Source organism: Mytilus trossulus, chromosome 9 (genome assembly GCF_036588685.1).
Source record: "Mytilus trossulus isolate FHL-02 chromosome 9, PNRI_Mtr1.1.1.hap1, whole genome shotgun sequence".
In the NCBI taxonomy this organism is placed as follows: Eukaryota; Metazoa; Mollusca; class Bivalvia; order Mytilida; family Mytilidae; genus Mytilus; species Mytilus trossulus.
The window spans coordinates 807449-951468 of record NC_086381.1 but is presented as its reverse complement, the minus strand read 5'-3'; the positions used below and the strand labels follow the sequence as shown (position 1 = coordinate 951468).

The 144020-nt window shown below is 34.0% G+C and overlaps 6 protein-coding genes and 1 long non-coding RNA gene across 9 annotated transcripts; 2 read left to right on the top strand and 5 right to left on the bottom strand.

Annotated features, from left to right (window-relative positions):
• Positions 1 to 16966: 16966 nt before the first annotated feature.
• Positions 16967 to 23294, bottom strand: LOC134683534 (MAM domain-containing glycosylphosphatidylinositol anchor protein 1-like). The gene is made up of 6 exons (XM_063542845.1): positions 23282 to 23294; positions 22634 to 22734; positions 21179 to 21308; positions 20062 to 20246; positions 19035 to 19113; positions 16967 to 17131 (listed from the first exon to the last, which is right to left on the bottom strand). Exons 1-6 carry the CDS (start codon positions 23292 to 23294, stop codon positions 17124 to 17126), a joined length of 516 nt encoding a protein of 171 aa, XP_063398915.1. The 3' UTR covers positions 16967 to 17123.
• Positions 23295 to 23530: 236 nt separating this feature from the next.
• LOC134683472 (uncharacterized) lies at positions 23531 to 26206 on the bottom strand. The gene is made up of 3 exons (XR_010101031.1): positions 26104 to 26206; positions 24724 to 24799; positions 23531 to 23662 (listed from the first exon to the last, which is right to left on the bottom strand). It is a non-coding gene; the product is annotated as an uncharacterized LOC134683472 (long non-coding RNA).
• Positions 26207 to 30434: 4228 nt separating this feature from the next.
• On the bottom strand, positions 30435 to 34607 carry LOC134683533 (uncharacterized). The gene is made up of 2 exons (XM_063542844.1): positions 33314 to 34607; positions 30435 to 30457 (listed from the first exon to the last, which is right to left on the bottom strand). The coding sequence occupies exons 1-2, from the start codon at positions 34605 to 34607 to the stop codon at positions 30435 to 30437; spliced, it is 1317 nt and encodes a 438-aa protein (XP_063398914.1).
• An 18061-nt stretch (positions 34608 to 52668) lies between these two features.
• Positions 52669 to 61524, bottom strand: LOC134684264 (uncharacterized). Its single transcript, XM_063543533.1, has 4 exons — positions 60802 to 61524; positions 59493 to 59955; positions 58267 to 58290; positions 52669 to 55606 (listed from the first exon to the last, which is right to left on the bottom strand). The coding sequence occupies exons 1-4, from the start codon at positions 61273 to 61275 to the stop codon at positions 52773 to 52775; spliced, it is 3795 nt and encodes a 1264-aa protein (XP_063399603.1). The 5' UTR covers positions 61276 to 61524; the 3' UTR covers positions 52669 to 52772.
• Positions 61525 to 72880: 11356 nt separating this feature from the next.
• LOC134684263 (uncharacterized) lies at positions 72881 to 81790 on the bottom strand. Its single transcript, XM_063543532.1, has 5 exons — positions 81725 to 81790; positions 79438 to 80128; positions 77565 to 78027; positions 76842 to 76865; positions 72881 to 76057 (listed from the first exon to the last, which is right to left on the bottom strand). Coding segments are annotated over exons 1-5 (3879 nt in total). The 5' UTR covers positions 81727 to 81790; the 3' UTR covers positions 72881 to 73358.
• Positions 81791 to 103165: 21375 nt separating this feature from the next.
• LOC134683464 (uncharacterized) lies at positions 103166 to 104591 on the top strand. The gene is made up of 2 exons (XM_063542782.1): positions 103166 to 103534; positions 104115 to 104591. The coding sequence occupies exons 1-2, from the start codon at positions 103424 to 103426 to the stop codon at positions 104589 to 104591; spliced, it is 588 nt and encodes a 195-aa protein (XP_063398852.1). The 5' UTR covers positions 103166 to 103423.
• Positions 104592 to 114655: 10064 nt separating this feature from the next.
• LOC134684262 (DNA damage-regulated autophagy modulator protein 2-like) lies at positions 114656 to 126886 on the top strand. 3 transcript variants are annotated; one of them, XM_063543531.1, is made up of 7 exons: positions 114656 to 114763; positions 118717 to 118866; positions 120561 to 120628; positions 121300 to 121442; positions 122948 to 123125; positions 124934 to 125010; positions 125800 to 126886. In XM_063543531.1, exons 2-7 carry the CDS (start codon positions 118742 to 118744, stop codon positions 125998 to 126000), a joined length of 792 nt encoding a protein of 263 aa, XP_063399601.1. In that variant the 5' UTR covers positions 114656 to 114763; positions 118717 to 118741; the 3' UTR covers positions 126001 to 126886. The 3 variants fall into 3 exon arrangements, with proteins under 3 accessions (XP_063399601.1, XP_063399600.1, XP_063399598.1); XM_063543530.1 differs by lacking the exon at positions 114656 to 114763 and adding an exon at positions 116012 to 116140; XM_063543528.1 differs by lacking the exon at positions 114656 to 114763 and adding an exon at positions 116245 to 116469.
• Positions 126887 to 144020: the final 17134 nt, after the last annotated feature.

Genomic DNA, 144020 nt, shown 5'->3' with positions numbered 1-144020 from the left:
TCATTTGTTCAATCCTGCATAAGTTCAACAAAAATGTCTGCTAATAAACAATTGAACCACATGTTTACCATTATGTACATGAATATATCTTATTTTCATTTTCATATACATTGCTGATTCCAGGTTTTAAAATTTTCATCCTCCAGTAAACATTTTCTTCTGACCATGCTGACAGTGTACTGAAAATAAAAAAAAATATTTTGTTATTAAATCAAGTTTGTTGATTCAATTGAAAAGTAATGATAAATGATAATTTTTATATATTATATGTCATTGTTATATGGGCATTTTTGACCAATATGTGATCTGACATTTTCATGGATATGATGCACATCATATGCATGTAAGAGTTAATTCCCTTATATTGTTTTAAATCTTTATTAATGAATTTCAAATTACTGTACCCTTCATTCTGGAAATTAGGTTTTAAATCCAAATGAAACTATCTTGAAATTCTACAGCATAGATAATACATATAGTATAAAATCTTTAAACTATAAATAGTATATCATTTGGCCTTAAAGCCTGTGTATGATTCTTTTGACCTATAAACTATAAATTTTAACTTCCATTCAAAATTTATTCCATTGGCAATTTTCTTGTCTGACTGTTAAATGTAAAATATTTCAGTCTATTTCATTGTCAAAATAGTGTTAATTCATATTTGTCTATCATGTTTTGTATCATATTTGTGGGATTGAAATCATAGCGCATTGTAAAATAACCAACTGGTGTTACCTTGAACAGTGGGGGCCCACTGACTGACATAAAAGGGGGCCCGCTCCAGCCACACTTCAGTGATTCCCTATATAAACAACCAAATTTTTTCTCAAAAGGGGGAGCTTAGCCCCCCCCCCCCCCTACATCCGCCTATAGGTTGTACTTTTGAGTTGAACCCGATACGTATTTTCAGATAGAGATTTACAATGTTCTATTATCTGAGCAAAAAGGGAAAGCGTGAATATTTTCCATGGAGATCGTGAAGAACACCTTGACCAGTTTAAAAACGGATGTTGACAACTTATGTGGATATAATATTTCCGGAGACAAGTGCGGATACCTTAGACCGAATTCCGAATGTAATTCACCAGTAAATAGTTGATTCAATACTAGTACATTATAAGGAAATGATGATGATTGGATTTCAATTTTCATGTTTGATATAATTTTACATTTTATTTTTGCCGTTTAAATCATTTCTTTGGTGCCGACTTATTTGATAGTAATTAACTGAAATATCTGGAATAAACCTTTACCTTTTGTGTTGTTTAGCATAAAGATTAAACATCCAAGAATGCAACTTTTCAGCATGGAATGCCAGATCCAGCGTCAAATAATGGCCGCCATTACGTGTTGACAACGTCGTCTAGTGAACCGTATCACTGAGCGGCAAAATCCTTACTCAAGTGCTGCTTCCGGTTGTCCTACTGCATGTAGATAACAATGTTGAAGCCACAGTCCGTAAACCAGTGCGAGAATGAGTTGTGGACAGTAAGTGTGTCAGAAATGGTTCCATTCGATAATTGACATTTATAAGACCGACTGTCAAGATTAACTTTTGTAGTGTTAATTTATCGTATCAAGTCTAAATTATCACAGTTGCACATTAAAGCATTACCATCAAGAAACAAAGACATTCCATGCCGTGCTTGCATCTTGTCTGCCCAATTTCGTATGACCGAACTCAGAGTTGTTAAGAGATTGTTTCCCATATCAAGCACCTTTATTTTAGTATGAATAGTCAGTTGTTCCGAAATTGACGGAAGTAAATGTTTACCTAAATTCAAATTTGACAAATTAGACATTGGTTTTAAAAGCTCGTTTGGAAAATACCAAATATTATTTCGAGATATATACAACGACTCTACAGATGTTAATACCCCGAACAACTGGTTTCCCTTTTCTTTTATCCCTTCTTCAGATAAGCCTCGTTCCATACAACTGTTTTCAAGTCGTGTTCAGGAAAACGTATCAATTCACTCCACGCAGTTTCGTAAAGTCCAGTATATATATAAATGTTTCAATTCGAATTTCAAGAAATACTAATGGCATATTTGTCCTTGAATAAGATATATCTAAATATTTGAGGTTGTTATTTAGAGGAACTTTAAACAACAATGCAGGGTATGTTGTGAGTATAGTGTTACTCATATCTAGTTTTTCTAGAGATATTGGTAAAGTCACTAAACTGCCATGCAATCTCTTTTTCTCTAAAATAGAATTCACAGAATTGTCTATGAATTAGTTGACAGCATTATATGAATAATCTATCGATTTAAGTTGAACAGATTTTCCACAAAAAGAATTCAATTCGCTGATCGTTTTCGTAGTAACAATAACAAACTGGTTTCTGTTTAAAGAAAGAGTTTGTACACATTCAGGGCGATCAAAGGTGAATAAAGACCCAGGTTCGTAATCAATTATACCATTATTTGATAAATCTAAATTCTCTACGCAAATTGTTTTCAGATATTTCATCATGTCGGGTGTAAGTGTCGTCACAAAAAGTAGTTCACTGCTATCAATACTATCGTCACTTACATGACCAAAGTTAATTGTGGTCAGATTGGAGTAAATATACGGGTGTAATAAATAGAGTGCTCGTCTTAGATGCATAAATGTTCCATGAAAGTCTATTATACAGAGATTTGGAAACGGAAGCAAAGCATCAACATCCGTTCTGACGGCTTTTAGTCGACAGTTTATTAGACTTAGCTCCTGTACAAAATATTGAAAACGCTTGGAATGTTGTATTAGACAAGCTTACTAGATAGCATGATTTGAAGTATAATTCATGTAGGTTGGTCATTTGACTGAATCCGCTTCTGAATTGTGGCACAGGCATCATATCTATTCCTAAGAACGACAACTCACTCAGAACTCCAAATACATGGTCGGGATAAATAAATTCCTTTTCAAAATCTATTGGTTTGGGCATATTACTTCTGATATCCAATTTTTTAAAGTTTTTAATTGGAACAAATATTTCCTTTGAATATGTTTTTGATAAATCCAACATGTAATGAGACATGTCAAGCGTATCAAGATTATATAATCCTTAAAATGACCCACTTGATAAATAGTCAATTTTGTTTTGTCCTAAAATCAGTTCCTGTAAGTACTTATGATAACGAAAGAATTGTTGTAAATAGCTGTTTATTGGTTCGAAATAAGATCTAGAACATTGATATATCCCGGTAAATTCTGAGGTATAACATTCAATCCCCTATTTTCACAATCTGCTTGTTTAACTTCCTGTGTTTTTTTAATAACGTATTTAATATCACAGTCTGATAAATGAAAGATTGTGATATACTCATTTATCGTAAGAATGTATACAAGAGCTAAATAAATCGAAATCCTCGTCATTTTGTGAACTGTAAATTCTCGAAAGGAATTCAAATAGTGCCTTGAACACACACGGTTTCCAAAGAATACAACACTTTATTTCGAACGCATAAACACATTAAAAAAAGAAGTAAGACTCCATGCTTCATTAATGTTGCATGAATGAATGAAATACAATAGTTTTTAATGTAGTAAGTTTACATAAGGGATGGTCTCTCTTTACATACGACATACCTGGGTTTTGGGTTCTAATAAATTATCAAGAGTTAAAAATAAAACAACAAAACTGTCTGTCATTGATCTATAAAATACAGGAAAGTTATATACAAACAAACAAACAGTTGACCATGTGTGCTTTGTATAACTTTTTATGCATTTGTGTTTATAATTATTAGATATTCTTTCTATAACAAGTAAATTATTCTCAATAAAATGTTATTTCGATACTTAAACGCAATATTCAGATATTCGGGTATCATATCAACAAAAAAGTATAAGCAGGCCTGGATGAAAATTTCTGACAAAGAAATTTGAAAATTACATAGAAAAGCTGAAATCATTTTTGTGGTGAAGTTTCTTCTTCATAAAATTGAGAATAAAATGGGGGAATTAGTCAAAAGCACACTAACTCTACAATAGAGCAGAGCACAGACCTGTGCCACTTATGGTCTTCAAGATAGCGAGAAAATCCCTCACCAGAAGACTGAATTCGACTGACCTCTAACAAAATGCGTTTTATTTCTGAGAAATGGATGTAACAATAAACTCCGAAACATAGGAACAGTTGAAATTTAAAAAGGATACAAGTCTAAAAAGGCCATCAGCTCTTGACTTTGGAGAGGTGTAAAAAATTTGGCGGGAATAAACATGTTTTGTGTGATCTCAACTCATCTATTCATCTAACTGAAACAGATGAAACAAACTCACGGCAATACGCACAGAAAACCATGCTTTAAAGAAGTCCAACTCCGATGTCAAAATATGTAATAGAAGAAATTAAACAAATGACAAAGAAACATAAATTATCAAACTAGCAGTAACATGTCAGGTCCGAACCTCATTTAAACTGATTGAAGTAATGTGTCTTAATCATCTGGAAAATCATGCACAATATTTCCCGTTAGTGGTTTAGTATTATAAGAGATGCAATGACAATGTACGGTGATGATACAGCAATGAATATTAATATTAGGACATTAAAGTCAAAGATTTCCTCAGACTACTATAAATTGACATTGTTCATACTGTTTGTATAATTTCTTTCTTTCTCTTGACAAAACGGGGATTACGCCATTATAACTTTAAAAAAGTCTTTGACGGTCAATTTCTAGCACTGTCTCTATATTAAGTATATATTTTTATACCTATGCATACTAAACGGCTTAATTTGATTTTATCTTGTGTATATGTTTATTATAATTTGCTGTCTCATTGACACATACGGGTATTCCCAATTTATTGAGGAGAGGGAAAGATATCACACAAACAATTAAAAGTGATATAAAGAATTAGTTGACTGTAACTTCCTGGTGTATAAATTTATTGCTGTGTCATCAACTTTTATTGTTAATTTATTCTGCTGATGAATTAACCGTAACCGTCACTTTCAAATATGGGGAAACTCCAAAATTAGTTGTAAGGTTGGTTGAATTGGACGTTAAATAAATGATTATAGTAGATTCCTCAATGAAATATTTTGAAATAAATACACTTATGAAATAAAATTAACGGTACCAATTTTCTTGCACCAGATGCGCATTTCGACAATACATGTCTTTTTAGTGATGCTCGTGGCCCAAATATTTGAAATCCAAAGATTATATAAAAGTGAAGAGCTATAATTTTAAAGGTCCAAAAAGTATAGCCAAATCCGTGAAATGAATCAGAGCTTTGCATGAGGGAGATACATTCCTTAATTTATAATAATTTCTAATAGTTTGTAACAGCAAATTTTGATAACACAAAATATCCGTATTTTCATGCCAGTATGAAAGTGTCTCAACGCTCGACATATTACAACTGCTTTCTATCAGGTTTTCAATTTTAATTCCGCATTACTAACATAATTCATTGAAACATTCATAGTGTTTATATATAGTAGACCGTTGGTTTTCCCGTCTGAATGGTTTTACACTTGTTTCTTGGGCTCTTTATGGCTTACTGTTTGATGTGAGCCAAGGCTCCGTGTTGAAGACCGTACCCTGACCTATAATGGTTTACTTTTATAAATGTGATTTGGAAGGAGAATTGTCTCATTGGCACTCATTAAGTATAAATCAGACTCGTATAAAATGGTTTAGTACTGGTTGATAAGTGATCGATTACAAGTTTAGACTCTAAAGTTTGGTTCGTACTACAGTTGATTCATTCTGACAAAGTTTCCAGTTCTGGTTCGTCTGGTTCACGCTTTACTCATTTTCTACCACAGTCTTCAACTTCTTCTTTCAGTAACTTGAAGTTCTTTTTTCAGTTGATGGGCTTGGAAATTCTATATGTCGGTGATTTTGCTATTAATTTTCTTGTTATGTCATCGGTAACTATGCAATTGTTGTCAGTAATAATGATGACTAGCATGACTATTGTATTTTAACGATGCACATTAACAATTCGGAGGTTTGAATTGCACATCTCGGAAGTTAAAGGCCTTTAACACCTTGTTAAGGTCGAACATCTTGGATGCATGATACTTTGTGTAAGTATATGAAACTACAGGTTAAGCTTTAATTTTGATGTAATCATGTGAAGTTTTTTGTACAGATTTCTGGTTATTGCAAATATTGAAAGCATTTTAACCTTTATTTGGCGGATTCTACTTTAGAAAACAATACGTTTATCCATACTTAAGGAAGTAATTGTTATGGATTTTAATAGGCTATAGTTATCAATGTCCATTGACTATTGCAACTAGCTTATACAAAACAGAATTAGAATCAACAACGGAAGTATTTTGGGCCACTTAGAACAGTAAATAAAATTAAGATAATTGAATGAAGTATAATGTAGGACTGATTTAGTGAATTAATGAGTTTAGTTTTAAAATGACGATAACAAACTATCCCGGTTCAATAGCAGGTGGTGAATAAAATCTGTGAAAATGACTTATATTTCGTCGAACAGAAGTGTTAAAAAAAACTGTAATATATTGACTGTACTACATCTTGGACTAGAAAAAATAACTCCATCATTAATTTTGTCAATGCATCCATAGGGAATGGCTTGTTCCAAACTCTCTTATCCAATCATCGTTTCTTTGTAGACGATATGATGAATTCAATATAAGGTTATTTGTTTTCTCTATGATCCGGACGTTGATTGAAACAAAAGAATGATCAGACTGATTAAAATTACCTTAGCCGTATTTGGCATAACTTTTTGGAATTTTTCATCCTCAATGCTCTGCAACTTTGTACTTGTTTGGCTTTATAAATATTTCGATAAGAGCGTAACTGATGAGTCTTATGTAGACGAATCGCGCTTCTGGCGTACTAAATTATAATCCTGGTACCTTTGATAACTATTTATAGATTAATTAGCTGTTATTGGGATCATACACATTATATCGATGGTTATTCTTTTAAAAAAAAAAAGAGGCTATGTAGAGTCTCAATTCCATTGAATTCACCAGTTTAAATCAATCTAATAAGAGCTGATTCTTAACCATACACATTAGCCGCATAACTATGCGAAATTTGATGGTGGCCTGTCTTTGAAAGTGGGTATTATATATAAGTATATCACATTATCAATTCCATTCTGAGATAAATCTAGATGTTCCATGCAAATGGATTTCAGGTTTTTCACTATATCGGATGTTATTGTCAGAGCATACGGGAGGTCGTCACTATCAATGATTAGGTCACTGACATGACCTAAGTTAATCGTGGTCATATTTCTATAACGGTATGGATGTAAAAGAAGTAAGGCACGCGTGAGGTGCATAAACGTTCCAAACAAATCTAGTACACGTAGATTTGGAAACGGATTCATAGCATCATATTCTGTTTTCACAAAGTTTAATCGACAATTCCTGAGATAAAGCTCTTCTACAGACGATGAAAACTTTTGGAATGTTTCATTTGATAGACGCACTAAATAACAAGATTGAAAGTATAATTTTCGAAGTTTCTTCATTTGACTGAATCCGCTTCCAAATATTGGCACAGGCATCATATCAATCCCTAAGAAAGTTAATTCTATCAGAACACCGAACGCATGATCAGGATAGTCGAATTCCTTATCATAATTCTCAGGTTGAGGCATATTACTCCTGATATCCAATTTTGATAAGTGTTGAATTGGAAGGAATAATTCCGCTGAATATGCATAAGATAAATCAAGCAGATTGTGAGACATGTCAAGCACAACAAGATTGTGTAATCCCTGGAAAGACTCCTGAGATAAATGTTTCAGCTGATTTTTTCTCACATTAAGTTCGTGTAGATGGGTATAGTTAATCAGCGAACTGTTTTCAATACTTCTCAAATGATTTGAAGATATATCTAAAACATTTATATCCGGCGGTAAATCTTGAGGAATAAACTACAGTCCTCGGTTTTTACAATCAGCTATTTTAAGTCCACGTTTCCCATTAAATACATATTTGATATCACAATCTGATGAACGAGAGATAACATCACACTGAATAACAATAACAATAACTGAATAAATAATTATCCTCAACATTTTCTGGCATCGATATAAAAAAACGATCACATGTTGTGACATGGATATCAAATACGTTCACAGGATTTTTAACATATGCGTTATAAGTCAACACCACTTTATCTAGGACAAATGGAATTTTATCAGCTCAAACTGTTTTTAATATAAATGACAAATTTATTAATACTTTTTATTTAAGATAATATATTGATTTTTAACATGAGTAGACTTAATGCATGTTTTTATCTTTTTTTATCAAATGATTGATGTTTGAATTTTCTATACGGAAATAGCCGTGTACTTTATAATGAGCACAGGATTATTTTGTCCTGATTCATAATTTTAAAGAAAATATATGAAATTCGAGAAACAAGAGAAAACAAGTTAAATGAATTATCAATCTTTTATTGGTCATGAAACGAGTCAGAATATATATTCCCATTACAAATGTTATGTAATAAATTTCTTACAAGTAATTCATCTCCCATTATAAATTTGATGTAATGAATTACTTACAAGGAATTTATCTCTCTTTAAAAATTACTTACAAGTGATTATCTCCCATTATAAATTTGATGTTAGAAATTACTTACAAGTGATTTATCTCCCTTTATAAATTTTATGTAATAAATTACTTTAACGTGACTTTTATTTTTCTCTACACCGTGCCAATTCATTATGTCTGTCTTTATACTTAATTTCAATTATATTTTGTTATTTTGGACAGTTATTTTCAGTTTAATATAGTCAATTACTAAGGTCTATCTTACCGTGTTGTTATAACTTTTTTACGTTTGTTGAACCGTACGCACGAACGCAAGGGGACCACGTATTACATTTCACCGATAAGCTTTACGAGTATTTGTTTTATCTGGGAAAAAACATTCTTTTTTAAATCAAGGTCATCTTTCAAAAATTAGCATATTTCAAATAATAAACACTTTTTATATCATAAAATAAAGAAAATAGTTTCAAATACACGTACGCTCGTTACGGTAATTACGTAAACGAAGTCAACACACATTTCCGCGTATTGTGTAAGCACGAATTTCACGATTAATATTCTAAAGGCAATTTTGGAGTAATTTGATCTAAATTTAACAACAAGATACACATTTATTTGTTTATGTTGTATGTGTACACTATCAACACATTGTCAATTGGTTGTCAATCCGAACAAATTGTGGCACAGGCTTCATATCAATTCCTATGACAACTCATGGTCGGAATAAATCTTCATCAAAATATATCGGTTGAGGAAGTTTATTTCTGATATCCAATTTTGTTACGTTTTTAATTGGAAAAAAAAATCCATCGGGATAAACATTATAATAAATTACTAGTATGCATATCGTGAGAACTGTCAAGAGGGGCGATATTATAATACCACTTAAATGAGACACTAGATTAATCTTCAATTGTTTTTCTTCTTAAAGAATCACTTCCTGTAGGAACTTATAATTAACGGACGAATCGTTTTCACAAGCTGTTAATTGGTTCGAACTAACTTCTAGAACATTGATATCTGCCGGTAAATTCTGAGGTTTAAAATTCAGTCTTTTGCTTTTTATAAATCGGTTTATGCCCGTTCCTGTTTTTTTATAACATATTTGATATGACAGTCTGATAATGGTAAGATTTTGTTACACTTGATAATCTTAAGAATGTTACAAACTAGCTGAATAACTGATAACAAAATTATGTAAAAAAGCTTTTTACCTCTCTGTACAGAACACTACCTATACAAATATTAGGGGTACCCATAAATGTGGAACTGTTGGGTTAGAATATATGTGCTATTGACACATAACATACATCCGCATTTATTTATGAGAGAGAATGGGAATTTATGAAAACAATGTTAATTCAAAGAAATCTCATTATTTGAATTTCACTTCCTATCAAATCAAAATCCATTGCTGTTTCATCACCGTATACTATCAATGCGTTATGCACATAACGTATCTTTAACGGTCACTTTTACCTGCAGAGAAAACACCCAAAAACAAATAGGAGAGTTGTGTTGATTTAATAACTTTTAGTGAATAATTACTAGTATAAGAGATTCATAAAAGAAGTAATTTTAGATTAAACTATAGAATAGGAGCTGTCTAAACGGTATTCGTATATTATTACTTTACATGATAAGTAATTAAAATGATTGATACATTCGTTTGATTTATTGTATACTCAATGTGCGCAATGAATATACAACTGCATATTTGTTTTGTTGTTTATTTCAAGCAGGAACAATATAGACCAACAAACAATTGATCACTGAAGGTAAACAACTGTGAATGAAAAACAATATCTAACAATGATAACATCCAAAACTTTCTATATAGAACGGCGCGTCGTGACAATAAGTATTCTTATTTCTAAATTATTCCTTGAATTTCTTGGAATATTCAGATTTTATTGAATCTGCCGATGAATGTTGGAACGTCTGACATTTTTGATGATACATGACAATTTAATTGAAATAAACAATACATATGAATATGGGTTGTGCAATCTTGTTAAAAAGTGAACATGGAATAAAAATTGATCGATAACACGTGTTTATACATGACGAGGCGCGTCATTTGTATGTTGAAATACAAGTATATTGTTGCAAGAATATATAGATGATGTTCTCTCACTAACTTTTTCATAATTTGTTGACTATATAAAAAAGAAGATGTGGTAAGATTGCCAGTGAGACAACTATCCACAAAAGACCAAATTGACACGGACATTAACAACTATATATCACCGTACGGCCTTCAACAATGAGCAAAGCCATACCGCATAGTCAGCTATAAAAGGCCCCATTAAGACAATGTAAATAAATTCAAACGAGAAAAACAAACGGCCTTATTAATGTAAAAAAACATAATAATGACTATGTTGAACGCATCTAGCCCATAGAACTAGATATAAAGGACAATACATGGTGTATATATATATCATAACTGATACAGTATTCCAGGACTTTTATTCCATAGCATGATTTCCTTTATAGAGGGTTACTGCTCACATGAAAGCCAATAAAGATTTTCAAATGGTGAAGTTGAAATCATCCATTTAAACATTTCACTTCGGCCACCACGAGTTGGTTTAGCGTTATGGAATAACAGTTTCACAGATGATCTTAAATAACGAATGTCGTAGCTACAATCTACTTCGCTTTTCATCACAAATTTGACCTACCGAATTAGACTATTTATCGGATTTGTAATAACATAATCAAGACGACGGGTACCACATGTGGAGCAGGATCTACTCACTCAACCTTCCGGATCACCTAAGATCAGCCCCATTTTTGGTGGGGTTCGTGTTGCTTGTATTTAAATTTTCTATGATTGTGTAATCTACTGTTATATGTCTGTTTGTCTTTTAATTTTTTTGCCATGGCGTTGTCAGTTTATTTTCGATCTATGATTGTGACTATCCCAATGGTATTTGTTGCCCCTCTTTTAAATGACAAACTCTAAATTATGGAATGAAGTACATTTTAACACAATTTGAAAAACAAAGATATGTATTGTTGATACAATAAATCAATTTAATTATAAGCTCATTAAATTTTATCAAATTCGTTATCTGTATATGTATAAGAGTTTAATATTGGCAGGACATGAATGTGTATAATGTCAAAATACCTATATGTGTAAATTATAATATAATACACAACCATGCTGGTGCACTTAGTAAGATGGAGAATTCAAACACTTATATGAAGTAATAATATAATAGCAAGTGCATCATTTCAGCCTCTGTCAAATTTTCTTTGATGTAACACAGATTTTGATTATATATTATTATGACATGTTATTATATGTATATTGCTTTCATAATTTCTTTATTGTCAAATCATTTTGTTACTGAAGCAATGTTGCTACCATCACCAAATTTAACGAATGAGATTAAAAAAAATATGACGAAATGTCATACCAGCGAGTGCACCACAACTTCGGCATCATTTAATTTTAATTGAAGTCATAAAGAATTTGATTGAAATCTGGAAGAGTAGTTGAGCATGTTTTATAATGAACTTTCATGGTATGTTCATGATTTTCAATTTCTATAACGCTGTTTATTGTTAAGCAATTAAGCCATCTGTAAGCAACATCCTCAGTTTCCTCCAAGTATCATCAAAATCATCTGGAATTGTCGGCCATTGTACTATAAACGCATAATTCAAAATGTACGAAAACTCTACAGGAATATCAGTAATAGTTGTATCTTTGTTACACTTGTTAATCGGTTCTTCCTTACGTCCAGTATTCGTATTTTAGTATGATCACTCAGTTGTATCGGAATAGACTGAAATGATTTTTTACTCAAATGAAGATATGTCAAGTTTTGCATTGGATTTAATAATTCCTCCGGAAAATACCAAATATCATTTTCAGATATATCCATTGACTCGATAGATCTTATACTGTTAAAGAATTGTCTAAATGCAATATCTAGGTCGGCGTTTTTCCATACAATCGTTTTCAGAGTGTTATATGGAGAACGTTTTAATTGATTCCATGCAAATGAATAATCTCCACCATTAGAAATAAATGTTTCTAGTCGAATTTGACGAATAATGATGGCAAGATTTGTATTTGAATAAGATACATCCACATATATAAGGCTGTTATTTTTATGAACTATTAAAAGTATTTTTGGAAACGTATTTGCTATTGTGTAACTGAAATCTATTTTTTCAAGTGACTTTGGTAATTATATGAAAAGTCCAACGCTTTCAATCTAACAGTTTGACGAAAAAAATATTGTATCTCCTTTAGATTCTTCTCGCTAAAAAGCAAAAACCTGTTCCCTTTAAAGGAGATAATGTCGTAAACATTCCGAGTGAACGAAGGAAAACAAAGATCCAGGCTCATAATCTACAATTCCATTTTCTGATAAATCTAGATTTTCTACACACATTGTTTTCAGGTTCTTCATCATATCCACTGTAATTGTCAGAACATACGGGATAACAAACCTGTCAATACTCACGTCACTCACATGACCGAAGTTTATTGTCGTAATATTTTTAAAACGGTATGGGTGTAACAGCTGCAAAGCGTGCTTCAGATGCATTAACGTTCCAGAAAAATCTAAAACACGAAGGTTTGGAAACGGTAACAATGCGCTATATTCTGTAAAAACAAAGTGTAACCGACAATGTCTGAGAGTAAGCAGTTCAACAGAAGATAAAAATCTGTGAAAGGTTCCATTCGACAAGTGTACTAAATAACATGAGTCGAAGTGTAATTCTTTCAGAGTGGTCATTTGACCGAATCCACTTCCAAAGTGTGGCAAAGGCATCATATCGATTCCTAAGAACGACAACTCCATCAGAATACCGTATGCATAATCGGGATAATCATAATCTGTAACAAATTCTATTGGTTGAGGCATATTACTCCGGATATCCAATGTCGTTAATTTTTCAATTTGATGAAACAGTTCTTGAGAATAAACGTTAGATAGATTAAGTATATTTTCAGACATGTCCAGTATTGTAAGTTTATGTAATCCTTGAAATGAGTTTTTAGACAAATAATCAAGTCGATTTTGTCTTAAAAAAAGTTCTTGCAAGTATTTATAATTAGCAAAAGAATTGTTCTCAATCATTCGTAGCAGATTAAAACTCATATCTAAAATTTTAATATCTCCCGGTAAATCCTGAGGTATAACAGTCAGTCCTTTGTTTTTACAATCTGCTATTTTTACTTCTTCATTTTCCCTTAATTCAAATTTGATATCACAGACTGATGCATGTACGAATGCATTACAGATGATGATAATATATAATACTGAATACAGTATAATCCCCTCCATATTGTGACCTGATATCTGAATTACATTTCTTTAAGTACTCGATCTTAAGTTATTCCCCGTTGTTGATATCGTATTTCATCATATACAGATATGTTTTTTTAGTTACACATTTAAACACAGTCATTTAATGACAGTTTTTTTGCACGCATCAATAAAAAACGAATTTTTAATATCTATGCTTTGCCTTTTTGCGTTTCTTTATTACACATTTGTTTATTATTAAGATGTATCAGATTATAACACAAAGTAGACTGCTAAACGTCTTTTTTACATTTGTACCTATTACGTCTGTTTGCCTTGTTCACTCATCGTTGTCAATGTAATGGAATTGAATTTGCCTGTCATACAAATAAAAGGTTAGACAAGCTAGAAAACCAGGTTAAATCAACCATTTTTCTACGACAGAAAATGCCTGTACCAAGTAAGGAATATAACAGTTGTCTCTACGACAGAAAATGCCTGTACCAAGTAAGGAATATAACAGTTGTCATTCCTGTACCAAGTTAGGAATATAACAGTTGTCATCCATTAATGCCTGTACCAAGTTAGGAATATAACAGTTGTCATTCCTGTACCAAGTAAGGAATATAACAGTTGTCATCCATTTGATCGATGCCTGTACCAAGTAAGGAATATAACAGTAGTCATCCATTTGATCGATGTGTTTTTGATTTTGCCATTTGATTATGGAATTTTCATTTTGAATTTTCTTTGGGGTTCAGTTTTTTTGTGATTTTACTTTTGTTGAAGTACCGAGTCATGCTAAATAAATTGACATAGTTGTTAAATTACAAAAAAAAGGGGAAAATAAAATTAAAATACAATGAATGATAAAAGTAATTGAAGAATTAATTACTAGTGAATAAATTGAAGAAAAAAAGCGACGAAAAAAAAACAAACATGAAATGAAACTTATAATTCATCATTGTGCATACGTGGTTTGCTATATAAAAACGAGCTGTAATATGATTGCTATACCTGTACTTCTAATCAGTTAATATTTTTTGAAAAAAAAAGCCTACGGTTTCAACGATGTAAATTTCGGAAGATAACAATTCATATTAAATTTTCCCAATCGGTAAATCACATGTACACGGTTATTCCATGTACAAAGATTTGGTATGGGGTGACACAGCAATGAAATAAACTTAAGGAAGTTGAAAGTGAAATAATCCCTTTTATTAACCGATATGTGTATCACGTGTCGCTCGTATGAATAATAAGAAATATAAAAAAAAGATCTGATATCTACCTTTGTGTTTCAGCTTTTGATTTTTCCATTTTATAAACTTAGGACTTCCGATTCGAATTTCCCTTAGAGTTCTGGTATTTTTTATTATTTTACTTTTTTTAAACAAAATAATTTGTCCGTTTAAATATCCAAAGAATCATCAAACGTATTTTTTATTCCTTCTAATACATTTTTAAAAAGCTTTTTAAGACGCTAATAATGGCAACAGTAGTATTTTATTATATGGTAAAAACAACGGAACAACACAAACACTGAACTGGAAACATACAAAAAAACGCATCAGATTGCAACCCTTTTCCTAGTGTAGATATGTAAACTCATCGAAACACCACGCACTAATCCAAGTCAACATTAATCCTGAACCAGCTCAATCATATGTTTTAAAATATTAAAATAACATGTTATAAATTAAATGCGTCCGAAGCGATTTTTTTAATTAATATACAGCCAGAACGCTCAAAGCCGGGTATTTGAACCCAAGGATTTATCTGACGTTTTGATATTTCATTTTGAGTATATCATATTACGATGCCAGTAAGGGACTGTTTTAAAGATGTCTTGTAATATTCTGTTTATTATTCTTTTAAATTAATACTACAAAAGATGTTAAAACAACAAGTTGCAGTCTAAGTACAGACATTAGTTGCATTTTTTGCGATGGATTTTATAAACTTTATATTAGGAAAATGTCTTCAGATTCATGGATTAATACAACCATGAATTTTACCAAAGCCTGCTCTGAACGATAACACATGTATATATAGCATAACACTATATCCAAGATAAATCTGAGTATTGTCAGAAGATGTGCTATCCTAAAAATCAGTTATAAACCAGAGGTACTAATATATTTACAATGTAAACAGTACACATGGTAATGTAAGTGTGTGATATAGAAATGTTACCAATTATAACAATTAATATCACGTTGATAGTAATATATGCGGTTCGTGTTACGTCATAAAAATGCCACTGCTTTTTTCAATCATGTACTAGGTAGCGTTCAATATCGTAGCGGCTACTTAGAGCTATGTAGATTTTTGCCTAACTGTTATCAATATATATGTAGAAGCTATAGGCTAGCTTACCTTTACACTTTTGTAAAGTTCAATTATGATGTTACCAAGGTGTCATACATATGTTGCCATTCAATTGTTTTAGACCGAATTATTATGAGCAGTAACCTCATCAAGAAAGATATTGTAACATAGAAACAAGGAGATGTTGTATAATATCCAATGTGACAACTATCAACTAAAGACCATATGACGTGCTTGTCAGCAATTATAGGCAAGCATACGCCTTCAATTGAGAGGAAATACAACACTGTATTATCGCCAATAAAAGGCCCCGACATGAAAAATATGAAACAATTCGATTAGGAAAACTATGGACGGCATTGATCAGAAAATCAGAAAAAAGTGAGTTATATAATGATGTATTCATGATTGATTACGTTGATAAAATCCTCCAATCTTAACGAGCAATCTGCTACTTATTAGATACTGATCAGAAGTATTTTATTTTGCATTCAATTTATTTTTGTGTGTTTGGTTTTTATATTAATTACTTGCTTTTCGAAAGAAAAAAAACGGAATTCTAACAGATTCTGAATTTTATTTGCATTTACGATACTATAGCTGCTGACATTACTACAATTCACAAAGAACATGCCAATTGTGTTAAATGATAAAGATAAAAGAGGGTCGAAAGATACCAGAGAAACAGTCAAACTCATAGATAAACTCCATAGTTAAAAAAGAAAAATACAAACAGTCAAATAATAGAACACAATACACAACATAGCACACTGAAGACTGAGCGACACAAACCCTATTAAAATAAGCTTTTCGTTTATCAAAGATAGAAGGTAAGTTTTGTTGAATAAGTTCTTTTAATTTTAATTCCATGGTTTCAATATATCATGTTCAATGTTACAAAATAACACAATGTTTTAAATATAACAAGATCAGTGTTATTTGTTATTAACTGTCAATATCCAATTATTATTATGTCTTCTCTTTTTGTCTGTGTACTCTCAAGCATCTGAAAAAGAAAGAGGAAAATTGCAATAATCTCCCTATTTTTCGCTTAGGAACTTACATGATATTTGACATACACTATTTAGATATAATAAGATGTGGTATGAAGGCTAATGAGACAACCCTCTATCCTAATTTGTAAAAGTTAACCATAAAAGGTCAAAGGACGGCCTTTGACATGGAGCCTTAACTCGCACCGAACAGGAAGCTTTAAAGGTATGTATACATGAGATGACTTGTTTTCAACAGTTGTTTTCTAGTAGAAGAAAGAAGAAGTGTATATTCACAAGGATATTCGCTATTCTGTTTCAAAAACTTTTTATAAATTAATGGTATATAAATAAAGGAACTAAAAAAGCAGAACAAATAAAGGACCCGTTTACTTGTTTTCGAGAAATAAGCCTTAAAAAATTGGGCGGGAAATAATTCCCTCTAGACTTTTAAACATGTAATGTTGGCAGTATTTAAAAAAAAATTATGAAAATATATATCAAGGATTCAATAACATTTTCAGATAGTAATTTTTGAAACTATATGTCATAAAAGTAGAAAAGAAAAGTCGGGGTTAACGGTCCGTGTTTATGCGTTCATTCGTCTTTCGTTATGAAATATCAGGTACAAAAAACAAAAACTCTTGATATTCATAAGTTTTTTTTTTTGAAAAATTAAAAACGAAAACAAACCCTTTCCTTTTCCAATTTGGGTTTTGGAGAAATCAAAAATGAAAAATCGAAAACACTTTTGATTTTCGTTTCGGTATTAAAGAAATCCAAAACGAAAAATTAAAACACTTTGGTTTTGTTTTTATTTTGTTTTTTTTTATATTTCAAAACGAAAAACGAATGATCGGAAATATACACGGACAAGGATACAGAGAAATCTATGGCCGCCATGAATAACCCCAACTTGATTTTTTTGCTTACAATCATATGTGCACATTACTATTGTGATCAAACAAGTCTATTGCTATTTTTTTTTAATTTTTCATTGGCTAGATTATAGGGTGAGGGTTGAGATCTCACAAAATATGTTTTATCCCTTTACATTTTGAGCCTGTCCTATACGAGGGACAAACGATACTAAAGGGACAGTCAAAATCATACAGTCAGGAGCGACTGGCTTTTGTTTGTCTTGCATGGGTTTTTTAATATTACTTCATTTATAGGGACCATCTTATGACCACCTCCGGTGCGGTATTCTCTCGCTGTGTTGAAGACTCATTTGTGGCCTTCGACTTTTGACCATTCTTGGTCGGGTCGTGGTCTCCTAAACATTTTTCATTTTCTATGTTATCTTGTCTAAATATCAATTTATTTCCCTCATGACGCTTTGAAAGTATCAGATATTTTGATGATCGATATTTCGAATAATGTTTACCAAATGTAGAGACACATTTCAAACTTTTGTATGAACAATACATGTGCTGAAGAATAAGACTTAGACCAATTTGAAATGCTAAATCTGGAGACATTTTTTTTTCATCCAAAATCTTATTTTCAAATATTTGTACAAGAAACAAAAACCCTGCGCGCTAAGATTTTTAGTTTAAAAGGTCAACAATCTTAACTTCTAGACACATAATTGAATTAAAGTCGCCTCTCTCTATTAAATAAAAATGATATATTTGATTGCGAATTGTAAGCTAAATATTAATTAGGAAATATCTCATGTATATACTTACCACATGCACCAGTTCTGAGGACAATATCATCAATGGATATACTTACCACATGCACCAGTTCTGAGGAGAATATCATCAATGGATATACTTACCACATGCACCAGTTCTGAGGAGAATATCTCATGGATATACTTACCACATGCACCAGTTCTGAGAAGAATATCATCAATGGATATACTTACCACATGCACCAGTTCTAAGAAGAATATATCATGGATATACTTACCACATACACCAGTTCTGAGGATAATATCATCAATGGCAACATCACCAATTGTTCCATTTTTGGTACTCATTATGGTGAACTAAAAAAAGAAAACAAAAATTTCTCAAAATAGTATTGGCAAGAAAAGTCGACCTCCTTCTTTTTTTCCTTATCCTTTTTTTTACTTAAATTATTCATACTTGATAGTGTTTTACGTACAGTACACGAGAAACGGCCCCAAATTAATTAGCGTAAATTTCATTCTATGCAGAAAAACTACTGGTCTTATATTTATTAAAAAGAAGAGAAACGAGAAATGATATGAACCAAACCAATAAACAACAGCCAATGAATAATAGAGTACACCTACTGACTGTATACATGATATAATAGTGGAAATCAAATCGAAGGGGTAAAGAAGGAAACTTTTTAATTATTTCTGTAAAAATCGTATTTTAAATAAGTTGCTTACAAATAAGACGAATATCCCAACCTAATCGAACTCATTTTTCAGATATATTTCCTTATTGTATTCACTTGGAAAACGTGCTTTTTGATGGGTTTTTTTGTGTGCTGCATTGCGTAGTTTTATGCTGGACAGTGTGTACTCAGATACTTCAAATTCTAAAGATCAAAAAAATGAGTACAAATGATTCATGAAGTTCTAGGTGATTCTTTTACAAAGTGTCTGCCGCAAAACAAAAGGTAAGTTCATACTGTCATATGATTCACTTTCAATATTTCGGTGTTATTTTATTTAACTTACGACCGGCTAATCTAGTTATTGTACAACCACATTTACTATTGCAGCTTCATTTGGATATATGATCAATTTACAATGGATACGTATTTTTTCGTCAAATCTTCGTGGATTTACAGGGTACACGGGAATCACGAATTTAAATGTTCAACAAATTACAAATTTTCCATAAGCTTGTATTCAGACTTCTATAAAACAACGAGATGATATATTCACGAACGTTTCAGTTTTCCTTAATCCCCCAAAATTGGTACTAAAGAACATAAATGAATTTATAGTTATACTTACTACAGGATTACAATATTGTGGAATGTTTAGAGTAACCTTTTGCCAATCATCGTGAGAAAGGCTTAATCCTCCTATGTATTCCCATTTTCTTCCATAGGGTAATCCTTTCTCTCCAACACAAATTTCTAATGATCCAGCTTCAGGCCCCATCATGTGGTACTTGAAGGACAGACAATAAGGACAAGCTGCAAATAAAGGTTATAATCAAAATGCTATCAAGAAATCTATTTCAGTTAGAATTGAGATGTCTGCTGACAAGAATGCAAGAATTATTTGGAATTCTAGTTTTCTTATTTGTCTCATCATTTATTTTATTGACTGATACTACATTGATATATTCTGATTCAGTATTTGCGATTCGTACAAATCGCTTATGTGTTATGAACCAACATTACGATAGCCGTAATAAGTTGTAACCAAATAATAAAGAAAGATACAATTCATATGTTTAATAATTCACCAGTTCAAAAAGACATAGTTCTTCTACTTCATATTTGTGTGACGATATGCAAATTTAAAGAAGACTAATAGGAGAAATTCATAGTGGTTTTACACCTAAACACTTCAGGAAAGAAAATATATTTTGATTAGAACGGTAAAGGATAAACATTATCATGAAAACTTGCATTTTCTGGGAGGGGAAATATTGTGTATAGTTTATCAGTGACATAATGCCATTTTATAGTTCTCCTTGTTATCTAACTCACCTTGAGTCTATCAACCAAACCCTGACAAATACTAACAAACCTTTGATATTTTATATCATTTGGGATGATTTAGTTTGCTATTTCAAGTCATGACAATACCTTCCCAGTGAAAAAACGTATTTCAAGGTAATTTCAATCGTGTTTATTATTAATCTACACATCAGGATCCTCTGGTAGAAACGATATTTTGTCAGAAATCTCGAAAGTTGATATCCACAAAGTAAATAACTTCAACTTTTATCGACCTTGAAAATCATGAGATTACGGTTTGGCTTTCGCTCAGTTCTGACATTGCTGAAGTCATGTATATACCTTCAAGTCTGGAAGTACCTTCTTCTAGTAAGTCATTTTATTTGTAAACATAATTTTAAAAGAACGCCATTTCTGAATAAATGAACTTATGAAGATACCTGGTAAGTTAGCAGCTTCTGTTGTGAGTATAGCTGTATCTCCTTTTTTCCCATTATTGGCCTCTGTGTATAGGTAAATTCTTCCCTCGGCTGCTCCTGAGGGCCCAGTTCCCCCCGTATTTGTCGGACCCTGAAACATCAAGTTTAAACCTTATCAACAGTTATATTTCCGTTTGTCGTGTTTAAGGTTTAAAACGTGAACTAAAGAGAAAAACATCGTTTTCATAGTGAGAACATAGACGTTAAAAATGGTAAATCGATAAATAGACTTTTGTTTAAGTAATACCAATCCGATGATACAACAAAAGTTAATACACATAGATGCAATCATGTAGCTAGTTTTAAATTTGTATATATTTTTATTTATTTAATGATATTTTTGTCTCGTGTAGATATTGCAATGATTATTTCTTTTTCAACTACGTTATAAGAGAGATAATACTAGATGTTGTAAGTGCCTTTAATTAAAAAAAAATGCGAATAAACATGGTATTAAATCATATATTTACGAAATAAACTGAGTTTAACGTGTGTTCTTCTGAAACTCGGCTATTGGAAAATGTAGACATGAATACGTAGGACAGGCAATATAATTAAGATTTTTTTTTTTTTAGAAGTGGATGTAGCATTTATATTCGATCATTTTATTCATAGTGTTAGCGAGCTAGAAAATACGAATATAAATGCCAAATCCATGATTAAATGGAAACAAATGTACGGCTGCCATGAATTATTCCGATTCAAAGGGACATTCTATCAACTGTGAAAGCCGTATACAGATGGTTATGTTGAGCTGTTCCATTTTACCCCCGTATTTCAAATAAGAGTTTTCATTATTTGCACTTAATAATTGTATTGAGTGTAACACATTCATATGAATTATAAAATGAAATGTTATTTAGCTTCATCAACCCAACAATGTTTGAAAGAATAGGCATTTAATACTAATTATGAACTCATCTGAACAAATAATCGTGTATTCAGGAATCTGGGTCTGTTTGCCCAGAATCACGTTCGCCCTTGTAGCTGTTCGCCTACTACCTGTTCGCCTAGGGTCTAATTTATTCAATTGTTGTCTAATTTCATAATTTTATAAAAAATGCCAACGTTTGTAGAAATAAAATCCCCAAATTCTTTTTTTACAAACTCATTTTATTTTTTGTAACCGAATAAAAAGTAGGGCGTTTAAAAGGGTTGTTAGTCGGAATAGTCAATTTTGTTTGTTCATGCATCTGCACTAAACATATCTATACTTTGATTTTACTGGATGACATAAGTAGGTCGTCATGTTAAAAAAAGATTTTGTGTGTTCGCTTTTTGAGTTTAAATACTTATTTTGATATCGTCAGATTCTCTTAACAAACTATCCTTGTCATCTATCACTGGTCGTATATCGAACTGTTTTTTTTTTGTTTTTTTTTTTTTGTAGAATGCAGAACTTGTAGTAAAACTTACAGTATTATATAACCATACATAATCACTAATAGGGGTAACAAACTGAAAAACACATCCTGGAGTCTCGAATCCACAGCTGTAGTTTGCACTTGTACATAAATCTGTGCAAAAATAAATATAGATTATGAATGAAAATGGAATAATTCTATTAAACTTTAAAATTAAGTCGTGGTTTTCGTTCTGATAGCTTTCTCCTCACAGTTATCTTATTGTTTTGTTTTAGTTTGTTTTTATTTATTTCGATATAATTGAAACTAATAATTCATTATTAGAAAAAACGAAAAAAATGATATTTGGCATCTTTTCATGACACAAAGTAAATACTTGCACAGCAACACCACACAAAAAACACAAACAAAAAACAAATGAGCTGCAGACGTGTAACTGTAGATTGAAAAACAAAGAACGGGATGAAATCGGTCATTGGAATCATGTAAAAAAAATGGCATGTAAGCAAGGCTGCACTGAGGTAGACGTTTTTAGGACGAGTTACTAAATGATTGCATTTCTGATTTTTTTTTTCAGATCACATAAATCAAATCGCGATGTGTTAAAATCGTTATTGTTAAAAAAAACCGGTAAAATATTATATAAAATTACAGGTTGTAATCCCCAAACTTAGCAGAAATTGAAAAAATAACTTCTTACAGTTTGATATCATTCTTCCGGTGTATCCTTAATGATCACCCAATTTAATTCACAAATACGTGAACTACTCGCTTTCATTAGTGTTCTTGGAATTTGAGGACACCAACAAACTATCCTACAAGTTGCTTACAATATGACATTGTTAAATTTAATTTACAGCTTGATTTTTTTTTCCAGTACATGCCTATGTTTGACTTGAATAGAAGGGACCAGAGCTATCGTATGTTTTCTGTGTTAACTTACTTGGACATTTATATATACAACATGGTCTATCATTACAACATTTTCCCTGGTCTATCCATCCTTCACCAAACGCATCATCACAAGCAACACCTTTTCTTGCACATTTACCATTGGATTTCAGACAAATTCCAGTGAGTCCTAAATAGTACAGTACTTAAATATAATGTGTCATTGAAAGCTCGAAACTCTGCATTATACCATAAGAAATTAGCATTTTTTAGGACATAAACTGGATTCTTGTGTCATTATCTTTAAGTAAATTCGTCATTGCAGTAATGACTTTAAAAAAAGGAACAAAAAGTTCATATCGATTGAAAACAAAATCTCACTATACCGATTTTGTTTTTTAACTATAAGATGAATTCTTCATGTAAACAACATTTTATTGTGATAAATTAATTGATTAATTGAAAGAAACATTGAATTACGTTGGGTTTTTTTAATTGAATTTGATTGAAGGAAACATTCGTTCAACAGTTTCAGAATACCCCACTTCGAGATACCGGTAACTAAATAAAGGCAACAGTAGTTCATCACTGTACAATAGTCATTACATGAGCAAATACAAATCCAGGTAACAAACTTATATCGACATAAACACATAGAAAAATATCAATAGATAATATAATAGTACACTAGAACATGTAAACCGCAGACTAACAACGGACACCTTCCATGCATTTACGACAACCCACTAGGACACCACAAACGAAATAAGAAAGCGAGTTTCACCTTCAGCTACGCTTATGTGCATTTTCCTATTGTGTCTTCAAACATCAACACTTGAAGACTTTTGTTTTGTATTCTACTTTAGATGTCTTCTCACCTTTATTGTATACAAGTCTAATGAATTAAATTAACGTGCACATAAATAGAATTATGTATTGCTGTGAAATCAGATTCAACTTAACCTGCAGGCGGGCTGGTTTTGACCGTCGCCCCAAGTAGTGAACCTGTCACAAAATTACTTTTTGGCAGACAAAAAAACAGTCCATACATCTTGTTTAGTCATTTGGTAATTAAGTGAGCATGGTAGCACATTGTTGAAGGCTGTACAGTGACCTATGGATGTTCATGTCTGTATCATTTGGTCTCTTGTGAGAGTTGTCTCGTTGGCAATCATACCACATATTCGTTTTTATAAAGTGTATGAGTTATAACACCCACCCTTTTATTAATTGACATAAACTATTACTTACTTCCGCAATTAGAAACTCGAATTGCGCAGAAGATGGTTACAATCAAACAACAAAATTTCATCATGATACTGTATTACTAAAACAGAAAATTTGTAAACACCGATTATATATTGCTTCATATTTAGTAGCAAGTTTTTTTTTACTTGTATGCATCATATGATAATTTTTGTTTGCAAATTCAAGCTTCTAAAATATGTTAAAACACAACTTTGAAGTCACCAATAAACAGCCGAACAGACATTGTTTTTTTTCTATAAAGGCACCTATTTATCCTTTATATTTCTCATTGCTTAAACAAGACATTGCAATATTTTTTTTTTTGTCAAATACTTTAATGCCTGTATGTGGTTTTTTTTTCTTTCTCAATTTCAAATATAATGTTGCAGGATTATTTCAGAATTAAATTTCTTTTTTTCTCTACCTACCCCTTGTTCTTTTATTTAACCCATATATGTTGATATTCAAATGTGATCAATTAATATCGGGGTGTTGTATAGCCGCTCCGTAAAGTTGCGTAATTGCTAAAATCCATTCATTAAAACAATTATGGATCATTTTCTCGTTGTCAATCATACCATATCTGCTTTTTTTTTTATTAAAACTAGTTTTTAACAATCAAATTACTCATTGAAAGTGTATTGGCGGGTCATTGGACACATATTTAAGTGCCAGTCTGCGTAAGAATCAGGCAGTTGTGAAAATGTGACAAAAAAAAACAATCCAATTTGAAATTGATTTCAGTTTATAATATGTAGTTATGCACAAAATCAACATTCATTTCTATTTTCTGTTCTGGTAATAGAAGATACAATTTGGTTGATATGCACTAGAAATGCACGAATAAGGGGAGATAACTCTGTACATTGCTATCATTCTAACTTATTTTCTAACCAAGTTATTTGATATTACCAGACACACACAAATGAAAGACTTATACTTTTTAACTCAGGATAATGGTTAGTATTAAAGAGCATGATAAGCTCGGTGGTTTTTTTCTAATCATGTTTCAAATTTTACCTAAATTGTCTGATTCTTACAAAGACTGGCACTTAAACAAGAAACCAAAATGAGAATAACAGCCAATTTTGGTTAAATTTGGCAATGTAGATTCAACAGGAGAAGATTTTTGTGAAAGTTAACGACGAACAACGACGGACTACGGACGAGCTACGGCGCCAAGTGATGAAAAAACGCACTTGGCCCACTGGGCCAATTGCGTATATAAAAAGATTTAGTACAGTTTTTATTGTGTCAATCACCTTACTTTATTTACATAATGGATATTTTTGTTTTCAGTGTCTAAAGATCTAAACAAACAACAAAAGCTGACAATTTCAGACAGATGTTTTTTTGTTTTGAAGAAAATAAATGAACACTTACCACAATCTGTATTAGTAGACCTAATGACAACAAGATAACTTGTTTAAATGAAGTGGCTACTTAAATAGCAGATGCAATAAAATTATCAAATCGAAGAATGCGGTGGGTGTTTAACAATAATTAGTGACATATGTTGTTTAGCTTTGTTGAATTTTGCTGAATGTGGAAAAATTTGTTTGGGCGTGCAACATCTGTAATCTTATGCAAATCATATTCACATCTTCACATATTTTCACATCGGCCAATTTTTACCTGTATGTGTAGTCTTTCAAACCAGGAAGACAATATTAGAGTATGTATTTTTTTTAAATCCACAAAATGTGAATAAAATTGTACCAAATTTTACGTTTTAGGTAATAGTCTTGTATTACAACTCCAGTTTCCGGTGCATGTCTAAACGTGGAGATAACTAAAATAGTCAACTTTTTTCCTGAATTTTGTTTTGGACTCATTTTTTTCTGTTTGATTTAAAGGTAATGCTAAATTGAAACATATATAAAGATTTTGAAAAAAATCTTGCATCGTTTGGGGGATATCAATCAAGGGAAGTGGAAGGGTATCATAATTACTGGAATTGGTGCGGTCTAGTAAAAACTGCAAACATAAAAAAAAAAAAGTATTGACTTCAGAGTTACGTAATTTTTTATTCTTCGTGGCTTGACCAGCTGGCACGTTAAGGTTTTAACTTTACTCTTAAAAGGCTATTGATGCAGTAGTGTCACTACCTAGACCACTAAGCAAACTATGACTTCTATATTGTTAGATAAGATTAGACTAAGTTGATTCTAGTTATGATATCGCATATATCAATGTAATGGTATATTTTTTGTTATGTTTGGTTCATTGTGAAATCTTAAATGTGTGATACACTGGCATTTATGTAAACTTTACAATATACATGTTCAAAAACGACGAAATTACTGTCGTCCTTGACCTTTGTTAGTAAATTGTTTTAATTCGGCAAATTGCTTCAGTGTCGGGATGAAATTTAAATCAGTGGAATCGATTTATATATAAAAAAAACATGTACTGTGGATTCATGTATTTGATTCATGATTTGGAAAACTTGCATTTTCGTGGATATTTGATTTCGTGGTTTTTCAAAAGTATACATTTAACATACAGGAAATTTGCAAATCGTCGAACATTTAAATTCGTAGCTTCAATGTACCAACGAAATCAACGAAAAATGGTTACCAACGAATAAAATGAATTTACAGTATTCTAAATGCTAAATAAAGCGACAACAAAATAAGAAAAAAGTTCAAGATTATCTGATAAAGCAATCACTAAAGGTCACACTTTATATTATTTTTTAATTTTTCATGTTTGATAGTGGTTCTTTAATATAAGTTTTAAACGCATTATATAACACAATTTGTTATACCCCCTTTATATTTGTTTGTAATAAAAACAAGTGTTGATCTCTTGAAGATATAGTGCATAGACCAAAGAATTCTAAAGCAGTGATCTTGAGGTTCTTTGTTTATATCATACGTTGTCCTTACATTCATATAGATATGACTTATAGATGTTGTGATAATCCTTTAACTATATTTAGTCATCAATACAAATAATTTGTATTGTAAAGATATAGAAATAGTTTCAAGAAACTTTGATCTTTCTATTATTTATATATCAGTTTGTCCTGGTATCTATATAAAGTTTTTGTTTTGGTTATATTTGCTAATCAAGGCTAATTAAAGTACTCAAGAATATTGACTAGATATGCAACATTGATTTGTAACATACTTTGTTTTTCTTCTGTTATCAAATTGATTATATCAAACTATGTACTTCTTGATGTTACATTTGTAATATCGGGAATATTTAATAACATAATGATTATGATTTTATCAGCAACATTTTACATTTTTATTGAGATCACAAAACATATTTAACCCGGCCGCATAAGTGCGACTATTCCAAGTAAGGAGCCTCTGGTCTTTGTTACTTGAAAGTTTTTTTTTATCATTTTGGATCATTTATATGCTTTTGAGTTTCGCACGACGTCCATTTTTAACTTACTAGTACATATTTTTTGTTTAGGGGCCAGCTAAGGCCTTCCGACGGAAGCTGAATTGTCTATCTGTGTTGAAGACCAATTTGTTCTTATTTTTATATAAAGTGCAAATATTTAATTTCCTGTTTAGTCTAGAATGAAATATGAATATATTAAATGTGTAATAAACCGGTGTTTCCCTAAATTTTACATTACAGAGAACGGTCACAGTCTTCCATGGATTCTGTGAATAAGCGGGTATATTTTTATTCGTGACATTAGTACATTTGTTATTCGAAATGTTTTTGCAATCAGCTGAATTTTATTTACAATTGATATTACTTTACCACTCGCCAAAATTCACACTTTATATTTTTTGTTCGTTCTTCAAATATAATAGGTTACCTTCAAATTAGTATACGTAGTATTTCTACCTTAGCCGTATTTGGCACAACTTTTTGGAATTTTGGATCCTCAGGGCTCTTCAACTTTGTACTTGTTTGGCTTTATATATATTTTGATATGAGCGTCACTGATGAGTCTTATGTAGACGAAACGTCCGTCTGGCCTACTAAATTTTAATCCTGGTACCTTTGATAACTAATTATACATTATTTTAATACTTCTTTACTTACTTTTGGTAAAATTATCTGTCGATGATACAATTAATGGACCACAGATTTCTGATCATGTCATCCTTCCTTTATTCAGTAATATAATATGTTGTCCTAGCATACATGGACCACAGATTTCTGATCATGTGATCCTTCCTTTATTAAGTAATATAATATGTTGTCCTAGCATACATGGACCACAGATTTCTGATCATGTGAGCCTTCCTTTTATTCAGTAATATAATATGTTGTCCTAGCATACATGGAACACAGATTTCTGATCATGTGATCCTTCCTTTATTCAGTAATATAAAATGTTGTCCTAGCATACATGGACCACAGATTTCTGATCATGTGATCCTTCCTTTATTCAGTAATATAATATGTTGTCCTAGCATACATGGAACACAGATTTCTGATCATGTGATCCTTCCTTTATTCAGTAATATAGTATGTTGTTCTAGCATACATGGAACACAGATTTTTGATCATGTGATCCTTCCTTTATTCAGTAATATAATATGTTGTCCTAGTATACATGGACCAAAGATTTCTGATCATGTGATCCTTCCTTTATTCAGTAATATAATATGCTGTCCAAGCATACATGGACCACAGATTTCTGATCATGTGATCCTTCCTTTATTCAGTAATATAATATGTTGTCCTAGCATACATGGACCACAGATTTCTGATCATGTGATCCTTCCTTTATTCAGTAATATAATATGTTGTCCTTGTATATGTTCCGGACCCTATGAGTATTTGGACCATACGCGTATGGCCGGAACATATGAGTATTTGGACCATATAGGTATTTTTTCAAATTACATTATAGACGTATCAATACAAAAAATATCTAAAAAAGCAATGATGGTTACATGAAATGTATTAATTTTATAATGCAAAGACTACGTAAAAATTAAATATTGATGCCCTAGATAGTTTCATCGCTAATTACATTCTTGTATGTAGGCTTGAGGTGACAGTTACTTCGACACGGTATCATAGCTTTTTTCCATTTACTAGTCCTTGTTGTGCACGATCCTTTTCATTTACATCTTTTGTTTGCGAATGAAAAGTTAGCCTTTTTGCAGCTGCATACAGTGATACCGAGGTCTTGGGCCATTCCGATATATCTACGATATTTTAAGAAGCTCTAGATCTCAAATATCGTAACACGACTGCAATACACCATATTCACAAGACAACTTAAATAAAATGTGTTACTTTCAATTGACTTCTTGTGTAACAGTTCATTAAGAAATTTTTTGAAATATTTTTTTAAGTCGACATATTGCCATTCACTCGTTATAACAAATCGGTAATAACCATCGGTAATGACCATCGACAATGACCATTGGTATTAAATGTGTTTATTATAGTTTTGACAAGTAAATAAAATTAACTATTTGAAACTTCTATTTTTTTTAGCTAATCTTTTTGTTATGATTATATAAATTAATATACAATTACCTATAGATCTGATAGCGTTAATTTAATGAACAGTCATACCATATGAAGAGTTGAGACGTATTCAAAGTAAATTGTAACAGAGTGTTAATTACCCCGACCATACGCGTACGGTCGGACCATACGCGTATGGTCGGACCATATGAGTATATACCCATATGGTCATGACCATACGCGTATGGTCCAAATACTCATATGGTCCGGAACATATACATAGAACCTGCTGTTTATCGAAGCTATGATTATTCTTTTAACATTTCTAATCCTAAATATACATATATTTACCTGATAGAGATAAAAGAGTATGGTTTTCTTAAACTGCGATCTTTCCTTTATTCATAAATATAATATGTGTTCCTGACATTGGTGATAGGGATGCCATCAACAGAAGTTGTATATGTTGAGATCATTCTTTTATAACATGTTTAATGATTAATACATTTTTGTTTTGCCTGGTAAAAATGTATCAGAGTAAGGTTTAAAGATACTGTGATTTTTCTTTTATTCATGAATATACAATTTTGTTCTGTCATTGAAGATATGACATATGGTTTGTAACCATTCTTTTGATATGTTTTTACGTCTGATATAGCTGCATTAATATGCGGTAAGGGATTTGCTTATTGTTGACGTCTGTACAATGACTTATTGTTGTTAATTTCTATGTAATTTGGTCTCTAGTTGAGTGTTGTCAAATTGGCTATTATACCACATCTTCTTATTTTAATATTGATCATTATTACAAATACATTTGCCTGTTATAGATGTTGAGTATCGTTTATAGAAACTGTGTTCTTTCATTAATTTGGTTGCATATCATTTTGTTATGATATTTTTTATAAAAGTATTTTTTCGTTGTATTTGCAAGTTAAGGCTAATTTAATTACTTAAATCACGAGTTTTGCAACAATGATTTGTAACAGACTTTGTTTTTCTTCGTTTATCAAATTGATTATGCAAATTATGTACATCTGGATGTTGCACTTGTTACATCTCGAATATCTTATTTAATTACTTCTTGATCAACATAATCATTGCGTGATTTTATTAGCAAATATTTACATGTTTCTTTAAAAGAGTAAATATAATGTATATATGAAGTATAATGATATATTTTTCTTTGTAGACAAGAATGAATTGTATGAAATCTTAATACGTATGTCAACGTAGATCGTCATACAATTAGAATTGAGGTGTTTCCGTCGAAAATAACGCTTTTGGTGGCCGTGTGTTACCTTTCCTCGTCAGTTTTAATCTAGCGTTGTACTACAGTACATGATATATTAGGCATGGGCACGGTTATCGAAAGCTTTATTTTAGTAGAGCCCAGGTGGTCGTGTGGTCTAGTGGGACGGCTGCAGTGCAGGCGATTTTGTGTCACGATAGCACAGTAGCACGGGTTCGAATCCCGGTGAGGGAAGAACAAAAAAATTGCGAAAGCAAATTTACAGATCTAACATTTTTTGGTTGATGTTTAGACGAGTTGTATATACATAATTTTCACAGCAGCCATGTATCACCATCATTGATGGCGATCCGATGGATAAATCTGTTGTAGAAGTGTTATTGACTCAGACGTACTTATATATATATATAAATGTCTAAGAATATAACTAAAACACACTAATTGATACATTAAAAAGTTCTATTAGATGTTAAATAGAAATACGCAATATTTCGCTAAACAAATTAGCTTCATCAGGCGTGTGCATCTCTCAAGGTGAAATCGGATGCATGACAGAAAAATATTTTTGTAGCTTAATCTATACAAGATTTGAGGGATGGGTGTAACATATTAATTCGGTCATAAAATATGTTTGTAGCTACAACTACATGAAGTTGGAATAAAAGTTTAACTCATTTATAGATGTTCGATTAATTGTATGAATTTTTATAAATTAATTTGTATGATTTCAAGATAACTATGGTTTTGATTTGCTTTGAAATCTTTTTTCGTCTCTCTCATTGAGTCCATCAGGTTCAAGAGTTCGTAACTGGTGCATCCAAAATCTCTCTCTTTTTTGTCTTCCTTGTGTATCCCAATTTTGATTTTTCTCAATGATTTGAAATGTGATGTTTTCAAAATCATGTCCTGCTCTTAAAAGGTGTCTTGTAATTGGGCAGTTCCTTTCTTTTGTATAAAATGACTGATGGTTATTTAGTCGGATGTTAAATGGGGTTTCTGTTTCACCAACATATTGTAATTTGCAAGTTCCACACGTTAGAACATAAATGCAATTTTGCGTTTTGCAATTTGATGTTATAAATATGTTGTAATTTTTCTTTGTGACTGTGCTGATGAACTGGGTTTCTATATTGGCGACTTTGCAGCACTTACAATTGCCCCTTCCGCATTGTTTATAACCTCCGATTGTTGATATCTCCCTTTTAGATACTTTGGATGATACTAGAATATCTTTGAGGTTTTTTGGTCTGCGGTAAGCCATAACGGGAGGTGATGGAAAAATCTCGCTTAAGGAGGGATCATTTTCAATAAGACGCCAGTGTTTGTGGACAATTGATGAAATATTTGTCAGATGAGGATGAAAGCTAACAACAAACGGGATTTTATTTGTCTGGGCCGTCTTTTCTTTGTATTCAAGTAGGTTTGTTCGTTCTTTTTCGTTTGCTTTTCCGAAAGCTTCTGAAATACTTTTGTTCTTATAACCTCTTGATTTGAGTTGCTGTCTGAGTTGCCCTAAACGATGGTTTAACTTTGATTCCGATGAACAAATCCGTTTTAATCTGATGGCTTGGCTGTACGGAATGCTCCGGGAGCAGTGTTTCGGGTGACAACTCTTCGGAGAGAGAAATTGGTGTTTATCAGTTTTTTTGGTGTGAAGGTCTGTTGTCATGACTCCGTTTTCTAAAGTTATGGTGGTGTCGAGAAACGCAATTTTCTCATTTGAAACTTCAGATGTGAACTTGATCGATTGATGAAAGTTGTTACAGAAATCGAGAAATTCTTGCAGGCGTTCTGCAGTTTCGTTCCATTTGATGTCGATGTCATCAATATAACGGAGCCAAGACAAGGGTTTGTATGGTACATTCGAAAGGATGCGTTCTTCGAGACTCCCCATGAAAATGTTGGCAAAAGAAGGTGCCATTTTGGTTCCCATACTGGTACCGTCAACCTGCAAGTAGTGCTGGTCGTTGAATACAAAATTGTTGTTTTCAAGCACTAGTCTCAGCAACTGAACCAGACAGTCTGTTGGGGGATGTTTATCCTTACGATTGTTCCATACCTGTTCACAAGCGACTATTCCTTCATTTTTGGGAATATTTGTGTACAAAGAAGACACATCCATCGATACCAAAATTGTGTTGTTTGGTAAGGGGTTTAATGAATCCATTTTCTTCAAATAATCTGTAGTATCTTGAATGTAAGATGGCATTGTTCTAACATGTGGTCTGAGATGGTAATCCACGAATTCAGATATTTTTTCGGTTGGATGGTCATTTGCAGATACTATCGGTCTTCCCGGAGTCCCTTCTTTATGGAGTTTTGGGAGCAAGTAAAATCGACCGGCTGTGCAGGTTTCATCAGGTCGTAGATAGTCGTACGTGTCATCATCAATATGTTTTTTGCTGTTCATGTCTGAAAGGACCTCATTAATTTGTTTACTTATTTCTTTTGTAGGATCACTTTCTAAATGTTTGTAAAATTTTGTATTTGAAAGCTGACGATTCCCTTCTTCAATGTAGTCGGTTTTGTTGATCACTACAACTGCACTTCCTTTGTCTGCTTGTTTAATAACAATATCATCACGGCTTTTTAAATTATTTATGGCCTGGCTTTCTTGTTCAGAGAGATTCCTTAAATGTTTGCCACTGACTGATGATTTTACTTCAGTTTTAATTGATGAAATAAAGGATTCTAAATTGTCGTTCTTACTCCTTGGTGGATTCCATTCGCTTTTCTTTTTAAATCTTGGGATGCACTTGTCCTCTTTATCACTCTCATATTCCGAATCATTCATTCCGGCTTCTTGTAAGTTTTTTTTGTGTTGCCTATTAAAATGTTCTTTTAGGCGAAGGCGTCTAGCAAATTGATCCACATCTGTCTCCAGTTGTAGGTTGTTAATGTTTGCTGGTATAGGACAGAAGTTAAGACCTCTACTTAATAATTTTTCTTCGGAGTTGGTTAATTCTGTTGACGATAGATTAACAACTAAATTATTCTCCGCAGGTCGTGTCCGTTTTTTAAAACGTCTTTTTCTTGGTTGTTTTAACTTACTCTCTTTTAAAATATTATCTGTATCAAAATTTGAAAATTGTTTAAGACCATCTCTGGCAAATTTATTTTGTTGCTTGGTTTTGTAATTTTGACTTTCTATTCTTTCAATATCGGATAATCTTTTCTTGATTAAATCCATGTCTCCGTTAGTAATGGACATTGGTGGTGTAGAAAGCATTTCATTTATTCCAGAGCATTCCGTACAGCCAAGCCATCAGATTAAAACGGATTTGTTCATCGGAATCAAAGTTAAACCATCGTTTAGGGCAACTCAGACAGCAACTCAAATCAAGAGGTTATAAGAACAAAAGTATTTCAGAAGCTTTCGGAAAAGCAAACGAAAAAGAACGAACAAACCTACTTGAATACAAAGAAAAGACGGCCCAGACAAATAAAATCCCGTTTGTTGTTAGCTTTCATCCTCATCTGACAAATATTTCATCAATTGTCCACAAACACTGGCGTCTTATTGAAAATGATCCCTCCTTAAGCGAGATTTTTCCATCACCTCCCGTTATGGCTTACCGCAGACCAAAAAACCTCAAAGATATTCTAGTATCATCCAAAGTATCTAAAAGGGAGATATCAACAATCGGAGGTTATAAACAATGCGGAAGGGGCAATTGTAAGTGCTGCAAAGTCGCCAATATAGAAACCCAGTTCATCAGCAAAGTCACAAAGAAAAATTACAACATATTTATAACATCAAATTGCAAAACGCAAAATTGCATTTATGTTCTAACGTGTGGAACTTGCAAATTACAATATGTTGGTGAAACAGAAACCCCATTTAACATCCGACTAAATAACCATCGGTCATTTTATACAAAAGAAAGGAACTGCCCAATTACAAGACACCTTTTAAGAGCAGGACATGATTTTGAAAACATCACATTTCAAATCATTGAGAAAAATCAAAATTGGGATACACAAGGAAGACAAAAAAGAGAGAGATTTTGGATGCACCAGTTACGAACTCTTGAACCTGATGTACTCAATGAGAGAGACGAAAAAAGATTTCAAAGCAAATCAAAACCATAGTTATCTTGAAATCATACAAATTAATTTATAAAAATTCATACAATTAATCGAACATCTATAAATGAGTTAAACTTTTATTCCAACTTCATGTAGTTGTAGCTACAAACATATTTTATGACCGAATTAATATGTTACACCCATCCCTCAAATCTTGTATAGATTAAGCTACAAAAATATTTTTCTGTCATGCATCCGATTTCACCTTGAGAGATGCACACGCCTGATGAAGCTAATTTGTTTAGCGAAATATTGCGTATTTCTATTTAACATCTAATAGAACTTTTTAATGTATCAATTAGTGTGTTTTAGTTATATTCTTAGACATTTATATAATTTTAATTCAGTAACTGTATCAGTTTATTTTCACAAACTGATCCACGCTTAATTAGATTGAATGTTGATTGTTGCTATTTTTACACATTATATATATATATATATATATATATAAGTACAACTGAGTTTATATATATAAAATTTGACAGAATGTATCCAACACTCACATTTTGTGTACTATTTAATTATAAAGTCGAGTCCCGTGACCCTATCTATTATAATACTCCGTGTAGTGTAAACAGGAAGAAGACGTAATAAAATTGATAATGCATGATAGATAAACTATTTATGATATAGGAACAGAAAGATCAATTTTGATAAACGTATACGAAGGTTAACAACTATCCAGAATATGTGCCTAATCCCTCGTGCAGACAATTTTCATAGTTTTGTATCTCTTTCTTGAAGTTTTTTTCTGAAATGGACGTGTTTGAGGTTCCAGTCAATGTAAGCTTGTTATGTAATTAACAAATTGTGGTTCAGTCTATGATTCGTTATATCATATAGGTCAGTTATGCATCAGATCATGAATATAAATATTGTCAAAGATCATTCATGTCAGAAGAGTATAAGATTGAAAACGGTAAACTTATATAAGATTTTACATATAACATATATAGATGTTTGCAATCTTACTCGCCAGGGATGTATGATATAAAAGATTTATTCGATCATATTATTATATAAGATCATCATATCATTAACGTATAAGTTCATATTTGCCAGTGAATAATATTATCAAATATGTATCCCCATGCTCAGTTAAAAGATCGACTTCACCATCTCATAAAACAGAGCTTTTTCTATAAAAATGGGAATCGTAGATACAAATTTCTTGTTTTGGGATACAATAATTCATATTTTGTGAAGAATCACACTGAATCTTCCAGAAAATATACTGAAGATGATATTATTAAAATGCTGGACTTTCTGATCGACAATTTTTTTGTTGAGTTTGGAGGATTTATATTTCAACAGACAGTCGGTATTCCAATGGGTACTAATTTTGCACCCCTGCTGGCTGATTTGTTTTTGTGCTCGTATGAAGCAGAACCTTATAAAAGACAGAAAGAAAAAGCACCTTGCGAAATTCTTTAATTTTACTTTCCGATATATTGATGATGTTTTATCATTGAACAACCCATACTTCAGCCAATACTTACATCTCATATATCCCAGTGAACTTGAAATTAGGGATACTACTGATACTAGAAGGACTGCTTTATACCTTGATCTTTTCCTCAATATTGACGTAGATGGACGACTTCACACGAAAATCTATGATAAACGGGACGATTTCAACTTCCCAATTATCAATTTCCCATTTCTCAGCAGTAACATACCCTCTGCCCCTTCGTATGGTGTTTACATATCACAATTGATACGTTATTCACGTGCTTGTTCACACTATACGGACTTCATATACAGGAGTGTGCTCCTTACGCAGAAACTGCTCCAACAAAGTTATGAGGAGAAGCGATTAAAATTGACACTTCGTAAATTTTACGGACACCATCACGAATTGGTGGATCCATACGATGTGTCTTTAAGCAAACTAGCTGAGGACATTTTGACCACAAGGTAGATTGTGGTTTGTCATTACGTCGTCTAATGTTTTAACTACCAAACGTGACTTATTCCCGATTGTGACTGTTTTGCTGAATGTGAATTCGCATTACTATAAGACGTGTTTCTGTACTTGTTTATCCCAAATTCATGTATTTAGTTTAAATGTTTAATGTTATATTTGTAATTCTCATCGGATTTTGTCAAATGTGTTGACGTCTTTTTATTATATTTAGGTGTTACGGATAGAAAAATTAATCACCGCCTTTATTAATTATCTTTAATTTTGTACGATTATTTACGTTTGAAGTTGGATTCATAACAAACTGGACATATATATATATATATACTACAGTTAATTGCTATTAATAAGTATTGCAATATGCATTTTGTTTAAATGTAAGATCAGTATTTAGTTCTAATATAATCTTAAATCAATCCTAATTATATCTTACTTTTAATTAAAGTTTTTCATATGTGACGTCATGCTGTTTCTAAATTTCATGAATTCAAATGTGACATAACGTTTGTGCCTTTTCGCCATCGTATGTGACGTCATTTTTTTTAATTGCGTTGACACCTGTACTGATTCGGGTGTGTCTATTCTGTGTTGGACTTAGCTTTATTTATTTGGGTTTAGTTTTCTGTAATTAGTTAACACTTCAGTTTCATTATGTTTATCTGTTTCATATTCATTTGATAAAATTTACTGTTTGCAATAGCATGTATTGTTCTATATGCCTTTTCGCCATCGTATGTGACGTCATTTTTTTTAATTGCGTTGACACCTGTACTGATTCGGGTGTGTCTATTCTGTGTTGGACTTAGCTTTATTTATTTGGGTTTAGTTTTCTGTAATTAGTTAACACTTCAGTTTCATTATGTATATCTGTTTCATATTCATTTGATAAAATTTACTGTTTGCAATAGCAAGTATTGTTCTATATGCCTTTTCGCCATCGTATGTGACGTCATTTTTTTTAATTGCGTTGACACCTGTACTGATTCGGGTGTGTCTATTCTGTGTTGGACTTAGCTTTATTTATTTGGGTTTAGTTTTCTGTAATTAGTTAACACTTCAGTTTCATTATGTATATCTGTTTCATATTCATTTGATAAAATTTACTGTTTGCAATAGCATGTATTGTTCTATATAATAAGAATTTTCTGATCCCGGGCATAAAAACAATGCCATATTTGGCACAACCTTTTCAACTTTTGATCTTCAGTGCTGTACAACTTTGTACTTTTTTCACTTTCGATCTTTTATATCTGGGCGTCACTGGTGAGTCTTGTGTGGACGAGGCGCGTTTTTGGCGTATTGAATTTTAAACCTGATGCTTTTTGTTATCTATTAATCATGTTTTTCTTTGTCTAATATGTTCTCCTATTTATTTGTATTGTAGTCCTGTAATATTATGTTGTCATTTCAATGTTATATTTAACTTTGCCATTAAAGTGCGAGGTTTGGCATGCCACAAAACCAGGTTCAACCCACCATTTTTATTCCCCTTTAAAAATGTCCTGTACTAAGTCAGGAAGATGGCCATTGTTATATTATTGTTCGTTTCTGTGTGTGTTGCATTTTAATGTTGCGTCGTTTGTTTTTTCTTATTTTTGAGATATTAAGGTAAGACATGGCACGGTACTTGTCTATCCCAAATTCATGTATTTGGTTTTGATGTTATATTTGATATTCTCGTGGTATTTTGTCTGATGCTTGGTCCGTTTCTGTGTGTGTTGCGTTTCGGTGTTGTGTCGTTGTTCTCCTCTTATATTTAATGCGTTTCCCTCGGTTTTAGTTTGTTACCCCGATTTAGTTTTTTGTCCATGGATTTATGAGTTTTGAACAGCGGTATACTACTGTTGCCTTTATTTAGAAGTTTTAAATCTTACATGTATCTGGTGTGTGTTACCCATTAATGAAACACTACAGTCAGACTTGTTATACTCCAACCAACAATTAAGCTGTTAATTTGTCATAGCTTGATCAATCATCTTACATAATAAAATAAAGATGTTTCTTTTTATGAGACAATTGATAAACACCATAAGTTAATACATAAATGTGATGTGTCTCCTGATGAAGGTTAATCTAGAACTTAATAGAAAGATTTGCCCATGTGCTGATGTCTTTAAACATCGATCATTTATCTTAACGTTTTTTAAAAAGCCTGCTCATAGAAAATTAAAAATCCAATTTTATTGATTTCTTCTTTCCCTTATGTCTTGAAAAGAAAAACAAAACAAATACGCCTACGGCATCAAAAAGATAAAAAAAAAAGTAAGTCAACATATGGCAGAATGTACACGATACTTGTGACTATAATAAGATTGCAGAGGCGAACAAAACCTTAACTATTAACAAATTAAAGTTCATGTGAAAAATAAAACCGTGTAAAATATAAACTTGCTGCTTTATAACAATATATTATAAGTATCGAACGTGACCTATTACTGAATATGACTGTTCTGCCGAGTGTGAACTCGTAATGATATACGACGTTTCTCGGTAACGTGACCTTTTACCGAATATGACTGTTCTATCAAGTGTTAATTCACAATGCTATACGACGTTTCTCGGTATTACACATCCGTCATTCATGTTTTTGATATTACGTTTGATGTTTGTGTTATTTCTAATCGTTATGGCTTGAATACTATATTTTCTGTACATTTCACATGTCTTATTAATCAGTATAGTCTAATTAATTTACATATTCCATAGATAAAGTATTGTATTAGTTCAAGTATTTATGGTTTTGTCATAAGATAAATTTAAAATAGCCTTTCAAAACCGTTATAATGGGACTCTTTTGTGAAAATAATTTTTGTTTTCTTACATCATTTCATATAACTGTATGAACTTCAAGATTACATGTGAAAAGATACAAGTCAATTTTAGTGACGTTCGCTCATTCATGTGGCGCACATTGTGTGGGGTCCAGTTCTGTATTTTATTCACGGGAGATATCCGTTGTGATTTTGCGGTTAACATGTTGTAATGTACTATTCAAAAAAAATATCTATACATTTGTTTGTGCTGAGTGTTCTGTACTGTATTTCTGTCAAGAAGTGTTGTCATTTAATCGGTAGGTGTTAATATTGTCATATAATTGATAAGCGGGCGGATAGGATAGCCATATTACCAGGTTCAACCCCCTCTCCCCCATGTTTTCTTAAAATGTCCTGCTACAAGTCAGGATTATGGCAACTGTTATCAATTATTCCGTTTCTTCGTTTGTTTTTGTTTTGTTTTGATGCAGTTCAAACTTTTAAACATTGATATACTAGTGTTGCTTCATTTACATATAAATTCCGTCATAGTATTCAATGGGAGATGACCCTGATTGAACATTATATCTTTAAAGTATGATGGTAGATTTGTGTTAATATTGTTTATCCTGATAATGACTAGTATCAAAATGCTTTTCATTTCTTTTACAAAGACAACAAGTGATTAATAACTATTATATTTATAATTGTGTTGATGATTAAGACAATATCTTGCAAATGGACTTAAAGTAAGTAACGTTTGTCTCACGCATAGTTCTTATTTACAAAACAGGAAATGATTAATTTTGGGCATTCACCTGAATAAAATGCATAACATGCCTGATTATCAAATAATTTGGCTTGTAACACCATATAAAATGTACAGCTGTATCTAATATCATAATGCATATCGGGTTCCTTTGAATTTTTTACATTTTATATTTCAGTTTCAGTCCTGTTTTATACGACACTGTTGTGATGACATGTCCTATTATTCATATCTTTATTTTCTGTAAATTCAAGACTTATCTAAAAAAAAAAAAACGCGCGTTTATATTTTTGATAATTGCCTTTATCAACTGTTTGGACTTTCATGTTTGTTTCAAATCCTCAATTTACAAAAAATATTAATATCGAAAACTGCTTTTTGTTTTACACAGATTGATGGGACTATTTTTTTGTAAATAGTTGTACAAATAGTGGACTTACGATTTGATACGCCAGACGCGCATTTTTTCTACATAATATTCGATATTCTAGTTTCCATGTTAGTTACGTAAGCGTGTGACTGTTGTTGATATCCTGTGCTGTTTGTCATTGACGGAATATGTAGTTGTTGTTTTTCTACAATTAGCATGTTGTGTCGGCTATTATGTTATGTGCGTTTCTCAGTAATGAAAGTTCTTGTGTATTTGTGATGTTTTTCTGCCACGTAGTGTTTTATCGACATTTTCAAACAATGCCATAAAGTTGGAGGTTCTACACACTATTATACCAGGTCCAACCTACCAAAAACATCCTATATCAAGTCAGGAAATCGGCAGTTCTTATCTGATTTCATTTCTATGTGTATTAGCGTTTGTTTTTGTTGCAATCTGGTATTCCTGTTGTTTCTTTGTTTACCTCCAATACTAGTGCTTGGTGTGTTTCCCGAGGTTTTCGGTTTCTATACGGTTTTGTTTTCTATCAATTTACCATATTTGAACATCAGTTTTCTACCCAGGATTAAACAAAAAACTAGAAACTTTGGCATTTGTGTTTATCATTTATGCTTTACAAGAAGAATGTAATATGTAAAATATTGTTATAAAATTCCAATATAATTTGATGAAACATATTGAAACAACAAATCATATATGAAATCTAGCATATGCGCATGCGTGCGAGTGTGCATGACATTGATTTGACGAATACTGCAACAGAAATAAAGATTGAAAAGGTGATTTAGAAATATCCTATCATTTAAATAAACATAAGTGCATCAAAACGGTCAATGTTTGGATCGAGTATGTTAATGTTTATAAGTAAATTGACAAACGCTTCAAAGTAATCGTCTTCGTCTAACTGATGACGTTTTGCTTCTCTTATTGTCCTTAAAAATGCTTTATATCGCTTAGTATGACAAATAAGTGTTTCCATTCCTAGAGGGAAAAGTTGCAATGCCTCATCTTTTCGCATTTTAAAGTTTGTGAATCGTTTATAGAAATAAGATAAGAAGTGAACATTGTTAGGTAATTTCAATAAATATCGACCACGAATAGAGGTTTTGTGCATTTCATTAAGTTTGAGTACCAGCTCATCAATACATTGGTTGTCTTGAATTTTCAAACCGAGATTGTATACGCATGCTCCATAATCCTGTGTATGTATATCATAATCTACCCCGTGCTCTACATCTGTGCCGAACAGCATGTGATTTCTGAACTTATCTTCTAGAACAATCATCAAAGGTGGATTGCTTAGCGGCTGACTGCTTTGGAATGTTTCAGTGTTTAGTACTTCCCAAAGGCCAATGATAGCTTTAAAACTTCCGTAGACTAATACATATTTTTGCATGAATTCTTTAAAATGAGAAACAATATCCGTGCGTTTGCCTATAGCGGACATACCATCGATAAGGTATCGAATTTTAATACAGATTATCCCAATTTTGATATTTACCTAGAATTTTGGCCAAAAATCTATTGACAAATTCATCATTTCCTTGTTCAACTCTCATTCTGTATAAATAATTGCCAATTTCTGTAATATTTTTATATTTCTTGTCTTCTTCGATAATCGCACATAATTTGTCTTGGAGTAATTTATCGTCTATTTTATAAAACTTGCAATGTTTTACATTGGAACTCTCAGGTCTAAAAAGTAGACAAAGGACACTTATGTCAGCATAATTTAAAGCAAAATGAAGAATGATGTCAGAATTGATGGCTAAATTCATCATGCAGGTACCCCTTTTAGTTGGGTCAAAATCTTTAATTGTTTTTACATAGGCGGTAATGGTAACGTTTTTTCCTGTAGCTCAGTCCATATCGTTAACTTGGATATGTATGATAGCTTGTTTCGAAGCTGTGACATTTTCACATATGTGGTTAAATTTTCGGGGTACGAAGTGAGATTACTTTTTCCGTAAATTAGCAAACCCCGAACATCCTGTTGTGATGCGGCTCCTTGTGGTAAAATATCCCCTTTTTAACACAATAAGTTCTTTGAAAATTTAATACTTTGAACACATTCAATAGCTCCATAGTTTTTACACATTTATTCTATGTTCCTCTACTTTCCTAATCACCACAAATAATTAAGTTCAGTCATTTGCTAAAAATAGAAACATGTCCAATATCACTACACAGAGATTTTTTCTTTACACGTGACTTTTGAGTTCCTCATTTCAAGGCGCATTAGGGATGTTGTCCCAGTTAGTCCATTAAGAAACTTCGTAATTTGATGTTGTGGTGGTGGTGACAGTTTTGAAAGTCTTTTAAGAAAGGTTTTGACAAATGAAACATGTTTCTTTTCAATTATGCATTTTCGAATATATTCCCCTATCTGTTCTGAATAACCACGTACAAATCGATCGACAAATTCATTAAATTGTTGATCTTCATATTCGTCAAATTCGTCGTCTGCGGCACCGTCATCACTGCCAGTATATCCTGTTTGTACATCCTGTAAGACATTTACATCATTGGTACCTTTATCACTGCAATTTTCACCTGCTTTTTCGTCATATGGTATATTTGCGTCATTACTATGTTTATGTAGATCACGTCCAGCAAACTGTCTTTGTTCTTGATTATCGTCTTCATCATCTTCATCATCAACTGGCATAGGATGCCATGGATTGAATATACCTACAATGTTTTATAATTTGCTATGTTGCAATTTATATCGATCTCAAGAAAATGAAAGAACTTATCAAGGACTAGCTTAGGATTAACATGAATGACGGAAGAATTAGCATCAGGTGGTTTGATGCTTGGTCTGATATAGTTCAAAAGGAATCCAAGATCGCAGATGTCCATATCGAGTAAAATGTCGGTACGTTCATTACCAAATGAGACAAGAACAGCATCGTGAACTGCTTGATGTTTTATCATATAAGCATTTCCTCTTGGAAGTACAGAACAATCCAGATGAAACTCACTATACTGTGAGCTTTTGATAAGATATCCTCCTTCAAGTTTACGTATAGCTTGTTGGACTAATGTTTTTCGTATTTTTCCCTTTTCTTTAAATATCAAAAATATCTTCTTGAACAATTTAGCTTTTTCTATATGCCTTCCTAAAATATTGTTATCGAGGAAATTACATTTCAAGGCAGTATAAACCAAAACACTGTATTGATATCGACATGATAGTTTATCAAAGCTTTTTGAGAAAAGGTCGTTGATCTTATTAACTAAGGCTTTATTAGTGTTACGGAAATATGCAACACCAAGAAATGTCAGTAATTTATCGCTGAAAAACATACGACATGTTTCAGGAAATCCTACATATGTATCACTCAAACAACATTGATAGATTGTGTCAGTACATATTTGAATTTTACCACATGGCAACCTTTTAACGTCAGCAGTACAACCCGATGAACAGCACGGAAATGCTTCTAAGAGAAAACATAGGTCTACCTTAACTGGACTATTGCACGATATAATTGAATTATATTTCATATGACTCAAAAGAATACTTATGCGTTCTTTATCTGAAAGTCTCGAATCATTATCCAAATTAAGAATATATTTTTTATGAAATATATTGTGATTTGCAAAGATGTTTTTCTCGCATTTTGGATCATTTCTGATTATAAATATCATTTTCAAATGTGAAGACTTCTTTAAACAATTTGATAAAATATCCAGAATATTTCTATGGTCATCTTCATAATAGTCAATATTTATCCTACCAAATAGATCTTCAACAATGATGATATGCTTTTCAGCTAGTGAAATTAAATCTCTGTACTTTATTACATCTTTGTCCGGGAAGAATAGCGGGCTGTATCCTTCATCTCGGTAAATGGATGCTAATTGACGAGCTATTTGTGTCTTTCCAGACCCTCCTTTTGCTACGAGAATCAAGAGGGGATGATCTTTTAATATAGCGTTTGCCTCCTTCAGTGCAGCTGTTTTAACAAATGTTTTATCATCAAGATGACCTTGGATTATCGCATTGCTGTGAGTTATATATAAAAAAGAAACAAGATTAACATTGTAGTCTTTCATTGCAGCAACTTTCTTTTCTTTGATATCCTTTCCAAATATTAAAACATAATTAATTTCCAATCACAATTAAGATGTGCTGAAGTTTTTTTGGTTGACACATTTTTTTAAATAAATGTAGGCGTATTAATTGTTTTAGTGATAAAATGTATGTAACATAATACCGGACTCCTCTGACAATTTTTAATGGATTGTTCCTAAATGACATAATCAAAAGCTCAAACACATAAAACAAATAGAAAATTATTTACATTATATATCTAATGTTAAACTAAGAACTTTACGAAAAACAAATATGAAGGACACGAGTCAACGACAGTCACTGAACAACATGCTCTTGTTACTGGTCAGGCACAAACCAAATGTCAATATAAGAATCACGTGTCATCTTACTGATGAAGGATGAAAGTTATCAGAAATGTCTAATATTTGTACATGATTATTGTATTGTATTGTATCTTTGTAGCTTTGATTGATAGATATATTTAAAATCAAAATGAAAAAGTCGACACAAACGATACAAAATAAGACAAATAGACGACAAATTAAGTATGCCGATAATGGAAGTTTGGTAGTTATCACAAACACACCGTTTTTAAATATCTGGTACATGGACATGTTAATAGACGATAGTTAGCGTGGGATAGTGAACAGCTTTCAGCTGTTATAAAAAATTGACCGCTTTACCAAGCGTAAACAAAAACGGTACTCTAAACTGTAAAAGAGTTAGCTGATATCATGCATTCGCAACATCCCAGCGGCACCAGCATATGAAGCATAGTGTCTCAATTGATACGTTATTCTAGAGCTATCTCAAAGTACTTTGATTTTGTTGAACGAGGAATACTGCTGTCTCAAAAGTTGCTTAGACAGGGCATTGAATCAATCAAATTATAAGGTCAACACTCAAGACATTTTACGGTCGCCATCATGAGCTGATTGGCCATTATGATAAAAGTGTGTCAGGAATCATATCTGATATTCTTCCTCAGTCATAATAACCTTCCATCATTAACGAACTGAACATATAAATAACACAACGGGAGCCGTATACGGTGCAGGAAATGTTTACCCTTCCGGAGCACCTGATTTCACTCCCGGTTTTTACTGGAGTTCGTGTTTTTTCTTAATCATTATTTATAACTGTTGATGTGAATGTCATTTGGTTTTGTGAGTCTTTTTTGTTTACTCCAAGGTTTTGATTGTTATTGCCTTGCAATGTTAATCCAGAAACCTTTATTTTTTCTTTCAATGGTACACAAAAACTAATAAATAACTCCTGTCCTAACCCTGTATAACCCTTACCCTAAACAAAAGTATGATTAAGGGTAACCAGGGTCACTCCTACTAATGTCAACCTCGTTTCTATGCTTTCAAACACACGTGATTATACTAGCTCAGTAAAATATGGTTTAACGTTGAAAACTCTTACCAATTCTGCAAGGCAATTTCCGTTATGTCGACACATTAAATTATCTGAGGGGATGTGAATTTCAAAGCAAAGTAATTTTCCTCTCAACGAATCTTTGAGCACAACAGACAGAAAGATAGTGAAATTTGGAATACAAATCATTTAATTAAACAGTAAAAACATAAATTTAATGAAAAATATTGAAATATGTTAGATGCATGTCTTTTAACTTTTTTTTTAATAATTTATATCATATAAATAAAAATAAATAAAAAAATACAGTTAATATATACATCAACGAATGTTTTTGAACAATAGCAACATAATGGGAACAAAACGTGTACACTATATGGAGCGTGGTCAGTGCGGCTTAGCTAGTGCCATTTGAAAGAGTAGAAAGAGAGGATGAAGAACATTATATAGCGATGGGGTGACATTTAATTATGAAAGAAAGGTGATATTGAATTATGAAAGAAAAACCTTGTTGATATATATTTTTATAATGTCTGTCCGTTTCGATCATACATCGTTGTTGATATAAAGAATTTTGATGCAACTATCATACAAGTTAGAGGTTTATAAAACAATGCAGGTTTAATCATCCATTTAATATATTAGAAAATTCCTGTACCAAGTGTCAGAAATATGACAGTAGTTATCCTGTCCTTTGATGTGTTTTAGCTTTTGACTCTGCCATTTGTTTAGGGACATTCCGTTTTTAATTTTCCTCGTATCGCAGTAATTATGTGATTTTACTTTCGCAACATTTTTAATACCCGTTTGGTCAAAAATGGAACATATCTTATATCATATTGTGGAAAGGGATACATATTAGTTGAAAAACTTGTTTCCCAATCCACTATAGACAAATATGATTAAACTAATCATATAAATGAACTTAAAAAGCTCATTTTATACATCACACGGATCATAATATATGAAGCAGGAGCAGTTCAACTAAAAAAGCGTGATTTGATCGAATTTAATGTCGACTTTCCGTAGGCGACATTTTCCATTATTTGTATAGAAGGAGAAAATCCGGTGGGAGAAAAATTAGATTAATTGATGAAATGCCATAAAAGTATTGTCCGATCTTTTTTTATTTAATCTTTTACTTCGTCGTGTTCATAGTGAGGTTGTTGCGTTATTTGTTTAATGTATCTGTGATTACTTAATTCTTAATTAAGCTGTCATAGATGTACAAGTAAGGAACTTGTTTTAACAAAGAAAATTTGTAATGTTTCTCACCTATAAGATTATGTTTTTCTTACATCTGAAAGGCAACATCAAACCATATAAAAAAATAAAAATTCAGTTGAGTGCCATTTCATATTAATAAATAGGTCAGTGTTCACTGCATTTGAACATAAAACGTAAAAATACCTTATTATTCCAGGCATAAATGTACGTTAAGTGATTGCCGCGTTCTTTTAAATTTTTAGATGACTACAAATGTCAAGATTATTTCTTCTTCTAGTATTCTAATATGACGCTCTTCATACGCTATGGTAAATATGAATATATTGCAAGTCAACAGATCGAAAAAAAAAATATGATCAAAATGTCATGTAATACGATTTTTATAAATAAAATTCCAGAGGTCCATTGGTGTAAATAACGTCCATATCCAAAAAGATTCATAAGTTGATTTAACTTCAGCAGCATACGATCTAGCTTTGTGAATGTTCATGAAACCATCTCACGATAATCAAAATGTATTTCAAAATATTAAATATACCTATCTTTCCGAACTTTCCGGCCTCACTGCTTATTGTTTCTTTAAGATCCTCACCCAGATTGAGAATTTTATCATCTATTCCTTGTCTTGATTTCTCTACTTGTTTTAGAATATTTTCTGTCTTTTCTTCTGTTTTTGTGTTGATACTGTGCTCTGGTTGTTGTATATGTTCGATGAGTTCCAGATACTTCACCCGTCGATCATCTTTCTCTGTTTTTTTCGTCTTCATAATGTCTTCTGAGTGTTGTTTTACCTCATCATTAACTTTAACTTCCACACTTTGTATTCGTTCGTATAAAATCTCATCCTTTTTAGCAAACTTTAACTTCATTCCTTCGATTTTGTCTTTATATGTTTTATTGTGAGACGAAATAATGGTGTCTGTTTCCAAGATGCACTGAACAATTTGATCATTGTTTTGGTTAGATTGCTCTCGCAAACTCTTTATTTACTGTGGATAAATTTAAGGTTTATAACAGTTAGATAGTTATATAACTTACATTAGTTAGAAGTTCAAGACTTAACGGCCACCATGTTATTGAACTCACAACCTCCTACGTGAGAGGTTCAAGACTTAACGGCCACCATGTTATTGAACTCACAACCTCCTACGTGAGAGGTTCAAGACTTAACGGCCACCATGTTATTGAACTCACAACCTCCTACGTGAGAGGTTCAAGACTTAACGGCCACCATGTTATTGAACTCACAACCTCCTACGTGAGAGGTTCAAGACTTAACGGCCACCATGTTATTGAACTCACAACCTCCTACGTGAGAGGTTCAAGACTTGACGGCCACCTTGTTTGTATAAAACACTACAAATACGATGAAATTATACCAATGACAAATGGACGAAAAATGACGATTTTCATCTAATGCATAAGAAATGTATACAAAAACAACCGTTTGTGAATACTGATACCTGACATAACCAAAACCCAAACCCTCACTGCTGGAAGTTAAATAGTATGCACCATGAAGAGAATGTCCATTGGTGTAGATTTTAAATTTTTTTTGCTATCAAACTGCATTAAGAAGTTCTCCCCTATTTAGAAAGTAAAATAACAAAAATACCGAATAACGAAGGAAATTCAAAACGGAAAGTTCTTAATCAAATTGCAAAATCATATATAACGAACAATACTCAATTGTAATCATCCTGACTTGGTACAAACATTGTCCTATGTGGCAATTGTAAAAGTATTTCCCCCAACGACAGTCTTAATTGTTACGGCTTTAGTCATCGGTCTTGTCTTGCATGAAAACGTTGTCACTAGACGTTAAGCAAACAACAATTGATAATAGGCATTTGCAAAAAGCATAATATTCATATGAATATATCTGTTCGTCGTTTACTAGTAATATTGTTTCTTTCTTTTTTATTGCATTTGTGTTTTTTTTTGGTTATAAAATCCATCCAGAATAATAGAAAAGATGTTTATATTTCATTTGGAGATAATGTTTATCTTACCGTTTTGATCTCCTCATTCCTCTGGATTTCATATAATAAGCAGTTCTGATATTGTTGACATATTGTTTCATCAAGTGGCCGCACTTCAGCATCTTTGAGTTTCTGTTTCATTTTGTTTTCTTTATTGCACGATTTTGCAATTGTAAGAATGACTGCTTCAATTTGACTTTTGTAAAGTTTATAGTCAGAATCTGAACATTTGGCTTCTTGCGCATGCCCATACAGTTTATTCCGATATCCTATAAGATAATCCACTGCAAGTCGAATGTTGCTATTCTGAGGACAAATCGAGGCAAAATTTATCAGCAGACATCGAAGAAGTGTTTAATCTAGATGTGCTGTTGTAACTGTGGATTTTGCTGGACAGCACCACAATTGGGATGTGCTGCTTATATAATGACAAGATAGTTGTTGACCGGTTTTGTCCAGTAGTAAATTTAATTGATCCGGATGCAAAACTCTACTCGCAGGAGTTCTTAGTGGTAATTTCCCATTTTTACATTGGCTACATGCATATCTGTTAACATATCTGTTGTGTCTTGTGTACCTAAATTTTTCTCTTTTTCTTTTTCTTATCAGCCTTGGCGCTCTCAGTTTATTTTTGGTCTTTGAATTTAACTGTCCCTCTAGTATATTTTGCCCCTCTTTCACAAAGTCATGTTTTGTTAATTATCTTTTATATTCACTATCTTAACGGTTACTAGATATGTGGTGTAATGAATGCGTTCTAGATATTAACCCTAACTTTATCGAATCATATGAAAGTTTAATTTGAAGCGATATATTATTGTATGGAGTGTATTGGAACAACTGAGTGGCAGTGTCGTTGTAACTGATAAGAATTAACCGGGACTCAATTCAAAACTCATGATTTATTAGAAACAATCTGCAATGACAATGCTTGGGTCGAACAGCATGTAATTTCTACTTACCTTGCATGTTTTCGTCATTACATTCGATCTTTCTTGTATGTTTTGTACCGAGTCAGTGCTACGACAGTAGATATCCCTTCGTGTGATGAAGTTATTTTTGTTTTTACTTTTTTTGTTATGACCAATAACAATAGTTTTACACTGAGTAACGTTTATCACATGCATTGCGCTAATTTATATAACAAGCAAGGATATGATTTTGATAATGTACTTGAACGTTTGCAGAAAATTTCCGATTATCAAATAGATTTCGCTGTAAGTCCTGTTTTTGACACTGTTGTGTGTGTGTGATAACTGGGGTCTAGAAATATGGTCACTTGGTCTTCTCCCGACCGGCAGTAAAACGCTTGCTGAAGTGGGGCGTCCGTTTGGCTGTGCGGGATGTATCAAGTTCGCAGTCACGTCCGGTCAGAAGGGGACGTTAAATCCGATGCTTTGTGTAAAAAGAGTGCCACGCTCTTTGCACGTTAAGAACCCTTGCAACAACTCTTTTGAGGGGTCCGTAGGTAGCCTGTTGAAAGGCAAAATTTCTGTTCCTATCCAATATACCTCATTTTCAAGTGGCAGTCCAAATTTCCCCGACCATCATCCAAGATGGCCTCTATTATATCAACCTACCTATTGTATTTATTGTGAACTTGTGTTCGTCCTGAATATGCATGAAATATTTGCCACTGGACGTTAAGCAACCAACAATCAATCAATCAATGACACTGTTGTGATGACATGTAATATCATTGATATTTTTTTTCGGTGAACTTACGTCTTATACAGAAATAAAATGCACGTCTGATGTACATACTATATGTTCTGTATATAGGGACGAAAGATACCAAATGGACATTCAAACTCATAAATTTAAAATAAACTGACAACGCCATTGCTAAAAATGAAAAAGACAGACAAACAATAGTACACATGACAAATCATAGACAACTAAAGAATAAACAACATGAACCCCACCAAAAACTAGGGGTGATCTCAGGTGCACCGGATGGGTAAGCAATATCCTGCTGCACATATGGCACCCGTCGTGTTGCTTATTTGGTAACAAATCCGGGGAATAGTCTAATTCGGTAGGTCACATTCATGAAAGGGAAGGGGATTGTTGTTACGACGTAAGGAAAACATTCATAAATGTCTTTATCAGCTGGGTCACGTTTTTTTTTTATTTACAACTATTTGTCATGAGTGTCACAGAAGTGACATCACATGTTTAAATTGATTCTGATGCAGTAAAACGTCTATTAACACTGTGCTTGATATGTAGGACGTAAGACTTTGCTCAATAGATTGTTGTGTAATAAGACAAACTAATAAAAAATCGAATTGAAAGAAACCTGTTTCTCCTTCTTTTTTCCAATTCAGAATATATTTAAACATATGATTACAAAAAAGGTCAACTAGAGGGGTTTATCGTATTTTGTATTGCGATTCGAGGCAATAGCAGTTTAACGATATTCCCAAGCAAAACAAGCAACAAAGAGAGTTAATTCGAATTCTGAGAAAGGGTTCGGGTATCATGATGTGCATCTATAATATAGATTGAGTTCGTTTTATAAAACAAAGATTGGTTATCTTGGATGAACAAAACACTAAAAATGATTGCATCTTTTTTCAGCGTTTATGATTTAAAATAAAGAAAATATATGTAATATATTAAAAAAATCTAACATTTTCATTTTGTTAAAAGTTCCATTAAAATCTCATAAAAAACATTAAAGCAGCAAGTGTTGTATGAAAATGGGCATTTACTCGTGCGTTTGGGACAATGCTTTGAGGAATAACATGAATAAGGCAACAGTATTATATTGAAACTAAGCTTGATTAGACGATACAAAAATAGCAAATGATTTAACGACCAGAAAAAATTACATCAAAAAAGTCAATTTTTGGATCAAGGATGTTAATATTCATTAGTATTTGAATAAACTCTACACAATAGTCACCTGTCTGATTACGTATACCTTCTCTTACTGTTTTTAGAAATACTTTATACCGCTTATTATGACATGTCAGTTTTTCCATTCCTAGAGGACACAGTTTCAATGCCTCATCTTTTCGCATTTTAAAGTTAGTGAATCCTCTATAGAAATAGAATAAGAAATGAATATTGTTAGGTGATGCCCATAAATATCGACCACGCAGAGAAGTTGTGTAAATGTCATAAAGTTTGAGTATCAGCTCATCAATACATTTGTGGTCTTGAATTTTTACAGCCAGATTGTATACGCATGCTCCATACTCCTGGGTTTGTATTTTATAGTCGACTCCATGTTCTACATCTGTGCCGAACAGCATGTGATTTCTGAACTTATCTTCTAGAACAACCATCAAAGGTGGATTGCTTAGCGGCTGACTGCTTTGGAATGTTTCAGTGTTTAGTACTTCCCAAAGGCCAATGATAGCTTTAATACTTCCGTAGACTAATACATATTTTTGCATGAACTCTTTAAAATGAGAAACAATATCCGTTTGTTTGCCTTTGCTGGACATACCATCAATAAGGTATCGAATTTTATACAGATTATCTTGATTTTGATATTCACTTAGAATTTTGGCCAAAAATGTTTTGAGAAATTCATCATTTCCTTTTTCAACTCTCATTCTGTATAAAAATTTGCCAATTTCTGTAATAATTTTATATTTCTTGTTTCCGTCGATGATCGCACATAGTTTTTCTTGGAGTGATTTATCGTCCAGTTTATAAAACTTGCAATGTTTTACACTCGAACTCTCAGGTCTAAAAAGTAGACAAAAGACACTTAAGTCAGCATAATCTAATGTAAAATCACGAATGATGTCGGAATTGATGTCTAAATTCATCAAGCAGGTGCCTCTTCTAGTTAGTCCATTAAAAAACCTCGTTATTTGATCAAGTGGCGGGGGTGACAGTTTTGAAAGTTTTCCTAGAAAAGTTTTGACAAATGTAGCATATTTCTTTTCAATTATGCATTTCCGAATATATTCCCCTACCTGTTCTGAATAACCACGTATAAATCGACCTGCGTTTTCATTAAACTGTTGATTTTCATATTCGTCATAGTCGTCGTCTGAGCTACCTTCATCGCTGCCACCATCCTCTGTCTTTAGATCGAGTGAGGTATTGATATCATCGGTATCGCTACCGAGATCTTCTGTCTGTAGATCGAATGAGGTATTGATATCATCCGTATCACTACCTGGACCCTCTGTCTGTAGATCCTGTAAGACATGTATTTCATCAGTACTTTTTCCATTGCAAATTTTCTCTGCCAGTTCATCGTGTGATCTATTTGCTTCATTAGTTTGTTCTTCATTATCGTCTACATCATCTTCATCTTTAATTGGCATAGGACGCCATGGATGGGATATACTTATTATTTTTTCTATTTTCATGGATTGAAAAGAAATTTCTTTCTCCACAAAATGAAAGAGTTTATCAAGGACTAGCTTAGGATTAACATGAATGACGGAAGAATTAGCATCAGGTGGTTTGATGCTTGGTCTGATATAGTTCAAAAAGAATCCAAGATCGCAGATGTCCATATCGAGTAATATTTCGGGACATTCGTTACCAAATGAAACCAGAACAGCATCACAAACAGCCTGGTGTTTTATCATGTAAGCATTCCCACTTGGAAGATAAGTACAATCTAGATGAAACTCACTATACTGTGAGCTTTTGATAAGATATCCACCTTCAAGTTCACGTATAGCTTGTTGGACTAATGTTTTTCTTATCTTTGTTTCCTTATCATCAAATATTGAAAATATCTTTCGGAACAATTCATCTTTTTCAATATGGCTTCCTAAAATATTGTTATCGAGGAAATTACATTTCAAAGCAGTATATACCAATACACAGTACTGATATCTGCATGATAAGGTATCGAAGCATTTTGAGAACAGAGAGTTTATCTTATCAACTAAGGATTTGTTAGTGTTATGGAAATATGCTATACCAAGAAATGTCAGTGATTCATCGCTGCAAAACATACGGCAGGTTTCCGGAAATCCCAGAAATGTGTCACACATACAGCATGTATACAATATGTCAGTACATATTTGAGTACTACCGTTTGATAACTTTAAGACATCAGCAGTACATTCAGACGAACAGCATGGTATGGGATTGTAGTCAAACAATATATCTACCTTTACTGGACTTTTACAAGGTATAATCGAATTATATTTCATATGACTCAAAAGAATGAGAATACGTTCTTCATCTGAAAGTTTCAAATTATTATCCAAATTAAGAATACACTTTTTATCAAATATATTGTGCTTTGTCAAAATGTTTTCCTCGCATTTCGGGTCATTTCTGATTGTGAATATCATTTTCAGATGCGAAGACTTCTTCAAACAATTTGACAAAATATCCAGAATATTTCTATGGTCATCTTCGTAAAAGTCAACGTTTATCCTACCAAACAGATCTTCAACAATGACGACATGCTTTTCATCTAAAGAAATTAAATCTCTGTACTTAATTACATCTTTGTCTGAGAAGAAAAGTGGAACGTACCCTTCGTCTTTGTAAATAGATGCTAAACGACGAGCTATTTGTGTCTTTCCAGACCCTCCTTTCGCTAAGAGAATCAAGAGGTTTTCTTCTTTCAATACGGTCCTTCCCTTCTCAAGTGCATATGTTTTAACAAATGTTTCATCTTCCAGATGACATTGGATGATCGCATTGCTGTGATCTTTTTTTTTTTTTTTTTTTTTTAACATTCATAAATTCTTTATTGCACTCTTTGCTGTTTTAACAAATTACTTAATGTACAGCATTCCATCAAGTATCCCTGTTACATACAATTATAACTGATATCCAGGGAGAATATACAGTAAAACTTATCTTATTTTATACATAGCCATTTAATACATTTCTATTTTCTATCATTACTTTATAAATATACATAATATCATATAAAATCTTATCGAAGTACTTAAAGATGTTACAGACCATGTGTCGTGAAATTTACGGAGAAAAATCCATTATCGGTTCTTTTAATAGAATTTTGAACCATATGAAAATATGAATGAGATACAGCGTGGTTACTGTTTCTGTTAACTTTTGTTAATTCGTACCTTTGGATTTATACAATTCTTTGGAAGTGTTTGTTAATACTAAAAAATGGTAAGTAAAGTATTCTCTTTGTATGTTTCTTATAAGCTTTTGTCATGATTTTTGATTTTACAAATTTGACCCAAATTTTATTACCTGTGAACAGTCTGTGACCTGTCTGTGACCTTTATATTGTAAACATTAGAATTATCCTTATTATTCTTGTACATAATATGTTCATATAGTTTCACATAAAAAAAAAAGAAAAACATCATTAAACATATGAAAATGTACATAATCTTTGTTGTACAGATATAATAGAATACATGTTGAATATTTTTTTTTTTTTACCTTTATCCCCCCTTTTGTTTCCAAATTATTTTTATACTTCACTTTCATGCATACATAACTTACATACCTACATACATGCATTCACACTTACATATATATTCATTCACACATATGCTCTAGTTACATACATACATGTCCACACACATATAACATGTATAAAGACCTTTACAAAAAGATGCATTCACATACATTGTACATGTATCTACATGTGTTTTCATACATTTTTTGTACATAGACACCTATACTTATATTATAGTATCATATTTTTTTACTAGTCCACTGGTGAAATATTGAAAACAAGTACACAATATTAACATTCTAGAACATACATTCTGTTTTTTTCCAAGAGTTAATTTTGTTTATTTCAAGATCTGCAACACTTTTTTAAACATTTTGTTTATTTCCATATTGGCCGTATAATATAATTCAACTGTACTCGAGATTTCATATTTAAAAATGTTCACTATATCTATTTTTTTTGCCTTATTATTGGATTTATAATTTGATTTATAGACTGAAAAAAACATTAAACTCAGCAAGTGATTGAGTCCAAAATAAGCATCATCATGAATCTTGTATCCTATTACTAGAGAGTGTAGGCTTATAACATGTTTGTCAATACCTATTTTGTTAAATATATCTCTCATTGATCTCCAGAAGTTTGTGTTATATGCGCATGTGATGAAAAAATGTTTGTAGTTGTCTTGTTCATTACAATATGAACAAAGGCTGTTTTCAGAAATTTTCCATTGAAATAATAGCTCTTTATTTGCTAAGATGAAATGCATTAATTTCCACCTGAACATCTTAATTTTATTATCTTTTAAGTATTCAAAAGTGAATTTTATCGTGTCTTTGAATTCACTATTTATATTTCCTGTATGTAATATCTTTTCCCATTTCAAAAAACCAATGGGTGTTTCTGTTTTTATTCTACTTTGCACTATCTTATAAATATCTTTATTATTAATGCCGAGTATATCCTCATGGTCTCTTAATCTGATTTTTTCTCTGTTAATATTTACTTTAGTTTTGAATGATCTCTCAGTTTTAAGCTTCTCCTCCCAGTTATTTAGTATGGCTTTTTTAAGTTTTGAAAATTCAGCAATCCAATTACCTTTGTTTTTTAGTTTTAAATTGATTACTTTTTCTGATATTTGTCCTCTAGATTGCTGTGATCTTAAAACAAAAAAGTAAACAGGATTTTCATGATATTCTTTTATTAAAGCTAGTTTCTTTTATGTTTTATACTTTCAAAATATTGAAACACAATTAAATATTTGCTTTGATTTAAACCTTTAAACCTTTGAAGATTTATAAGTACTTTTATTCAAGACAATAGAGTCATCTCGGTTATCTTTATCGAATATTTCTTCAGTTAAACGTAATTTTCTACAGAAGTCGATACATTAAATTAGCTGAGGGATGAACTTTCAAAGCAAAGTATTTTCCTTCTAACCCAATCTGCGGAACGACAGTTGAATATTAGATACAACAGATGTCATTAAACAGTAAAAACAATATTTAATGAATAATATTGTAACATTTCAGATACCCGTTCGTTTAAAAATTAAACATTTTATATAATCATATAAATGAACTTATTAAAACACTGTTTATACATCGCACGGGTCCTATATATATTGAGTAGGATCAGTTCAACTTAGCACCATTTGATGATGTGGCGTAAATCGAATTTCAGTAAGCGACATTTTCTATTATTTGTATCGAAGGAGTAAAACCCGGTTAAAGAAACATTATATAAATTGATGGAATAACATTAAAGTATTACCTGAACTATTTTTATTAAATCTCTTACTTCAAAGTGAGGTTTTGTGTTATTTGTTGTTTTATGTATCTGTGATTAGTTAAAAATTCTTAAATATTTAAGACAGATGTACCCGTCAGGAAAATTATTTAATAACAAAAAATCGTTAAATTTCTTACCTATAAGATTTTGTTTTCTTACATCTGAAAGATAACAAAAAATAATGATATAATCACAATGTAAATAATTTGGCTTTTCAAATGAAAGTTTGAATGTCATTTCATAATACTATGACTGTGGTCGTATTCAGTTTCAAACTATTGTATAGTTCAATGCACATTATAACAAAATGACATATTCAGTGAAATACATACAGTTCTATCTCAGACAAAGATTACTGTAGCCATATTTGGGACAACTTTTTGAAATTTCGCAATATCGAATTCAAAGGGAAATTTAAAACGCAAAGTCCCTTACAAAATGATAAAAATCAAAATATCAAACACATCTTACGAATGAAAAAAAATCTGCCATAGTCCTGATTAAGTACAGGGTTTTCCGCATGTTGAAAATTGTGGAATTATTCTAAATATACTAGTAAAATATTATTTTTCACAAACTCACAGATTAACTTCATTATGTATGTTACGGTTTTCATTCCATGAAAATTAAGATGTTCTGAACATAACTGGGATTTAATGTGTTTAATTAAACAAATATATCTGAAAATTCCACAAATGTTCTCAATACATAAACATAATTAACGTTAGACGGAATAAAACTCGCAAATTGGAAACTATTTCGTTTCTTTTTAACACCAATTTCACAAAGGATCTCATTAAATTATAATTTTGAGTTAGATATTGTTCCATTTTCTATTGCACTTTTCGCGAGTATGCATTTTATTAGTTTTTGTCCTCAATGCTCTCTTCAATTTCATACTTTATTTGGCTTTTTTAATTTTTTGGATTTGAGCGTCACTGAGGAGTCTTTTGTAGACGAAACGCGAGTTTGGCGTATATACTAGTTGGATAACATTTCCATGTAATGCTCATTACTTTTGAAAATTGCCAACAAATAATCGTTGCTTGCATGAATCATTTCTAATATACCTAACTATTTAAAAATAGTATTTATATATGTCGATTGTCAAAATTTGCTATTGTGTGAGCAGTTTTATGAATCGGTCATTTAGCTGTATTGTCTTTAAAGTGGTCACAAACAATGATTTATTGTTCTGTTTGTCGCTCATCCTAAATCGATTTTCGAAAGTGTAATTTCGAACAAAAAATAAACCACAAAAATTGTTATGTAGCGGAATTACGTCAGCATTAGCTATACTTTTGTGAATTTACATGAAATCATCTGACGAAAATAAAAATGTATTTCAAAATATTAAATATACCTATGTTTCCCAACTTTCCGGCCTCACTGCTTATTGCTTCTTTAAGATTCTCACCCAGGTTGATAATTTTATCATTTATCTCTTGTTTTACTTCTTCTACTTGTGTGATAATATTTTCTGTTTTTTCGTCTGTTTTTGTTATGATACTGTGCTCTGTTTGTTGTATATGTCCGATAAGATCTGCATGTTTCGCCCGTCGATCCTCTTTCTCTGTTTCTTTCGTCCTAATGATGTCTGTTGTGTGTTTGCTGACTTCAACATTAACTTTAACCTCCATACTTTGTATTCGTTCGTACAAGATATCATCCCTAGTAACAACATCCAAATGCAGTCCTTCGATTTTGTCTGTAATAGTTTTTTTGAGTGACGAAATATTAGTAGTAATAGTATTGTTTGTTTCCAAAATGCACTGAACAATTTGACCATCATTTTGTCTAGATTGCTCTTCTAAACGCTTTATTTCCTGTAAAAAAAATTGGAGATGTACAGTAGTTAAACAGTTACTGAGCTAGTGAAAATATTAAGTCTTTACGGCTACCGTGTTTGTAAAATAACATAGATTAAAAAATCAAAAGGAATATCAAATTAAAAACAGAAAGTCCCTTGACAAAACCATGTTTAGTCTGCCATTTTCTGAAAGATTAAATGTCTGTACCACGTGCGGAACGTGATAGTTGTTATCCGTTCTTTAATGTGTTTGAGTGTTTGATTTTACCATTTGATAAGGGACTTTCATCGGAGTTCAGTATTTTTGTGATTTTTATTTTTTGTAAAATGACAAAATCGAATGCACATATTACGGAAGAGGCACTCCTGTCATTTTCCTGACGTGGTACAAACATGTCCTTATAAAAAAAATGGTGGATTCATCCTAGTTTCATACACACTACAAGGCATGCATACGTTTAGATTAAAAACATGATAAATGGACGAACAAATACTCAGTCAAATTTTTCATCTTACGCAATCTTATGTTCTCGAAATATTTATGTCGCTTTGTGCGCGTTTAACAATATCCCTTTTCAGCTATCATAAGTAACCTGCTGCAAGAAAAATTATCCTCTATCTAGAATATACTTTCCCTATAATATGCATGCCCTTCATCATTGCTCTTGCCTTGCATGATACATTTTGCAGTGGACGTTTAGCGATCAACAGCAGATTTTAAATTTGGTAAGAGTATATTATTTTCAGATAGCAGATGGATATGAACATAACTGTCCGCCGTCTAAAAATTTTTAATTACTTTTTGTATAGAGAATACAGGAGAAGATGTTTATATACCATTCGTACAAAATATTCAGCCTACCGTTTTAATGTCTTCATTCCGCTGAATATCAAACAACAAACAGTTTTGATATTGTTGGCATATTGTTTCATCTAATGGTCGAACCTCAGCATCTTTGAGTTTTTGTTTCATTTCACTTTCTTTATTACATGATTTTGCAATAGTGAGAATTGTAGTCTCTATTTGACTTTTATATAGTATATAGGCACTATCTGAACATCTGGCTTCTTGCGCATGTCCATACAATTTATTTCGATATCCAATAAGGTCATCAACTGCAAGTCGAATGTTGCTATTCTTAGGACAGATCGAGGCAAAATTTATCAGCAGACATCGAAGAATTGTCAAATCCAGATGTTTTGTTGTAAGTGTGGATTTTGCTGGACAACAACAAAATTGTAACGAGCTCCTTGTAGTATGACCAGGTAGTTGTTGACCGGATTTGTCCAGGAGTATATTTAATTGATCAGGATGCAAAACTCTACTCGCGGGCATTGTAAATGATAATGTACCATTTTTACATTGGCAACATGCATATCTGTTAACATGGTTAAAGCATAAATGGTATATTTCATGCTGATTCAAGTTAATAAAATCCTCAAGAGTTTGATTGCTAGCTTTTAGTTCATTTTCTAACAGCAAAGTCAATGATTCTTTCCCGTGATCAACAATAATTGTTGAGATTCTGTAAAAGTTCTCTCGTTCTTTTTGTGTACTTAACCTAAAATACCAATTGATATTACAAAAATGTATTCTATTAGGAAAGACAATGATGTTCTAGATAAAGCATATTTTTGCCTGTAGTATAACAACAACAAAAACCTAGCATATGCATTTTCTGACTCATTTACCATCAACAAACATTATTTTATTCAAAGATTTGCATTATTCCTATCCTATTTTACCGACCATTATAAGGTGGGTATTTTTTTCCTGCTGCGTTTAGGTTTTAATACGCACTGTGAATATAACTCAGAAAATAACTCCATGTAGAAATATGGGATTTTTTAACGTGTTTCGTAACAAATATTTATCCATACATATTCTATATAACTTTTGCGTTAATATTTATAAATTCTTCATTGGACTCCTTGCTGTTTTAACAAAATACTTAATGTACAGCGGAAACCGTCTAAAATTTATCTTAAATGCTAAAATTGTGAAGATGTCAGTAATTTAGCATGACTTAATGATGCTAGTATGACCCGACAATTGTTCGTTCCCTATGACCAGGTTGTTGGTCACCTCTGTCATGTTCATTAGTTTCGGGGGAAACTAGCGGTAGTTTAGATAAAGTCCAAGTCGCTGGAAAGTTTACATATTTATTTCACATCCATATATTTCAAATATCAAAACATAACTGAATAACAACATAAAACAGATATAAAATACAAATTCAAAAGACTGATTGACATGCGGAAAATAAACCAATCAAATATCTTTTTATTAAATAATATTAATTCGCGTTTTGCCGAAAGCGGGGCTTACAGATTAAAAACATGCTTCGTCAAAAATGGCTTTCGGCAGTTATCACTTAGTGTCAAATTATCTATATTCTTTGTTACAAAACCTTTTATCTTAAAGACGGATATAAATCTTTGATAATAAATCTAAATGAAAGGATTATAGTTAAGTGTAAAATACAAGTAACTTTTGAATAGCGTAAAATACAATGAACTAATAAATTATTAAAACGCATTGACGACTCGGAATAATTGATCAAAAGCAATTGTTCGTTCAAAGTTCAATAGTGATTTTGCAATAGTGAGAATTGTAGTCTCTATTTGACTTTTATATAGTATATAGGCACTATCTGAACATCTGGCTTCTTGCGCATGTCCATACAATTTATTTCGATATCCAATAAGGTCATCAACTGCAAGTCGAATGTTGCTATTCTTAGGACAGATCGAGGCAAAATTTATCAGCAGACATCGAAGAATTGTCAAATCCAGATGTTTTGTTGTAAGTGTGGATTTTGCTGGACAACAACAAAATTGTAACGAGCTCCTTGTAGTATGACCAGGTAGTTGTTGACCGGATTTGTCCAGGAGTATATTTAATTGATCAGGATGCAAAACTCTACTCGCGGGCATTGTAAATGATAATGTACCATTTTTACATTGGCAACATGCATATCTGTTAACATGGTTAAAGCATAAATGGTATATTTCATGCTGATTCAAGTTAATAAAATCCTCAAGAGTTTGATTGCTAGCTTTTAGTTCATTTTCTAACAGCAAAGTCAATGATTCTTTCCCGTGATCAACAATAATTGTTGAGATTCTGTAAAAGTTCTCTCGTTCTTTTTGTGTACTTAACCTAAAATACCAATTGATATTACAAAAATGTATTCTATTAGGAAAGACAATGATGTTCTAGATAAAGCATATTTTTGCCTGTAGTATAACAACAACAAAAACCTAGCATATGCATTTTCTGACTCATTTACCATCAACAAACATTATTTTATTCAAAGATTTGCATTATTCCTATCCTATTTTACCGACCATTATAAGGTGGGTATTTTTTTCCTGCTGCGTTTAGGTTTTAATACGCACTGTGAATATAACTCAGAAAATAACTCCATGTAGAAATATGGGATTTTTTAACGTGTTTCGTAACAAATATTTATCCATACATATTCTATATAACTTTTGCGTTAATATTTATAAATTCTTCATTGGACTCCTTGCTGTTTTAACAAAATACTTAATGTACAGCGGAAACCGTCTAAAATTTATCTTAAATGCTAAAATTGTGAAGATGTCAGTAATTTAGCATGACTTAATGATGCTAGTATGACCCGACAATTGTTCGTTCCCTATGACCAGGTTGTTGGTCACCTCTGTCATGTTCATTAGTTTCGGGGGAAACTAGCGGTAGTTTAGATAAAGTCCAAGTCGCTGGAAAGTTTACATATTTATTTCACATCCATATATTTCAAATATCAAAACATAACTGAATAACAACATAAAACAGATATAAAATACAAATTCAAAAGACTGATTGACATGCGGAAAATAAACCAATCAAATATCTTTTTATTAAATAATATTAATTCGCGTTTTGCCGAAAGCGGGGCTTACAGATTAAAAACATGCTTCGTCAAAAATGGCTTTCGGCAGTTATCACTTAGTGTCAAATTATCTATATTCTTTGTTACAAAACCTTTTATCTTAAAGACGGATATAAATCTTTGATAATAAATCTAAATGAAAGGATTATAGTTAAGTGTAAAATACAAGTAACTTTTGAATAGCGTAAAATACAATGAACTAATAAATTATTAAAACGCATTGACGACTCGGAATAATTGATCAAAAGCAATTGTTCGTTCAAAGTTCACATTTAGGATTTTGTATATTTTTATAATATTTGCTTTTGATCAATTATTCCGAGTCGTCAATGCGTTTTAATAATTTATTAGTTCATTGTATTTTACGCTATTCAAAAGTTACTTGTATTTTACACTTAACTATAATCCTTTCATTTAGATTTATTATCAAAGATTTATATCCGTCTTTAAGATAAAAGGTTTTGTAACAAAGAATATAGATAATTTGACACTAAGTGATAACTGCCGAAAGCCATTTTTGACGAAGCATGTTTTTAATCTGTAAGCCCCGCTTTCGGCAAAACGCGAATTAATATTATTTAATAAAAAGATATTTGATTGGTTTATTTTCCGCATGTCAATCAGTCTTTTGAATTTGTATTTTATATCTGTTTTATGTTGTTATTCAGTTATGTTTTGATATTTGAAATATATGGATGTGAAATAAATATGTAAACTTTCCAGCGACTTGGACTTTATCTAAACTACCGCTAGTTTCCCCCGAAACTAATGAACATGACAGAGGTGACCAACAACCTGGTCATAGGTGGTGGAATAGTACCCGTGATCTCAGAAGTGTACCTCAAAAGCCAAGCGAGTGACAAAATGTACTTTTAAAATTAACAATATTTCGATATAAGTGCTATTTACAAAATTTTAGCGAGGAAATGAAACGACGAAAGAAGAGAAAAATGTGTTTTCCGTTTCCATTGGACATATTCCTATCACAACTATGATGAACTTTTAATGTAAATATAGATCTGTACAACTGATTTCAAAATGGACCCTACTAAATTATTAGCTAAACTCAAAGGTGACTTTACCGAAAACCCAAGTCGTTGGTGGAAATTATTTGAAAACTTTGTTTCGTTATATTATGATGAATCCAAATTGTGTAATGCATTTCCACTATTTCTTGAAGAAAATGCACAAATATGGTTTAATGGATCACCGGAAGATTTAACAAACACTCGTGAAAATTTAAAATGCGAATTTCTGAAGAAGTATCAAATTTCCTACGGACAGAACTTTCAAAAATTTTCTGACTTTATAGATTTAAAACAACAGGAAACAGAATCTGTTGCAGAATTTATTAACCGAGTTAACGCTTTGTCTGAAGACCAAGATGTGGGACAACAATTCAAATTGACGAAACTGCAGTATAGATGTAAACCAGAACTTGTAAGACTTATGACCATAGGTAAATGGCCGGAAACAGTCGAAGAGGCAGAAGTGCGCTTACGATCAGTGGAAGCAAACTCTCACTATTTAGAAAAATGCGAAAAGAAGGAAACTGAAGACAAAATTATGTCAGAACTCAAACCTAAAATTGATATGATGTTTCAACAAATCAGTGCCGTTAACAGCAATACAATACAACAGCTTACAACCAGACCTACAATGGTGGAACCACTTCTTAATTCGGATGCTGATCGTAAGACCAAAATTCAACAACGTACGAGAACGCCAAGACGACAACGCAGACGTAACCCATGCCACAGATGCGGTGAGTGTGACCATATACCATCTCAATGTCGCTTTATTAGAATAAAATGCAATAAATGCAAATCCATAGGCCACAAAGCAAAAATGTGTAGATCAAAACCAAAACATTTTTCGGCGCAACCAACAAAATTCATTTCGGCAACAGGTTTAAATAACACAAAAGCATCAAATTTAATTAAAATTCGGGTTGCAAATCATTCTGGTATGGCTATGGTTGATTCTGGAGCTACTATTAGCGCAATTTCGGCAGATTTTTATTATGCAAATTTGCATAAGAAGGTTACACTTGAAAAGGCATCTCTTCTTGCAACCGGAGCAAGTGGAGCATCTTTAAGAGGAATAGGAACAATTAATGTCCCTATAGAAATAGGTCGTTTAACTATGCAACAAACTTTTCATATTTTTGAAAATTTTACACATTCAATTATTCTTGGTTTAGATTTCTTAGACAAACAAAAAGCTAGGCTTAATTTTGATGACAAAACCCTTGTTCTTCAGTCTGGTATTACTGAAGTTCCCCTTACTAATGGTGATAATAATGACAATAGTATATGCTTTATTTCTTTAGTTAACGATGAAGTAATTCCAAGTAGGTCCGAAGTCATTATCCCCGTTCAAACTGTTGACAAAAGTATAAAATCTAAATTAGGTATTATTGAACCGAACCCAGCCTTGGTTGGTAAACAGAATATTGTAGGTGCCACATGTCTTGTACAAATAAGAAACAATAAAACATTTTTACAAGTCCTTAATCCTACAAATGCAAAAGTACGGTTATCAAAACATACAAAAATAGGCAAGTTCAGTGACATTATAGAGAACTCGATTTCAAGTGAAATCACCGATGACACAGTAGAAATAAATTCAATAGATAAGGGTACATACAATAAAAATAATGAAGCAAAGTACATCGAAATAGCTAAAAGTTTAAATTTCAATTTTTCTGACTCTGATTTAACAAAAGAACAAAAACAAAAACTAATGGTTATGTTAGGTGTAAATAGGGACGTTTTTGCAATAAATCTATCCGAACTTGGTTGTACAGATCTCCATCCCCACCGTATCGAAACAGGCGATGCGCAACCTGTAAGACAAAGTTTCTACAGGCAATCACCAGTCGTCAAAGGAGAAGCCAGCAAACATGTTGAAGAGATGTTAAAATACAATATTATAGAACCGTCACAAAGTGAATGGGCCAGTCCCATTGACAAATGTTCCTGAAACTTAAAATATGTAGTAACAAAGTTCAGATTGAAGAGAATCTGCGTGATATTCTTAGTGTTCATTCCAGATGGAAAGAGAGTTGGTGATGAAAACAGATTTATTTGACAAAACAATGACTTTTAATACAATGACAATGTTTATATTTATTGTATATCCCCATATAGATTCAAGTATCGAATTTATGAAAGAAAGAGACACAGTGTTCATTTGTTATTTGCGTGGTGTCAAATATTACAAACTTCGTTTTATACATATTGATTCGTGATTTATTCGTGTTGGTATTTAGACACACTTATATTTAATTACATGTACTTTTAAGATATTTTGAGAGAGAAAATTTTTGACGACAAATGTTCGTAATAGCGCGCTTGTAAATAATGTAAATACAATGTTGCCCTTTTTCATTTTTCCTGTATGCATTTTGAAATATCATTCGTTCATAATTTACACATGCTGATACGGGAGTATCAGATAAGGAGCGACGGGGTAATATGACCCGACAATTGTTCGTTCAAAGTTCACATTTAGGATTTTGTATATTTTTATAATATTTGCTTTTGATCAATTATTCCGAGTCGTCAATGCGTTTTAATAATTTATTAGTTCATTGTATTTTACGCTATTCAAAAGTTACTTGTATTTTACACTTAACTATAATCCTTTCATTTAGATTTATTATCAAAGATTTATATCCGTCTTTAAGATAAAAGGTTTTGTAACAAAGAATATAGATAATTTGACACTAAGTGATAACTGCCGAAAGCCATTTTTGACGAAGCATGTTTTTAATCTGTAAGCCCCGCTTTCGGCAAAACGCGAATTAATATTATTTAATAAAAAGATATTTGATTGGTTTATTTTCCGCATGTCAATCAGTCTTTTGAATTTGTATTTTATATCTGTTTTATGTTGTTATTCAGTTATGTTTTGATATTTGAAATATATGGATGTGAAATAAATATGTAAACTTTCCAGCGACTTGGACTTTATCTAAACTACCGCTAGTTTCCCCCGAAACTAATGAACATGACAGAGGTGACCAACAACCTGGTCATACTAGTACCCGATATATGTGCATTTTATTGTCCAAAATAGCCCATATTTATGTAGCAGAAGCATTCTACTTTCCAAAAAATAACTAAAAGTTCACAATCTAACATTGTTGTAAAATTGCTATATCTTGGGGCCAAAAAGGGGTCTTAATAGACATACTCCTTTAACTTAGTGTATAGAATTTGTATTAAAGACACTAACAATCATAACCAAGGAGTAAACAAAGACTCACAAATCCAAAAGACATTTACATCAACAGTTATAAATAATAAATGAGAAAAAAACACGAACTCCGGAAGGGTAAGTATTTCCAGCACGGTATACGGCACCCGTTGTATTCGGCAGCTACGGCGTTCCATAAAGTAGTCTTTTTAGCAAAACAGCGCATGTCTATCAGAGTACGTGCAACTTGTGCGCACAAAATGCACAATTCGTGCGCACAAGTAAATAACTCGTGCGCACAAGATAGTAAAAGAGGGATGAAAGATACCAAAGGGACAGTCAAACTCATAAATCTAAAACAAACTGACAACGCCATGGCTAAAAATGAAAAAGACAAACAGAAAAACAATAGTACACATGACACAACATAGAAAACTAAAGAATAAACAACACGAACCCCACCAAAAACTAGGGGTGATCATAGGTTCTCCGGAAGGGTAAGCAGATCCTATTCCACATGCGGCACCCGTCATGTTGATTATGTGATTACAATCCGGTAAATAGTCTAATTCGGTAGGTCAAATTCATGTAAGGAAAGGGGATTGTAGTAACGACGTAAGGAACATATCCGATATCATTTGTGAAACGGTTATTTCATAACGGTCAACCAACTCGTGATGGCACTTGTGCGCGCAAGATAGTAACTTGTGCGCGCAAGTTAGTAACTTGTGCGCGCCATTTGGTAACTTGTGCTCAAAAGTTGAAATTGTTTTTTGCATGGCACTCCAGGGCGTCCGTACTATCTGAATCACATTTTGTCGTCGCTGTTTGTTTGTTTGTTTGTTTGTCTGCTGTTTTTAGATGAGACACTTACAAGAAGTAGATGTGATAAGATTGCCAATGAGACAGCTCTTCACAGGAGACCAAATGACACATGAACTAATAGTTCTAGGTTATTATACGGCCGTCAACAATGAGAAATACCCATACCGCAAAGTCAGGTAACACTTCAACAAATAACAAACACTGAATGTCAGGCATTTGATTTCACTTATACATACATAATGTGGCTGGTTTAAACACGTAAGCGGGATTTTAACCTTCCCCTTACCTATTACAGTTGAGTAAAAGTACAACAGAAGAACAAACTATAAAAATCAGTTAAAACAGTTCTATTTCAAGGTTATATCAGATCAGGTAAAATGACACTGCACTTCAATTGTTCGAATAAACTTTAAACATTACACTTCAATAAAAAATGAACTTTCAACTGATTATATAATGTTTGGGTAAATATCTAGAACGCATACATAACATAAACTATCTAGTGACCCTTTAGATAGTGAATATAACAGATAATCAACAAAGGACTGCTTTGTGAAATATGCATTTTACGACAAAGATATGAATTTGTTTTTAAAGATTTTAAATATGTCCCATTGTAATTGAATTTATGATTAAAAACGATGCATATTTATGTAGAAACGTTCATGGAGTTCTAGTTATATTGATTTGTGATAAACGCGTTAAATACATAGCGTCATGAACAGTTATCCTACTATGCTGGTTCCAAGCCGTACATGTCTTTGATCATTCCGGTTTATATTGATAGAAGCTCAATTTGATTGTGCTGCTTGATGACATATTTATCATGTGCTCTATGACATTATTTGGTATTCATATTTTATCTTATGTAATTTGATATATATTTGTATTTGAAAAAAAATCAGCAATCACACAATAAACCACACAATGAATCACACTGTAAGATTAACAGATATATCGCAAAAGCCAAAGTAGAAAATTCGCGTATTTCTATGAAGTTCAAAACGTTTCAAAGGGAAAAAGTTACTCCATTGTTGTATCAATAATGTTCAGTTAATTTATGAAGAGAAGAATAATGAAGCTATAACAATGTAGTTTTTTTTTTGTTTTTTTTTTTAAATAATTAAAACTGTGTTAAGGTCATTAATCTTCAATTTTATATATATTCAAATATAATACATATCTGAAACTCACATTTTAGTTACTGTGCAAACATCACGTCTTCAAATTCTCTTTGTAATCCCTTTTATCAATGTGTGCAGTATAAACAGGAAGAGGCCGTTTTAGAATAAATAGTTAATGAAAACTGCTGATAAGCTATTTATAGATTTTGAATATGAAAATCGATAACCGTTTAAACTATAATATTACATAGGGTGTAGCATTCTTCTATTTTTTGTTGATATAACAATCACGTGCTTCAAAGGTTATTTTAAGTTTTCAGTGATTTTTGTGTTTTGCCTTTAAAGATCTCTATATAATTAATAACAAGAAACAAAATATGTTATAGACCACGTATCGTATATGTGACCTAGCAGCACAATCAAATTGAGATTATGTAATTATTTACAGAAATATGTATGACGTTGCTCCAAACTATCATTGAACTTATCATAGATACAAGGATCAAATCTTGTTTTTACGCCAGACGCGCGTGTCGTCTACTTAACACTTATCAGTTAGGCTCGAATCCCAAAACGTTAAAAAGGACAAATAAAGTTTGAAACAAAAACACTGAAATCCCAGGACAATTTTAGGTTAAATAGCATTAAGGACTTAATGTATTAAACTGGAACAAATTACCTTAAAACTATAACAGACTTCTCATACCTTTATTATAAAATGCATAGTTCACAAAGCAATCCTTTTTTATAATCTATTACAATCACTATCGAAATGGTTTCTAGATACGTGATATAATGTATGAGTTCTAGATATTTTCCCGAACATTATATATTCATTGGGAAGTTCGATTGCTAGTGATATATTATTGTGTAAATCGTATTCGCAAATTTGAATGGCAGTTCTAGTGTTGTTGAACTTGAACTGAATAAACCTTGTCTGAATTCAAAAATGATGATTCATTAAAACCAAACTGCAACGACAATGCTTTGATCAGAAAGTTTGTAAATTCTAACATCTTGCACGTTTTTGTTATTACATTCGATATTTATTGTATCTTGTGTACCAAGTCAGTAATTTGACAGTAGATATCCCTTCGTTTGATGAGCTTTGCTTTTCCATTTGCTAAGGAACTTCCCGTTTAAAATTGTCCTTGGATTTCAGTGTTTTGGTTTTTACTTTTTTTCCATGGATTATATTATCTATCACAATTTCCTGAAATAGAGATTGTCTACTCACAAGGAAGCTGATACTTTAAAGGTAAAAAGTGGTGAAGGTGAATTCATCTATCTAAAAATTTTACTTACGCCATCACCAATTGGTTTATCATTTTAGAATATCTAGCTTACTGAAAACGACGGATATGTTCCGGACAGCATGACGGGCGCTACGTGTAGAGCAGGTTCTGCTTAATTATTCAGCAGGACACATACGATCCTGGCTGTTTTCTGTTTGGTTTCGTATTATTCAGTCTTTCTTTTTCTATGTTGTGTTTTGTATAATTTCGTTTGTATTTGATAGTACTTAGTTGTTTGCCGAAGCATTGTGAGCTTGTGTTAAACTGACAAGTTTTAATGACCTTTCGGTATAATTCAACTATATTCGCATTATCAATATGTTATAAAATCACAAAATATGACTTTGACACGTAAAAATATCAATACAATAATGATACATAAAGTCATCATAGATACCCAAATTAAAATTCTATATTTACGCCAGACGCAATTTTCGTCTTCAAAAGACTCATCAGTTACGCTCTGATCAAAAAATAAATAAATAAATAAATAAAGTACGAAGTTGGAGTGCTTTCTATGTGACGTATACATGTTCTGACGTCATACACGCAAAGCAATAAATTTAATTTGATGGATGCTTTTCTGTTTTTTTGTAAAATTGTTTCTTTTAAAATTCTAACACAGTGATGACTGCTGTACCAATATTTTTGACTATTATATTTATTATTTTGTTCACATCGTGGTACATATAACAGACTTTGATGAGAATGTCATACAAGTGAGAGGTTTAGGGCTATAAAACCAGATTCAATCCACCATTTTCTACATAGGAAATGCCTGCACCAAGTCAGTACAATGCCAGTTGTTATCCCTTCGTTTGATGCGTTTGAGCTCCTGATGTTGCCACTTGATTAGGATTTATATCCAGAAAATGACTATGAGGGTCGGTTGAAAACAAAACATAATGACAAAAGAGATGATTTCAGCTTCTTTATAGTGAAGCATTGAGAATCTGAAATCATCAATGCGTTAATTTTACAGACGCAATGCATCACGTGTTGGTCAACCGTTATGGAATATCTGTTATATGAAATCGGATATGTTCCGTATGTCGTAATTACAATCCCGTTGCCTTTTCACGAATGTGACCCACCGAATTAGACTTTTACCCTTATTTGTGACATTTTTTCCTATTGTGCCTGTTTGTTTTGTTCACGCATCATTGTCGATATCATCAAATTTGATGCGACTGTCGTACAAGTAAAAGTACGTAGCGCTATAAAACCAGGTTCAATCCACCAATTTCTACATTTGAAAATGCCTGTACCAAGTCAGGAATATGACAGTTGCTGTCCATTCATTTTTTATGTGTTTTGTCATTTGATTTTGCCATGTGATTAGGAACTTTCCGATTGAATTTTCCTTTGAGTTCATGGTCAGTATTTTGGTGTTTTTTGCAGACAAATAATTCCTAACAGTGTTGCTATATGCAGCTAAGGTTGTATTTACCTGAGGTAAAAAAAGTCTTAGTATTTCAACCATTTAAAGTATTTATAATTATGACTATATACAGTGCATTTCAACACAGAAGTGCGGACTACTCGGCTTAACAGTTTATAACAATATATATATATATTTAATACGAAGTATTTTTATTGTTAATGATTGATTATTTGTGTATTGTAAACTAGTGTGAATATTTATAAAAATGCATATAATAACTTCTATTTACCCGTTCTAAAACTATATGTAATATTTTGTTTAAAACTATTTTTCAAAATACATTTGTATAACTGTTGTCGTTTTAATCACATGGATGCATTGATAAAAAGAAACGTTAGGAGCATAATGAGTAAAAGCAACTGAAAATAGATCAATTTCATCTAAGGTCAATTGCAACTTTGACTAAAGAAGTTGTAACAGTCTGGAACAATGTCAGATTGTTATTGACCTTCAACTATTTTAATTGGAGCCACTTTAGTAACAATCTTAGCTGTGTAATGTATATGTAATAAAACCCAGTTTGAATGAAGAATGAAATATGATTGTGTTATGCTTGAAACAACAGTCAACGAATCTGTAATTTTTCAATTTCGAAGTTGTTTTTAAGATCATTGATCACCATCGTCCTCTCCATCATCCTCGTCAATACTGTTGTTAGGATTGTGAATGCTCATGTTCCTAAGTATACACAAAAACTCAATATTAGCTACGTCTTCCTCTGGCTGGTTGGCATGGGATATTGCTTCTCTTACTTTCTTTAAAAATATTTTATATCGCTTCAAATGACGATGCAGTTTTTTCATTCCAAAAGGACACATTTGTGTTGCATCTTCTTTTCGCGAATCAAATTTAGTAAATCCGTTATAGAAATAAACTAAGAAATGGAAACTGTTTGGTGATTCAAAATAATAAGTCAATCTACCTCCAAGAAACACTTCGTAAATTTCAACCATTTTTGATATCAGGTCTTCGATTAACATGTTGTCTTGAATTTTAACACCTAGGTCGAATAGACGTGCTCCGTACTCCTGCGTATGTAGTTTGTATTTCCCTCCATGTTCAGTATCTGCGCCTAGCAGTATATGATGTTTGAATTTATTTTCTAGAACTGCCATTAATTGTATATTACTATCCGTCTGACTGATGTTGTGTGTTGCAGCGTATAATGATTCCCAAAGACCAATGATAGCTTTAATACTTCCATAGGTAAGTAAGTGTTTTTGCATGAATTTTATAAAAAGGGAGACAACACCAGTTCGGCTGCCTTTGCCAGTCATACCATCGATGATATAACGGACTTTATAAACATGTTCTCGTTTGTTATATTTATCGATAATGCTGTCCAAATATCTTTGGACAAACTTAGGGTTTTCATCTTGAATTCCAATTCTATACAAAAAGTTTCCAATTTCCGTTATAATTTTATAACTTTGTTTTTCGTCAATGATTGCAATAAGTCTGTCTTGAAGAACGATATCATCTAATTCATAAAAACTATAATGCTTAATATTCGAACTCTTTGGTCTAAACATAAGACAAAGTACATTTACATCTCCATATTTGAACGTAGAATCACGTATGATGTCTGAATTGACTGTTAAGTTCATCAAGCAGGTTCCACTTCTGGTCAGTCCATTGAGGAACGCCTTCATTTGCTCTGGGGATGGTACACGTGTAGAGAGTCTTTCAAGAAATAGTTTAACAAATGTGATGAATTTTTTTTCTATAATGCATTTCCTAATATATTCCCCTATTAGTTCTGGATAACTACGGAACCAAGGTTCTCCGTCATCATCTGTGTCATTTGTATCGCTTTCAGGATTGGAATCTTCAGACTCTGAATCAAATAAACTATTTTCATCATCAGAACTTTCATTGCCTTTGCTTTCGTCAGATTGTGTTTGGTCCTGAAAACTGTCTTCATCATCTGCACAGCCAGGTAACGGCGGATTCCATGGATTCAAAATTCCTGTAATTTGAAATTCTGAGGAAAAATTGATTTTGAATGACAAATCATCATCTAGAAAGTAGACCAGCTTATCAATAAGTAGTTTTTGATCCACATGTATGACGGATGAATTGAAATCATGTTGTTTCAAGCTTGGCCTTATATATTGTAAAATAAATCCAAGATCGCAGATATCAAGTTTCATCAATGTTTCGGGACATTCGTTACCAAATGAGACAAGAACAGCATCATGGACGGCTTGATGTTTAAACGTGTAGGCGTTTCCTCTTGGATATGTAACCCAATCTTGGTAAAACTCACCAAACTTTGAACTTTTTATTAGGTACCCTCCTTCAAGGGTAAGAATAGCTTGTTGGACTAACGTTTTTCGTATCTTTGATTTCTTGTCATCAAATATAGAAAATATCCTCTGGAACAATTCATCATTTTCTATATGGCTTCCTAAAATGTTGTTATCGAAAAAATTACATTTCAAAGCAGTGTATACCAATACACAGTACTGGTAACGACAAGATAATTTGTCAAAGCCTTCTGTGAAAAGATCTGTGACCTTATTTATCAACGATTTATTAGTGGTACGAAAATATGCCACACCAAGTATCGTTAGGGATTTATCACTGCAAAACATCCGACAAGTTTCTGGAAATCCTAAATATGTGTCACACATGCAGCATTGGTAAACTGTGTTAGTACATATTTGAGTGTTGTTGTCTGACAATGCAATGACATCAGCAGTACATTCAGATGAACATCTAGGATAGGGGTCATCGTCAAAATATATATCTACCTTTACTGGACTTTTACAAGGGATGATTGAATTATATCTCATATGACTCAAAATCATTGTGATCCGTTCTTTGTCTGTTAGTCTGTATTTATAATCTAAATTCACAATACATTTTTTATCAAATATATCGTGCTTTGCTAAAATGTTTTCACTGCATTTTGGGTCGTTTCTTATTGTAAACACCATTTTCAAGAGCGTAGATGTCTTTAAACAATTTGACAAAATATCCAGAATATTTTTGTGACTACCTTCGTGAAAGTCAACATTTCTCCTACCAAAAAGATCCTCAACAATTACGATGCATTTTTCGGCCAACGAAATTAAATCTCTGTACTTAATAACATCTTTGTCTAAGAAGAAAAATGGAATGTATCCTTTATCTTTGTACACGGATGCTAAATTCAGCGCTATCTGTGTTTTACCAGAACCTCCTTTGCCTAGCAGAATCAGAAGGCTTTGTTCATTTAGAATAGTTTTCCCCTTCTCAAGCGCAGCTGTTTTAACGAATGTTTCATCAGATAGGTGACCTTGAATTATCGCATTGCTGTGATCTATAATAATATGAATGAAAGAAAATTACATTTAATTCACAATTTATCATTGCAGAGTTTCAGAAATCTATCGTTTGTTTACAATAAGTGAATGCTTATAATGTTAGTATTATGTTGATTCATTCATGTCCTTCTTTAAAAACAGCTTTGTCATGACAAAAGTTTTGACGAAGTTTATCTACTAGTATATAATTCTCTATATAACTATGGGTTTTCAGATGAATAATGTCTGTTTATAAATTATAAAATGCTAAAACGTGTATAATAAAGTCAGTTGGTGTGACGGCATGGTTATTCACATCCTTTGCGACAGAAAAAAAATCATCGGATCTAAAAGATACACTTGTATTACTGTGCAACACATAAGGAAATGTATTGGTCAACTCAGGGATTGGACAGGGGTTTTCCATTCGTATTTCGGTATAATAATCTTTTTAGTTTTTCCACCACTAGATAAAGCCGTCTAGGATAGGCTATATTCGACAAACGAAAGCTTTATCGTATTGCATAGTAAGGTCGAGTGAGCTAACAGCGTAATGAATTATATTCAGGAGAAGTAACTATTTCTGGTGTATTTACGTTTAGGAGTTTAATCTTCAAGCATTTTTTTAATATGAGAAGCAGAATATCAATCTTGATTTATTTGGCAAAAACTTTTTTTCCATTCTGCAGAAGAAGTGAATATTCAATAACACGAAAAAACCCAAACCAATTATATTTTTTTTAATTTGTAAATTATCAATTATACTAATACAAGTATACTAAAATTTAAAATTTATCTCACCTATAAGATTTTGTTTTCGGACATCTGTAAGACAAATGAAGATAATATAATAAGTGTTAAAATCATTTGAATGTTCAAACATACTTCTTTTCTCATTATAACATTATTGAGTTTAAATAAGTTTTAATAAATTATACATAAAACATAAATCAAGATTTAAAAACAACAATACCAATGTCTGATATACCATGCTATTCAGGATATATAATGTGATAATCACAACTCAAAGTTCATTTCTGAAACCCTTAACACTAAGCGCATTTGTTAAAACATTCAACATACATTATATGTATTCTGTTTGTTTACTTTGTTTATATATTGTTGTCAATATAATCGAATTTCATGCGACTGTCATACAAGTGAGAGGTTTAGATACCTATAAAACCAGGTTTTTTCCACCATTTTGTAAATACGAAAATGCCTGTACTAAGTCAGAATTAGGACAGTTGTTATCCGTTCGTTTGAGCTAATGATTTTGACATTTGATTAGGAACTTTTCCTGTGAACTATGCATTTTTATGATTTTACATTTAACTGCATGTTTCTTTAAAAATGCACTTCTTTTTTGTTTTGACGAAAAAATTAAGTAGCTTTTATTTCCACTGCTTGTGTGTGAATGATTTGTTATGTACTTTGAACCTAATTATAACATACAATTTTGTTCAAAAAATGTACTTGACGTTATTTTACGGAACCAAAGATATTCTGCTACATCAGAATTACCTAATTTTCTTGTTTTGATCGCCTGATTGGTTACTGATTCTTTAACATCCATACTTAGGTTATGAATCTGATCAGTTATGTCTTGTCTTGTTTTTTCTAATTGTGTCAGAATACCTTCCCTTTGTTCTACTGTGTTTAATCGAATATTGTGCTCTGTTTTATGTAAATGTCCAATGAGTTCCGTATGCTGCATCTGTACATCATCTTCTTCTGTTTTTATTGTTCTCATAATTTCTTTGCTATGTATGTTGACTTCGTCAACAACTTTAACATGAAGACTTTTAATTCGTTCATATAAAATTTCATCCCTTTGAGTTAAACTTTCCATCATTCCGTCGATTTTGTCCGTAAATGCTTCATTCTGGGACGTGATATTGTTTGCGATTTTCTCTTTGCTCTCCAAGATGCGCTGGACGATTTGATCTCTGTTTTGTCTAGATTGTTCTCTTATCATATATATTTCCTATATAAGAAATTGAGGACATACATTAGGAATCCGGTATCGAACTAACCACTACGCAATTTTGGCCACGAGCATTACTAAAGAGACATGTATTGTCGAAATGCGCATCTGGTGCAAGAAAATTGGTATCGTTAATTTTATTACTACCACTGGGTCGATGCCTCTGCTGGTGGACTATTAGTCCCCGAGTGTATGACCAGCCCAGTAGCCAGTACAAAATACGGATTGTTTGTGTTATTAAAATTTGCTGTTACAAAATATTAGAAATTATTATAAATTAAGGAATGTATCTCCCTCATGCAAAGCTCTGATTCTTTTCACGTATTTGCCTATACTTTTTAGACCTTTCGGATTATAGCTCTTCATCTTTTATATAAGCTTTAGATTTCAAAGTTTTTGGCCATGAGTATCACACTGAAGAGACATGTATTGTCGAAATGTGCATCTGGTGCTAGAAAATTGGTACCGTTAATTTTATTAAAGAGTTATGTTTTTAGAATCACTACAAAACCATGTCTATATGAAAGAAAAAAAGTCGCTAACAATTACTAAGGATTATAAGCTAATTCAAAATGAAACCAAAGACAACTATCGTTCTACCTATAGACGTGTACTGTGTGTGTGTTGTTTGAACTCTATCGTGTTGTGTTTAATAAATGTCTACTTGTTTTCACAGTATCACAGAAGTTGGATATATCAACTCGGAAGTCCTGTTTATGTTTCATTTTTGCTCTACAAGAAGTAATAATCCCCCTTGAAACATAAGGATTACTTTTATTAAAGAAGCTTTATTACCGAGACGCCTTAGTATGTCTATCGGTAATACCAATGCGTTAATTTGGTTGCATTGGATATACGAGTATATCTGCTGTTGTTTTTTTTTATTTGGTCGGGTTGTTGTCTCTTTGACACATTCCCCATTTCCATTCTCAATTTTAAAGTCTAAAAATGGACGACAATATCCGCTCGGAAAGGAAAAAATTATAATAATAATAATGATTAGTCAAAATAGGATATTCTAACATTTGTCCATGATTTAAACTCTTGAAAAATTTCTTTCAGAATCAGTATTTGCTAATGTTCTGCACTTTAAATTTAATGGTAGTATAAATGTGCCAGCAGTTTTCCTCGTTAATCATTTTTAAAACTGTACTTATTTGATTAGTTGATAATTCAATCCCTTTCGGCATGGACATGACCTATTTGTGACTACACTTTAGGAAAACAACAACCAAATATATTTGAAAAGAGTTGAAAAGAATGAATATCAAAAACAATATTACTGTCGTCTCCATTTCTTTGCTGTTATATGTATTTTTTTGTATTTTGTAAGGGTTGTTTGATGATATCGGTAGATCAAAATTATTTGTAAAGCTACCGATATTGCATATGTCTATAATTTGAACTTACCGTTTTGATTTCTTCGTTTTGTCGAATATCAGACAACAAACAGTTTTGATATTGTTGACATATTATTTCATCCAATGGTCGAACTTCAGCATCTTTGAGTTTTTGTTTCATTTCACTTTTTTTATTGCACGATTTTGCAATTGTAAGAATGACTGTTTCAATTTGACTTTTGTAAAGTATATAGTCAGTACCTGAACATTTGGCTTCTTGCGCATGTCCATACAATTTATTCCGATGTCCAATAAGGTCATCAACTGCAAGTCTAATGTTACTATTCGGAGGACAGATCGAGGCAAAATTAATCAGCAGACAACGAAGAAATGTTAAATCCAGATGTTTTGTTGTAAGAGTGGATTTTGCGGGACAGCAACAGAATTGTGCCTTGCTTTTAATATTATGACAAGACAGGGTTTTTCCATTTTTGTCTAGCAGTATATTTAATTGATCGGGATGAAGAACTCTACTCGTAGGAGTGGTTAGTGGTAATTTTCTGTTGACACACTGGCAACATGTATATCTATTAAAGCATAAATGATATATGTCATGCTGGTTCAAGTTTATGAAATCCTCCAGTGTTTGATTGTTAGAGTTAAGTTCATTATCTAACAACAAAATCAACGACTCTTTTCCATGATCAACAATTATTGTTGAGATTCTGTAGAAGTTTTCTCTCTCTTTCTGAGTGCTTAACCTATAAAATAAGTAGATATAAGAATGTTTACATATAACGGAATCTATACTTGCCTACAGTTATGCAGACCAACTTTGACCATGTTGATATTTGAAAGTTTTACGACGGGGTGGCTGTTTGTGACATTTAAAAGAGGGCCGAAATATATCAACGGGACAGTCAAACTCATAAATCTAAAACAAACTGACAACGCCATGGCTAAAAATGAAAAAAAAAACAACAGAAAAACAATTGTACACATGACACAACATAGAAAACTAAAGAATAAACAACACGAACCCCACCAAAAACCAGGGGTGATCTCAGGTGCTCCGGAAGGTTAGCAGATCCTGTTCCACATGCGGCACCCGTCGTGTTGCATATATGATTAATAATCCGGTAAATAGTCTAATTCGGTAGGTCAAATTCTTGAAAGGGAAGGGGATTGTAGTTACGACATGAGGAACATATCCGATATCATTTGTGAAACGGTTATTCCATAACGGTCAACCAACTCGTGATGGCGTCCATAACACTTACGAAGGGATGATTTCAACTTAACCATTTGGAACTCTTGGTTTAATAGCTTCCTTGTGAGCAGTAACCCTCTATCAAGAAAATCATGATAGGAAATGCAAGCACGGGAATATCGTATCAATTGGGAGATATATACCCCGTATGCAGGTGCTGCTGCAATGTTGCTACTTAATATGCATATAGAGGATTGTATGTAATTAACATATTTACGTATACACAACTCGTGATTAATAATGTTTGGTACATACATGATTAATATACTTGCCATTGATAAAGACTTATGCTGATCTTAAAATGTATTTTTGTTGTTTTATATCATTGCTGCTTTATGTTTACCAAAAACCTATACTTCGTTTCATTATAGTAACTCACATTATGCTTTTTTTTTGCAATATTTTGTCTTTTTCTCCTTACTTGTCTTCAATTGACGAAATTCGGAGGCAAGACTATGACGATTAGAGTACCTGAAATCACCCCCAGTTTTTGAGGGGTTCTTGTTATTTGGTTTTTAGTTTTTTATGCTGTTTCGTGTGACAAATATTTGTCTGTTTGTCTTTTTTCTTTTTTAGCTATGGTGTCGTCAGTTTATTTTAGATCTATGAGTTTGAATGTCCCTCTGGTATCGTTCGCCCTTTTTTAAAAGTAAACTGTAAGCAGTTACTCAACTATTTCATATGCTAGTTTATTTTCTTTATCACACCTCCAATTCATATTGATAAATTGTACAAGCCCTGCAGCCACGATCTATTGACCTTGGATCTTAAGATTTCACCACTGAATTCACAAAAGAATTTTGTATATCTCCAGTGATGTGTACATTTTAAAAATAAGATTCATATTGACAATATTAAAAGCTGATACAACTGTGATACATTGATAACCGTTAAGAATAAGTCTATTCAAAAGATTTGTTAGTTTACATTGTTGAAAATCTTATAAATCAGGACGAAAATACGATATGAGCCACTTAAACATACAAATTTATCTAATATTACTGTTTATGTGTAAGTATTCCTAATAGTGTATATGAATGTTTTATCAAATGAAAAAAGATCCTTATAATAAGTATCATACACTTACATTTTATATAATATCAAATATTTCCGTCGTCATTTTCGCTATCACTGTGCAATGTAGACAGGAAACATGCAATGACGACGATATAATAAATGATAAAGTATTTATAGAACCAAAATACTAAAATCGATAAACGGTAATGCACATTAACTACATTTTATACAACAATCTTATCCCTCGTGGAGACACTCATTCTTTTTCCTTTTACCTCTTCCTGTCGTTTGTAGGAAACCAACTTGTGTGATGTTAGGTTGATACTACCTGTGTTATACTGTGCGTTTGCCTTGTAAGAAACCCTATGGTGATGCATTTTATCTCAAGCGTTCGATGTACTGTGCTCTTCTTCTTACTAACATCTTCCTATGTTCACATGAGTCGGAGTTTCTTCAGAAACTTTTTTAGTACAAGAAAATGAAAGAAGCTAGCATATTAAATTTCATATATTTATATATTAGTTATGTCTTTTCATCAAAATTCCAAACTTATCTGGTTTATAGATATAAGAAGATGTGGTGTGAGTGCAAATGATACAACTCTCCATCCAAATAACAATTTAAAAAGGTAAACCATTAGTTCTATTAATATGTATCATCAGGAATAGTGGGGTGACAGAATAGGAAAAAGTCGATTATTAAAAGAGTTTAATTTTACTTCATGGTATACGGCTAAAAATTGGAACAGTGCCAGAAAAATGATTTTACTTGAATTTAATATTGGTCGTCAAAAAACGTATGGTGCAGGTTTTTTTTTTATTTAAGCTTTTAGTCAGCATATTTGACCTCAAATGCAGATCATTAGTGGCATGCAGTTTTGCTTTTTATTCAAAAGCTGCCCTCGAATATTTTTATTTTTTGTTTTATTTAGACATCAGACATAATGTTCTATGCATTAGACGAAAAAGATAATCCTAAAAGACTTTTGATGACAAATTATGAAGGTAGAAACTACTGTTAACGGGAAAATTTTGTGTTTTACCCGATTCCAACATCATACAATAAAGCGCTGGTGAATGGATTATATCGTATTTACTATAAAGTAATAAGACTTATTTTTTTCTTTGCATAAACACATGTTTTATAAGGTAAGATTGTTTAAAACTATCTTTTTTAAACTTTAAAGAACCTCTGCTATTCAATCATTTACTTGATAAAATTCCGGATAGTTGTGTCTCGTCCATGATTGGGCTGAATACATAGTTTTTCTGTAATATTTGATATAACTTATTTCTGTTGATGTTTTGTTGTTTTGATGAGTTATTTGGGTGTCCATTATTCTTTTTTAATGTTGTGTTAATATAATTTTATCTATATAAGAGGCAGTTGTTTATTTAAGAAATAGGGATTCGACAAAATCCCCAAAAAGATAACAAAACTAGAAAGTCCGTTGAAACTTGGCTTGAATATTAAAAGTAAGCGAACATTCAGTTTAATCCCTTACATATTGTTATTTTCTTAAATGCGGAAGTAGAATAACTGATTTATTATACCGCTTACTGCAGATCGGGATATTTTGGGTGTAATGATGAAATTTGCCCGACAATTGTGGATATCTATGGTTAGTTCTATTCGTTTGAAAATTGTTTATAATAAAAGTGGATACAAATGATGCATTAATCTGCATAACATAATAATATTTACAGTTCGCACTGCGATATGAAATGCAGAACCTGTTTCCAAAGACCGAAAGCTAACCATTTTGCTTAGTTCTTTGATTTGAAATTCAGATATCATTTGCCTACACATCTGTAAGTCAGTACTAACATTTCCCCAGTCTACTTGTGATTAAGAATACTACAGAAACTAGAATGTTTGCTTTATATTTTGTTCTGCATGTTGATATTGAGACAGATTGGCGACGACAAACAAAATCTGTACTTAAGAGGCCGATTTTTACTTCCCAATTGTCAAATTCCCCATCATGTCTCAATGTAAGTACACTCACCCGCGCTATCGTATAATGAGTACTTATCTCAAATGATACCTTCCGCTCGTGCATGTTAAGTCAATACAAACTTCATGAGCAGGGATTTTCTCCTAACTAATTAAATCAGGCTGCAAATTTCAAAGGTAATACTATATTCAAACATAAGAACGACGTAAAAGACAAACAAAATTTTACAAAACTCGACATAGACCACTAAAGATCAACACGAATCATACTTAAAACTAGGGGTTATCTCATGTGCCCAACCCCCCCCCCCCCCCCCCCCCGAAAGGTTTAGCAGATTCTGGTTCGATTGTGACATGTTAGTTTCGAAAGTTGATTTTTTTGGGTGACATGTACTTTTAAAATTATGAAAAGTACTGGCGACTGAAAAAGACACAACATTATTTTGTATATCACCGTTTCACGAATAAAGTTATCATGGTTATATTTAAGCTCTGTCGTGACCCAACTAGCTAGTAAAATCTGTTTGCCATTTAAGATTTTTAGATACTACGTATCATATCAGATCTGAAAATTTCCCTACCTTAAAAACATAAACATCGGTAAACTGCTGTTTCCTCTAATGTTTCCTTGATACATACAGATTAAATAGCAGCCGGTTTAAGTCAAGAAATCGAAGTCAAGTCTATCAAAGGTTGTGCTCTGTGTACTTTTGTTTGTCTATGGGTGTTTCCTTTTTTGGCCATGGCGTTTTCAGTTTATTTTCGACTAATGACTTTAATGTCCCCGGGCGGGCTCTGGTATATTTCGTCTCTCATTTATATGTTTGCATCTATTGTAATAAAACTACAACCAAGACAAGGAATTTCATTTTTTAAAACAGAACATTAAAGTATAAACCGTCTTATGCTAATTTGTCATACAGCCACTACATACTTATACTGGGAAGCAAACTGTATTGTGTATCACAAGAACATTCACAGAAGAAAGTTTTTTATCATCAGCAGTACGATAGAAATGCTTACCCTAGTTCAGATATCAAATTAATTATATAGACCAGACTGAAGGGCACAACGACCTCGACAATCGGAAATATTCTGCAGACTACAGTCATGTGATCATGACTAGGGTATACTGTCGTCCGTGTATTTTTGGGCATCCGTGTATTTTGGACACATTTTTTTTTTATATATACAATAGATATAGGAAGATGTGGTGTGAGTGCCAATGAGACAACTCTCCATCCAAATAACAATTTAAAAAAGTAAACCATTATAGGTTAAAGTACGGCCTTCAACACGGAGCCTCGGCTCAAGGTTATTTTGATATTTGTCTTAGAGGTGCTCTAATGTTTCAGACGTGTATGTCCCCTATTTATAGATTGATACGACCAAAGAGTATTTTACAATGATGAAATGTTTTGAAATTGATGTACAATAATGCTGGATAAAAGCTCGCTATATCAAACAAACAGTTTACCACCACTCTTTTGCAATGCACAACACGTTGAATGTCCGAGGTTTAACATTCATTTTCGAAATATTATTATAAAATTCGTGGCTTCAGAATTTTGCCGTGTTCTTTAAACACTATGGACCATTACTGACATTCGAGATTTTCTAAACCTTTAATTACGAACACACAGTATTCCAGCCTATGGTCAGAACATCGTAATAACGTTCCCACATTACCAAAGACATCTTGCATATTTATTGCTTGATAAAGTATCCTGCATAGAAACCGAAATATTATCTTGCGTTACTTAGTTTGGGATTGAAACCGAAACTGTCTCCATTTCAAACGAATAAAAGGCTGTTCTATCATAAAACATATATTTTTAAAGTTGTAAATTTATTTTAAAAGGATTTATTTATCCTATTTATAAAAACAAATTCAATAGAAATCGTCCTGACATTGTAAAAACTCAAGATAAGTATGTTTTGACATAATTTTTGTTGTGATTTTGCATGTACCGAGTTCAACATTTATGGCAAAAACCTAAGTTTTCACTTTCATCGAGGTATTCTCGATGTTTATATTAATAAATACATATTTACTCATAGTTTTCTATAAATTTTGTTAAGTTTTGACGGACGTTGTTCTCGTAAATTGAAAAAAATACATCATATAAATTTGAAATCTACCCCCCTTTGAGTAAAGTCGAATACGTGTGTTCGGAAATCTCATTTAATGATTTGTTTCCACTTTTTTTATGGAAAAGTCAAAAAGAAGAAAATAGATTCCAGCTTTTAATCATTCTACAGTAAAAAGGGTATTAAAATTGAAGTTAGATATTCAATTTTGTTTTTCCTTGAACATGACATGTGATCTTTGATCATGATTTCTGAAAAACTGCACCATATTTTCTTTTGACGACCAGAATAATCTCAAAGTTCACATATTGCCGAATCCAATGATATATGATATAGCCGTATACCATTTTTGACGATTAAAATTTCATAAATCCGACTTTGGTCACCGGCCTAGAAGGGGAAGTTAACGAAGCAACAGACACGGCTCCCTATGGGTAATTTTTAAACTTATTTGAGATTAGCTGTCCTTTCAGAACTAGATTTTAAGACAATGGGACGATTTAAGATTTGAAATTATAAATTTCTCCTGTATATATGATACACGTTTCGATGTTTTGATTACCAATATAAATGTTGAGGTTTACAAATATTCCTAAAAAAAACATATTATGTATTTCTTTTTTAACATAAAACGTTTTGAAGAGTTGTACCCGTTTATAAAGTGTATCCAATGTATTGATTATAAGGTTGGTGTTTCACCAAATACTCTGCGTGGACAAATATCATAACTTATAAACAAACTGTTTGATGATTTGGAATCTGCTAGTCACGTCAAATGGATATCACAAACAACAGAATATACAGTAAAAATAATGATTAACAATCACACAAAAAAGAGCAATATATTTAGATGATAATCACCGTCTGTACATAGAATCTTAATTTCAGGACCATCGTGTATTATGTGTGAGGTGATGCCGAACATTTATCAACAATGTCTAAGTATCTTCCGACGAATTTTTATAGAAAAAGAACCAAATCGTTCGCTAAAATCATTTTGTGATGAAATCACAAAAATGATGTGAACTCCGGGGAAAATTCAAAGCGGAAGGAACGTCCTTAATCAAATAACAAAATCAAAAGCTCAAACACAAACACACGAATTGATAACAACTATCATATTCCTGACTTGGTACAGGCACTTTTGTATGTTCAAAATGGTTGTATAGCTAGTTATCCTCTCACTTGTATGAAAGTCGCATCAAATTCCATTTTATTGACAACGATGCGTTAACAAACAAAACCAGATTATATAGGTAAAAATGACAAAAATAAAGATTTGAAACGTGTTTATGAGCTATTCATAGTAGTTTTCACGGGTATCAGGATTATAATTAAGTACGCCAGACGCGCGTTTCGTCTGCATAAGACTCATCAGTGACGCTCATATCAAAATATTTATAAAGCCAAACAAGTACAAAGTTGAGGAGCATTGAGGATCCAAAATTCCAAAAAGTTGTGCAAATACGGCTAAGGTAATCTATGGTTAGGATAAGAACATTTTTAGTTTTTTTGAAAAATTCAATGTTTTGTAAGCAGGCATAGATTCCCTTAGCTGGATTTGGCAAAACTTTTAGGAGTTTTGGTCCTCAATACTCTTCGATTTCGTACTTTATTTTGACTTTTTATTATTTTTTTTTATTCGAGCGTCACTTATGAGTCCTTTGTAGACGAAACGCGCGTCTGGCGTATATAAAAAAATTGGTCCTGGTATCTATGATGATAGATGAAAGATGTGATGTGAGTGCGAATGAGACAACTCCCCATCCAAATAACAATTTAAAGAAGTAAAACATTATAGGTCAATGTACGGCCTTCAACACGGAGCCTTGCTTCACACCGAACAACCAGCTATAAAGGGCCCCAAAGTTACTAGTGTTAAACCATTCAAACGGGAAAACCAACGGACTAATCTATATAAAGAAAAGAGAAACGAGTTTTATTTATAAAAATAACCACATTTAATTTATTGAAATTCATGTAAACACCGATGCTATGTATGTTTAACAGGTGCTTTACAAGTGCCTACCTGCATCGTTGACCGGATAAATATTGGTTTGTGTCCTTTTTTGTATTGAAATAAATTCTATGTATATTGATAGGTAAACATTTTCAATATATTACGTCACTTCCTGTTTTCTTCGTTGAGTACTGTTAACATTGACGACAAGAATATAAAAAAAGCCTTTAGTAATATGTCACTGGAGTAAAGATTAAACAATTATAAAATGTGAGTGTTTTCTATCATTGTATACATAATATACACATATACATATTTATAATTTAACCTGAAACGTATCTTTATACCTTAGTGTATGTTTTATGACAAATATGAAAGAAAAATGTTACGTCAATGAATTAGCCATTTGTAAAAAAAAATATAAACCTTCATTATTCGTGACTGTCACAATAAAAGACGATGTAATTATGCGGAATTTTTTTTTTAATCAGGGTTTAAATATCACGAACTGTTTTATTTGTTTAGCAAAAGATCGGAAAAAAACTTTATATAAAATGATTCCAATTGACAACGAATAAATAAATGGTGAACAATCTGGCTGTCATTATATATTTATCTTTTTTTCGTGCATGAATAATTCAATTTCATGAACACCATACTTATTTACAATGGCATTGATTTATTAAATTTGTCAATTATATATCAAAGTATAATTTCAAATTTACACCTTTATCTTCATCCGCCGATAACACAGTATTACCCTGGTTTGATCTAACCAAATTCTCGAATTTGACAATGATTGATTAAATCTACAAAGTGGTAATTTTGCAACAAGAAGATATTTAGAAATAAAACATGAGATATTCAGGAAAAGGAATGTTTACATCGTTGTTTCGAACATATACCATTCACGTTGTATTCCACATATTTTAACATCACTCAATGGTAGAGACAAAACAATCATAGTTAATCGCTTTATTCTACGGGATTTTCATTATTAAAAATCAAACCAGTAGCAATATCATAATGTTATGTTTATAAATAAAACTTTTGTTATTCAAATTATTTATTCATATCACTTGGAGTATAACAATACAATAAATCAAACGTATTATCAATATAGGTTGTACTGTAGAATGACATATTATGTAATTGAAATCATTACACTATATCTTATTGAAATCATATATACCATGGTCCACAACTTCTTTTATGAAGAAAGGTCGTCGTCCTTGTATGTGTATATTAATTTTTTAAAGTTGGATGCACAATTCAAATGTATGAAATGAATGTATGTAAAAGCAATTAAATCATATTTTAAAGATATATAATCGCTTTCGGCTTTTTTGTTCAGTAGAACATATTGATAAATGTGAATGTTTAATCAATACTTGATTGACATATATTGTGTACTCTCATGTACGACGATTGGATCAATTTGTGATTATTTATTTCGAAAAAAAAGTAAATATCTTATGTGAGTCCCTGAAAATAAATATGTATTGCAATCCAAACGATTGAGTGTCAGGTCATATTATGTAACGAAACGCAACATATACAGGATTATTTACTTATTTTAGATGTTATATTATGTTATTAAAGACAATTGTGTTCTTTTGACAATACTATAAAAAAAAAAAAAACAAAGGCTGTCTTTGTCTTGTGTTTGTGCTCTTGGGGAGGGGTATTGTCATTTCCACAACACTGTGTATGGGATGTTCTTTTTCCTACAATTAGAGCCTTGAGCATAACCTATTATTTTTAATGTGAATTTTGGGCAAATAACGTATTGCTAATGTTGTTCCTCTCCAAAAAAAGACAAAAAGATTCTATAGCCATTACAAATGTATGTGTTCGCCCATATTCAATTAAGTATTTTAGAAGCACCACAAATTCATCCATTGGTGTTTTTACTTTACCAATGCATTCAAATCATAAAAAACAGTTTTGTATGGAGAAAAAGTCAGCATTCTGCTGATGATATTTGTATGCGATTATGAAGTGATCGTTTTATCTCCACATAATTATGACACGTTATAAAATCATATTCTACTTGCCATTTTTATTTTATAAGAAATAAGTGTACAACTCCATATTTTTGTCCCAATTAACATCAATGAAGATTGTTATTATGTTGATCATCAGATGTAGACTTCATTCGTGTAAAAACTTTCTTGCCTTTTTTAGTTCCTTTATTAATCCCATATCAATATATACTACTGTTATGAAAAGCCTGTTATTTTGAAACTGAGTAGCAAAACTCCTTAACCTTGCCAATCTTGTATGGTTTTTTTTATTAGAGTTCATTTGTATGTTTTTGGGATGAGTAACACGTCCATTTCACTGAACTAGTATATATTTTATTGAGGGGCCAGCTGAGGCAATACTTCGGTTGCGGAATTTTCCACTGCATTGCAGACTTTTATCTGATCTTTGGTCGGGCTGTTGTCTCTTTGACAAAGTCTTCATTTCCATTCTAGATTTGTTGGTGTGTAAACTAGACCAAGTCAACCACAAACATATTATATGTTTGGGAGTAAATTGGACAAATTTTCACATCAATAAATTCCTAACAAAAAATGCTTTATTCTATATTAACGTTTATTGATGTTGGCTGTAATGAAAGAAGAAGTTAGTGCAAATAATTAGAAACACGATTAAATAGAATTGTTATTCTTATATTAAGAGGTATTGTTTTGGAGGGCTACAAATTGTTTATTCGATTTGACTCAGAAACAAAAATCAACGGATTTAAGTATTAACTAACATGCAGTTTTTGCTCAAACCACGAAAGTCGATAGCCACAAATAAAAGTACACTTACACTATATGAAATGAAATTCAAAACGAGTAATATAGGGTGTGTATACAGTGTTTTTACTGTCATAAACTACAGGTATGATAACAAGAAAGACAGAGCAATCGTTATGAAAGTTTTTAATTTGTTTTGTTTTTTTAAATTGAAGGTTAAGCATACAGAAGGAGAGAGAGAACTTCTACAGAATCTCAACAATAATTGTTGATCATGGAAAAGAGTCGTTGATTTTGTTGTTAGATAAAGAACTTAACTCTAACAATCGAACACTGGAGGATTTTATAAACTTGAACCAGCATGACATATATCATTTATGTTTTAATAGATATACATGTTGCCAGTGTGTCAACAGAAAATTACCACTTACAATTCCCGCGAGTAGAGTTCTACATCCTGATCAATTAAACATAATACTAGACAAAAATGGCCAAAGACTGTCCTGTCATAATATAAAAATCTCATCACAATTTTGTTGTTGTCCAGCAAAAGCCGCTCTTACCACAAAGTTCCTGGATCTAACACTTCTTCGTTGTCTGTTGATTAATTTTGCCTCGATCTGTCTTCAGAATAGTAACATTCGACTTGCAGTTGATGACCTTATCGAATATCGGAATAAATTTTATGGACATGCGCAAGAAGCCAAATGTTCAGATACTGACTACATACAATATAAAAATCAAGTAGAGACTACAATTCTTACAATTGCAAAATCATGTAATAAAGAAAGTGAAATGAAACAAAAACTGAAAGATGCTGAAATTCGACCATTGGATGAAACAATATGTCAACAGTTCCAAAACTGTTTGCTATATGATATTCAACATCATGAAGAGATCAGAAAGGTAAACAGCTTTTAAGGATTAATTTTTATAATGTCAATTTATTAAACAATGAGCAGCCAAACGACTCGAATTACAAAAGATGTATGAAGGTAAAACAATAGGGTTATAATCACTGAACAATTAAATTGTCTTTATGTCAAGCTCTATTCATACACATATTCGTATATCATAGCTAAATATTAACACTCCTAGCTATTCAAATCTGATTGATTAATCTAGAATTTGTAGTACTTTATAGTTTCATACTAATTTTATTGAAACACAAATGTTCAAGGGTGTTCTACGTGTTCTGTTATGAAATTATCGGATATGTTCCTTACGTCGTAACTACAATCACCTTCCCTTTCATGAATTTGACCTACCGAATTAGACTATTTACCGGATTTGTAATCACATAAGCAACACGACGGGTGCCGCATGTGGAGCAGGATCTGCTTACCCTTCCGGAGCACCTGAGATCACCCCTAGTTTTTGGTGGTGTTCGTGTTGTTTATTCTTTAGTTTTCTATGTTGTGTCATGTGTACTATTGTTTTCTGTTTGTCTTTTTCATTTTTAGCCATGGCGTTGTCAGTTTGTTTTAGATTTATGAGTTTGACTGTCCCTTTGGTATCTTTCGTCCCTCTTTTATTTGAAAGTTAATTTATCTTTCACTTATTCTGCAGGAAATACATATGCTACGAGAACAATCGAGACAAAACAATAAGCAAATGGGTCAATGCCTTTCGAAAATAGACGGAACAATGGAAGGTATACATACACATGTAAAACAGACAAGGGAAGAGATAAAAGATCGATTTGACAACCTAAGTGGAAATCTTCAAGAAACTATGTCCAGTGAGGCGTCCAAATTAGGAGGCCTAGGTAAATTTGTTATTTTTAAATACTTATAACTAAGTTTGATAAATACATTCAACGCCAGTCAAATTTATGTTGATAAGAGTTTCATTGTTTAATACTTTGGTGATTGTCACTTTGACAAACCCATTGGTTTTTATCTAATTTCGTGTCACAGATACCAATTTACCATTGTCAGTAACAAAAACATTTAAAAAGGCCCAAATTAAATACAAAGTTGAATCCCAAATGCTGAAAGGTTTTGAAAAACACAGAAAAGCCGTTATTTTGAGTTTAACACATATTGAGACGATAAGTCTTTCATTGATATTTTCCTTAAAATACACAAAGACAGTTTTCTAAAACAAATTTTGTTCATAGAAATAATAATATTTACATGTTTTTGCTTTAAAACAACGAAGATAAATATAATGTTATCTTAAAGATTTTTTTTGTTGAATATACTGATTTATTGGTGTTTAAATAATTTAAGATACTTTTCCCTGTTATGCATCTTTTAAACTAAATGCGACTACTATAAGTTTTTTGATAAAAGAAAAATTAAACAGTGTAATTTTGTTTTATATTACAGATTTCAGAAAGCAAAATCTTATAGGTGAGATATTTTTTATCGTTTTCAAGTACAAAATGTCATTATAAATATGTATTGTAAAGCTGACAATATTTTACTCATTTGGAATTCACATTTATATACAACATTAGGTCAATGTCAGGAAAATATAAACTTTTTTGTAAGATGCTGAGAAACTTGGGAAGGGCGAGGTTCTACAAAGCCCATCCACAGTTTTGAGCCGAGTACAAAAAAGTTTATATTTTTCTGACATTGAACTAATATTGTTTTTATACTGCAACTTAAATTAATAAGTTGATAGTTTTTAAAATCGAAACACAAATGTCAAACTCCTTTTCATCCCTTAATGCACCCCTGATTGTGGAGAAAGTGTTCCTTGATTAAATTGACATTATAAAAATATAGCTTTGTTACTATTGTTAGGAAATAAAAACAACTGGTTGCAGTATAAAAACGTGGATCTGCAGAAACTATAGTATCTGCTCTAACGCTGTTGCCATGTCACCTATATCAGTGTGAATACACAAAATGTTACAATAAAAGAGACTTAAGTTCCCCCTTTTACGAAAACACAAAAAATTTTAACTAGTACACCTGAATTATTCAACATATGCGCAGATTTTAAACACTGATTACAAGACTTTCTTTCAAAAAGTTACGACAAATTAAACAATCATCGCACTTATACAAACATTCAGTTTATAGCTTTTAAACCTAATGTGAGAGAAAGAAGACACGATATCGACACTGTGTATGCGTAATATAGCTATATCATCTTGATAATTACTGGTTAACATGATTGTCTTAGTATATTGGGTATTTCAAATATCTGCTCCTTTTTTAGATATCCAGCCGTATACTATTAAATGACATGTTGTGAATAGATATAGTGGTCAGTGATTCTGTACTAATATGATTTATCACATACTTTGCTAAACTTCCTTTTGTTAAGTTAAGGAATTATAATGAAAATAAGGTTACTCCTCTATTACGCAACACACCCTTCATTAAATGTGAATATAATTTTTAATTCCTTTTTAGTTAAGTTGCTACTCGCCTTTTTATACTTCCAAACTTAGTGCTCTAGCGTGCATGATGTGAGAAAATCTAGAAGTAGGTGTCAGATGTTCACAATTTTAAATGTCTTTTCATTATCTTGACATTTTGTGTTTATTTGTTTTAAATATATTTGCAATTCCAAAAGTTGGTCTCCATGTCATAGAGTTAACTGTTTAAATTAAATTTCGAGCTCCATGATATCTTTTTCAACTTTTTGAAAAACAATAATAACACATGTACACATGGTGCATCCTATTGATCCCAATAAAGCTTTGTTTTCAATTATAACGATAAAAATTATGTGTATTATGTGTTCAATTCCTAGCAATAATGATTTTTCTCTTCGGTGTTTTTTATAACAACTTAAATATTTTAATCACATGTTTAACATAATGGCGTTTTTACAAAGGCAACATTTCATATTTAACGTGGTGATATATACAGAGAAACCCATTCAAATGGTAAATTGTGATATACATTCTGTTTCTTTGCATTTATCTAGATCACAGCACTGCGAGAATCCTTGAACATCGTGGTGATCAGACATTTGTTGAAACAAGTGGTCTTGATAACGCGCGAATTATATTGAAAGATCAAAACCTCTTGATTCTGTTAGCAAAAGGAGGGTTTGGAAAGACACAGATAGCTCTTCATTTAGCATCCATTTACCAAGATGAAGGATACATTCCGCTTTTCTTCTCAGACAAAGATGTTATAAAGTACAGAGATTTAATTTCTCTAGATGAAAAAAACGTTAGTTGTTGTAGAAGATCTGTTTGGTAGGTCAAGCGTTGAATTTTACGAAGATGACCATAGAAATATTCTTGATAGTTTGTCCATTTTTTTAAAGACGTCTGCACTTTTGAAAATATTGTTTACAATAAGAAACGAACCTACATGCGAGGAAAACATTTTAGTCAAGCATGAAATATTTCATCAGAAATGTATTCTCAATTTGGATGATGATTGCAGACTGTCTGATGAAGAACGTATTACCATTCTTTTAAGTCACATGAGACATAATTCCATCAATCCATGCAAAGGTCAAATGAAGAAAGATGTATGTTTTGCCTTCGATTCTTTGCCTGGTTGTTCATCTGAATGTTCTAGTGATGTAAAGCAGTTACCATGCGGTACAATTCGAATTTGTACCGACACAATTTATCAATGTTGTATGAGTGACACGTATGTAGGATTTCCGGAAACGTGTCGTATGTTTTGCAGCGATAAATCACTGACATTACTCGGTGTTGCATATTTCCGTAACACTAACAAATCCTTAGTAAATAAGATAAATGATCTTTTCTCAGAAAGTTTTGAAAAATTGTCATGTCGATATCAATACTGTGTATTGGTATATACAGCTTTAAAACATAATTTCTTAGATAATAACATAATAGAAAGTCGTATTGAAAATGATCAACTGTTCAAGAGGATATTGTCTTTATTTGATCACAGGGATACAAAGATTCGAAAAACATTAGTCCAACAAGCTATACGTAAACTTGAAGGTGGATACCTGATTCACAGTTCTAGGTACAATGAGTTCTACCGCAATTACTGTCCTGATCCATTAGGAAAAGCGTATATGTTTAAACATCAAGCTGTTCTTGATGCAGTTCTTGTTTCATTCGGTAACGAATGTCCTGAAATATTGATGAATTTGGACATCTGCAACTTCGAATTAATTTTACAATATATAAGACCTAGCTTAAAGCAACCTGACCCTAAGTCATCCGTTATCCATGTTGACCCTAAAATTGTCATTGATAAGCTATGTTATTATTTAGAAAAAGATTTTCTAATAAATAACTGTGAAATGGTAAAAGTTGTAGGAATATCTCATCCATGGTTTCCTCTGCCAATTGAAGGTCAAGATGATGAAGACGACTACCATGAACAAAGCAATTTTAATGAAAGCGATCAATCTGAATGTATCGATAACGTTACAAGCTTATCCGATTTACAGACAGATGATCCAGGCAATGAAGACATTAGCTATGATGTCAATAGATTATTCGATTTACAGGCAGAAGATTCTGGTAGTCACAGAAGTACAGATGACTGTATCACCTTTCCAGGTCTACAAACAGAAGATGCTGGCAGCGATATAAGTGACTCAGAAGAAGAAAGCGAAATCGGTGATTTCATATATCGGTTTATTCGTGGCTATCCAGAAATGACAGGAGAATATATTCGAAAATGCATTATTGAATGGCGGTATGTTTCATTCGTCAAAATATGTCTTGAAAAACTTTCTACACTTTCACCACCACAAGAGCAAATAAAACAGTTTATCAATGGGCTTACAAGAAGGGGCACCTGTTTAATAAATTTAAAAGTCAATTCCAACTTTAGTCGTGATTGGTCTTTAAAATTTGCTGAAATAAATGTGTTTTGTTTAATTTTTAAACCAGAGAGTTCGACTATCAAACATAATAAATTTTATCAACTAGACGATAAGTCGCTTCAAGAAAAACTTATTTCTTTCATCGACGAAAACAAAAATTATAAAATAATAGTGGGAATCGGAAACTTTTTATATATAATTGGAGTAGATGAAGGAAATTATGAATTTGTAAATAGATTCCTAGACAAAATTCTAGACACATATAAAGGTAATGAAAACCATCGTAAAATTCGCTATATTATCGACGGAATGTCGGCCAAAGGTAGACGAAAGGACGTTATTTCCTGTTTCATAGATTTCATGCAAACAAACTTATTAATCTTTGGAAGCATTAAGACAATCATTGGCCTCTGGGAAGTAATAAACAGTGAAATATACAAAACTGATAAAAACAGTACTCAATTAATGGCGATTATAGAAAAAAAGTTTGAGGAACACATTTTGTTCGGTACCGATTTGGAAGATGGAGTAGATTATAAAATACAGACCCAGGAGTATGGAGCATGCGTATACAATCTAGCTTTGAAAATTCAAGACAACAAATGCATTGAACAGCTTTTGTTAAAACTAATTGAAATTTACGAATTGTTAATTCAAGGTGCATTTTTTATTGAATCACCTAATGACATTCACTTTTTAGTTTATTTTCATAAGGGATTTACTAATTTTCGATCGCGAAAGAATTATGCGAAACAAATGTGTCCCACTGGGATGGGAAAACTATATTGTCATATTAAGCGATATAAAACATTTTTGAAAAAGGTAAAAGAAACAAAAAGGTATACCAATTCGCCTGGTGAATCCGTCATTCCAATGTCGTGGTTTCTCTCTCTTGTCAGGGAGGACACACTCGACCCAAAGACCAGTGAAGATTGTGATAATGATGATAATTAAAGGGAGTTTACAAACATTCCGTTTAGTGTAATGGACTGATATTTTATCATAACTTTTTTCTTTTATTCCGATGGGATTCAATGTTGAAACCCTGTTATCTTACTTGTTTTTAACTCACATGACAAGATTTATTTAAAACTGACCTTTATTTTACGACCAGATAGAACTTATTTTTTCATATCATTCAAGACGGTAACAATCAAAACCAAGAAGTAAACAAAGACGCACAAAACCAAAGAACATTTACATCAACAGTTACAAATAATAATTAAGAAACAACACCAACTCTACTAAAAACTAGAAGTGAAATCAGGTGCTCCGGAAGGGTAGGCGTTTCCTGCACCCGTTGTGTTATTTCTTTGTTCAGTTCGGTAATGATGGAAGGTTATTATGACTGAGGAAGAATATCAGATTTTATTTCCGACACACTTTTGTTATAAGTTTCTTGAGTGATGACCTTAATTTGATTGATGCATAGCCCTGTCTTAGTAACTTTTGAGAAAGCAGTAGTCCTCGTTCAACACAATCAATGTACTTTGAACTAGCTCTAGCGTAACGTATCATATTAAGCTATCAAACAATAATTTGCTTTATTTAATAACTTATATCAATGATTTTCTTGATAGAGTGTTACTGCTCACAAGGAAGCTATTAAACCAAGAGTTCCAAATGGTGAAGTTGAAATCATCCCTTCGTAAATTTTACGGACGCCATCACGAGTTGGTTAACCGTTATGGAATAATCGTTTTACAAATGATATATCGGATATGTTCCTTACGTCGTAACTACAATCCCCTTCCCTTTCATGAATGTGACCTACCGAATTAGACTATTTACCGGATTTGTAATCACATGAGCATCACGACGGGTGCCACATGTGGATCAGATTCTGCTTACCCTTCCGGAGCACCTGAGATCACCCCTAGTTTTCGGTGGGGTTCGTGTTGTTTATTCTTTAGTTTTCTATGTTGTTTCATGTGTACTATTGTTAGATTTATGAGTTTGACTGTCCCTTTGGTATCTTTGGTCCCTCTTTTATATCACATACATGTTCGTTGCCTATAAAATTTTAGAAATTGTCACTTGAATGGAGATTGTTTCATTGCCACTCATTTCAAATCTCCATATACCAATTCACTGTGCAAACAGATTTAACGGATATCTCAGCACTTGAACCTATCATCAAATCGATCATTTTGTTTCCCATTTGTCAGTTATTACATACTATCATCATTGAACTATGGCGTTTATGTGTCTTCAGATTTTGTAAATGTATGGGTACACATGTCCTGTTTGTGGCCTTTTAAAAAGCAGGAAATATAGTCTTTCCTTCTCTATTACAAAATGAGGCCGACAATTCATATGAAGTTCGGTTCTGCGGTCCACATTATAGCAGTTATCATCGAATTATCAAATAGTCAAACCCACTAATGATATTTTCAACTGTTTGTCCACTGGTGTCATTATGACAAAATAAATTAAAGCATTTAAAATGACTTCATATACAGGAGTGTGTCCCTTACGTAGGAACTGGTCCAACAAAGTTTTGAGGAAGAAAGATTAAAAATGACACACCCTAAATTGTATGGACATGATCACGAATTGGTTGATGCAAACTAACTGAGGACATTTCTACGTCTTTTTGTGAGTTTGAATTCGCATTGCTATAAATCGTGTCTCGATATTTGTACATTCATGTATTTCGTTATGATGCTATAAATGTATAATACTGATAAGTTATTGTTTTATGTCATATCGTTTGTAGTTTAAGTTATTTTCTTTTATTTTTTTTCGTATATTAAAGTAAAGACAACTAATCATCTAGTTCATTTATATGATTTCTGTTTGATATATATAAAAAAAAAAGAAGATGTGGTATTATTACCAATGAGACAATTCTCCACAAGAAACCAAAATGACACAAAAATTAACAGCTATAGGTTATCGTGCGGCCTTCAACAATGAGCAAAGTTCTGACTCGAAACATTACATCCATATTTCCTTAGTAACGTTAATTGCCCCCACTTTTACTCTTTAGTGATACAGAAGACCAAATTATTTGAAAATTCAATACCTACTACAACTGTTCGCGAGCTTGTAAAACTGCGAAGCATAAAAAGTATGGTTAAATCCGAACAAGGAACAATCAAAACTCTAATTTTCAAAACTTATTGACTAATATAATCATTAGTAATTTTAAGTCCTTTAGTTGACCTTTTTTTTCTTTTGAGTCCAGCGAGTCTGGGGAATAACATGTAGATGTAACGTTCTTCCAGAGTAATTCTTTATTAACCTAGTACCTTTAATGTTGTATTTTTTTTGTTTTTCTTTTATATACAAAGGAGGAGCGAAAGATAACAGGGACAGTCAAACTCATAGATGAAAAATAAAATGACAACACCATGGCTAAATAAGAAAAAGGCAAACAGACAAATAATAGTATATAAGACACACTATAGAAAACTAAAGACTAAGCAACACGAACTGCACAATAAATGGTGATAATCTCAGGTACCCCGGAAGGGTAATCAGATTCTGATCAACATGTGGCACCCGGTTGCTTATGTTATTAAAAATCCGGTAAATAGTAGTTGTAGTTACGACATAAGGAACATATCAGATATCATCTGTGACACGGTTATTTGGCACAACGTTTTGAAATTTTAGGTAAAGCTCTTCAACTTTCTACTTGTTTGTCTTTATTACTATTTTGATCTGAGCGTCACTTATGAGTCTTATGTATACGAAACACGCGTCTGGCATATTAAATTATAATCCTGGTACTTTTGATAACTATTTACACTACTGGGGCGTTGACATTGCTGGTGGACGTTTCATCAACCAATGTATCACCAGCCAAGTTGTCAGCACTTCGGTGTTGACATGAATATGAATAATATGGTCATTTTTATAAATTTCCTGTTACAAAACTTAGAATTATTCGAAAAAGGAAGGCTTTTCTTAACTCAGGAATAGATTACCTTAGCAGTATGTTGCACAAAGTTTTGGAATTTGAGTTCTCAGGGCTCTTTAACTTTGTACTGGTTTGGCTTTATAAATATTTTGATATGAGCGTCACTAATCATCGTCTAATGAGTCTGATGTAGACAAAACGCGCATCTGGCATATTAAATTATTAACGGGGTACCTTTGATAACTAATTAGTCCATAACGGTCAACAAACTTGTGATGGCGTCCGTAAAATTTACGAAGGGATGATTTCACCTTCATCATTTGGAATTTTAAGTTTAGCTTCCTAGCTTGTGAGCACAACCCTCTTTCTCGTAAAGTATGACAGTAAATACAAGCCCGGGAGTACCGTTTGAATTAGGAGATATATACTCCGTACTCTGTCGTTGCTGGAACGTTGCAACATGGCAATGGAAGGTCATAATTGGGAAGCTGAATCATCTTTTTTTTTGTCGCAAATTTTTGTTTTCAATCGATCCTCATGTTCAATTTCTAGATGTAAGTCAAGAAATGAGGCAGACTCAACTGTTTATGTGGTATCCTTTATCTCTATTCGACGGGATAGATTCGTTCAACATAACCACCAAGTTTTGAATTATTTAGTGTTACTTATCCTTTAGTTTTATAAAATGTGGAATCACGAGATTTCTTCCTAAGATACAGGTTGTTCAAAAAATATTTTTCTTAAAGTACGTACTGCAAATCAAGTTAAATAGAAAAAATAGTGTCTGAATTCTTTTTCTAGCTACAAAACAAAACAGGTAGATTTATAACACATTCATTTATAAAAGTAACATTATGTGAGGTTTTTTATTTACTTTCAATTAAACTTTGAAACTCATACGGTTAGGTATATTTTTCAATGATATCTCCATGAAAAAAAAGTCCCTAATTGGTCAATTGAAAATTATTCATATCAATGTATTCTCATGTCGTTACTTATTACGATTGAGTGTCTTTCATAAAAATGCAAAAAAAAATGATCTCATAAAACAGTTATCCGTTTATTCTTTTTACAAATTGAACAATAATATCACTTGAGTGTTATGAAATAAAAAAATGTTGACCACGCTCCATAATTTCTGTAATGCATTATTCAGAATAGAGTCGAAATATACCAAAGGGACATTCAAACTAATGATGATTCAATGTCATGCCAAATCACAAAGAACAACATAAAAATCTAGCTTAGAATGCTTACAAATAAGCAACACAAACCCCACAAAAAACCGGCGGTCATCCCATGTGTTCCAGAAGAGAAGATACACCGTGCTACACATGTGGCACCCATTACTGATAAAACGATATTAATGAACACTTCATGTATATAAGAAAAATGTAAAATAGTTGAATACACGTTTGAAATTGCTCGTATATTTTTAAGATATAAAATTAACAATACTAAGCTTTGAATTCCCTCAGCCATAATTGATCTTTGATAAGTCTGGCAGCTATCTTAAAGCTCTTTTTTTTTATCCTAAAGCTATGCAGCTGTTTCTGTTCTTTTACATCCTGTTGTGTTTGGGTTTTTTGGGTTTTTTTTTAATAGTTGGCTTTTATTTTAATTAATGCAAACTATACAATATGAATTTCTTCGTTGTACCATCTTGCATTTGACTTGGTAAGAGTTCACCGTTTGACTTTAAACGTCTATTTTGCAATGTTAGGAAAACCTAAAAATTGTATTATACCACAATTTCGGACAACAAGAGTAAAATCGTATAAAAATATGATGTATGTAATTATATGTACAAATTAATATATTTAATAGATATAGGAAGATGTGGTGTGCGTGCCAATGAGACAACCTCCATCCAAATAACAATTTTTTAAAAAGTAAGCCATTATAGGTGAATGTACGGCTTTCAACACGGCGCCTTATATCACACCGAACAACAAGCTATAAAGGGCCCCAAAATTACTAGTGTAAAACCATTCAAACGGGAAGAAAACCAACGGTCTTATCTATATAAAAAAACGAGAAACGAGAAACGAGAAACACTTATATATTACATAAACAAACGACAACTATTGTACATCAGATTCCTGACTTATGACAGGTGCAAACATTTGCAGCGGGATTAAACGTTTTAATGGATCCAAACCTTCTCCCTTTTTCTGAAACAATAGCAGAACATCACAACATAGAAAAACACACGATAAAATATCAATTGGCAGACTTAACTCAATCAAAAAACGTAAATTAATACACAAAGAACGAATAAATTTGATCTGCGATATGTGAAAACAAATGCACAGTTAATAAAATATTAGAGACAAACATTCAAGACCAAAAAGCAAACAAACAAGTTCAAACAAGCCATGGCAAGACACCACTGAGAAATACTTAACCCTTCGAAAATATTGATCAATACTCACTTAAGAAAAAAACCGGTTTTAAAAAAAATCTTGAAGTTTATACAAATGTAGTAAGAATAAGTGAAAAATTGGATATTACAAATAATCAAAGCTGGTATACAGAAAAGATCCATGTGAATAAAAAATAACAAAAAGCATTATAAACAGTATCAACAGGTCAAATTAAGTTCCTTTACATCTGTCACAGACTATAGTAAACAATTAACTTACTTAATTACTATACAAGCCAATGTAACCAAAGAAAATGAGGGAATCTCACGAGTAAGCGATTCTCTCTGTACATGCATTAATCGCATTTAAATCCAAACTGGTTCAAACTGTGTTTTCTGCAAAACAGTTATGTTAATTAGTTATTTAACTCTTCTTTTGTCATTTTTCATTGTTTTAGGTTAAGCACACAGAAGGAGAGAGAAAACTTCTACAGAATTTCAACAATAATTGTTGATCATGGAAAGGAGTCACTGATGTTGTTGTTAGACAATGAACTAAACTCTAACAATCAAACACTAGAGGATTTTATCAACTTTAATCAGCATGATATATACCATTTATGCATTAACAGATATGCATGTTGCCAATGTAAAAATGAAAAATTACAACTTACAACTCCTGCGAGTCGAGTTTTGCATCTGGATCAATTAGATATACTGCTAGACAAATCTATACAAACACTATCTTGTCATAATACAAAAGCGTGGCACAATTTTGCTGTTGTCCGGCAAAAGCCACTCTTACAACAAAGCATCTGGATTTAACACTTCTTCGTTGTTTGCTGATTAATTTTGCCTCGATTTTTCCTCCGAATAGCAACATTCGACATGCAGTTGATGACCTTATTGGACATCGGAATAAATTGTATGGACATGCGCAAGAAGCCAAATGTTCAGATACTGACTATATACTTTACAAAAGTCAAATTGAAGCTACCATTCTTACAATTGAAAAATCGTGCAATAAAGAAAGTCAAATGAAACAGAAACTCAGAGATGCTGAAGTGAGGACAATGGATGAAACAATATGTCAACAATATCAAAATTCTTTATTATATGATATTCAGCGGAACGAATATATTACGAAAGTAAGTTTTGCAGAAATTAAATAAAAGATAATGCACTAGTCTTGATTTCAGATTAAATGTAACACATTGTATCCAACAGTCATTCATTAGTGCAAAAACAACCAGCGCAAAATTCTACATGCAATTTCCTAGAACCAGATTTGTTTGCTATGTGGTATTCAACAAAATTAAGAGATCAGAAGGGCAGGAGTAATATTCACGCATATATAGAAAATGACGAATTGAACTTTCATTCTGTACAGATTACATTTGAAACTATTAGATATGCATCCGGCAAAAGACGCGACAACCAAAAAGATATTCGAACGCAACATGCAGTTTAAAACACAGGACAATTAAAGTGTATTTAAGTCATGCCCAATTAATACAAATATTTGTAAATTATTTTTGTTAATAACAACACTCATACCAATTTGTTTCTAAATGAATATTACTGTTGCACACCTGACACTCTCATTATGCTATATGGTTGTCCTCATTTTTTATACACAAATGCCTTTGTCTTTGCTCTATGTAAGTTTCCTCATGAAATTTGTAGTTGAAAATCATTTCTGATACAAATCTTCAATTTCTTCTACAGGAAATTAGTACGCTACGAGAACAATCAAGACAAAACATTGATCAAATAGTTCAGCAAATTTCGGAAACAAAAACTACAATCACCACCAATATTTCGTCTCACAGTAAAACAACTATGGAACAACTGGAAGGCTTGCAGTTGGATTTTGCTAATAGGGATGACAATTTAAATGAAAAGATACAAAGTAATGAGGTAAAACTCGACGAAGTGCAGAAGCAAAACAAAGTAGTAATAGGGACGATAGAAAAAGAGAGGGACATCCAACAAAAGAACCATGCTGAAAAAATTGGACATTTATTTCAGACTGAGCGCAATATTCTGTCAAAAACAAAAGAAACAACGGCAGATATTATTAAACATGTAAAACAGACAGGACAAGATATAAAGGATAAAGTTGACAACCTTAGAGCAGATATTATAAACACTTCTGCCATTGAGGCGGCAAAATCAATAAAGCAAGGTACTAAGTTAGAGTGAAATGAATTCAAAAAATGAAAATAGTAAAAATAGTAAACTCGGAGCAAACTAAAATAAGGAAAGTTCTTTATCAAATGACAAACTCATAAGCTCAAATAAATCAAACAAATGGATAACGACTGTTATATTCTTGACTTGGTATTGTATGCCTTTTAAATGTATGTTGACGGAGTTACGGCATTTTCTTAGCGATTGTGATTAAACTCACTTTAAGTGAAGACTGCATCCGGAATTGGTAACAAAGGGATCAATAATGAATTGAAAGCGTTTCTTTTAAAACTTTGATACGGCTATCAAAATTATGATAACATGTTGCATACCTTAACTATTGACATTATGGAAATAAGGAATTGTTGTATGATTGAAAATGAGACAACACTCCACCATCGTGCAATTGTATAGATGAAAGTAATCTTATAGAATCATGCAGTCTTCAAAAACGAAAACAACCGTACAGTCGACTATTCAATGTCTCGACATGAAAAATATGTAAAAACTGTAAAAATTAGTAGCAATTGGCTTACCTCGTTTAAAAACAACTGAATTAAAACATTAAAGACAAAGCACCAAAATAGTACGCTTGACAAAACATAGAAAACTATAAACTAAGCAACACAACCCAACCACAAACCGAAGGTGATCTCAGATGCTCCACATGTGGAACCCGTCATGCAAGTATGTCTAAAGAAATGTTTATGTTTGCATGTTTTATGTTTGTATACAAGTAATGAAAACTAAATTATATATAAATTTGGTCGACCATTTCTACAGACGAAAACTGTGTGTTGCATTTGTATTGACGCAACGTGCGTCTGGTGTATTAATTTTTAAACCTGGTACCTTTGGTTAGCTAATATTTGTGTGTTTCCTATATGTTCTTTCGGTAATTTGTATTATAGTCCTCTCATATAATGTTGTCATTTTAATGTTATATTTAACAATGCCGTAAAAGCCGGAGGTTTGGCAAGCCACAAAACCAGATTTAACCAACCATTTTGTTTCTTAAAATGTCCTGTACCAAGTCCGGAAAATGACAATTTTTCTATTAAAGTTCGTTTCTGTGTGTGTTACATTTTAATGATGTGTTTCTGTTGTGTAATAGTTCTCCTCTTATATTAGATGTGTTTTCTCAGTTTTAGTTTGTAACCCGGATTTGGTTTTTTTTCTCAATCGATTTATGAATTTCGAACATCGGTCTTCTACTTTTACCCTAATTTGCTGACTGATCACTGTATAAATAATTTCAAAGGCTTTTCTGTGTTATTCATTCAAAATGAATACGATCATAATAATATGGTAAAAAAAATATTCTTTTTATTTTGTTTTACAGATTTTAGAAAGCAGAATCTTATAGGTAAGATGTATACTGCATTTTTAGATATATATTGTACACAAAAAAAAGGAAACAAGAAACCATTTTAGTTCAAAATTTCAATTTATAAATATACACAATGAATATTACACTGAAAATGTTCCGGACTTCCAATTGGAACACGCGCAAGAAAATACATCGGGGTTAAACTAGTTAATTTGTCTTATTTAACCTTTATCATTAAGTATACACAAATTTGTTTAATTTGTTTTTTAATATATCTTATCTTCAATCTTCCCTACATGTTAAACAATCATCTATACACGTACTTTTTTTTAATTTGGGTCACACAATTAAAAACTCTACTGTAGACTTGGTGAAAAAAAAACATTACTTAAGATGTCAGTATCATCTTGATAATTAAGGGGTTAAATTGCTTTCCTTATTTACGAAGTGCAAATTTCCGCTTCCTAGTTGTGAACTTTTCATTACGGTGTAGCAACAATCTAGCAGGGCTTGTATTTCATACCATGATTTCCCTGATAGAGGACTGCTGCTAAAATTGAAATTATAAAACCGAGAGATACAAGTGTTGGTGTTAACATGATCCTTCCGTAAATTTTGCAGACCATTATCGTCGACCCCTCTTGAGTACCTAAGATCACATCCGTTCCTGGTTAGTTCATTCAACTCGTCTTAATACTGCTACGTTGATAAGTGAAGAAGTGATATGAATATAAAATTCCAACTCTTGTAAGCAAGTTTCACCATTACAAAATTTTCCTTTTTGGTTACATACCTTCTTATGCGTTTATGTGTTCAAACGCATTTTGTCGACAATAAAAAAAACTATTGTTTGTGTTTTAGCCGTCTTTAAATTATTTGCCATAACATTGGCCCTTGACATAAGAGTTTTGAATGTCTCAATGCAATTCTGGCCTCTTCTAGGAAATGAAAATACCGTATGAGGTACATCAATTTGATCCAAGCAACTTGTATTTATGTATTCAGATAGAATTGTGATAAATGATCTGTATTTATAAAAGTTATTGTTTGTAAACACTTGTGCATGCTTTGTCTTTCTGATGCCTTTTTCTCAATCGATTTATGAATTTCGAACATCGGTCTTCTACTTTTACCTTAATTTGCTGACTGATCACTGTATAAATAATTTCAAAGGCTTTTCTGTGTTATTCATTCAAAATGAATACGATCATAATAATATGGTAAAAAAAATATTCTTTTTATTTTGTTTTACAGATTTTAGAAAGCAGAATCTTATAGGTAAGATGTATACTGCATTTTTAGATATATATTGTACACAAAAAAAGGAAACAAGAAACCATTTTAGTTCAAAATTTCAATTTATAAATATACACAATGAATATTACACTGAAAATGTTCCGGACTTCCAATTGGAACACGCGCAAGAAAATGCATCGGGGTTAAACTAGTTAATTTGTCTTATTTAACCTTTATCATTAAGTATACACAAATTTGTTTAATTTGTTTTTTAATATATCTTATCTTCAATCTTCCCTACATGTTAAACAATCATCTATACACGTACTGTTTTTTAATTTGGGTCACACAATTAAAAACTCTACTGTAGACTTGGTGAAAAAAAAACATTACTTAAGATGTCAGTATCATCTTGATAATTAAGGGGTTAAATTGCTTTCCTTATTTACGAAGTGCAAATTTCCGCTTCCTAGTTGTGAACTTTTCATTACGGTGTAGCAACAATCTAGCAGGGCTTGTATTTCATACCATGATTTCCCTGATAGAGGACTGCTGCTAAAATTGAAATTATAAAACCGAGAGATACAAGTGTTGGTGTTAACATGATCCTTCCGTAAATTTTGCAGACCATTATCGTCGACCCCTCTTGAGTACCTAAGATCACATCCGTTCCTGGTTAGTTCATTCAACTCGTCTTAATACTGCTACGTTGATAAGTGAAGAAGTGATATGAATATAAAATTCCAACTCTTGTAAGCAAGTTTCACCATTACAAAATTTTCCTTTTTGGTTACATACCTTCTTATGCGTTTATGTGTTCAAACGCATTTTGTCGACAATAAAAAAACTATTGTTTGTGTTTTAGCCGTCTTTAAATTATTTGCCATAACATTGGCCCTTGACATAAGAGTTTTGAATGTCTCAATGCAATTCTGGCCTCTTCTAGGAATTGATAATACCGTATGAGGTACATCAATTTGATCCAAGCAACTTGTATTTATGTATTCAGATAGAATTGTGATAAATGATCTGTATTTATAAAAGTTATTGTTTGTAAACACTTGTGCATGCTTTGTCTTTCTGATGCCTTTGATAACTACTGTGGATTCATTATTATTCGTTGGATACCAATTTTCGTGGATTTCGTGGGCACAGTCAAACCACGAAATTAAATATTCAACGAATTATAATTTTTCTATAGGTTTGTATGCAGACTTCAGCAAAACCACGTAATTAAATATCCACGAATATGCAAGTTTTTCTTTATCCACGAAAATTGGTACCCACGAAAATAAATGAATCCACAGTATTTAATTTAATTTTATATCGTCACCATTGTTACAGAATGGTGCTTTCAAGATGATAAAACTATATCGAAACTGTTTGCAATAGTAAAATAAAATGTAACTCCATTTTGTTTTTATTATATAGATCACAGTATCGCGAGAATCCAAAGTCACCGAAACGATGACACATTTGTTCACACAATGGCACTTGATAAAGGAAAACAGATTTTGAAAGAAGAAAACCTCTTGGTTCTGCTAGCTAAAGGAGGGTCTGGAAAGACACAGATAGCTCTTCATTTAGCATCTATTTACCAAGAAGAAGGATACATTCCGTTTTTCTTCTCAGACAAAGATGTTATAAAGTACAGAGATTTAATTTCATTAAACGACAAAAATATTGTAATTATCGAAGATCTGTTTGGTAGGATAAACGTTGACTTCTACGAAGATGATCATAGAAATATTCTGGATATATTGTCAAGTTTTATAAAAATGTCTTCGCTTTTGAAAATTGTGTTTACAATCAGAAACGACCCTAAATGCGAGGAAAATATTTTAGCAAAACATGACATATTTCATCGAAAACGCATTCTCAATTTGGATAATGATTTCAAACTGTCATATAAAGAACGTTACACAATTCTTTTGAGTCATTTGAAGCATAAGTCAATAACCCAATGTACAGGTCAAATAAGGTTAGATCTATGGCTTGACTACGACGGCTTGCCTTTCTGTTCATCTGAATGTACTGATGATGTTAAGCGTTTGTCATGTGGTAAAATTCGAATATGTACAGAAGCAATAAGCATGTGCTGTTCATTTGATACATATATTGGATTTCCCGAAGCTTGTCGTTTGTTTTGCCACGATGAATCATTAACATTTCTAGGTTCTGCATATTTTCGTGACACAAGTCAATCATTAGTTAATAAGGTCGACGATCTGTTCGAAGAAAGCTTCGAAAAGTTATCATCTAGATATCGATACTCTGTACTGGTATACACTGCTTTGAAACAAAATCTATTCGATTACAATAGAATCGGATACCATAAAGAAAATGATGAATTATTTCAAACGATATTTAATATATTTGATGAAAAGGAAACAAAAATTAAAAAGAAACTAGTCCAACAAGCTGTACGTCAGCTTGAAGGAGAATACTTGATGAAATGTTCAAGATTTAATGAATTTTACCGCGATCACTGCCCTTATCAAGCAATAGATGCTTACATGTTTAAACACCCGGCTATTTATGATGCTGTTCTCATATCATTTGGAAACGAACGTCCTGACATTTTACTGGCCAACTGCAATGTTATCTTTTTTCTACAATATATTAGACCAAGCTTGACACTATCTGAACCGAAATCAACCGTCATTCATGTCGACCCAAAGCTACTCATTGATAAACTGTGCTTGTTCCTAGAGAACGATATATCATATAAAGATTTAAAAGATAAAGACGTCGAAACAGTTCCTCTGTGGCTTCCTCCACCAATAAATGATCAGCATAACGAGGACAACAACAAAGATGAAAGGAAATTTGATGAAAAAGACAAAATTAAAAACACTTTTTGTGTAGATAGCGCACTCGGTTTACAGACAGACGATGAAAGTGACATAGAAAACGAAAATGATGATGCGAAAATTATGGTTTGTTTCGTCAAATATTCATTTGTATGTCGCAATCCAGAAATGATAGGGGAATATATTCGAAAATGCATTATTGAAAGGTATGTTTCATTTGTTTATGAATTTCTTGAAAGACTTTCCATACTTTCACAAAAACCAGAACAAATAATGAAGTTCCTTAATGGACTGACAAGAAGGGGTACCTGTTTGGTGAATTTAACAGTCGACTCCGACATTATTCGTGATTGTGTTTTTAAATATGCTGATGCCAAGGTCATATGTCTAGTTTTTAGACCACAGAGTTCTTCCATAAAAACTGACAAGTTTTACCAGCTAGACGATCAATTACTCCAAGACAAACTTTTTTCAATCATCGACGAAAAAGGAATTTATAAAACTATACAGGAAATCGGCAATTTTTTATATAGAGTTGGGGTTAAAGAAGGAAACTATGAATTTGTGGAACGATTCCTGGACAGCGTTATAAAAAGATATAACAATATAGAAAACGACTTTAAAATTCGGTATATTATTGACGGCATGACTGGAAAAGGCATGCGAACTGACGTCGTTATCCCTTTTTACAATTCTTGCAGGATAATTTGAAACCGTTTGGAAGCATTAAGACTATCATTGCCCTTTGGAAAGTAATAAACGCTCTTCTGTACGAAAATGATAATGATAATGCTTCAATAATGTCAATGATAGAAGAAAAGTTTAGTGCACATTTATTGTTCGATGGAGATTTAGAAGAAGGAGTAAATTACCAAGTACAGACGCAGGAGTATGGATCATGCGTATACAACTTAGGTATGGAACTTCAAGACAACACAGTCATTGAAGAGCTTATTTTGAAACTGATTGATGTTTACCATCATACTTTACGTTCATATTTAACTAACCGTTTAGACTTTTTATACTATTTCTTTATTGGGTTTACTAACTTTCAGGCTCGACAAGCAGATGCAGAAAAGATGTGTCCAGTTGTAATGGAAAAATTATACTGTCATTTGAATCGATTTGAATCATTTAAAAAGAAGTTCAATATAGCAAACAAATCTTATACGTATGAGCAATTACGCAGTCTCGTGGACATACTCATTCTCGAGTCCAATGAAAATAATGATTCTTTTATTCCATCAACCATACGTCTTTGGAACAATCTTGATGATTCAACTCGTGATGTGGAATCAATTAATAAATTTAAAACTGAACTAAAAACCCGTTACCCTCACAGTAATATTTTTGTTCCGAAGCAATATGAATTTGGAAATCGAAAATTGAATATAATTCTCACCCAACTTCGATGTTTTGCATCATCCTTAAACAATGATCTATATAGGGTCAACATTATTTCTGACCCTTCCTGCCGCTGTGGTGTTAATCGTGAAGATTCCTATCATTTCTTTTTTAAATGTATATTATATTCAAACATACGAAATAAAATGTTTGAAAGTCTTCGCTGGCTTCCAAATGATTGTAAAATTAACATAGAACTACTTACCTCGGGTAGTTGTCTTCTTACTTTAGAGCAAAACCGAAACATTTTCAAAAATGTCTTTGAGTTTATTAAAAGTTCGGAAAGATTTCAAATTGTCTAGGTAGCAAACCATGATCGCACACACATCATCATCTAAGATTTCTTCTCCCTTTCTTTTTTTGTCCTTTTAATTTTTTTTTAATTGGTTTTTTTTTTTTTATTATTATTATTTTTTTTTTTTTTTTTTTTTTTTTCTGTTTTCAAAATAATTTATTCATTTATATATTATATATTTTTATTTTTATTTTTATTTTTTATTTATTTTTTCTGTATTATTATTGTTTTCTTTTTCTTCAATCTTTAATTTTCCGTCTTTTGATCCATATTTATATATATATTTAGATATACCATTCTTTACATGCATGCTCATACATATATTTTTGTATTATATTGCTATAAATGTTAAATGGAGAAGACTTCATAAGTCTGTTTGACTTGTGTCTTATCCAATTTGTACTTTAACAAATAAAATATGTTTTAACTACAATCCAATGAAAATAAAGAGGAGTGAAACAAACATGCTACCTACAGTTTATTTTCTTCTTTAAAAACAAATACTGCTTTGTTAAGCAATACAGAACATACACAGCTGGGGCAATAACAAATAAAACTGTCGGAGTGCAGCATCAATATTAGTTTTGTTTTTAAGGTAATGGACTGATATTCCAGTCGTTTATTCCAATGAGTCCTAATGTAAAACTCAGTTGACATGTTTAGTACTCATATGAAGTAATTGATAAACTAATGATGTAGTGTTAGGTTGGGTTTTTTGTTGTTGTTAGCTCACCTGTCCTAAAAGGCCAAGTGAGCTTTTTCCGTCACTTTGCGTCTGGCGTCCATCGTCGTCCTGCGTCGTTAACATTTACAAAAATCTTCTCCTCTGAAACTACTGGGCAAAATTAAACCTTACTTGGCCACAATCATCATTGGAGTATCTAGTTAAAAAACTGTGTCCAGTGACCGGGCCAACCAACCAAGATTGCCGCCACGGCTAAAAATAGAGATAAACTGTAAACAGCAATAATGTTCAGCAAAGTAAGATTTACAAACAAGTCAACATTTGGAAATGGTCAATTGACCCCTAAGGAGTTATTGTCCTTTATAGTCAATTTTTAACAATTTTCATAAAATTTGTAAATTTTAACTAACATTTTTCACTAAAACTACTGGGCCAAGTTCATTATAGATAGAGATACTTGTAAGCAGCAAGAATGTTCATTAAAGTGAGATGTACAAATATATCACCATCACCAAAACACAATTTTGTCATGAATCCATCTACTTCCTTTGTTTAGACCAATATAGACCATAAATATATATAGAATATAGACCAATGTGAGCGACACATGCTCTTTAGAACCTCTATTTGGTTTTTATTTGTCAATTCCTGTTTTCCATGTAATTATACATATTGTTTCCATTAAAACTTACAACTGTTGTCGAGATATTAAGAGAGGATATGACTTACATCCAGAAGGAGAAGTTATGAAGTAATATTGCTTTCAGTGTGGCATTCGAAGTTAATATGCAAGTGTTAACGGCATTTCAGAAAGTAACATTTGTTGGTGTATTCTTAAATACACAGTTCACTTCCAATCGATAGACAAAATTAAAATAACTTCACTTGAGATAAAACAGTAGCATCAAATATATAAATGATGTTTAAAGGAAACTGTTATTGATGTTCTGTAATGTTAAAAACTTTAGAGAGAATACATTTTTCTATTTGCTATTCAGAAATGAAAAAAAATTGAAATAGGTCCAATTGATTGATTGATTGGTTGGTGGTTGACGCTACTTTCAGCACTATTAGTGTTATTTCTTGGCTGTGAGACTTTATTGGTGGAAGTGCCCAGACAGTCCCACCGACATTCTGTAGGAAAACTGATAAGCCTAGTCAATCAGAATTTGATATCAAACACTCTTATAACGTATAATGTGCTGCATTCAAACTGAAAACTTCAGTGTTGACTGGTTAATTGTACAGTAGTACGAACACTTTTGTTTTATACCACTTGGCCACCAAGGCCCATCCTTGGTATTATATAAATTGATTAAAGACCTTATAAAAAGGTTGCTTATAAAAATCCCTTTAGGTGAAAATGCCTTTACTTCAAACATTTACATAATAATAAGTTAGTAATTTGTCGTAAAATAAATGAAACTCATTGAGATGCATCCACGCGTGTTAGTTAATTAAGTATACGTACGTTATGGGAAGTACGCTCGGAATATTTAGTCATTTTAATATATACAACTGATGGGTTATTTAAAATATCTGGAAAATAACGAATCTATTAGATTGTGATGTAAATAGCAAATTTTACAATCTGATTTTCAACCTCTATATTCTGAAATAAAATGAGGTATTTTAAACTGTTGTATGCGTCATTCTGAACATCATGAAGTCTTTCAATATCTGTTCACTATTTGTGAAATATTAGGTCATCTACGTTAATTGGGTTTTTAAGATCAGTATGAAGATAAAACATTAACCTTAATGCTTTGCTTTGCTTTTGGATTGCTTAATTTGTATATTTGCTTGTCTGCACTGTCTGTTTAATAGTTATTTAAAATTTGGTTACGGATATTGTTTGCGGTGGAAAAAAACAAGCATTATCATTTGAAAATATGAACAAACAAAAATACAACGGATATACAGCGCTAAGCATTGCAGTGCTTTACCTATAAATAAAGTATAAAAAAGAAGATGTGGTACGATTGCCAATTAGTATGATGAGACAACTATCCACAAAAGACCAAATTGACACAAACATTAACAACTGTAGATCACCGTACGGCCTTCAACAATGAGCAAAGGCTCATTTAAAAAGCACCATTTCAGTAGCTACATGTAGTATTTTTTCTGCTTTGGTTATAACATAGATAATACCTGGAGTTGAAAACATACTTACAAGTGTCCCTTTTTCAGGGTTTTGTTTTTGTCCTTGCATATTTTTTTACTTACAAAAACAATTGACAATTATCAAAATATCCATGCTAGAAATATCACAAAATACAGTGAGAAAAACGTATTTAACATTTTGATGATCGGATATGTTATCTATGTTTGTTTCCTCTGTTTATTCCTGTCGTCATCTTACTTTTAAAACTAATATCGTATTCAATTGTGTATATTCAATGATGCTGAGACTAAAAGGTAAGCTTTGATTCAGTCCTATCGCCGTATCTGTATGATGTTAATGCCTTATCTTGCATGACTGGTTTACATACGATGTGTACATTGTATGTTGGTCATAAATGAATATATACTAAGCTCATGTCGGATGTCCCAGATTTCATATACGTTCTAATTCCTATCCACGTTATTTCTTTTCCAATTTCAAACATATGAGGGGAGGGATCAATATACCGTTTTGTACATATAAGACCGTTCTTGTTTTATATGAGAAACAGGCCGAATATGCCCTCATTTTTCTTGTATATATGTTTTGTTAAATTCAAAACTATGAGACAAAATGTGTTTTACAAAGTTGCTCCGTGGTGAAGGCCTCATTTTGTCTTTGAAATGAAGAACAGCAATCATTGAAAAGCCCTTTTGTGAGGTTTTTTTTATGCAAATACGGGTTTCGCGGTTTGATTAAATAAAAAGGATTAAGATGTCAGTCATTTTGTATTTTGTATTGATTTAAACAAATTTTGATTTATAATGACACCTTTAAAGTTATATTATCTTATGTTACAAAAGTTTACCACTACAGAAAAACTATTATTTTTTTCATAAAATTACAACTTTTGCTTTTATAATACGTGGAGACAACTCAAATGGTTAAGGTGGATTGCTGATTTTCTGATCCCAAATTTGTTGAGAAAAAAATATAAAGATCAAACTGTTGAGAAGAAAAAAATAACTATTCTGAATCCAGATTTTTCACAAACCTCATAGTGTTTAATTTGAAAAATAATAATTTGATTGATAGCATCGAAAAAAAACTTTTGGAACATAAATTGTTGTCGCTTTGTGGGGAACATTCTCTTGTAAAAAAACACATAACCTTCTTTGAAGTTAAATGGTCAGTGTTCTCTTGCTTTATATATTATGTATCAGTGTCATTAAACTGTTATTAAAATGTACAGAGGTAGTATATATTTGATTTGTAGTTAGAATACAACTTTGATAACACTCATTTTTTTCTTATTCCATGACAAAAATTGGATAAAGGCATCCTTGTGTGATTATAGAAAGTAGCATGATGTTCACTTTAGACCGTTTCATAATAAATTGATTTATATCAGCTTGAAAGTTACTTTTTCCACAGTGGTAAATTTTACCATATAAGAAAAACTTTTAAAATCACAAATATCAGTTCACATGGTTAATCCTAAGGCCTATTGTAAGGATTTTGTGTGATGTGGGCCGGGATCGGGGTTGCAGTATTTATTGTATACTTGGTAGAGTTGTCTCACCTTAGATCAGTCTGGAATCATAAACATGATAATCATGATAAAGGAACAACAATGTAGCTGTAGGAAAACCCAGGGTTTGAAAATACTTGACAAGGATTTAAATTGAGAGGTTTATATTTTGATTTAACAGTCAACAAAGTTAATTGAAGTGAAACCTTTTTTATCACATGATTGTCTGACCTAAATAATTTCATTCACATGACTATGAATCTATAATATTTGTGTTCCCATGGTTTATGAATGAGAAATAGTCATTGATATTTTTATCCTCAGATAAGATATTTTTAACCTTATTAAACTTTCCAATAAATTTGATACTTTTACAACTGTGAGCCAAGTCGTGCATATTAACATTGGATCTTGTCAATCAACAGATCAATACCTCAAACTTTATAGACAGATAATAATAACTAAGTAGAGTTAAAACAGACTGACAGGGTAAGACATCTACACATATGTTATCCAGATAATCATGATATAATCCGATGCTTTTTTATTATTCCATGTTAAGCTTTTGCATGTAGATCACTCATTGACTTGGCATGAAAGCATTAAAAACATGGAAAAAAATGAATGCTAAATTGTTAAAGATGTAGCTTCTAACGAATTCTAGTCAAATCGGCACCTGGTTAAATCGGCACTTGGTCAAATCGGCACCCAGTATAGTCAAATCGGCACCTAGTCAAAGTGGCACCTGGTTGAATCGGCACTTGATTAGTCAATTCGGCACCCATGTTAAATTTGTTTAATATATATGTTGTGTACAAGATGTAACTTTGTACAAATTATAATTTGTATGTGTTTTTGTACAAGTTATAAGTTTTTTGACACACATTTTCTCACACCAGGTGATACAAGTTTATCTTTAAAAATGTTCTAGTTCCATCTTTAAATTCAAATTTATATACTTTAACCTAACATTTCGTGCTATTATCATTGTCCTCACAATGGAAATGAGGATACCTGAATGGTTTGAATTCTAATTTCAATTTTTTCCTGATACCACATATATCCATAAAAAATCTTTTTTGTGGTCTAATAATGTTTTTGTTTTAATTCTCACTATTAGATTGTATCATATAGTTGTGAAAATATGACAGAAATATGCGATACAAAAGCCGGTGTTACATTGTGTTTTCACTATTTCACTATTTTTTGTCTAATATAATCTCTCCTTGATTAAAGTCATTAATTAATTAAAAAGAAAATGTATCAAAACATCAGTCACATAATGTTGAAAAAACTTCAAATGATTAACTTTTTTTACTGTTTGATGCTTTTTAACATGTGATGCATTATAAAATCCAACCCCCAAAATAGATCATGATTGAATTTACACATTTTTAGAATTATTTATATTATTATGCTAGTACATGTATACTTAAATTACTAACTTAGCATAATAGTCCCAGTCCATTATATATTATATCAAATAGTATTGGATGCCGAATTGACTTTAAATAGGTGCCGATTTGACTAGATGCCGATTTAACCAGGTGCCGATTTGACTTTTTCTATGGGTGCCGATTTGACCAGGTGCCGATTTGACTTGTACCCGAGAGCCCGCTTCTAACATGTCTAAAGCATCATAAATATTTGGACTACTATAAATGTATTCCTTGCTTATCTGGTCTACAGTAGGTTTTAAAGACATGAACTATGCAAAAAGTTACCACTGCATGTGTAAAATAAAAACTGAGAGAAAATAGAAGAACATTTTATTTGTTTCCAAATGTTTGGTGTGAACCAAGGTTCTGTGTGTTTTTACCTATAATATATAGATATAGGAAGATGTGGTGTGAGTGCCAATGAGACAACTCTCCATCCAAATAACAATTTAAAAATTAAACCATTATAGGTTAAAGTACGGCCTTCAACAAGGAGCCTTGGCTCAAGTTTACTTTTATGAATTGTTACGTGAATGAAGAGTCGTCTCATTAGCACTCATACCACATCTTCTTTTTTATACCCCCGCTTTAAAAAAGGGGGGTATACTGTTTAACCTCTGTCTGTCCTTCCGTCAGTCCGTCAGTCAGTCCGTCTGTCCCATGAATATTTTTCGTCGCATTTTTCTTAGGAACTACAATACAAGGATTTCTGAAATTTGGTTTCAGGGTTAACCTAAGTCAGCTATACTGTGTGATGCGTTTTCAGATTGATCACTTGACAACTTTCTGTTTACCGAACACTTGTATGATTTTACACATGATGGCCAAGTTGAAAATTTTCTTCACATTTTTCTCAGGAACTACAATACAAGGATTTCTGAAATTTGGTTTCAGGATTTATATAAGTCAGCTATACTGTGTGATGCGTTTTCAGATTGATCACTCGACAACTTCCTGTTTACCGAACACTTGCATATTTTTACACTATTAATATTATCCACTTGCGGCGGGGGTATCATCAGTGAGCAGTAGCTCGCAGTTTCACTTGTTTTTTTCAATACAGATCCTGTGACCATGCTTTACTAACAAGAATCTGACACTGCTTAAAGATCTTTCATACTATTTTCCTTAAACACGTAAACATAACTATAAGCAAAACCAAAATTAGAAGAATGGTTTGTCAGATTCTTTTATGCTGAATATGCCATTATATGGACACAGGATTTAAAGTTAATCATATTGAGAGTAATACTTCAAGGTCTTGAGAGAATCCTATTGTTTTGTTTTTATTTTTCAGAATAAACTGCCACCTAGATCTGACGATGTGTTTTAGAGGTCTGAGTTATTTACCAATCTTGTTGGTATTGACATCATTTGCCACATTTATTGTGTCGTATATTATTGCCATCTTACGACATGATGTATCTCCATATTTTCCTTACATAAGGTTAGTATTAAGATTCAATATCTCAGTGCCCTTGCCACATTTATTGTGTTCTATATCATTACCATTGTCAGACATGATGTATCTCCATATTTTCCTTAATAAACATAAGGTTAGTTTTTGTGTTTAAGAATTCCATATCTCAGTGCTCTCACAAGGGCCTTTTACAATAGTGTATACTGAGCTATAAAAGACCCTGATTTGTAACATAAGGAAAAAATATAAGAAGAAAACTAACAGTATAATTTATAACAACTTAAGGTGGTAGGGAGATAACTCTGTAAAATCAGCTAACGTTTTAATTATATTGTGTTGTTAAGGGAATATAAATCTTCTCAATGATCAAAATTATTGTTTGTCAAACTGCTATATAACCAGTGTAATATTCCTGATAAAATGGTTGGTTCAAATTTTTCGATTTTTTTATATTTTTGTCAAATACTTGGTCAAAGTTTTATGAAAAAAAAGGAGCAAAATTAATTTTAGTGAAAGTGTTGAGTACCACCTTAACTAAGGAAAACAATAATCAGTTTCAAAAGTCTTAAGTCAATAGAACAGGCTATTATTTGAACTTGGAATTATTTTTAATTATGGAATTTGCATAATTTCTTGTGTTTAAAATTTTTAATAAATTCCATGTTTATTTGGTATTCTAATATGACGTCCTTATTACGCTTTGTTAACAAAGCCGTGTTCTAACGAGCACAAAAAATATGTTTGACACATGCGCACGGACTTACTGTTTATATTAACGCTATTTCCATCGTTATCCTTTTAAATATTTACATTTAAGCAGCTAACATAAACTTTTATTATATATTTTTATCAAACAACATATATTTGCCCTGCTCGTAGTTTTTAAACTTATCAAATTAATATGAAATGTAATATACAGATTCTTCGGGGAGGACACGGGAACAATCAAACATTCTAACGGTAATTTCGTACGCTTCGACCTATAAATATACTGTATTTGTCATATTAGAATCGAAATAATTCCTTCGTGTCATGCTCTATGCTCATTTTAACATTGGTAGGCATTATATTTGACCACATTTTACACCTCGCTAACGCTCAGTGTAAAATATCGACAAATATAATGCCTACCCATGTTAAAATGAGCATAGAGCATGACATGAAGGAATTATTTCTTAATTATAATCTTTTGAGCAGTTAATAGCATTTTCCATAAAATGTATTTTGGTTAGATAGTGTTGTGCGCGGCACAGTACATTCTATTGAAAATATACTATTTTCTTTGTAATAAAAAGTGTTGTGCGCAGCACAGAACATTTCAGTACAGAATAAACATGGAATTTATTGAAAATTTCAGTAACAAGAAATCAAGCAAATTCCATAATTAAAAATAATTCCAAGTTCAAATAATAGCCTGTTATAGATGTTTATTCATTAAGAACCAGAACAAATGCTATAAAACAATAGACATAATAGTAGTTACTAAGAAGCTAGTTTTAAGTCAGTTACATTACACCTAATTCATACTGTTCTCCCAGACTCAAGTGTCATTCAGTACACATTCAAAGCACTGAAACAGTTACAATTTCTTCAGAATAAATGCACATTTTCCATTGGTGGCCTTCACCTGTTTTCTACTCTTTGGTCAGGTTGTTTTCTCTTTGACATATTCCCCATTTCCATTCTAAATTTTACTAGACTGATTTCTATTTTAATTTCAGTGACACTGGTACCAAGCCACCAGAGAGTTGTATTTTTGGACAGTTCCTGAATATATCAGCTGCATTAGGTAAGACTGTAAATTCAGAGATTGTTTAAAATTTTGAGGCATCGACAAACATGCGAGTTTAATTTTTGCAAATTTAAAATATCTGCATTCAGAAAATTGTATCTAATTTCAGAATGTGAGTTCTTATGTTAAGATACTCAACCAGTCACATTATTTGCATGAATATTCTGAATAGGTTTCATTTATTTCTACACTGTCATACACACATAGAACATGTAAAATGTATGGTTTTCTTGAAACTGAGATTAACATGATATGGTCAAAACAATACCAGCAGTACCTGGTGTGATGCCAGTGTTCAGAGTCTTAATTGTAGCTGTCTGTTTGCTGAATGTCCAGTGGCAAGTTTGTAGACATTATCAGATCATATATTATTCATATACCTGTACATAAGCATGACAGACATTTTTAAAGAAAGAAAAAGTTTTGAGTGAGAAGGATTAGTTTAAATGAAGAAGGTATTGCAATGTGGATGAAGAGAGAGAAAAAACAAAGATTTAGCAAGTTAAAGATGAATCATGATGCATGTAGTCAGGGGGAAAGAGTCATGCCACAACAAGTTGTAGACACAAAAAGTTAGATACAAAGATAACTAAAATGGTATATTATAGAACACACATTGTAATCACCAAGTAGATATTTATATCTCAAGACAATTGTATATATTTCAGCCATTGCCACTATGTATGTTAGGTATAAGCTGGTATCACAGATATCTGTTGGAGAAGATACAAAACTGGCCTGTTTAAACAAAGCTGGTCTGGTTCTTGGTATTTTCTCTGCACTGGGACTAAGTATGGTTGCTAACTTCCAGGTCTGTATATTAATTATAGTGTGATAATCTTATAAGAGTTATGGTTCTTGGTATTATATCTGCACTGGGATTATGGTTCGCATTTTCCCCTACATATGTGTATGGTGTCTAACTTCCAGGTTTCTGTATTAATTATAGTTTAGTTATCATTAAATTCATTGTCAATGATGGCGTGGAAAAAGCAAATGTCAGTCAGGTCAGTCCATCCAAAATTTGTTTACAACTAATAATTAAAGAATTTGCTGTAGTTAAAAAAATAAAATTGAGTTTCTTTAAATGGCACATATCTTCTTACAATTAATTTTATTTTGATGTCTCAACTACTCACCTGTAAAATTCTATGACTTGTGTTGGTGTTGATGGCTTTGCTCTAGTTTACAGCCTTGTCATCTATTACCTGATGGAGAAATGTGTCACATCAACATCATATCTAGAAATCTTCCCCAAGAGTGATTTTGCTTTGATTGTATGATCCCTTTAATCTTTGATTTGAATCAGAGTTGTCTTTCTTTGCTCAAGGATTTGTTTAAAACTAACCTGGTACATAGAACTAACAATTATTGTATTGCTGAAGTGAAGAAAATAAAGTAATTCCTTTCTTTTGATTCAATAACAAAAACTTACCGATCGGAGGTTTTCTGTTGATTATTATGTTTTATGAACTACTACTTAATTCTTTTCATTTTCCTTTTGCCTTATTTTTATGCCTTAATTTTTTGAGATAAGAACTTTAAACACCCTAAATTGGTTTTTGTCAGTGTATATTTATGAATATCCGAAATTTTAAACCTTTATTGTGCTTGGGACATATGTTGAGCCAGGACATATGACAGAACTGAACAGCTTTGGACTTTATTTTCTTTTATATCCTATATTTAAACCTTTATTTAACAGGAAACAAATCTTGATCCAGCACATTTGGCAGTTCCAGTTATATTTTCTTGTAATTGTTCTACAGAAATTTTATTTTTTAGTTTGCATGTGACAAATGTTGATCTAGCACATTTGGCAGTGTAATCCCAGTGTTTTTTCTTTAACTCTAACATTTTGACCATTGTGTTACAGAAGATAAGTTTTGAGCCAGCACATGTGACAGATGCGACCTGGATCCTTGTTTTCTTGTGTGTTCTACATTTTAACCGTTATGTTACAGAAGACAAATGTTGAGCCAGCACATGTGACAGATGTGACCTGGATCCTTGTTTTCTTGTGTGTCCTACATTTTAACCTTTATGTTACAGAAGACAAATTTTGAGCCAGCACATGTGACAGATTCGACCTGGATCCTTGTTTTCTTGTATGTCCTACATTTTAACCTTTATTTTAAAGGAGAGAAATGTTGAGCCAGCACATGTGACAGATGCAACCTGGATCCTGGTTTTCTTGTGTGTCCTACATTTTAACCTTTATGTTACAGAAGACAAATTTTGAGCCAGCACATGTGACAGAAGCGACCTGATTCCTTGTTTTCTTGTATGTCCTACATTTTAACCTTTATTTTACAGGAGACAAATGTTGAACCAGTACATGTGACTGGTGCAGCTCTGGTCCTTGGAGTTGGCGTAATTTATGCTTTTGTTCAGACTTCTTTATCATACCGTATGAACCCTGACTACAATGGACTGAGGATCTGTAGAATAAGATTAGCTATCTCATGTATAGCATTAACAGCTATGATCATAAGTATCCTTCATTTATATGTTTTGATAAATTAATTGATGTTCATATTCTTAACAAGAGGCTGTCACAACGACAGCAAACCGGATTTATTAACATTTATTTGTATCCTGGCAATATCACAAGAACCATTACTGATGAATGGTGAAAGTGAAAATCGTCAATATAAAATTTGACCTCCATTTTGTCATCAGTATCAACATATTAAAATTTGAAAAGCTCAGATTGAATGGTTCATGAGTAAATGCAACAACGTGAATGGACATGCCATTTTACGATCTTTCAAGAACCATAACTCCTGAACGGTAAAAGTCAAAATCGTCATTATTGAACTTGACCTCTATTTTGTCATCAGTAACCACATATAAAAATTTCAAAAGCTTTGGTTGAATGTTTCATGAGAAAATGCACGGACACGACTGGAAACTCCATTTTTCAATCTTTCAACAACCATAACTCTATTCATGTGTTGTTTTTGTTTTTTGTTGTCTAAATGTACTTTAATCATTCTAATCATTTTCTGTGCTTTATTTTGTAATTCATTCATTTGATTGTATAGCTCAAATTTTGGGCACCATGATTGGTTAATAAAAAATTATCTTATCTTATCTTATCCTGAACATTAAAAGTCAAAATCGTCATTATTAAACTTGACCTCCATTTTGTCATCAGTAACAACATATTAAAATTTGGAAAGCTTTGGTAGAACAGTTCATGTGTAAATGCACGGACACGACTGGAAACTCCATTTTTCAATCTTTCAACAACCATAACTCCTGAACAGTAAAAGTCAAAATCGTCATTATTGAACTTGACCTGTATTTTGTCATCAGTAACAACATATTAAAATTTGGGAAGCTTTGGTAGAACAGTACATGCGTAAATGCACGGACACGACTGGAAACTCCATTTTTCAATCTTTCAAGAACCATAACTCATGAACGGTAAAAGTTAAAATCGCCATTATTGAACTTAACCTTCATTTAGTTGTCAGTACCAACATATTTATAATTTTCAAAGCTTTGGTTGAACGGTTCATGAGTACCTGCACGGACAACATTTGATTGCCGCCCGCCGTACATCCCCAAATCAATAACTGACATTTTTGTCACAAAAATCCGGTTAAAAATTGCAGTTTTGTTTTGTACAGTCATCAGTATCTGCTTAATTCTTGTCTAATAATTTTACATGCTTGCATGTTTGAAGTATAAAGAAAAATAAGTCTTTTCAAAAGTGGTTCTTATGGGTTTTTTTCACAGTTAAAATTTGCATTTATTTTTCAATAATTACATTACATATATGAAAAGAAAGATGTGGTATGATTGCCAATGAGACAAATCTCCGCAAGAGACCAAATGACACAGAAATAACAACAATAGGTCACAGTACGGCCTTCAACAATGAGCAAAGCCCATACTGCATAATCAGCTATAAAATGCCCTGAAATGACAAAGTAAAACAATTTAAACTAGAAAACTAACGGCCTAGTTTAAAAAAATGTATGTTTGTTTCATGTTTAATTATGATGTGTTACTTTGATAGGCTAACAGCAATCTTGTGTCATTCTGAAATTAACTTTCATTTAAAATAAAAAACATTCAATTCTTAATACAAAGTATTTCACAGTGTTTAACAATCTTGAAGCAATGAATACAGATATCTTTAATACCAGAACTATAAAAAAAAAATTTAAAGTTTACGTGCTGTTTTGAACAAAATTAGGTCTCTAGATATTGCTGTAAAACTGAACTGTTGACATTGAAAAACCAAAACTTACTATTCTATATAAATTAGTTTCCTTAACCAGTAATCAGCATTTGTCTCAGCCGTAATATCCAGAATACAAGTACATGGACATATAGATAAAACAAAATGGAAGCCAGAAGATGGGGTAAGATTGATATTAATAAAAGGAGAAGTGGTGTTTACATTGATGACATAACAACCCATATATCATCATTTTGGATTATGATTTGATTTTGTTTTATACGGAGCTAAACATTTTGCATTTGTAAAACTAAAAAAAAAGTTGTACAAACTGAAAAGTAATGGAGTTGCTATCTATTATAAGGACTAGATGGTCTCAGAGCATTTGTTTCCCAGTATTCCTATTGATGTAGAAATATGTTTGAATCAGAGCTTATTATGCAAAATAAAATTGAGAATGGAAATGGGGAATGTGTCAAAGAGACAACAACCCGACCATAGAGCAGACAACAGCAGAAGGTCACCAACAGGTCTTTAATTCCCGCACCCGGAGGCGTCCTTCAGCTGGCCCCTAAACAAATATATACTATTTCAGTGATAAAGTGGTAGTGATAAAAGCACACAGACACCAGAATATCCATCAATACTTATCTTACGTATATATAGTTCTAATTTGACATTGCTTTTGAAATTCTTCAACTAATACATACACTCAATATGTTTATATGTGGAAAATACTTGTACCCCAGAACATTATGAAGCTGACACGTTCCTGGTGAGCACATGCATTTAATTGTCGAGATGCTTTTAACTTTTCATTTTTAAGAAATTCAAAATGTAATGATTATTTTCAGAGGATTAATTTGATTTGAAGGCCTCGTCTATCTGTTTATAAATAAACCCTTATCTAGCCACTCTTTATCTATTTTGTTCCTTATTTCTCCATGCCATATAATCCAGACCTATATTTCAGGGATTTACAGCCCACATAATCAGCACTATATCAGAATGGGTGACAGCCGTTACATTTCTCCTGTTTTTCTTCACATTTGTCAGAGACTTCCAGAAAGTAAAGCTAGGAATCATAGCCACAGTTCTAGTCCGACATTTAGATGTTGAACCTACAGAAGATAGCAGTGAACGTGTAGATGAAAGACGACCACTCTTATCTTGATAGACAGTGGTAGAAGTACTGTGACTTATTTGTGATAAAGTGCCATGCTTTACAGGCTTCAGTGAAAACCAAACATATCCTGTTTATGTCAGTAATGAGTATTATAGAACTATGACATTATGTCTGTGATCTACTAGAAATTAAGAATGTGTGTCATTATGCAGCTTTATGGCAGTTTAAAATATAAACTTTCATGCATTCCTTTGTGTGCGGTCACTGTGTTTCCAAATGTCATTAATGAAGAGGTGTCTCAAACTCTACCTCTCTAAGAGATAGCTTCATATAGATTATTTTCTTGCTTGCATCAACAGTCACATATTATGTGGCAGCAGAGACTTATAAAACTTGTGTCTCTGGAGGAAGTGATTACAACCTTGGATTGACACTTCATAAACTATTTGTATAAATCTTAAATGTTTTAAAAGGTTTATAAAAACTGGATTCTCCCTTGTATGTAGATTAAATTGAGAATGGAAATGTTTATTTGTTTCAGTCTGTGGTACATTAATTGTCCTTGACCTCATTTTCATAGTTCATTGGCGGTTTTAACTGTTTCTCAGATAAGCAATAGATAAGCTTTATTTGGTGTATGGTATACGTATGAGTGTAATATGTACAATTCTGTCTGGTAGCTTTCATCTGAGCTTGACCTTTTTCATGGTTCATTGAACAATGTTAAGTTTTTGCTGTCTGGTTTATTTTTCAGATACCATAATCTGACCTTGACCTTTATTGGTCAAAGTTTTGCAAGGTATTGTAAGTTTATTAGTTATTATTTATAAGCAAAACTTTATTTTGTCTATGAAATGATTGTAAGGTGTTTGGATTCCATTAATAAGAACCTTTGTATAATATAAGTATTCATTCCAATACACATGGCATTATGTTTAACTTGTTTTTGTCCATTGTACATCAAAGGAGACATATCTCACTATAAACTGTTAAAACGTGTATGATCTATCTTGATGTTTGGTATGATTAAGATTATGCTTCTCTTGGTTTTATCAAGTTTTTATTGATTGTATCATGTGTATCTATGTTTAGTTTGTAATACCTGTGATTTATATCATTGTTGGTGCATTATATGATTATTGCAATTTTTGTGTTTTTTTAATCTTTAACTGTGTTTTTCTTGTTTTATTAAATCACAATGCTAGTCTTTTTAAAAGTGCATTTTCTTGCGTTATTATCCCAGGCCTGTATTTTTTTTCTGGGCACTCCAGCTTCCTCCACCAATAAATAACTGGCTGCCATGTTATAGCCTAAATGTGGTGCTTAAAAGTGGCGTTAAAACACCAGAAATCAAATCAAATCTTGTGTTATTGAATTGTAATGGTAATTCTATAGGTCTTCTATGCTATGATCTCTTTTTAAATTGCCCTTTCTAAAAGGTTGACCATGTTCAATATGTATATTACTTTATCAATCACATCATGAACATGCAGAAAACAGATTGTCAAAATGTAAGAAATAAATAATGTGAATTATTGTAGGCGATCTAAAGCATAAATCTGCTTTAATATTATATCTTAATCATGAATGATTAAGTATATAAAAAAGAAGATGTGGTATGATTGCCAATGAAACAACTGTCCACAAAAGACCAAAATGATATAGAATTAACTAATATAGGTCACCGTACAGCCAAAGCCCATACCGCTTAGTCAGCTATAAAAGGCATAAGACAATGTAAAACAATTCAAACAAGAAAACTATTGTCCTTATTTATATAAAAAAATGAACAAAATACAAATAAACAAATGACAACCACTAAATTACAGGCTTATGTCCTCTTATAGGTATGATTATGTTTTGTCTTGTATAATCATGATTAAGTCTTCCTCTTACAATTATGATAACATCATGATCATGATTATGCTTTATCTTTATAATCATGATTTTGTGTTCCTCTTATTATAATGATTATGCTCTATTTTGCATAAGCATGATTTTTGTTAAATTGTTGAATAAAGATCATTTTATTTATTTTATTTTCAAGTTATGCATGTCTTTAGCATTGATAACCAATCAATTGTCCAGTTTTATTTTAATCAGAATAATATCTCATTTTGTCTTTCAAGTATTAAATCATTATCTGGTTTGTTACATGAATTTAATTCATTTTACATACGAAGTTTATATTCTTTATATGTATATATGATTTTATTAAAGATTAGATATGCAATTTTTCCTGATTATATTTTATTGCCATCAAATACCACCTTGGAATCTTCAATTTTTTTAAATAGTCACTTACATAATAATCTTGGTATCCCCTGATATTTGAAAGGTTTAAGGAACATTTCAGTATGCAGTTATATTCCTGATAACAAGATGGTGGTCAAGTTTGATATTGATGATTTTATTTTTTGCTGTTACTGTTAAAGTAATGATCAATAATAGATTGGGAAATAGGCATCGAATGTGGCAGTGCCAAAAAAACAGTATGCTGCTAATTTGACAGCTCATTCCATCTTATCGATTGTAAATATGATGTGCTGTTTCACCACTGTCCAAGGCTAGGGTAGGGCGGATTGTGCACCCAAAAACAAACTTAGCCCCACAACATTATATGTGTGTACCAGCATGTCCCACCTCTAAGGCTAGGGGACGGAGGATTGTGCTCCCACAAACAAACTTAGCCCCACAACATTATATGTGTGTACCAGCATGTCCCACCTCTAAGGCTAGGGGAGGGAGGATTGTGCTCCCACAAACAAACTTAGCCCCACAACATTATAGGTGTGTACCAGCATGTCCCACCTCTAAGGCTAGGGGAGGGAGGATTGTGCTCCCACAAACAAACTTAGCCCCACAACATTATAGGTGTGTACCAGCATGTCCCACCTCTAAGGCTAGGGGACGGAGGATTGTGCACCCACAAACAAACTTAGCCCCACAACATTATATGTGTGTACCAGCATGTCCCACCTCTAAGGCTAGGGGACGGAGGATTGTGCACCCACAAACAAACTTAGCCCCACAACATTATATGTGTGTACCAGCATGTGACTGCATGTCCCACCTCTAAGGCTAGGGTACGGCGGATTGTGCACCCAAAAACAAACTTAGCCCCACAAAATTATGTGTGTACCAGCATGTCCCACCTCTAAGGCTAGGGGACGGAGGATTGTGCACCCACAAACAAACTTAGCCCCACCACATTATAGGTGTGTACCAGCATGTCCCACCTCTAAGGCTAGGGGACGGAGGATTGTGCTCCCACAAACAAACTTAGCCCCACAACATTATAGGTGTGTACCAGCATGTCCCACCTCTAAGGCTAGGGGAGGGAGGATTGTGCTCCCACAAACAAACTTAGCCCCACAACATTATAGGTGTGTACCAGCATGTCCCACCTCTAAGGCTAGGGGAGGGACGATTGTGCTCCCACAAACAAACTTAGCCCCACAACATTATATGTGTGTACCAGCATGTCCCACCTCTAAGGCTAGGGGACTGAGGATTGTGCACCCACAAACAAACTTAGCCCCACCACATTATAGGTGTGTACCAGCATGTCCCACCTCTAAGGCTAGGGGACGGAGGATTGTGCACCCACAAACAAACTTAGCCCCACAACATTATATGTGTGTACCAGCATGTCCCACCTCTAAGGCTAGGGGAGGGAGGATTGTGCTCCCACAAACAAACTTAGCCCCACCACATTATAGGTGTGTACCAGCATGTCCCACCTTTAAGGCTAGGGGACGGAGGATTGTGCTCCCACAAACAAACTTAGCCCCACAACATTATATGTGTGTACCAGCATGTCCCACCTCTAAGGCTAGGGGATGGAGGATTGTGCTCCCACAAACAAACTTAGCCCCACAACATTATATGTGTGTACCAGCATGTCCCACCTCTAAGGCTAGGGGAGGGAGGATTGTGCTCCCACAAACAAACTTAGCCCCACAACATTATAGGTGTGTACCAGCATGTCCCACCTCTAAGGCTAGGGGAGGGAGGATTGTGCTCCCACAAACAAACTTAGCCCCACAACATTATAGGTGTGTACCAGCATGTCCCACCTCTAAGGCTAGGGGACGGAGGATTGTGCACCCACAAACAAACTTAGCCCCACAACATTATATGTGTGTACCAGCATGTCCCACCTCTAAGGCTAGGGGACGGAGGATTGTGCACCCACAAACAAACTTAGCCCCACAACATTATATGTGTGTACCAGCATGTGACTGCATGTCCCACCTCTAAGGCTAGGGTACGGCGGATTGTGCACCCAAAAACAAACTTAGCCCAACAAAATTATATGTGTGTACCAGCATGTCCCACCTCTAAGGCTAGGGGACGAAGGATTGTGCACCCACAAACAAACTTAGCCCCACCACATTATAGGTGTGTACCAGCATGTCCCACCTCTAAGGCTAGGGGACGGAGGATTGTGCTCCCACAAACAAACTTAGCCCCACAACATTATAGGTGTGTACCAGCATGTCCCACCTCTAAGGCTAGGGGAGGGAGGATTGTGCTCCCACAAACAAACTTAGCCCCACAACATTATAGGTGTGTACCAGCATGTCCCACCTCTAAGGCTAGGGGAGGGGGGATTGTGCTCCCACAAACAAACTTAGCCCCACAACATTATATGTGTGTACCAGCATGTCCCACCTCTAAGGCTAGGGGACGGAGGATTGTGCACCCACAAACAAACTTAGCCCCACCACATTATAGGTGTGTACCAGCATGTCCCACCTCTAAGGCTAGGGGACGGAGGATTGTGCACCCACAAACAAACTTAGCCCCACAACATTATATGTGTGTACCAGCATGTCCCACCTCTAAGGCTAGGGGAGGGAGGATTGTGCTCCCACAAACAAACTTAGCCCCACCACATTATAGGTGTGTACCAGCATGTCCCACCTTTAAGGCTAGGGGACTGAGGATTGTGCTCCCACAAACAAACTTAGCCCCACAACATTATATGTGTGTACCAGCATGTGACTGCATGTCCCACCTCTAAGGCTAGGGTACGGCGGATTGTGCACCCAAAAACAAACTTAGCCCCACAAAATTATATGCGTGTACCAGCATGTCCCACCTCTAAGGCTAGGGGACGGAGGATTGTGCACCCACAAACAAACTTAGCCCCACCACATTATAGGTGTGTACCAGCATGTCCCACCTCTAAGGCTAGGGGACGGAGGATTGTGCACCCACAAACAAACTTAGCCCCACAACATTATAGGTGTGTACCAGCATGTCCCACCTCTAAGGCTAGGGGAGGGAGGATTGTGCTCCCACAAACAAACTTAGCCCCACCACATTATAGGTGTGTACCAGCATGTCCCACCTCTAAGGCTAGGGGAGGGAGGATTGTGCTCCCACAAACAAACTTAGCCCCACAACATTATATGTGTGTACCAGCATGTCCCACCTCTAAGGCTAGGGGACGGAGGATTGTGCACCCACAAACAAACTTAGCCCCACCACATTATAGGTGTGTACCAGCATGTCACACCTCTAAGGCTAGGGGACGGAGGATTGTGCACCCACAAACAAACTTAGCCCCACAACATTATATGTGTGTACCAGCATGTCCCACCTCTAAGGCTAGGGGAGGGAGGATTGTGCTCCCACAAACAAACTTAGCCCCACCACATTATAGGTGTGTACCAGCATGTCCCACCTTTAAGGCTAGGGGACGGAGGATTGTGCTCCCACAAACAAACTTAGCCCCACAACATTATATGTGTGTACCAGCATGTCCCACCTCTAAGGCTAGGGGATGGAGGATTGTGCTCCCACAAACAAACTTAGCCCCACAACATTATATGTGTGTACCAGCATGTCCCACCTCTAAGGCTAGGGGAGGGAGGATTGTGCTTCCACAAACAAACTTAGCCCCACAACATTTATAGGTGTGTACCAGCATGTCCCACCTCTAAGGCTAGGGGAGGGAGGATTGTGCTCCCACAAACAAACTTAGCCCCACAACATTATATGTGTTTACCAGCAAGTCCCACCTCTAAGGCTAGGGGACGGAAGATTGTGCACCCACAAACAAACTTAGCCCCACCACATTATAGGTGTGTACCAGCATGTCCCACCTCTAAGGCTAGGGGACGGAGGATTGTGCACCCACAAACAAACTTAGCCCCACCACATTATAGGTGTGTACCAGCATGTCCCACCTCTAAGGCTAGGGGACGGAGGATTGTGCACCCACAAACAAACTTAGCCCCACAACATTATATGTGTGTACCAGCATGTCCCACCTCTAAGGCTAGGGGAGGGAGGATTGTGCTCCCACAAACAAACTTAGCCCCACCACATTATAGGTGTGTACCAGCATGTCCCACCTTTAAGGCTAGGGGACGGAGGATTGTGCTCCCACAAACAAACTTAGCCCCACAACATTATATGTGTGTACCAGCATGTCCCACCTCTAAGGCTAGGGGATGGAGGATTGTGCTCCCACAAACAAACTTAGCCCCACAACATTATATGTGTGTACCAGCATGTCCCACCTCTAAGGCTAGGGGAGGGAGGATTGTGCTCCCACAAACAAACTAAGCCCCACAACATTTATAGGTGTGTACCAGCATGTCCCACCTCTAAGGCTAGGGGACGGAGGATTGTGCACCCACAAACAAACTTAGCCCCACAACATTATATGTGTGTACCAGCATGTCCCACCTCTAAGGCTAGGGGAGGGAGGATTGTGCTCCCACAAACAAACTTAGCCCCACCACATTATAGGTGTGTACCAGCATGTCCCACCTTTAAGGCTAGGGGACGGAGGATTGTGCTCCCACAAACAAACTTAGCCCCACAACATTATATGTGTGTACCAGCCTGTCCCACCTCTAAGGCTAGGGGAGGGAGGATTGTGCTCCCACAAACAAACTTAGCCCCACCACATTATAGGTGTGTACCAGCATGTCCCACCTTTAAGGCTAGGGGACGGAGGATTGTGCTCCCACAAACAAACTTAGCCCCACAACATTATATGTGTGTACCAGCATGTCCCACCTCTAAGGCTAGGGGATGGAGGATTGTGCTCCCACAAACAAACTTAGCCCCACAACATTATATGTGTGTACCAGCATGTCCCACCTCTAAGGCTAGGGGAGGGAGGATTGTGCTCCCACAAACAAACTTAGCCCCACAACATTACCGGTGTGTACCAGCATGTCCCACCTCTAAGGCTAGGGGAGGGAGGATTGTGCTCCCACAAACAAACTTAGCCCCACAACATTATAGGTGTGTACCAGCATGTCCCACCTCTAAGGCTAGGGGACGGAGGATTGTGCACCCACAAACAAACTTAGCCCCACAACATTATATGTGTGTACCAGCATGTCCCACCTCTAAGGCTAGGGGACGGAGGATTGTGCACCCACAAACAAACTTAGCCCCACAACATTATATGTGTGTACCAGCATGTGACTGCATGTCCCACCTCTAAGGCTAGGGTACGGCGGATTGTGCACCCAAAAACAAACTTAGCCCCACAAAATTATATGCGTGTACCAGCATGTCCCACCTCTAAGGCTAGGGGACGGAGGATTGTGCACCCACAAACAAACTTAGCCCCACCACATTATAGGTGTGTACCAGCATGTCCCACCTCTAAGGCTAGGGGACGGAGGATTGTGCACCCACAAACAAACTTAGCCCCACAACATTATAGGTGTGTACCAGCATGTCCCACCTCTAAGGCTAGGGGAGGGAGGATTGTGCTCCCACAAACAAACTTAGCCCCACCACATTATAGGTGTGTACCAGCATGTCCCACCTCTAAGGCTAGGGGAGGGAGGATTGTGCTCCCACAAACAAACTTAGCCCCACAACATTATATGTGTGTACCAGCATGTCCCACCTCTAAGGCTAGGGGACGGAGGATTGTGCACCCACAAACAAACTTAGCCCCACCACATTATAGGTGTGTACCAGCATGTCACACCTCTAAGGCTAGGGGACGGAGGATTGTGCACCCACAAACAAACTTAGCCCCACAACATTATATGTGTGTACCAGCATGTCCCACCTCTAAGGCTAGGGGAGGGAGGATTGTGCTCCCACAAACAAACTTAGCCCCACCACATTATAGGTGTGTACCAGCATGTCCCACCTTTAAGGCTAGGGGACGGAGGATTGTGCTCCCACAAACAAACTTAGCCCCACAACATTATATGTGTGTACCAGCATGTCCCACCTCTAAGGCTAGGGGATGGAGGATTGTGCTCCCACAAACAAACTTAGCCCCACAACATTATATGTGTGTACCAGCATGTCCCACCTCTAAGGCTAGGGGAGGGAGGATTGTGCTTCCACAAACAAACTTAGCCCCACAACATTTATAGGTGTGTACCAGCATGTCCCACCTCTAAGGCTAGGGGAGGGAGGATTGTGCTCCCACAAACAAACTTAGCCCCACAACATTATATGTGTTTACCAGCAAGTCCCACCTCTAAGGCTAGGGGACGGAAGATTGTGCACCCACAAACAAACTTAGCCCCACAACATTATATGTGTGTACCAGCATGTCCCACCTTTAAGGCTAGGGGAGGGAGGATTGTGCTCCCACAAACAAACTTAGCCCCACCACATTATAGGTGTGTACCAGCATGTCCCACCTTTAAGGCTAGGGGACGGAGGATTGTGCTCCCACAAACAAACTTAGCCCCACCACATTATAGGTGTGTACCAGCATGTCCCACCTTTAAGGCTAGGGGACGGAGGATTGTGCACCCACAAACAAACTTAGCCCCACAACATTATATGTGTGTACCAGCATGTCCCACCTCTAAGGCTAGGGGAGGGAGGATTGTGCTCCCACAAACAAACTTAGCCCCACAACATTTATAGGTGTGTACCAGCATGTCCCACCTCTAAGGCTAGGGAAGGGAGGATTGTGCTCCCACAAACAAACTTAGCCCCACAACATTATATGTGTGTACCAGCATGTCCACCTCTAATGCTAGGGGCGGGAGGATTGTGCACCCACAAACAAACTTAGCCCCACAACATTATATGTGTGTACCAGCATGTCCCAACTCCAAGGCTAGGGGAGGGAGGATTGTGCACCCACAAACAAACTTAGCCCCACAACATTATATGTGTGTACCAGCATGTCCCAACTCCAAGGCTAGGGGAGGGAGGATTGTGCACCCACAAACAAACTTAGCCCCACAACATTATATGTTTGTACCAGCATGTCTTAACTCTAAGGCTAGTGGAGGGAGGATTGTGCACCCACAAACAAACTTAGCCCCACAACATTATATGTGTGTAACAGCGTGTCCCACCTCTAAGGCTAGGGGAGGGAGTATTGTGCTCCCACAAACAAACTTAGCCCCACAACATTATAGGTGTGTACCAGCATGTCCCACCTCTAAGGCTTGGGGAGGGAGGATTGTGCCCCCACAAACAAACTTAGCCCCACAACACTATAGGTGTGTACCAGCATGTCCCACCTCTAAGGCTTGGGGAGGGAGGATTGTGCTCCCACAAACAAACTTAGCCCCACAACGTTATATGTTTGTACCAGCATGTCCCACCTCTAAGGCTAGGGGATGGAGGATTGTGCTCCCACAAACAAACTTAGCCCCACAACATTATAGGTGTGTACCAGCATGTCCCACCTCTAAGGCTTGGGGAGGGAGGATTGTGCTCCCACAAAAAAACTTAGCCCCACAACACTATAGGTGTGTACCAGCATGTCCCACCTCTAAGGCTTGGGGAGGGAGGATTGTGCTCCCACAAACAATCTTAGCCCCACAACATTATATGTGTGTACCAGCATGTCCCACCTCCAAGGCTAGGGGAGGGAGGATTGTGCTCCCACAAACAAACTTAGCCCCACAACATTTATAGGTGTGTACCAGCATGTCCCACCTCTAAGGCTAGGGGAGGGAGGATTGTGCTCCCACAAACAAACTTAGCCCCACAACATTATATGTGTTTACCAGCAAGTCCCACCTCTAAGGCTAGGGGACGGAAGATTGTGCACCCACAAACAAACTTAGCCCCACAACATTATATGTGTGTACCAGCATGTCCCACCTTTAAGGCTAGGGGAGGGAGGATTGTGCTCCCACAAACAAACTTAGCCCCACCACATTATAGGTGTGTACCAGCATGTCCCACCTCTAAGGCTAGGGGACGGAGGATTGTGCTCCCACAAACAAACTTAGCCCCACAACATTATAGGTGTGTACCAGCATGTCCCACCTCTAAGGCTAGGGGAGGGAGGATTGTGCTCCCACAAACAAACTTAGCCCCACAACATTATAGGTGTGTACCAGCATGTCCCACCTCTAAGGCTAGGGGAGGGACGATTGTGCTCCCACAAACAAACTTAGCCCCACAACATTATATGTGTGTACCAGCATGTCCCACCTCTAAGGCTAGGGGACTGAGGATTGTGCACCCACAAACAAACTTAGCCCCACCACATTATAGGTGTGTACCAGCATGTCCCACCTCTAAGGCTAGGGGACGGAGGATTGTGCACCCACAAACAAACTTAGCCCCACAACATTATATGTGTGTACCAGCATGTCCCACCTCTAAGGCTAGGGGAGGGAGGATTGTGCTCCCACAAACAAACTTAGCCCCACCACATTATAGGTGTGTACCAGCATGTCCCACCTTTAAGGCTAGGGGACGGAGGATTGTGCTCCCACAAACAAACTTAGCCCCACAACATTATATGTGTGTACCAGCATGTCCCACCTCTAAGGCTAGGGGATGGAGGATTGTGCTCCCACAAACAAACTTAGCCCCACAACATTATATGTGTGTACCAGCATGTCCCACCTCTAAGGCTAGGGGAGGGAGGATTGTGCTCCCACAAACAAACTTAGCCCCACAACATTATAGGTGTGTACCAGCATGTCCCACCTCTAAGGCTAGGGGAGGGAGGATTGTGCTCCCACAAACAAACTTAGCCCCACAACATTATAGGTGTGTACCAGCATGTCCCACCTCTAAGGCTAGGGGACGGAGGATTGTGCACCCACAAACAAACTTAGCCCCACAACATTATATGTGTGTACCAGCATGTCCCACCTCTAAGGCTAGGGGACGGAGGATTGTGCACCCACAAACAAACTTAGCCCCACAACATTATATGTGTGTACCAGCATGTGACTGCATGTCCCACCTCTAAGGCTAGGGTACGGCGGATTGTGCACCCAAAAACAAACTTAGCCCAACAAAATTATATGTGTGTACCAGCATGTCCCACCTCTAAGGCTAGGGGACGAAGGATTGTGCACCCACAAACAAACTTAGCCCCACCACATTATAGGTGTGTACCAGCATGTCCCACCTCTAAGGCTAGGGGACGGAGGATTGTGCTCCCACAAACAAACTTAGCCCCACAACATTATAGGTGTGTACCAGCATGTCCCACCTCTAAGGCTAGGGGAGGGAGGATTGTGCTCCCACAAACAAACTTAGCCCCACAACATTATAGGTGTGTACCAGCATGTCCCACCTCTAAGGCTAGGGGAGGGGGGATTGTGCTCCCACAAACAAACTTAGCCCCACAACATTATATGTGTGTACCAGCATGTCCCACCTCTAAGGCTAGGGGACGGAGGATTGTGCACCCACAAACAAACTTAGCCCCACCACATTATAGGTGTGTACCAGCATGTCCCACCTCTAAGGCTAGGGGACGGAGGATTGTGCACCCACAAACAAACTTAGCCCCACAACATTATATGTGTGTACCAGCATGTCCCACCTCTAAGGCTAGGGGAGGGAGGATTGTGCTCCCACAAACAAACTTAGCCCCACCACATTATAGGTGTGTACCAGCATGTCCCACCTTTAAGGCTAGGGGACTGAGGATTGTGCTCCCACAAACAAACTTAGCCCCACAACATTATATGTGTGTACCAGCATGTGACTGCATGTCCCACCTCTAAGGCTAGGGTACGGCGGATTGTGCACCCAAAAACAAACTTAGCCCCACAAAATTATATGCGTGTACCAGCATGTCCCACCTCTAAGGCTAGGGGACGGAGGATTGTGCACCCACAAACAAACTTAGCCCCACCACATTATAGGTGTGTACCAGCATGTCCCACCTCTAAGGCTAGGGGACGGAGGATTGTGCACCCACAAACAAACTTAGCCCCACAACATTATAGGTGTGTACCAGCATGTCCCACCTCTAAGGCTAGGGGAGGGAGGATTGTGCTCCCACAAACAAACTTAGCCCCACCACATTATAGGTGTGTACCAGCATGTCCCACCTCTAAGGCTAGGGGAGGGAGGATTGTGCTCCCACAAACAAACTTAGCCCCACAACATTATATGTGTGTACCAGCATGTCCCACCTCTAAGGCTAGGGGACGGAGGATTGTGCACCCACAAACAAACTTAGCCCCACCACATTATAGGTGTGTACCAGCATGTCACACCTCTAAGGCTAGGGGACGGAGGATTGTGCACCCACAAACAAACTTAGCCCCACAACATTATATGTGTGTACCAGCATGTCCCACCTCTAAGGCTAGGGGAGGGAGGATTGTGCTCCCACAAACAAACTTAGCCCCACCACATTATAGGTGTGTACCAGCATGTCCCACCTTTAAGGCTAGGGGACGGAGGATTGTGCTCCCACAAACAAACTTAGCCCCACAACATTATATGTGTGTACCAGCATGTCCCACCTCTAAGGCTAGGGGATGGAGGATTGTGCTCCCACAAACAAACTTAGCCCCACAACATTATATGTGTGTACCAGCATGTCCCACCTCTAAGGCTAGGGGAGGGAGGATTGTGCTTCCACAAACAAACTTAGCCCCACAACATTTATAGGTGTGTACCAGCATGTCCCACCTCTAAGGCTAGGGGAGGGAGGATTGTGCTCCCACAAACAAACTTAGCCCCACAACATTATATGTGTTTACCAGCAAGTCCCACCTCTAAGGCTAGGGGACGGAAGATTGTGCACCCACAAACAAACTTAGCCCCACCACATTATAGGTGTGTACCAGCATGTCCCACCTCTAAGGCTAGGGGACGGAGGATTGTGCACCCACAAACAAACTTAGCCCCACCACATTATAGGTGTGTACCAGCATGTCCCACCTCTAAGGCTAGGGGACGGAGGATTGTGCACCCACAAACAAACTTAGCCCCACAACATTATATGTGTGTACCAGCATGTCCCACCTCTAAGGCTAGGGGAGGGAGGATTGTGCTCCCACAAACAAACTTAGCCCCACCACATTATAGGTGTGTACCAGCATGTCCCACCTTTAAGGCTAGGGGACGGAGGATTGTGCTCCCACAAACAAACTTAGCCCCACAACATTATATGTGTGTACCAGCATGTCCCACCTCTAAGGCTAGGGGATGGAGGATTGTGCTCCCACAAACAAACTTAGCCCCACAACATTATATGTGTGTACCAGCATGTCCCACCTCTAAGGCTAGGGGAGGGAGGATTGTGCTCCCACAAACAAACTAAGCCCCACAACATTTATAGGTGTGTACCAGCATGTCCCACCTCTAAGGCTAGGGGACGGAGGATTGTGCACCCACAAACAAACTTAGCCCCACAACATTATATGTGTGTACCAGCATGTCCCACCTCTAAGGCTAGGGGAGGGAGGATTGTGCTCCCACAAACAAACTTAGCCCCACCACATTATAGGTGTGTACCAGCATGTCCCACCTTTAAGGCTAGGGGACGGAGGATTGTGCTCCCACAAACAAACTTAGCCCCACAACATTATATGTGTGTACCAGCCTGTCCCACCTCTAAGGCTAGGGGAGGGAGGATTGTGCTCCCACAAACAAACTTAGCCCCACCACATTATAGGTGTGTACCAGCATGTCCCACCTTTAAGGCTAGGGGACGGAGGATTGTGCTCCCACAAACAAACTTAGCCCCACAACATTATATGTGTGTACCAGCATGTCCCACCTCTAAGGCTAGGGGATGGAGGATTGTGCTCCCACAAACAAACTTAGCCCCACAACATTATATGTGTGTACCAGCATGTCCCACCTCTAAGGCTAGGGGAGGGAGGATTGTGCTCCCACAAACAAACTTAGCCCCACAACATTACCGGTGTGTACCAGCATGTCCCACCTCTAAGGCTAGGGGAGGGAGGATTGTGCTCCCACAAACAAACTTAGCCCCACAACATTATAGGTGTGTACCAGCATGTCCCACCTCTAAGGCTAGGGGACGGAGGATTGTGCACCCACAAACAAACTTAGCCCCACAACATTATATGTGTGTACCAGCATGTCCCACCTCTAAGGCTAGGGGACGGAGGATTGTGCACCCACAAACAAACTTAGCCCCACAACATTATATGTGTGTACCAGCATGTGACTGCATGTCCCACCTCTAAGGCTAGGGTACGGCGGATTGTGCACCCAAAAACAAACTTAGCCCCACAAAATTATATGCGTGTACCAGCATGTCCCACCTCTAAGGCTAGGGGACGGAGGATTGTGCACCCACAAACAAACTTAGCCCCACCACATTATAGGTGTGTACCAGCATGTCCCACCTCTAAGGCTAGGGGACGGAGGATTGTGCACCCACAAACAAACTTAGCCCCACAACATTATAGGTGTGTACCAGCATGTCCCACCTCTAAGGCTAGGGGAGGGAGGATTGTGCTCCCACAAACAAACTTAGCCCCACCACATTATAGGTGTGTACCAGCATGTCCCACCTCTAAGGCTAGGGGAGGGAGGATTGTGCTCCCACAAACAAACTTAGCCCCACAACATTATATGTGTGTACCAGCATGTCCCACCTCTAAGGCTAGGGGACGGAGGATTGTGCACCCACAAACAAACTTAGCCCCACCACATTATAGGTGTGTACCAGCATGTCACACCTCTAAGGCTAGGGGACGGAGGATTGTGCACCCACAAACAAACTTAGCCCCACAACATTATATGTGTGTACCAGCATGTCCCACCTCTAAGGCTAGGGGAGGGAGGATTGTGCTCCCACAAACAAACTTAGCCCCACCACATTATAGGTGTGTACCAGCATGTCCCACCTTTAAGGCTAGGGGACGGAGGATTGTGCTCCCACAAACAAACTTAGCCCCACAACATTATATGTGTGTACCAGCATGTCCCACCTCTAAGGCTAGGGGATGGAGGATTGTGCTCCCACAAACAAACTTAGCCCCACAACATTATATGTGTGTACCAGCATGTCCCACCTCTAAGGCTAGGGGAGGGAGGATTGTGCTTCCACAAACAAACTTAGCCCCACAACATTTATAGGTGTGTACCAGCATGTCCCACCTCTAAGGCTAGGGGAGGGAGGATTGTGCTCCCACAAACAAACTTAGCCCCACAACATTATATGTGTTTACCAGCAAGTCCCACCTCTAAGGCTAGGGGACGGAAGATTGTGCACCCACAAACAAACTTAGCCCCACAACATTATATGTGTGTACCAGCATGTCCCACCTTTAAGGCTAGGGGAGGGAGGATTGTGCTCCCACAAACAAACTTAGCCCCACCACATTATAGGTGTGTACCAGCATGTCCCACCTTTAAGGCTAGGGGACGGAGGATTGTGCACCCACAAACAAACTTAGCCCCACCACATTATAGGTGTGTACCAGCATGTCCCACCTTTAAGGCTAGGGGACGGAGGATTGTGCACCCACAAACAAACTTAGCCCCACAACATTATATGTGTGTACCAGCATGTCCCACCTCTAAGGCTAGGGGAGGGAGGATTGTGCTCCCACAAACAAACTTAGCCCCACAACATTTATAGGTGTGTACCAGCATGTCCCACCTCTAAGGCTAGGGAAGGGAGGATTGTGCTCCCACAAACAAACTTAGCCCCACAACATTATATGTGTGTACCAGCATGTCCACCTCTAATGCTAGGGGCGGGAGGATTGTGCACCCACAAACAAACTTAGCCCCACAACATTATATGTGTGTACCAGCATGTCCCAACTCCAAGGCTAGGGGAGGGAGGATTGTGCACCCACAAACAAACTTAGCCCCACAACATTATATGTGTGTACCAGCATGTCCCAACTCCAAGGCTAGGGGAGGGAGGATTGTGCACCCACAAACAAACTTAGCCCCACAACATTATATGTTTGTACCAGCATGTCTTAACTCTAAGGCTAGTGGAGGGAGGATTGTGCACCCACAAACAAACTTAGCCCCACAACATTATATGTGTGTAACAGCGTGTCCCACCTCTAAGGCTAGGGGAGGGAGTATTGTGCTCCCACAAACAAACTTAGCCCCACAACATTATAGGTGTGTACCAGCATGTCCCACCTCTAAGGCTTGGGGAGGGAGGATTGTGCCCCCACAAACAAACTTAGCCCCACAACACTATAGGTGTGTACCAGCATGTCCCACCTCTAAGGCTTGGGGAGGGAGGATTGTGCTCCCACAAACAAACTTAGCCCCACAACGTTATATGTTTGTACCAGCATGTCCCACCTCTAAGGCTAGGGGATGGAGGATTGTGCTCCCACAAACAAACTTAGCCCCACAACATTATAGGTGTGTACCAGCATGTCCCACCTCTAAGGCTTGGGGAGGGAGGATTGTGCTCCCACAAAAAAACTTAGCCCCACAACACTATAGGTGTGTACCAGCATGTCCCACCTCTAAGGCTTGGGGAGGGAGGATTGTGCTCCCACAAACAATCTTAGCCCCACAACATTATATGTGTGTACCAGCATGTCCCACCTCCAAGGCTAGGGGAGGGAGGATTGTGCTCCCACAAACAAACTTAGCCCCACAACATTTATAGGTGTGTACCAGCATGTCCCACCTCTAAGGCTAGGGGATGCAGGATTGTGCTCCCACAAACAAACTTAGCCCCACAACATTATATGTGTGTACCAGCATGTCCCACCTCTAAGGCTAGGGGACGGAGGATTGTGCACCCATAAACAAACTTAGCCCCACAACATTATATGTGTGTACCAGCATGTCCCACCTCTAAGGCTAGGGGATGGAGGATTGTGCTCCCACAAACAAACTTAGCCCCACAACATTATATGTGTGTACCAGCATGTCCCACCTCTAAGGCTAGGGGAGGGAGGATTGTGCTTCCACAAACAAACTTAGCCCCACAACATTTATAGGTGTGTACCAGCATGTCCCACCTCTAAGGCTAGGGGAGGGAGGATTGTGCTCCCACAAACAAACTTAGCCCCACAACATTATATGTGTTTACCAGCAAGTCCCACCTCTAAGGCTAGGGGACGGAAGATTGTGCACCCACAAACAAACTTAGCCCCACAACATTATATGTGTGTACCAGCATGTCCCACCTTTAAGGCTAGGGGAGGGAGGATTGTGCTCCCACAAACAAACTTAGCCCCAACACATTATAGGTGTGTACCAGCATGTCCCACCTTTAAGGCTAGGGGACGTAGGATTGTGCACCCACAAACAAACTTAGCCCCACCACATTATAGGTGTGTACCAGCATGTCCCACCTTTAAGGCTAGGGGACGGAGGATTGTGCACCCACAAACAAACTTAGCCCCACAACATTATATGTGTGTACCAGCATGTCCCACCTCTAAGGCTAGGGGAGGGAGGATTGTGCTCCCACAAACAAACTTAGCCCCACAACATTTATAGGTGTGTACCAGCATGTCCCACCTCTAAGGCTAGGGAAGGGAGGATTGTACTCCCACAAACAAACTTAGCCCCACAACATTATATGTGTGTACCAGCATGTCCACCTCTAATGCTAGGGGCGGGAGGATTGTGCACCCACAAACAAACTTAGCCCCACAACATTATATGTGTGTACCAGCATGTCCCAACTCCAAGGCTAGGGGAGGGAGGATTGTGCACCCACAAACAAACTTAGCCCCACAACATTATATGTGTGTACCAGCATGTCCCAACTCCAAGGCTAGGGGAGGGAGGATTGTGCACCCACAAACAAACTTAGCCCCACAACATTATATGTTTGTACCAGCATGTCTTAACTCTAAGGCTAGTGGAGGGAGGATTGTGCACCCACAAACAAACTTAGCCCCACAACATTA

What these genes read in the sequence shown, in the direction of transcription:
- LOC134683534 (XM_063542845.1), bottom strand. An exon ending in ATGTATGGTTATATAATACT is followed by an intron (nt 21,309 to 22,633) that starts GTAAGTTTTACT and finishes TTGATGTTTCAG; the next exon opens with GGTCCGACAAATACGGGGGG. An exon ending in CACAATATTGTAATCCTGTA is followed by an intron (nt 19,114 to 20,061) that starts GTAAGTATAACT and finishes TTCTTTTTTTAG; the next exon opens with TTCACCATAATGAGTACCAA.
- LOC134683464 (XM_063542782.1), top strand. Translation starts at nt 103,424, where the DNA reads ATGAAACAGAAACTCAGAGATGCTGAAGTGAGGACAATGGATGAAACA. An exon ending in GGAACGAATATATTACGAAA is followed by an intron (nt 103,535 to 104,114) that starts GTAAGTTTTGCA and finishes TTTCTTCTACAG; the next exon opens with GAAATTAGTACGCTACGAGA.
- LOC134684262 (XM_063543531.1), top strand. Translation starts at nt 118,742, where the DNA reads ATGTGTTTTAGAGGTCTGAGTTATTTACCAATCTTGTTGGTATTGACA. An exon ending in CCATATTTTCCTTACATAAG is followed by an intron (nt 118,867 to 120,560) that starts GTTAGTATTAAG and finishes TTTTAATTTCAG; the next exon opens with TGACACTGGTACCAAGCCAC. An exon ending in AATGGAAGCCAGAAGATGGG is followed by an intron (nt 125,011 to 125,799) that starts GTAAGATTGATA and finishes CCTATATTTCAG; the next exon opens with GGATTTACAGCCCACATAAT.
- LOC134683533 (XM_063542844.1), bottom strand. Translation starts at nt 34,607, where the DNA reads ATGCTTTCTACACCACCAATGTCCATTACTAACGGAGACATGGATTTA. An exon ending in CTTGCAGGTTGACGGTACCA is followed by an intron (nt 30,458 to 33,313) that starts GTATGGGAACCA and finishes ATGTATATTTAG; the next exon opens with GATTAGAAATGTTAAAAGAA.
- LOC134684263 (XM_063543532.1), bottom strand. An exon ending in AAAACGAAGAAATCAAAACG is followed by an intron (nt 78,028 to 79,437) that starts GTAAGTTCAAAT and finishes TTTCTTATATAG; the next exon opens with GAAATATATATGATAAGAGA. An exon ending in GATCAAAACAAGAAAATTAG is followed by an intron (nt 76,866 to 77,564) that starts GTAATTCTGATG and finishes TTTGTCTTACAG; the next exon opens with ATGTCCGAAAACAAAATCTT.
- LOC134684264 (XM_063543533.1), bottom strand. Translation starts at nt 61,275, where the DNA reads ATGCCCGCGAGTAGAGTTTTGCATCCTGATCAATTAAATATACTCCTG. An exon ending in GGAATGAAGACATTAAAACG is followed by an intron (nt 59,956 to 60,801) that starts GTAGGCTGAATA and finishes TTTTTTTTACAG; the next exon opens with GAAATAAAGCGTTTAGAAGA. An exon ending in AAGAAAACAAAATCTTATAG is followed by an intron (nt 55,607 to 58,266) that starts GTAAGAAATTTA and finishes AAAAAAAAAAAG; the next exon opens with ATCACAGCAATGCGATCATC.